Source organism: Dermacentor andersoni, unplaced genomic scaffold (assembly GCF_023375885.2).
Source record: "Dermacentor andersoni unplaced genomic scaffold, qqDerAnde1_hic_scaffold ctg00000039.1, whole genome shotgun sequence".
Taxonomy (NCBI): domain Eukaryota; kingdom Metazoa; phylum Arthropoda; class Arachnida; order Ixodida; family Ixodidae; genus Dermacentor; species Dermacentor andersoni.
In genome coordinates this window covers 30,496,831-30,641,009 of record NW_027314752.1, presented here as the reverse complement: position 1 = coordinate 30,641,009, position 144,179 = coordinate 30,496,831, and the positions used below count along the sequence as shown (strand labels likewise).

At 46.3% G+C, this 144,179-nt stretch overlaps 2 protein-coding genes across 2 annotated transcripts; one reads left to right on the top strand and one right to left on the bottom strand.

The window, feature by feature from the left end:
* Window positions 1-23,195: 23,195 nt before the first annotated feature.
* On the bottom strand, window positions 23,196-35,284 carry LOC126527832 (uncharacterized). Its single transcript, XM_050175685.3, has 7 exons — window positions 35,101-35,284; window positions 34,888-34,976; window positions 32,036-32,146; window positions 30,523-30,751; window positions 25,935-26,012; window positions 24,046-24,147; window positions 23,196-23,251 (listed from the first exon to the last, which is right to left on the bottom strand). Exons 1-7 carry the CDS (start codon window positions 35,282-35,284, stop codon window positions 23,196-23,198), a joined length of 849 nt encoding a protein of 282 aa, XP_050031642.3.
* A 3,383-nt stretch (window positions 35,285-38,667) lies between these two features.
* On the top strand, window positions 38,668-126,027 carry LOC126527842 (uncharacterized). Its single transcript, XM_072285702.1, has 8 exons — window positions 38,668-38,794; window positions 39,113-39,628; window positions 41,282-41,416; window positions 43,139-43,258; window positions 45,673-45,960; window positions 50,309-50,589; window positions 72,642-72,750; window positions 125,660-126,027. The coding sequence occupies exons 1-8, from the start codon at window positions 38,668-38,670 to the stop codon at window positions 126,025-126,027; spliced, it is 1,944 nt and encodes a 647-aa protein (XP_072141803.1).
* The last annotated feature ends 18,152 nt before the right edge of the window (window positions 126,028-144,179 follow it).

Genomic DNA, 144,179 nt, shown 5'->3' with positions numbered 1-144,179 from the left:
TTCTAACTAGCTTATATAAGCTTTATACAAACATGAGAACATACACAAAGCTAGCAGTGCACCCGCATAGAAGTGCGGCCATCTGAACACGATTATTTGCAAGTGTAAGCTCAACAGAACAGTTCGTTATAGTGACGCAGATTTTGTAACTGCCTTATACAAGCTTAGTGCAAGCACAAGAATGCAGAAAAATATAAATTAAAAACTTTCTCTATGCATACACAAACAGATCAACACAAATGGTAAACACCGCTTTGAAGACAAATGTGACTGTGGCAAAGCGCAGTGCTGTGCCGGTTGAAATTGCCACCCACAAAAGTATTGAGCAATGCTTAAACCACAAGCAATAAAGTGCTGAAAGACTGCGTCTCTAACGTAACTATTTTAATTCAAATTTCTTGAATATAGGGCTCGCTTGCAGATAAGGCATCTGATCCAACTGACCTGATTTTACACCTGCTACATGCATACAATGCACTCAGATATAACTGGTAATAATAATTATAAAAGGCATTTAAAAACTTGACAGTATGATGAAGATGCATGACTAGAAAATTTCTGTCCCCCTCGTACTTCTTAAAAAGGTGTAAGTACGACACATGTTCTTTTTTTCCTCAATTTTTGTATTAATGGGCATCCGGGAACCTCGAACCGACACAAAAAAAAAGATACTGCTATGTTAATAGTGTTATGAATAATTTTTTGTGAAAGCTTTTTTACAGACAAGTTGCAGTCTCGTTTCTGGAGGTTGAGCTGTATCTTGCAAAATAACTTGAAAAGTGGTCACATGGGAGCATGACACTATATCATAATGTTAGTTTCAGTTGACTCTCTTGCCCTACAAGTCGCTGCTCACTGTGGCCAGTGATGCAACAGCAGTGTCTGTGTGATTTTCATCACACTTCTGTCCTATGCCATTCTTACCAGAGTTGGCGGCACATAGATACCCACATTTCGATAGTGTTGCTTTCTCAGGTGGTTGCTTTTGATTTGCTCAATATCAGTTGGCACTTCAGCTGCATCAAACTTCTTTTTTACCTCTTCAACAACAACATCAACAACAATCTTATGGCACCTGTGTTGTCCTCCTAGTTGCCTACAAAGACCAGTCAATCTAGCAACAACACTGACAGTCTCTACTATCTTGTAATGGGGGAGAGGTGTGTCCCACCATGTGTTCCACATTGTTGTCACTATGTGGGCTGGCTGGGGAGGCAACAACTGTAATATGTTTGCACTTGCATATATTAAAGTGATGCTTGTACTGTGTTCTAACACCTAACTTAGTCTTGCACTTGCTGCACAATAACACTGGCTCACAGTCGTGGTGAAAAGCTTTTGTATGTTGAGCAAATGAGTTGTATCCACTACAAAAAAAGTCAGTGATAGCACACATGTTGCTCTACCAGGCCTGGTGTGGTTCCTTCTGACACTGCTGCTGATGCTGACGCGCTGCTGCTTGCCTCGTACACTGTTGCAGCTGCAGTAGACATGGCAGTCTCTGTAACTATTGCTGCCGTGTCATCTGTCATGGTAACTGCCAAGTGGTATCGGGCTCACTTCTGCAACAGAGATGTTGTTTGCCCCTTGAGGGCTCTCATGATCAGGGCCAATAATTTCGTAGGCATTGTCTCCTGCATCGAAGAACCAATAAGAACAGCATGAATTAATAAACGTAGCTCTAAAAAGTACGGACATCAAGACTTAACCACAAGCTTTGCACATAAGTGACCGGGCTTAATGAATAATACTTGCAGGAGGAGTTACACAATTGTTTGTGTATATTACAGTAAAGCCTCATCAGAAGATATTCAAGAGGCACGAGAAACACGTCTCTCGAAACCAAAAATTTTGAGACACTGAGGAGCCAGACTAGATCACTTTATTATGCATCATCACTAAAGTATGTTTTGATATATCTGAAGGAATAAATGCTCAGGGTGGCTTAAAGGGCCCCTAAACCACTTCTCGACATTTTTTGAACTTTTAAAGTAAACACGCGTATCGAAATCAGAATGCCGTCACGATTGACGAAGGCAAATGCCAGAGTGCGTAGCACTGCTGGAGCACCACAATATGAATAAAATGACCACGTGCGCCTCTCTGGACCTATCCTGCACCCCCCAGTTTGTCTGACGTCACCAGGCTGTCTCTGATGATGTCACCAGTTTCCGGTGCTGTCGATTGGTCGAACGAAAGTGTACGACTGCCGGCAAGGCCTGCAAGCAAATACACACACTCCTTCTTCCTCGTCGCGTTGCGCGCGATGCCATTGTGGGCAGCCAATGGGGGCAAAGAACAGAAACGCCAACAGAAGGGTCTCCCTATGAGGCTCTTCAAGACGAGTCACCATACAGTTCCGTTGTATTAGCGCCACCCCTCGCAGGACAACGGGCCAGCGCGGCAGCAACAGAGCTCGTTGGTGTTGGCCTGTCCCGTAACATTTGGACGTGTACTAGGCAAGGAAAAGACGATACTGTCCATATGGCGTGTACCAGATGAAAGAGTAAAATGAGTGGGGACTACTTTTCGATAATCAAACACACGTAGCTTCATTATTACTGCACCGTTTCGAAAAATTCTCGTGGCTACCTGTTCATTGCCTTATTGTGTAGAACTGCAACACCGCAACTAAATTTCAACCTCGGTGGTTTAGGGGCCCTTTAAAGAAGACATTCACAGCTTTTTAGTGACTGTAGATTGTGTTAGCATCCTTCCCAACTTCTGGAATTTAAACACTTCACTTTGCAAGCCTTGTTGCTCGCAGTACCTTTGAGGTGGTCTTAGACGCTCGTCAGCTTCAACTGCCGACACTTTCTGCCCTGCACTGTCCTCGTTGCCCTCCTTTTCTGGTTCATGCTAAAAGAGACATGCGCGATTGACTTGTGTAAGGATTGCGTGATCTTTACGCCCTTCGGAGCACACAAGGTGCACAAAGTGAATGTGTCTGGGTTGTGTCCCTTCGAAGTAGTGAATACTTAAAAAGTCATCCTTAGTAACAAAGGTGTCTCTTGTATACAGTATTGTTAACGTGGCAAACATCGGAAAACCAACCAAACCATTTTCAGATGTCTCTTACAACCAAGTTCATCTTGTAATGAGATTCTACTGTACTGAACATTTTTCAACTATGGATCATCTGCATGTACATATAGTCACAAAGACATGTTGTGTGGAATGCAAATCGGGAAACAGTTCGTACTCTTACTTTTTGTCCCTAACATAAGCAGCTGATAACAATATGATAAAAAAGCAGGCAATGAGGCTAGCATGGAACATAATCCTTCAGCTCTAAACAGTTTTTTGGGCCCACATCATTCCCTCATATGACATAAGGAAACAACTTGATTGCAGTAATGGCTGCATGTGATCTGAGTTGATTGAAACAAACTATACGTAAGGTTGTCCTGTATGTAATTTTATCAGAGTGCTTTTTAGATGTCCTGCTGGTGATCGTGGCTGCGCGATGCTTCTCATGCTTTTTGGCACGATTCCTTTTTTTCCACTCCACTTTTTTTCAGATTTTCTCCCCTTTCCCTTCCCCCTTGTGTAAAATAGCACACTTGAAGTATCAAATCTGTTGAACTAACGTGTGTATCAAACCTGTTAACATGTGTGCAGCTCTGTGGTCTGTGTTGTATTTTTGCGCTGCACAAGCCAATTCAAGATGAAAGATGGAACGTCCCTGCCTTTAGTTTAATTGTGTGTGTGTGTGTGTGTCTCTCTCATGTTTTGAAATATATGTACATTCAGGAGTGCCTGCATGCTGTTCTCTCCTGCTCCAGTGACGAAAAGGAGAGCCTGTTTACGTACCATAGTAAAAAATTCAAAGGTTTTCGCTGTGCCCATTACATCCCTTATCATATGGATCTGTCACAATACAGAGTAGCAGTGGTCCATAATACTAGCCCATCCCAACATAATTATAAATTAACACATACCAACATGCTGCGAAACAGCTGTTGCAAAGCCGCTGGTGCTGGCAATTTCCGCAGCACTGCAGTGGTACAGCCGAGTTCCACCTGTATAGTGACAAATCCATATGCGTGTTAGTAACTCAGTAGTTGCTGATGGTTTCATAAGCTTTACACTACACAATAAAGTAATCTAGACAACTTTGTTGGAACAAATGCACATAATTAGGACACCACTTAAACACTAACATGATTAATTGCCCCCAATTTCTCACTCACTAAGGGATAAAACTACTGAAACATCGGTGGAGAGCTCAGATTAACACAGCCCATAAAGGACAAGCGTTCTTTGAGAAAACAGCTATAACAGCGGTTAGTTTTCTTGATCATTTTATGTGGTAGCTTTGATTTAATGTCATGCAGTACTATAAAATACGAAGTGCCGCATTTCTAGCAGTAGAAGGCGTCGTCAGGCTCATGGTACAACAGATTTTTGCACTGTTTGTCAGTGAGCCGACACATACAAAGAAAACCGAATTCACACATACATATACAGTGTCAAGCGCACTTTTCCTTCTGAAAACGCAGCCACCAGTTCCAATGTTGCTGAAAGGAAAGGTTATATAAAGTGCGAGACTGCATGGAACTGCCACTTATGACTGTAAGTGTATGGTCTGCTGATTGGAGAGGTAGTCACATGCTATTTCTAGTCTCTTTTAGAAGCATTACTAAAGAATAAATTAAAATCTATTCATAAGTCACGAATTTCATGCATCCACAGTTTGGCTAAATAACCTGTGAGAAAAAGACATGTTTATCTGGAATAGCAACCTTTTTTCCTGCTGCAAAACTTTCCTTCGAATTAATGAAATAACTTTACAGCGTCATAATGCGTTTCTCGCAACTACTTGCCGGCAGTGGCGAGTAAGTGTTTATATCCGACTCATTGGGCGACAATACTGCCAAACACAAATGCTTCACGAACACCAGAACACGTCCCTCGCAGAGAATAGCAACCATATATGCCTCTGTGAGACATGATCGCACCTTTGTGGTCAATATGTACATTAGAACGACATCACCATCTCACTAAAAAAAAAGCCTCCGTACAAGGCAGCCGCCAACTGCATAATGTGAAATTGCAACTGATGTCCACTTATTGGTGGCCTGTGTTTGAGTCACTTTTGGCAGTTGACTGGGTGCTGAGAAATGCACGTCCTGGGTTGTCCCTGCAAAACATACAGGGTTATGTCAAATGTTGAAAATATATATATGCTGGCATTTCATCAGTCGCAAAACAAACGAGTAAACTAATAAACAACTGTAATGTAAACAGTACACATCATAAGATAGGATGTCAACTGTTAATGCATTACGCAAAAAACCTAATGCATAGGAAAGACTATATGTATACACACGAAGCTGACACACAATTTAATTCGCTCTAGGTTTTTCCGTGCAGTATATTCAAATTATTATGTCTCGTGGTTAGAGCAAAATTAGTGTAAATTACGAACTAAATTATCTACCCTGGAAACTTTTCTTCAATATGCACCTGTGCGCGCTTCGAACGAGTAGCGTTGTAAAATTTACGTACCTGGCATTTAACATAGTTGCTGAACACGGATTTCCTTTGCCCTGTGTCGTGTACAGTGAGCTACATATATCTGCCCCCCCCCCTTTTTGTACTAGCCATACTGCGTGCCACTGCACCTATACGCACGTCAATAAACCTCACGACACAGAAATAAAAAAAGCGCCAATCACCCATGCCTGCATGTTGTAGTGGGCCTAACCTAACCAAGCATGGGCTGTTGCTTTTTATAGTAAACACAGGCACCGTGCTCATTGCAAGTATGTATCATGTCGCTAATCAAATATGCAATTTCATTGTACCACTATTTTTTTATCACATGGATATATCTGTTGAGAGGCAAGACAAAAAGCAGTCACTTCTCAGAACTAATCAGCTTTCTTAAAACACATTTTTAACTTTTCAATGACACTTGCTGCTATGCGTTTGTCTCCAGAGAGCATACTTGATTTGACTTTCCAATCAGAGACATTACATAAATATACCATGTTAAGATGACTGCCTGGAGCACGTGAGTATTTTCATCTTGGTGTAACATACTGTATCTTGATTTTGTTGACCTTTGGTCAAATGGTACACCCAATATACCCACATACTAGTTTTCTTGTCCAAATTGCATGCCAATGTATTTTGATTTTTTGGCATTAGCTCCTCTGCACTACGTGAAGTCGCGCTGCACTGGCTCTTTCACATCCTCGTGTCCTTGCAGCTGCCTTCTTGCGTTATATAAAGCGGGTGCCTGAAAAATATTGTATGCAAAAGTCAACACAAGGGCATGGTGCAAAACATCAAGACAGTCAAGGCCATGGCAATAAAAAAGTCTGAGCTCTTAGTCTTCCTAGTGAAATCCCATGCAAAACATCCAAATGACTGCAACAGTCAACTGCTAAACTTACTTCAATTTTTAGATTTAAGCAAAAAAACACATAACCCACAGTTCATCCTTGTTTTTCATGAATGTTAGAATACTCCTGCTAATGAATAGAATATTGGTCATATTCAGATGTCATAGGTCTGTCATGAGTCTGGTGTATCGCAAACACCACTTGTGACACGTCCTAAGCACGTGCCCAGTGGGCCCCCCTCCCCCCCCCCCCCCGCACCATCCCTGGTTGTGCCACTGCTGAAGCCATAATTTGAGGATTATAGCTGCAAACATGATGCTCAGTAGGGATGAAAATATTGTCCTTCAGCTCAATGGATATATGGATGTGCCTATAAAAAAGGGCAACAAGGCTTGTTATGGCAAGCTTACCCACATTTCAATACTAACAAGTTCACTGCGGCCTGCATCTAAGCTTACAAAAAAGCCTTAAATTATTTTAATGCATGAGGTGCGCAGTGGAGTTCATTTTTGACAGACCCGACTACTGCTGCAGTTTGAAATCTAGCATTTTAGATTCTTGGAGGCATGTAAAAGTTACAGTTAAACCGCAGTTATTAGTTTATTACACCAACCTATTGTTCTGTGTACGACAGACTGGTAACACGGAATTAAAGCAACATTTTATTTTGATATATTATTTCTCTACTAAAAATATACAAGCGATAAACACATCTTGATCTGCCATGCTATAGCAAAATGCACACATTACGCTTGTAACCCCCAGAGGAAGGCTGATTTAGCTGCTCATATGACATAACTCTGACACCTCAACTCATATTAGCAAATGCACAGGCATGTCCAAAACAATAAGCGTATGCAAAGCGCCCCTGCAATTGTAATTCCACACAGCAGCCGTTATATTCGATGCCGATGCGTAACTAGCTGCTCGACAATTCACCGAGTTCGTAGACATAAGCATCCTTTCAGTTTCGCACCGTGCACGAAAAGCGCAACAGGAGACAGAACCAGGGGCGCTATAACGTAAAACAATTCCAAACTTTTCTATTCCAATTCTGCTATCAGCCCTCCACGATTGGTCAAAAACTTTTTTCGACCGCCCCCACTTCACCTGTCTGTCACGCGACGTCACGAAAACCGCGATACCTCCCCATCTGATATCATGTGTACACACTGATTATGCATGATTTGAGGGAAAAAAGAAAAACAGTTATTTCTGATTCGACCCCTTTTCGCCACTAGCCGTCAGCTATTGGTAAAAAGTTTTCGGGCTGCACCCACTTACCTGCCTGTCACGCGACGTCACAAAACCACAAGAACTTACCGCGTCAAAGTGACGTGTACGCGATAAAGATGCATTAATATGCCGAACAAAACTGAATTTTCTTTGGAATAGCCACAGGCTGCCCCGTTCCGAAAGGAATAGAAGATGGCTGCCGCCGATCGCTCAGACGCTGGCTACTCGAACCAGCCGGAGAGCAAGGGTGTATTTGCATATAATAAAACTTCTTGTGTGGCCGTGTAATGTTTTCGAGCACTTTCGGCACATTTGCCCCCTCATTCTGCCAACTCCTCTTTGCTGAGGGTTCGTTTTAGCGTGATTCTTGAGCTTCCGTTGAATGCCGCCGCGATTTTCGACCAGCCACCGCAAGTTAAGTAAGGGAAGGCCGACCAATCGTGCACGCCGGCACCACCCCCTTCATCCGGCTATCGACTTTCATTGCAGTGGCTCGGCCCCATGGAATCCCTCTCCACTTGAGCGTTCTCCTCGCCTCTTGTCAGCCAATTAGATACGACAAGCCGCTCAGTGTAGGCAATGTTATTCGTTTTTCAAACAAACAAAAGTGACCTCCTATGAACGAGGAGAGCGTTTGATTGGTCTGTTCAGACAACCCGGCGGGTGACCGCCCGGTGCTTGCGTTGGTGGTTACGCAAATTTGACGTCAGGAGATTGGAATAGAAACATATTGGAATAGTTTTACGTTATAGGGCCCCAGACTGACCTATAATCACACCATTTTAATACATGAGCAAAAACAGTTCAGTCTTAGGGATAAACACTGTGAGAGCGATTTAGTGCGCGACAGCGACGAGCGACGGCTTCGAGCGACAAAACGGGCCGTCGCTTGAACAGATGGCTCGGTTCTGGAAATCTAGAAATCGTCGCTCGTCGCCCAGAAGTGCTATGAGCGACTAGCCAATAGCGCGAAGCCGGAACTGGGTGTACATACATCGCTCAAATACTACCGATTGTCGCGCGGAATGAGCAAATGATTGAATTTTTATACGTGCAAGGATAAGAACGTACTGCAAGACCTCCGGAAATATTTTATGCTACCTTTTATAGTAAAATACATCAACGTAAATTACTAAAGCACGCGTCACGCGTGACTGCAGCCCTCATGCCGGCAACACCGGGGAGGCGTCGCTCAACATCGTCGCTCGCACGGAGTACCACTTGTAGGCGACGAGCGAACGCGACAGCCATCTCCGTCGCGTCGCTTGTAGCTGCCGCGCGCAAGATCGCTTATACGGGGTTTATACTTTTTTCAGCATAAAACATGGATTCCTCATGCGTTTTCAGTAAGTTCAAGATAACGCGCCCAACTGACCTCTTGCAGCATGCAGCTGAATGCCTGCGGCAGAGTTTCTAACTAGCACTGGTACTGCACGTAACTTCAGTGGTCGCAGATTTCCCCTGCGCGAGACACCGTCAAGCGCGCGGTTTATTTATTAAAAAGAAAGCATGCTGCCAGCAAAATGACGCCTTCTGTTATGTGATTCCTCAGTTCAACAGCGTTCCGTACACAGTAGACTGCCAAACTGAATAAATTCAAACACACAAAACGCACGCTAATCACTCTCCGCATAGGCTCGGAATCACGGGCTGGTGAACTAACCATTTTAAGCGTCCTCTCGCCTGGCGTCTTATTGAACACACCATAGTTCTGGCAGCGTTTGCGATTTTTAAAGCTCGTACGGACAACGGCAAAGTGATAAAATCACATGCAGTTATCGCGACGACTGGCTTTTTTGATTGACATCGAGAGACAGCGCGTACGCCTAGTCCTTTGTCAATCGCGTCGGCTAAGCGCAGCGACGACTTCCTGGCGATAGCATGACATATACGGAGAATGTGCTCCTAAGTTAGAATTCACTTACCGTGGAGGATTTGTTGTTATATCCAAGGCATGACGAACGACTGTCGTGTTTTCGTGGCGACGCGAGATGGCTTAAACACGATCTCCCTTGGCTGGCCTTTGCAGCTGCTCGCTGGCCGGATCATCTTTCTCCGGTGCTGTGTTTTTCCGCGATCTTGAGCGCGCGCGCGCGCGGTGGAGCCACTCCGAGTGAAAAAGTAGAGCACTCGCTACGCGTTCCTTTGAACTGCGGCGGCCTGTTCTCTTAGAAACAAAACGATGTGTTCTTTGCTCAGCGTGCATGAATGATACATTGCCATGTTCGGGGCCAGCCACCTACAGTTGGAGCAGAAGATTACGCTACGTTTTGTTTTCTATTGCCGCAAGAGTCTCTCTTTTCTATTGTCGCAAGAGTCTTTTCACTCTCTCTCTCTGAAGGCGAGAGTGAAAAGCACATTTCGCTCTCTCCTTGGTGACAGAGTGAACAATGCATTTCACTCTCCTCGACATTTTGCGAGAGTAAAACGACGCTTTGAAGAGTGAACCGGCAGTTTCACTCTTGCGATACCCTTCCTAGTTTTTAGAGTGTAGAAACAACGACGCGTCACCGCCAGGAAGACCTGCATCTCTTAATACTAATAATACAATATAAAACAGGGCAGAACGAGCAGCGACGTAGGTTTGAAAGTGTTGGACAACTCCGTGTGCAACCTTTTATTCGCGTTAACTGCCTAGAAGCCTCCCTTCTGCTCATTCTTCATAAATATACGTCCTCGAGGCATTAGACACCATTGCACACGCGCTTTCGCTAGCCTACTACGTGCAAAAACTAACACTAGGCCAGCGTATAGCAACAACGACGCGTCACCGCCAGGAGCACCTGCATCTCCTAATACTAATAATACAATATATAAAAGGGCAGAACGAGCAGCGAATAGCCTTGAGAGTGTTGGACGAGTCTGTGTGGAACCTTTTATTCGCGTTAACTGCCTAGAAGCTCCCTCCTGACCATTCTTCTGAAATATATGTCCTCGAGGCATTAACCACCATAGCTCACGAGCTTTTGCTAGACTACTGCGGGCGGAAACTAACACTAAGCCAGCGTATAGCAATAACAACGAAGCGTCAGTGCCAGGAGCCCCTGCATTTCTTAATACTAATAATACATTATAAAAGGGCAGAACGAGCAGTGACGTAGGCTTGAAAGTGTAGGACGAGTCTGTGTGCAACCTTTTATTCGCGTTAATGGCCTAGAAGCCTCCCTTCTGACCATTCTTCTTAAATATATGTCCTCGAGGCATTAGACACAATAGCTCACGAGCCCCTGCTAGCCTACTGCGTGCAAAAACTCACACTAAGCCAGCGTATAGTAACAACGACGCGTCACCGCCAGGAGCCCCTGCTTCTCTTAATAGTATTAATAGAATATATAATATGGAAGAAGGAGCAGCGAATAGGCTTGAGAGTGTTGGACGAGTCTGTGTGCTACCTTTTATTCGCGTTAACTGCCTGGAAGCCTCCCTTCAGACCATTCTTCATAAATATATGTCCACGAGGCATTAACCACCATAGCTCACGAGCCCCTGCTAGCCTACTGCGTGCAAAAACTCACACAAAGCCAGCTTATAGCGACAACGACGCGTCACCGCCAGGAGCACCTCCTTTTCCTAATACTATTAATACAATCTGTTAAAGGGCAGAACGAGTAGCGAATAGGCTTGAGTGTGTTGGACGGGTCTGTGTGGAACCTTTTATTCGCGTTAACTGCCTAGAAGCCTCCCTTCTGATCATTCTTCAAAAAAATATACGTCCTCGAGGCATTAGACACCATAGCCCACCCGCTTTTGCTAGACTACTGCGTGCGAAAACTAACACTAAGCCAGCGTATACAAACAAGGACGCGTCACCTCCAGGAGACACTGCTTCTCCTAATACTAATAATACAATATATAAAAGGGCAGAATGAGCAGCGAATAGGCATGAGAGCGTTGAACGAGTCTGTGTGCAACCTTTTATTCGCGTTAACTGCCTAGAAGCCTCCCTTCTGATCGTTCTTCATAAATATACGTCCTCGAGGCATTAGACACCATAGCCCACCCGCTTTTGCTAGACTACTGCGTGCGAAAACTAACACTAAGCCAGCGTATAGAAACAACGACGCGTCACCGCCAGGAGCACCTGCATCTCCTAATACTAATAATACAATATATAAAAGGGCAGAACGAGCAGCGAATAGCCTTGAGAGCGTTGGACGACTCTGTGTGCAAATTTTTATTCGCGTTAACTGCCTAGAAGCCTCCCTTCTGACCATTTTTCATAAACATATGACCTAGAGGCTTTAGACACCATAGCTCACGAGCCCCTGCTAGCCTACTGCTTGCAAAAACTCACACTAAGCCAGCTTATAGCAACCTTGACGCGTCGCCACCAGGAGCTCCTGCATCTCTTTTTACTAATAATACAATATATAAAATTGCAGAAGGAGCAGCGAATTGGCTTGAGAGTGTTGGACGAGTCTGTGTGCAACCTTTTATTCGCGTTAACTGCCTAGAAGCCTCCCTTCTGACCATTCTTCTGAAATATATGTCCTCGAGGCATTAAACACCATAGCTCACGCGCTTTTTCTAGCCTACTGCGTGCAAAAATTAACACTACGGCAGCGTATAGTAAGAACGACGCGTCACCGCCAGGAGACCCTGCTTCTCTTAATACTATTATTACAATATCTATAATCGCAGAACGAGCAGCGACGTTGGTTTGAAAGTGTTGGACAAGTCAGTGTGCAACCTTTTAGTCGCGTTAACTGCCTAGAACCCTCCCTTCTGACCATTCTTCATAAATATACGCCCTCGAGGCATTAGACACAATAGCCCACGTGCTTTTGCTAGATTACTGCGTGCAAAAACTAGCACTAGGCCAGCGTATAGCAACAACGACGCGTCACCGCCAGGATGCACCTGCATCTCCTAATACTAATAATACAATATATAAAAAGGCAGAACGAGCAGCGAATACGCTTGAGAGTGTTGGACGACACTGTGTGCAAACTTTTATTCGCGTTAACTGCCTAGAAGCCTCCCTTCAGACCAATCTTCATAAATATATGACCTAGAGGCATTAGGCACCATTGCTCACGCAGTTTTGCTAGACTACTGCGTGCAAAAACTAAGACTAGGCCAGCGTATAGCAACAACGACGCGTCACCGCCAGGAGCACCTGTATCTTCTAATACTAATAATACAATATATAAAAGGGCATAACGAGCAGCGAATAGGCTTGAGAGTGTTGTCGACTCTGTGTGCAAAGTTTTATTCGCGGTAACTGCCTAGAAGCCTCCCTTCTGACCATTCTTCATAAATATATGACCTCGAGCCATTAGACACCATTGCTCACGCGCTTTTCCTAGACTACTGCGTGCGAAAACTAACACTAAGCCAGCGTATAGAAACAATTGCGCGTCACCGTCAGGAGCAGCTGAATCTCTTAATACTGATAATACAATATATAAAAGGGATGAACGAGCAGCGACGTAGGTTTGAAAGTGTTGGACGAGTCCGTGTTCAACCTTTTTCTCGCGTTAACTGCCTAGAACCCTCCCTTCTGACCATTCTTCATAAGTATACGTCCTCGAGGCATTAGACACCATAGCCCACGTCCTTTTGCTAGATTACTGCGTGCAAAACTAACACTAGGCCAGCGTATAGCAACAACGACGCGTCACCGCCAGGAGCACCTGCATATCCTAATACTAATAATACAATATATAAAAGGGCAGAACGAGGAGCGAATAGGCTTGAGAGTATTAGACGACTCTGTGTGCAAACTTTTATTCGCGTAAACTGCCTAGAAGCCTCCCTTCTGACCATTCTTCATAAATATATGACCTAGAGGCATTAGACACCATTGCTCACGCGCTTTTACTAGACTACTGCGTGCGAAAACTAACACTAAGCCAGCGTATAGAAACAACGACGCGTCACCGCCAGGAGCACCTGCATCTCTTAAGACTAATAATACAATATATAAAAGGGCAGAACGAGCAGCGACGTAGGTTTGAAATTGTTGGACGAGTCTGTGTGCAACCTTTTATTCGCGTTAAATGCCTAGAAGCCTCGCTTCTGACGATTCTTCTTAAATATACGTCCTCGAGGCATTAGGCACCATAGCCCACGTGCTTTTGCTAGACTACTGCGTGCGAAAAGTAACACTAAGCCAGCGTATAGAAACAACGTGGTGTCACCTCCAGGAGACCCTGCTTCTCCTAATACTATTAATACAATATATCAAATGGCAGAACGAGCAGCGACGTAGATTTTAAAGTGTTGGACGAGTCCGTGTGCAACCTTTTATTCGCGTTAACTGCCTAGAACCCTCCCTTCTGATCAATCTTCATAAATATACGTCCTCGAGGCATTAGACACCATAGCCCACCCGCTTTTGCTAGACTACTGCTTGCGAAAACTAACACAAAGCCAGCGTATAGAAACAATTAGGCGTCACCGCCAGGAGCACCTGCATCTCGTAGTACTAATAATACAATATATAAAAGGGCAGAACGAGCAGCGATGTAGGTTTGAAAGTGTTGGACGAGTCCGTGTGCAACCTTTTATTCGCGTTAACTGCCTAGAACCCTCCCTTCTGACCATTCTTCATAAATATACGTCCTCGAGGCATTAGACACCATAGCCCACGTGCTTTTCCTAGAATACTGCGTGCGAAAACTAACACTAAGCCAGCGTATAGAAACAACCATGCGTCACCGCCAGGATGCACCTGCATCTCCTAATACTAATAATACAATATATAAAAAGGCAGAACGAGCAGCGAATACGCTTCAGAGTGTTGGACGACACTGTGTGCAAACTTTTATTCGCGTTAACTGCCTAGAAGCCTCCCTTCAGACCAATCTTCATAAATATATGACCTAGAGGCATTAGGCACCATTGCTCACGCACTTTTGCTAGACTACTGCGTGCAAAAACTAACACTAAGCCAGCGTATAGCAACAACGACGCGTCACCGCCAGGAGGCCCTGCTCCTCTTAATGCTATTAATACAATATATAAATGGCAGAACTAGCAGCGAATAGGCTTGTGTGTGTTAGACGGGTCTGTGTGCAACCTTTTATTCGCGTTAACTGCCTAGAAGCCTCCCTTCTGACAATTCTTCATAATTATATGTCCTCGACGCATTAGACACCATAGCTTACGTGCTTTTGCTAGACTAATGCGTGCGAAAACTAACACTAAGCCAGCGTATAGAAACAACGACGCACCACCTCCAGGAGACCCTGCTTCTCTTAATACTATTAATACAATATATATAATGGCAGAACGAGCAGCGACGTAGGTTTGAAAGTGTTGGACAAGTCAGTGTGCAACCTTTTATTCGCGTTAACTGCCTAGAAACCTCCCTTCTGACCATTCTTCATAAATATACGTCCTCGAGGCATTAGACACAATAGCCCATGTGCTTTTGCTAGATTACTGCGTGCAAAAACTAGCACTAGGCCAGCGTATAGCAACGACGACGCGTCACCGCCAGGAGCACCTGCATCTCCTAATAATAATAATACAATATATAAAAAGGCAGAACGAGCAACGAATACGCTTGAGAGTGTTGGACGACTCTGTGTGCAAACTTTTATTCGCGTTAACTGCCTAGAAGCCTCCCTTCAGACCATTCTTCATAAATATATGACCTAGAGGCATTAGGCACCATTGCTCACGCAGTTTTGCTAGACTACTGCGTGCAAAAACTAAGACTAGGCAAGCGTATAGCAACAACGACGCGTCACCGCCAGGAGCACCTGTATCTTCTAATACTAATAATACAATATATAAAAGGGCATAACGAGCAGCGAATAGGCTTGAGAGTGTTGTCGACTCTGTGTGCAAAGTTTTATTCGCGGTAACTGCCTAGAAGCCTCCCTTCTGACCATTCTTCATAAATATATGACCTCGAGCCATTAGACACCATTGCTCACGCGCTTTTCCTAGACTACTGCGTGCGAAAACTAACACTAAGCCAGCGTATAGAAACAATTGCGCGTCACCGTCAGGAGCAGCTGAATCTCGTAGTACTAATAATACAATATATAAAAGGGCAGAACGAGCAGCGACGTAGGTTTGAAAGTGTTGGACGAGTCCGTTTGCAACCTTTTATTCGCGTTAACTGCCTAGAACCCTCCCTTCTGACCATTCTTCATAAATATACGTCCTCGAGGCATTAGACACCATAGCCCACGTGCTTTTCCTAGAATACTGCGTGCGAAAACTAACACTAAGCCAGCGTATAGAAACAACCATGCGTTACCTCCAGGAGACCCTGCTTCTCCTAATACTATTATTACAATATATCAAATGGCAGAACGAGCAGCGAATAGGCATGAGAGTGTTGGACGAGTCTGTGGGCAACCTTTTATTCGCGTTAACTGCCTAGAAGCTTCCCTTCTGATCATTCGTCATAAATATATGTCCTCGAGGCATTGGACACATTAGCTCGCGAGCTTTTTCTAGGCTACTGCGTGCAAAAAGCTCATACTAAACCTGCGTATAGCAACAACGACGCCTCACCGCCAGGAGCCAATGGTTCTCTTAATACTAATATTACAATATTTAAAAGGGCAGAACGGAGCAGCGAATTGCCTTGAAAGTGTTGGACGAGTCTGTGTGCAAGCTATCATTCGCGTTAACTGCCTGGAACCCTCAGTTCTCTTCATTCTTCATAAATATATTTCATCAAGACATTAGACACCAAAGCTCATGCGCTTTTGCAAGCCTACTGCGTGCAAAAACTGACACTAGGCAAGCGTCTAGAAACAATTACGCGTCACCGCCAGGAGCACCTGCATCTCGTAATACTAATATTACAATATATAAAAGGGCACAACGAGCAGCGACGTAGGCTTGAAAGTGTTGGACGACTCCTTGTGCAACTTTTATTCGCGTTAACTGCCTAGAAGCCTCCCGTCTGACCATTCTTCATAAATATATGTCGTCGAGGCATTAGATAGAATAACTCACGTGCATTTGCTAGCCTACTGCGTGCAAAAACTAACTTTATGCCAGCGTATAGCAACAACGACGCGTCACCGCCAGGAGTCCATGCATCTCTTAATACTAATAATACAATATATAAAAGGGCAGAACGAGCAGCGACGTAGGCTTGAAAGTGTTGGACGAGCCGTGTGCAAATTTTTATTCGCGTTAACTGCCTAGAAGCGTCCCTTCTGACCATTCTTCATAAATATATGTCCTCGAGGCATTAGACACCATAGCTTACGAGCCCTTGCTAGCATACTGCGTGCCAAAACTCACACTAAGCCAGCGTATAGCAACAAACACGTGTCACCGCCAGGAGTACTGCATCTCTTAATACTAATAATACAATATATTAAAGGGCAGAATGAGCAGCAAATAGGCCTGTATGTGTTGGACGAGTCCGTGTGCGACCTTTTATTCGCGTTAACTGCCTAGAAGCCTCCCTTCTGACCATTCTTCATAGATATACGTCCTCGAGGCATTAGACACTATTGCTCACGCGCTTTTGCTAGCCTACTGCGCGCAAAAACTAACACTAGGCCAGCGTACAGCAATAACGACGCGTCACCGTCAGGAACCCCTGCTTCTCTTAATACTATTATTACAATATATAAAGGGCAGAATGGAGCAGCGAATAGGCTTGAAAGTGTTAAGACGAGTCTGTGTGCAACCTTTTATTCGCGTTAACTACGTAGAAACCTCCCTTCTGACCATTCTTCATAAATACATATCCTCGACGCATTAGACACGATAGCTCACGCGCTTTTGCTAGCCTACTGCGTGCAATAACTCCCACTAAGCCAGCATATAGCAACAGTGACGCGTCACCACCAGCAACCCCTGCTTCTCTTAATAATATTAATACAATATATTAAAGGGCAGAACGGAGCAGCGAATAGGCTTGAAAGTGTTGGACGAGTCTGTGTGGAACCTTTTATTCGCGTTAACTCCCAAGAAACCTCCCTTCTGACCATTCTTCATAAATATACGTCGTCGAGGCATTAAATACAATACCTCACGTGCATTTGCTAGCCTACTGCGTGCAAAAACTCACAATAAACTAGCGTATAGCAACAACTACGCGTCACCGCCAGGAGCCCCTGGATCTCCTAATAGTAATAATACAATATAAAAAAGGCCAGAACGAGCCGTGACGCAGGCTTGAAAGTGTTGGACGAGTCGGTGTGCAACCTTCTTTTGTTTATTTATTTATAATTTGTTTATTTCATAATACCCCTAAAGGCTCCCGAATGGGTTTTACATACGGGGTACAGATACATGAAAAAAATGTGAGCTTTGCGCGTTACGGAAAAAAAACAACTGAAGTACACAAAAGTTATACAAATTTTTTACAAAAGAAAACACAAAAGTTATACAAAAGTACGATATTTAGCAAAATACAAAAGTAAAATACAATACGAAATACATTAGGCAAGTGAAACTCAGAAAATACAAAACTGTCTGAGAAAATAATTAAGGGAATTAAATAGGTACAATGTAAAAGAAGTAAAACGGGGTGTTGCTCGAAACTGCGTCAGTAGTCACGTTAACAAATATAATGAGACATTAATTGACTTGTACAATGTGAACGCAGATGGTAAGACAGCTGATCAAAACAATATATACACTGAACAACGTGTGAAGAAACGGTACATGATGGATATTTACACGTAACTTTTGCGTAAAAGTTCCTGAAAGGCTGCGAAATCGGTTTGAGTAGCAATGTGTGATAGTAGGTTATTCCATGCAACAATTGTTCGGGGAAGAAAGGAGTTAGCATAGTTAGCTGAGCGACAACTGATGCGTTTTATCTTGAAGAAATGGTCTGTGCGTGGAAAGAAGGCTGTCGCTGGTTCGAAGATACGGTGAAGGTGCGGATGATGATAAAGTTTGTGCAGCAGTGAGAGGCGGGCAATTCTGCGGCGATGCGATAAGTCGTCAAATTGAGCGCGAGCTTTTAGTGCTGAAATGCTAGTATAGGTTGAATAATCACAAAAAATGAAACGGACCGCGCGGTTTTGCAGTGATTCGATTTCTTGGGTGAAATATTTTAAGGCAGTTTTCCTAGTCTCTAAAGCCGCTCGCGTTCACGCTGCTCCTCTGGCGGCCATTTTTCCAAGAAATTATGTCTTCCAATCACTCAGAATCAGCAAAAATCGACTGTCGCGGACAACATCAGTCCCTTTCCGCATAAGTATGAGGCTCGGAACAGGAGCTATGGCACTTGAAAGTAACCGGTGGCTTGACGATCCAACCGACTGAGCTGCCTTTCCGGGCAACATTGAAGTTATAATTATATTCGAGTGCTGATTGCCGTGTTATAGTTTATTAACGAAGATTCCCCTCAAGTCTAAATATTTTAAGGCAGTTTGTCGTGTGCGTATCATGGACACGCATGCTTATATCGCCTTCCGTTTCCCTACCACGGTTGCGCTTTAAAACCACGGCGCTGCAATATTGCTTTCCTCTCCTTCCTCCTTCTCCGCCCTTAAACTGGCTCTCTTAACTACTACACGCAGAAACAAAGCAACAGCGCGCGCATGCGATCCCATAGATGAGATGAATGCATATATATAGATATGTATCAGTCATCCCTATTGCAAAACCCAGTGCACTGGGACCCAGTGCGCCTGATTATGGGCCCAGTAAATGCTGGCACACTGGGACGCCCGCACACTGGGACGCCGGCACACTGGGACGTTGGTGTGCTCAGCCATGGCATTTTAGCAAAGGCACATGGCTTGCACCCGCATCATGACAATGTATGAGAAATGACATCAATTTCTGAGGAAGTTACTTATTTGAAAAAAAAGATTAAAATAGGCCGCTTGAAGCCACAGTTTTTGCGCGCTGGCCTAGCCGAGCGCTCTCTGCAAACAGATATCGGATGGCTTTCCGAGCTTGCGCCCGCCTCTTGCCTCCGGGGATGTCGCTGGGAGTTTCTACGATCAGCTTTTCCACTACATCTCAAAAATGTATGCACCAGATTACATTTAAAACACACATGACAATCAAGTAACTATACTGAAGTCTACATGCAAACAGCCTTTGTAAAAGGAATTATGCAATAGACCGTGTAACAAATTAAATGTCCCTATATAAGGCTACTTTCACCAAACCTTCACAATATGGATGCAAAGATGTTCGAACCCGTATTGTCGCTTATGCAATACCAGCAGTGAGCTCAACCATTAGGCATAATTCACAAAATTTAGAGTCACGTAGCAGTTTGCAAATTCTGCAAGCTTCTGCAAAAAACACACTTTTGTAATACACTGTGCAAGCACACTCTTTGGCTGCGAAAGCATGGTTGCATTTGCTAATAAAACCATCATATAACCAGTATGCAAACCGTATATAACTGTTCCAGCTATTGTAAAGCACACGTTCATAGATACTGCAGACACTAAAAGGGGGCATGAATTTGTGCAGTGTTACTTACTCATTATGGCAGTCACCTTATTAGGCGTCGCCTGCTGCTTTCCGGTGTCAGAATTTTTCCAGCTAGAATGGCCGGTCAACGAGCGAATCTTCAGCTCGCTGACCATCCAAAAAAAACGTGCCATTTCCCTGGCCACTTTCATCTCGTGGCCAGCCTTCATAATGAATGACAGCTTGTTTTCAGGCATAGTTAAGCCTGGCCCAAAGTGTACCTACAAGCATGAAAAAGTATGAAAACAAAGCACATTGTAAAATTTTTCAGCCAGGCAATAACAAGGGAAAACACAGCAGGGTGATAATCTCTCATTGACAGACTTAATTATTTTTCCTTAATAGCAAAAATTTAAGTTGTGGGCTTTTATTGTTCCAAAGCAACACTATGAGTGATGAGGGATGCTGCAGTGAGGGCCAAATGAATTCTTATCACCGGCGGTTCTCTTATATTAGCAAACGCTCATCTATTTGCATTTAGATATCTTCCTCAGAATGCAGCTGCCACTACTCAGGTACGGAACCTGCAGCCTCATGATGAAGAGCAGAACACCCCCATTAGCCATGAGCCACCGTGAAGGGTCCTAATAAAAAATGTTTTCTAAACACGTTTTCAGGTTGTCGCACTACTAATCATGATTTATTTATGGTAGTTTTGATAAAAATATGGCAAGTTTGCTCTGCATAGTTTCTATATTAATTTCAAGTGCTAGAAAAAAATAAATATCAGCTGTGAGTAACTTTGTATCATGGACCATAAGAACTATGGCCAGTTAGCGCAAATCGACATAAAAATAAGGGGAGGAAGAGGCAAGGTAAGCGCTAACTCTCAAGTGTTTATTGGGGACACAGGTACATTAAATGTATACCAAAAACCTACGAACATGCATTTACAAGCACGCATTACAGCACCCACATAATATTTTTTCTATAAACTGACTCTCCAAGAGAAAGAAAGTAACTGATGTGTTGCTGATACATGAAGCCCCAAGTTTCCTGATGTGAAAAGCTTCTGTTAATTCACCTACAGCTGCATCCTTACTTCTACCTATAATCCTGATCTGGTCTCGCCATGGCTCACACTGATGTGCTTGGCAGCGGGCAGGCAAATGCGTCCTGTCTAAATTTACTCTTCAAAGACAGCTCGTGTTCCCATGCAGGCTCGTTTACGCAGCGCCAGTCTGGCAAACGTTGCTCTTACCGCAGGTAGCGGTATTCTGTACATCAGGAGCTTCATGTCGGTGAGCTGGTGTAACATTTGAAGAAAAACAGCTCTAGAGAGATGAGGCCGAAAAGAACATGTATTCAGTTGGAAGTTTAGTGCCTGTCCATTGTACATGTTCTTCTTTTCGTCCTCATCTCTCCAGAGCTGTTTTTCTTCAAATGTTACACCAGCTCACCCACATCAAGCTCCTGCTGTACAGAATACCGCTACCTTGCGGTAAGAGCAACGTCTGCCAGCCTTCAACACATACGAGCTATTCCGCATTATCTACGCATAATATTATCTACGCATACTCAAGCTGCACGCAGCTTGAGTATGCGAAGGCACGCAGACTCAAGCTTGCGTGCATTGTGTGGTTGGCAACTTCAGACATAAGTATAAGAAATTAGTCTTGCTTGGGTGCTGGTTATTGCACAGCACACATATCTAACCAATCAGCACACAAATTAGCCAATCAAAGCTGAAATTTAGGCAAGTTTGTGAGAATACATATTTGACTTCAAGCGCAAAAAAACAGGGCAGGGGGGAAGAAAGGAAGAACAGACGGGATGAGCACTTGTCCTATGTGGTTTTCCTTTCTTCTGTCCCTATTTATTTGCACTTGAAGTATGCACATACTTGAGACACACTTATAACAAACTGCAGGATGCACACAAATGTGGTCATTATATCGAATATTTAAATATTCTGAAAGATGTATGTCTTTGCTTATTGCAAATTGTCAACTATGCCAGTGGACTGTAAAGCAAAATGAGAAGAAATGTGCTCACAGCAATGCATGCAGTGCAGCATTATATTTACTGTTAATACCACATTTCTATTGCAGTACAGTAAAATGTCCAATCTTATTAAATTTGAAAGGCAGTGCAACTTCCCAATGCAACTTAGGAGTACTTCAGCAGATCAGTTTACAGAAACATAATAAAAAGAACATTGCCTAATCAACATACCCACAAAATAAATTATATATGTAAAAATTACCTTAATATGGCAACAGACTTGAACTTGTAGTACATTTTGATATTCCTGTGTTCAATACACTAAGTAAATGAATGCGGTAAATCAGTTATGGGGAAGCCTGCAAGTTTATAGAGCATGACTCTGCAGAAAGAATTTCCACTATCATGCAAATTCTTTTTGAGGGAACTGCAAGCGTCAACTCATTGTTAGGCTAGAGAAGGTTCTTGTCCAGCTGAATAACTCATTGACACGTGCTAGAAACTGTCAAATGGAACAAACATGGGCAAGTTATGGTTGCAGCATTTTATGTGCTTTAAATATATTTCAATGACGATTTGAGCAATGCACAGGGTCATCCATTCTTAGCACGCACACAGCGCAGCATGGCCGTTTGCCACCGAGCGCCAGCACGAACGGCTTGGCCGCCCACCGAAGCAAAGCGGCGCAGGTGCACATGGGCTTGGAGGTAGGGCTTCATGTCCTGTGTAGTATGCTAAAGCATGGTAAGCTCCCTTGCTTCAGCAGACGACGCAATGCCCCACCTCCAAGCCCCTGTGCGCCTGCTCCACTTAGTTTTGATGCGCGGCCAAGTGGTGCACGCTGAAGCTTTGCGCAGCACGGCCACGCTGCGCCGTGTTCATACCAAAAGTGGACGACCCTGTACATTTTGCAATGATTATAATTAGGGTTCTGTACGTTTGGTGTAAGATGAAATGAAGAGAGAAGTATGGCATACTTTCTGGAGAACAAGAACTGAAAGCAAGGAATACTGATTATGGACAGTGTTGTGCTGGTTCAAGATAGTGTGAAATTTGTCAGCAGTCTCCAAAAAATAGTGTTTTGATTTAAAATGGCCTTCTTTCCTAGTCAGAGGTGCAAAAGGGCTAGTTGTATAACCCCAGTTCACAGCTGACAAACAAAAATATTGTGCAGCCCATTTAACATTTCATAAACAAAATGTATACACATATCCCATGGAATGAAACTTCACAAATACCATAAAAAGTGTGTAAAGACACACTCGTAATGAGTATTACAAGGGTTCACTTGCCTTCCACTGAACCCTCCGCCAACACTTCGTATGACTGCGGTGGACCACCTAAAACAAAAATATAGCAGTATGAGAAACATTCTACTGTACCTCGTGCATGATTTTTATCTGGACGAAAAAGAACAAAACAAAGCAAATCCTGCAAAAAAAGTCTTAAAGATTTCTACTAGGGGTGCTTGAAGTATTACAAAGGATGCTGCCAGAGGAACTATCATCTGTAATTGACTTAATTAAGTAAATATTCACAAATCACTCTAACACCCTTGGAAGTCATCATTACATTAGTTATTTGCAGCAATGCACATATTTGTGTACAATCAGCCAAACAATTGACAACAAGCGAGTGCTGCCCGATGACAACTGCTTTGTTCCAAACTCACGTGGAGCTTTCGCATAGGCATGGAAAGGTTAAAAATTTTGTGCAATTATATGAAATGCTGCAAATTCACTGACTGGCATGCAGCTCTCACCAAGCATTTGTGGCAGTAGGCTAAAACTTTGCTAGTTGGTCCAGTGCTTTGTAATGGACAATGTAGAAAAAGCAAGGAGACGAATGACTATAGCCACAGGGGTATCATCCACTTCAGAGAACCGCCCAGCGGACAAATGTTGTGATGGCACCAATTAAGTGTGCGTGCACCTACACTAGATTTTTCTTTGCACTGCAGCCAAAAGCATGGATCATTAAAAGGGCAAGCATTCACCCGTTGTTGTTATCTGACTGATTGTACTTATTAAGTCCAGTAAAAAGATTCTGGCTCTCCCGTAACCCAGAGTAGATGTAAGCTTGAACCAGCTACCGGCAAATCAGATGGGTTGGAGTAATTACGATGATTACTCACAGCCATCTGAGGCGTGCCGGTCCCTGTCAGCCTGGTCACTCAGCACGTTGCCAGCTCTTGCAGGAGGCGGCACAAAACCCGTGCCACGGAAATCATAGAACACTAGCCATGAAAAGAGCACAAGCAACCCTGTTTCAGCGCAAAAGATGACAATCAAGTGTATGGTGCACTGTATCTGCCTTCTTGAACATCGCTATTCGAAATGATAAATTAAACTTCAGCGTACAAGAAGTTACAGCTTGATAGAGTGGTATTGTGAACAAACATTAGGAAGAAATCAGAAGCAATATTTTTAAGGGGCAGTAATTAGCATATGTAATGTGGTCCTGTACAAAGGGTTGGGGACCAGAGACCGTAAGTTTAGACTGGGGCGAAACTGAGTTTCGACTGAAGCGAATTCTGGCATTGTTTCGTTTCTCGAAACAGTGCGTTGGTTGTGCAGTTAACTCGACCCCATCATTGAATGCCAGTGAGCCATTGCAATGTTGTTGGCTCTTGAAAAGCGCGCCACTGTTCCAGCAGTTTATTTTCCTTTTGTTTTTTCCTCGCTGTGCGTGACATCACCTAGGGACAACGCAGAGAAACTAATAGTTACAAATTGTAGTATCCTGCAAGCAGATGACAAACGAGTGAAGTAGACTTCCGGGGAGTTCACCACTTGCAGACTGGCTGCTCTCTCCGCCCCGTTCTCGCAAATTCTGCATACTGCCACTTTGTGACTATGCAGCGGCCAAACAGAATGCGTATTGAACAAAGATCTTCGATCGCGCACCTTATGTTCTCGTTTCATTCTTGCCCCATTCTCGTCTCATTCTCATCTTGAGTGCCCGGATAACAGCTCGATTTTGGCTCAAGGTCTCTTGAAGGTCGCGGACAACGGGAGCTAACAACATTTTATGCTTTAAAAAAATGTCTACAAGGAAGCTGTTCCAAAGCGGTCAAGACAAACCACTCGCACCTTTTCCAAGGCAATGTAATAACTAGGTGCACCTGTACATATCAACAATGAAGACAATATAGCAATTAATTCTAGGACCTGTGTGTTGCATGAATAAGATAAATACACTGCCAACAACATGCAACATTTTGTTACATCTTGTGCGTATGTTAGACTAACATCTTCCCATGCGTCGAAGTTAAATAGTATGTCTCGCTTAATATCTGTCACATGAAGCCACACAGATGTAAATCACTTGCAATCAACTAAGAGGTCAAAAAGTTCCTGAAGTTATCATGCAAAAAAAGTAAATTTTATGAAGTTATTTTACGTTAAATAAAAAGCAAATTTTTTAACATATTCTTAACAAATGCAGCTTAAAGGGCCCCTCACCAAGTCCAATCGATAATTTTCTTTGTGCACTGCAAGTAGCGGGGCATCACCTAGGGAACAGCTCATTGCCAACGTAAGCACTCTCTCCTTCTGCTATGTCTGATGCCCACAGGTGACTTTTGTTACCTGCCAGCTCCCTCACTGGAGCCAAGGGACCTTGTCCCATTCACGTCAGAAGCACTGCCTCCATTTTTTCCCCTTCCACTTTTCGCTGTGTGGCATACTACCAGTAGCAGCATTGTGCTAGGCAAAATACCAGGGTCATAAGCCATAATTGGTGACGTTGCAGGCAGTGCATCTTACATAGAGGCATTTGTGCATGTAACCTTGACTCTGTGGCTGGAAGCAGAGCTTACGTGAAAAAAAGGGCATGCAAGCTTTTCTGCGACGTTTATGCTGTTACACCGTGTAGCTTTCAATATTTTGCAGACACAGTTTCCACAGTGTGATCTATGCGTCACACCTGTCTGTTCAAAATGCCTAAACCTGGTGAGGGGCCCTTTAAAGAATGCCACGTCTGGAACAGGAAAACCAAGTGAGAGAGAACTGATGAGCAAACCTGGGGATACATCTGGCACCAAGATTTCATGAACAACCTCTTTTGCGATTGTGGCAGTCTTGGCAGTGGGAGCAATTTCTGCATGAAAAGGAATTACTGTTATAAAACACCAGCTAAGAAAATAGCTATAAAAAACAAGGAAAAGCCAGACATTCTTTTGCAAATGGCTGCAAATAATGCACAACCTGGTGCAGCAAAATCCTTATATGTGCTCGTGCCTGTGGACATAGCTGTGGCTAAGATGCATACGTGGCTCCTGTGCCACTCATGGTGCTTACAATAATGAAGAACAGAAGCTCCCACCTTCCAAAGCTGTATGCTCCGAACACAGATAATGAGCCCCGCAGTCATGCATTCAGTGTACATAGTATATTTTTGATAAGCCTTACATAACCTGCAATGCTGATTTAGCTGCTACATGCACATATACCACAATATTGCAAGAAGTGAGGTAATATTTGGCCAGAAACTAACAGCATGTCAGGTATAAATGATCTGCCATGAACTCAGTTTGGAAAATCAGGTGCACACTATGAGCCTACCACAACTTAAAAGAGTACTGGTACAATACTTTTGCATCCTGTTTTCCATGCTTCATTAGATAACTGCAGAACTGAGAAACATAGTTAGGTAAAAGAATTCCCTAAATGCACAAAGAATTTCTAATTATATCCTCTTCCAATGCTACGATCAGTTGGCCTAAGGTTTTTTTTACAAGGGTTTCTCTACATGCAAGAAAACTTAAGGATATCCGAGGCATCCAGCACGCGATATACGCCGACGACGTCACAATCTGGGTCACCCAAGGATCCCTCGGAGAGAAGCAAGAAAAACTGCAGGAAGCGGCGACCTGCGTGGAAAACTACACCAGGGAAAGGGGACTGCGATGCTCCATGGAGAAGTCTGAGCTCTTCAGGGTCGGCAAGCACCCAACGCAAGCGACACTGGAGGTGACCCTCGAGGGACACAACATCCCGGAGAAGGACATGATTAGCATCCTGGGCATGAGGCTACAAGGCAGCCGGAAGTGCAGCCATACCATTAGCCTGCTGAGCAAGGCGGCGGAACAGGTGGGCTGCATGATCAATAGGGTATCCCGAAAGAGATACGGAATGAAAGAAGAAGACACTCTGAAGCTAGTCAACAGCCTAATTGTCAGCCGAGTCACGTACTCCCTGCCGTACCACGTCACGACCAAGGCAGAAATAGAGCAAGCAGACACCATCCTCAGGAAGGCGTACAAGACGGCTCTGTGTCTACCGAGAAACACGTCGAACGAGAAGTTGCTCCAGCTGGGCATCAACAACACCTTCAGTGAGCTCGCCGAGGCTCTGCTGGGTACGCAAACCGCGAGACTCAGAGGCAACCCTACGGGACGAGCGCTCCTGAGGAGGTTGGGTCGGGATACGAGTGGACTGACAGACAGATACGCGGACGTACCGGACCACCTCAGCAAAACCATTCATGTGGGACCACTGCCAAAAAATATGGATCCCAAGTTACACGAAAACAGGCGAAAAGCTAGGGCCGAATATGTTGAGAGAACGCTAGCCCAGCTAGACAATACAGTATACACGGACGCCGCCGTATATCCACACGGAAGAGAACGCGTGGCCGCGACGGTAGTGGTTAATAGGGAAGGAAACCCGATCACGTATGCCACAGCAAAGGTCGCTGGCACAGCGGAGGCCGAGGAGATTGCCGTAGCGCTGGCGGCAGCGGAAGGTTATAGAACAGGCCGATCTCTCAACACACTGACGGACTCAAAAGAGGTGTGCAGGAACTACACGAGAGGCAGAATCAGCAAAACTGCCCTCAGAATACTCAGCGGAGCCACCTCCGCCGAGAAGGAAAAGCCCCGGCACAAGCTAATCTGGATCCCGGGTCACGTAGGCATAGTAGGGAACGAAAGGGCAGACAGCCTAGCTCGAGGTGAAGCGTTCCGAGCTGGGTGGTCCAATGTCCCGGAGACCCACCTACAGGCTTGCGAGGGGGGATACGCAGAGACCCTGAACTTACATAGAGGAACTAGAATTAGATATCCGCCACCACACAAAGACCTTTCAAAGGAGGAAGCGACCAGCTGGCGCAGACTACAGACAAACTCATTCCCCAACTTACGCGTGCTCAATAAGATGTTTCCGATACAATACAGGGCCACCTGCCCTTGGTGCGGTGCCAAACCTACACTTTACCATATCACCTGGGAGTGCGAACGCAACAAAGCATTCCACAAACACGAACACCCGAGTGCGGAGCAATGGGAGAGTCGGCTCACCAGCAGCGAGCTCACGGCCCAAAGGGCCCTAGTGCAGCACGCGAGCGATGCAGCGCGACTCAGTGGACCCTTGGAATAGGGGCCCACCCTTGCTGAAGACAAGTCTCAAGTCGCCAGCGCCAAGAAGATGAAGACGGCGGAGACCTCGTAACCGCGAAACTCTCGAAAGACTCAAAAGTTTTCCCTCCCTCCCCTCCCTCTACATGTCACGCATATCAGAGGCAATGCTCACATGGTATCACAAGCTGCTGACATACAAATGAGCCTGATGATACAGTGTTCACAAGCCACAAAATAACCGTGTTGCCGCAAGCTGGAAGCGCACCATGTGGCCTATTCTTTCCACTTGTTCACATTCAACATGTAATAATGAAAGCTTGGCCCTCTACTGTCTCTTAGAATGTGCAGTGCCCTTTGCCCTCCTCCCCTTCGGTAACTTATTCCTCGTCATCTAAAGCTTCCTCGCCTTGAAAAGCTTTCACAACTCTATAACATTGTGCTTTTACCATTGCACCAAACCACTCATCAGTGATAACACATGCACATAACCACAATTTGCACATGTAGTGAAGCTAGGAGGAATGAAAGAATTGGAAGAGAGCACCATAGGATAAAATTGCAGCCAAAAAAAGTTGACTCAACAAGTGATCTTGTCAAGACAGTTTTTACTGTCTTTCACTGCCGCACTAACTGCACTCTTCTGAAAATAAAATGAGTGTGACAGTAACTGCACTGTTGCACAATGGCTATTAAATGTACAAGCCAGCATAAGCTACCCAAGTTGCATAAGCATGTTGCAAAGAAGTAATCACAAGGCAGTTACCAAAGCCCCCAAACACATGTACAGGCACCGACAAAAGTGGTAAACTCCACACAACGGGAGCCGCAGCAACGGCAAACTGCATCGGAACGCCATCTACAGGCAGCACCTGGGATCGAGACAGCCAATCGGTGCCCTTTATAATCTGCAGGCATGTCGCTTGACTCGTTTCAATGTTTCGTGCTTCAGCTCGCCAAGATACCGAGCGACGCCGCTGCAGTATACCACTTTTATAGGCGCCTGTATGTTGATTAGAACCTACCACGAGCCAAGCTTACAATGCCAAGTCTGCTGAGCGCAGGGTCATGCGGTAGGCCAAGCGAAAGAAAGTGAAGGGTATGGATCCAAGAATTATTGGTTTACAAAGGCCAGCTATGCAATGTGACATTTCCTCCTAGTTTATTTCCTTTCTCTGTGTAGAGGAGCGCATGCAAACGAATGGTATGCAAGTAAGCTGTACTCTATATGGTACCAATCTAAATTAATTGCATTAAAAGGTGGTATAATTCATGATTCATTGCATGTTTGAGAAACTGAGGCCTTATTATAGAGTTGGCAGCTTTAAGAATAGATTTTTAATAATTGTGTCAGTGCACCTTTAAGACAAAACATAGAAGCTTCTGTATTATACTTGGCTCATAGATATGCACCCATTTATTGATTACATGACACTCTACAGTGCATGCCTATGTAGCTGCACGTATGTTTCTTACTTGGTTTGTGTCTATTCACTCTCCTTTTGATCCCCAGGTTTTACTGCTTTCATTGACTACTGAAACATGTTATCGCTGTTGGGTGCCACTAGTTAGGCATTCTCAGCTTCTGTGTTAAAAAAATAATGAATTTAAGGAGCTCACTTCAAAAAGTCCTGCCACACGAACATGAGTTAGAATTGTATAAGCGCACTGAAATTGAGGACTAGCAATTGCACAGACAAGCACTAACTTCAACATTTAAGGCTTTATTGGCTGGCTGCAGCAGGCATAATAAAATGCACTTTGTAAACTAGAGATCGTGTTGTGCATCATACTGCACTTTCATGCGGAAAGTTCTAGGTAGGCCATATGGAACCCTGCCTAAAAGACAAACAGAGAAACCACAGCAACAACATAAGAAAGCATGCGGTGGTTGGTTGGCTCTGTTGCAAGACATGTGGCAGTGAGCCGTTGTTTAACAAAGGCTTTGATGTGCCGTGACACAGAGATGGACTCACTAGGCTGGTCATTGAAGTAGCCCGAACAGCAAGCCTAATTATAAATGCGTGAGCATGCCTTCGCTTGCTTTCTCAAGAACTGTTTTTTCTCAACGCGATTTTGTGTGGGCATTGCATTTTTGTTTGCAAGTGAGCATGCTTTGCATGCCTGTATGTGCATCTGTTTCCAATAAAGTGACTCTTGAAGTCTGTGTTTGTGTGTCCACTAATTTGTTCTCGGTCATTTCACATACCAGCAAACGTCAACACTCATCACAAACACGAGCTTGCAACTTACCAATCTTGTTGAGGAGGGCATCCGTCAGCCTTCTTGACCTCTCTCGCTCCTCTTCCAACAGCCGAGCAAGCTCCTCTTTCTCAGCTTCTATATTTTGTAGTTCTTTTTCAAGGTCCTCAATTCTTGCTTCCATATTCTTCCACTCAATTTCATGGGAAGCTCCTTTATCTTTCTTGCTTTTAGTGTGATTTTCAACAGATTCTTTGCTCTCATCTTCAAAGTCTTGAAACTGCAATAATACATGACACCATGAACCTTGGGAGAATGACGAGACTTCTCAAGAGCAAACTATGAATGATACTTGAACTGCTCTATGAACAATACAATAACGATACGAACTATAAAGAAGTCACTTAGTTGCATGCGTATGCAAGCCAATAATTTACTACCAGAAATCAGAACCAGACATCACCAAGTTATCTCTGATTAGCAGTGTTAACCAGAATCAAAGGAAATATGTGCTCCAATAAAAATCTATAAATGTGTATCAGCCAATCGACAGTGCACTTCTGGCAAATCAGGCAACACCTGTGCTGGTATTAAATGAGACAGGCCAACATGAGCCAGCCATAAAGGTGCGTAAAATCTCACCCATCCACATGTTGTGGCATTACTTTTCAAAAAATGAAGCGTCAACGGTAACGGCACACTAATAAGAAACAAAAAGACAGGAAGCGCCTTGTCCTGTCTTTCCGTTCCTTCTTAGTGTGCCGTTACCGTTGGTGCTTCATTTTTTTATAGCTATGCACCAACTAGCCTCACAACTTGTTTTACTGCAATTACTTTTCAATGCAGTGTGTCACTTCTGAGGTCACAAAGGAAGTCGCACACTAAAAATACCAGTATATACCAGTCAGGTAAAATAATGGTAATAATGACATCTTGCAATGGCAGGTTGTCTTGATTATGATAATGCAAGTTTTCCATGCATGACCACCTATAAAGCACCAAGTAGGATTTTGTACTAGCCAAGGAAATCAAGGCAACAGTTTATCTTATGAAGCACCATTTGTGCATTGCAAGTGATCCATACTTTTATTCTTATTTTCCCACAAAGGTTTTGCCATTACCTCTGCACACCACATACAATTCTTTATTTGCACATGCTAATGCAAGTAGCATTTAGTGAATATTTCTAGTTTTAACAATCCCTTGTATGGTTTAGTGATGAAGATGTGAAAGTAACATTAAATATTGCATACTACTCTTCTTTTTATGTCTGCAGTCTCGTGTATGCTAGTCGTGTCCAGTTGGAAATAGTGTTATGTTGTGCTGCCAGAAGGCCAAATTTCACAGACCTGTATATTGAATGAAAATGTGCAGAAAGAAAATACTACTAATAACAAAGTAAAAGGCACAATCACAGCCCCCTCATCACATCACAGACATGATAATGAAGCAGCAAGGTAAACTGCTACTTTAAGCTTTAACCAAAATATTGTTTCAGCATTGCCATCAGGTTTGAATGTTGACAGCAATAATGGGTAGCTGGGCTCAAATAAATATTGCTTACCAGTTCCGAGTTCTCCGACTGCTTGAATGCCTTAAGTATGTTGCCAAGTTCCTTCCTGGCAGCTTCTCGCTTCCTTTTCCTCTCTTCTCTCTTGGAGAGCCCTTCATCAGCCTTAACCATAAAAAAGGCATGCAAGATAAAACTCAACACATCTCCTCAAGAACATTTATGCAGGCATCGGAATCTATTTCTTATCTTCATATCTGCAGGGACTCTCCCAGCAGCCAACACTGACCACTGCAACAAAAGTGTGTGTGGTTGAATGAGAGGAAACAGGGGAACTGACTTTTTTTTTAGCAGCCCCATAGAGATGGTAAAGCTGAAGAAATCACGAGGGAAATTAACTGCGCTTTTAGGTGGATAAATAAATAAGAAAATGGCACATGTAGTGCAATAAGGTTTTCAGTGTGGCACTAATCATAGCTGGCCAGCTTTTATTTCCTCTTCCCCTTTTGTTATGTTTGGGTTTGACTTAAACATTGCCCTGACCAGGCTAGATGTCACTTACCTTTTGATTTCATCCAGGCCTCTTTCTATGCAGTGCAAAAGCACTTGCCATCATTGAGGTAGCAGCTGCACATTTTGAAACAGTTCTACTGCTACACTCTACAAGGTCAATAAAGCACCACATCATGGCCTCCAAAGCCATGTTTTTGTAATTACGTATCATACAATTATGCAGTAAAGCAGTGATTTGGGCTTCTTGGTAAGACATCGTGAGGCATATAGCGCATTAAAAAGCACCTGTGTGTGTCACGTCTAACTTTTGTCCTTGTCTTTTTAACGCGCTATATGCCTCACAATTATGCAGCATTTTTACAAATGTATAAGATCTGGGGCCTTATAATCAGGGCGTTATCACCAACAGCATTGCAACACTTATGAAAAATAAATAAGAACAAATTAATAGCACAAGTAGACAACTGCACAAGCCACTGAATGCACAAAAGGAAGCTAGAACCCCCTATGAACATACTATCATCAAATGAAACGCAAACAGTGAAGCGCGTGACCAAAGCATTATTGAAGGTATAATGTGTACCATCCAGTCAGCACCAGTGACACGCACACACATCCAGTTTGACCGCACTGCACAATGATGCTCCACCTATGATGCAATATTTATGTTTCTGTTCTGGTTCTCTTTCATTTGAAAGCAAGAAAAGATGACGTTGCTGTTCACATTTCAATTGACACCGATAGGACATACAGTTTCGTCGCACTGTGATAATGCTCGCCCTATACTGCAATATTTCAGCTTCCATTGCTTTTTATTTTTGTTTTCTTGCATTCAAGTAAAAGAGAACCAGAACACAAACGAAAATATTGCAGCACAGGGAGAGCATCCTTGTGCAGTGCTGTCAACAGGATCTGCACTCCTGTCAATGGTGATGACTGGATGGTGCGCACTACACCTTCCATTATGGTTTGGCCATGCGCTCCAATCTTCACGTCTTATTTGACGCCAAGAGTACATCACAATAAATACTCAAGTTTCACCAAGAAGGCTAAAGCGATGGCTTGATGCAAATGGTATGCTTAAAGTAAGCAGTAATGGTCTGCCAAGCTGCACTTCTGCTCTCAATTTTGCAGCTAATTGTGGGTGCTAATAGTAATAATTATTATTATAACAGCAATAATAATAATAATAATAATAATAATAATAATAATAATCATCACGAACAATAATATGCGCAGGTGAACACCTAACTAGCAAATTATTTGTGGTCCAAAGCAGTGCTTTTGAACGTTTTCAGTGTATAATTATACTAGCAGGCCACAGCACGATACACCAATCTTTCATCCCTTGAAAAGTTCTCCTGAACAACACAAAGTACCACAAGATGGTGCTGCAGTGCAGTATTCATTTTACTGCTGAACTGAACTTTGATAACTCAGCAATAAACTACAGCAGCTGCACCTGTTTTGCTATGTAAGCATTAACTGAGGAGCAAAGTAACGCTCGTAAGAAACCCAGTAGGTTGATGATATAGAAAACTAAGGGCCTATTTCATTCCCATATGGTCCCCAAAGTATGTGTGAAAAAAAAAAACAAGACTACAACTGTGCCAATCATGCAAAGAGAGTGGGTGCACAGCATATCTTCAGTGAAACACTGAAGCTCAGGTGGTCACTTGGTCACTGTCAACCTCACAAGAGCAGATACGGTGACCCATCAACCCCATTATGCAACATGTGCGACCTGACAGACCAAGAGCAGGCAGCCAGCCAACCAGGAAGAAAGACTAGTGGGATGTAGTTACCAGGAATTTCGCACAAATGACATAGAAGCCGTTAAGGTATACGCAGCTCGAATAAGATAGGAGGAGTACAATGTGTGCACATTCTTCGGTGCCTCAACCTGATAACTGCAATATTCATGTGTAACCAAACTTTGAAGAGAAAGAAACAAAGACCTTTCTGCCACACAATACATGTGCATGTGTGGTAGAGAGGTCTCATGCACATTCCCAAGGAGCCAGGTAGCAGCCAAAATCATAGCCTTGTTACTAAACTGTTTGTGCAAAGACAAAGACAGGCCAGCAAGCATGACCTCAGCAATCACTATCTGCAACTATGCACTGTGACTGTACCACACTGCAGTGCAGGGGCATTTGTTTTACCACAGCATTCACATCTGCGACGAGGCAAACCATGCAATAGTGAGGATGGTACAATGAACCACACATGAATCAAATATAGCTAAAAACCGAAAAACCTTAATGTGCAAGATGCACTCAAGATATATATATATATTCCATTAGGTGTTGTTTTACCACTGGCATAACGAACCAAAACTAATGTACGCGTTCACACAGCAGGTTGTAAAATATAATTGAAAAAAATCTTACCAAGTTGCCTTTGTGCAGCTTTCCCAATATCACTCTGGGAAATGAGTGTCGCGCGTTCTTCAATTTGCACAGAAGGTCCTCAAGGGTGTCTGACAATGATTAAAATAGAACTCAAATGAAAGAAGGCAAACTATAAGAACAGCACGGTGGGCCACGTGTTTAGACCCCTTACTCTAGGTGCAAATGGCCTGCGGCGGCGACGCGTCGGCTTACCCGCGAGTGCAGTGACGTTGGCCGGGTAAAAGTTCTCGCCTCTTCCATCTTCGTCCGCCCAATACGCCATGACAACGTCGTCCTTTTTGAAGTCAGTTGTGCTTTGTCGCTCGAAATCTCTGATAAGAGCCACAGGCAGCGCTGCCCGCTCCTTATGTTCTGTGTACTGTACACATGCAAACATTGTCTCGTACCAATTGGCACCGATCGTCGTGCAGGCGGAGTTTCGAGACATACGAGGAACGCTCGTTCACGACCGACAAACTATCAGCACCAACAATGGTTCCCGCGGATATAATTATAGTTTACTATAAATATATTATAGATATGATAAAACAGCTACTTGTAAATGCACAGATCACCTATGCAAAATGTCTCCCTACAGCGTCTATTACAAAGCCCTACCATACATACAGACCTAGTCTAAAGGACACGGCCGCCCATGGGGGTAGATAAGTTTAGATGGCGCCAGTAACGAGTTTTTTTTTCCTCGATGGTAATGATTTTGTTCTTTACGATGGTAAGGTGGGTGTTGCAGATGTTTATTTCTCGTATAAAGTGACAAGCGTAGCCACCGAAATTTCAGTTTTTTTTTTGTTCATTGGTTTTATTCTCGTGCTTCGTCCACGACCGATGAGTACACCACACGGGGACGAAAGTGCGTCTGTATGCTGCGCTAAAAATAAACGGCTTGTTTATATCATTATATATACTCGTTTACAAAAGGCTTAAGCAGGTGTCATTAATTTACATCTAAGAAAATGTTTTTCAGTGCCCGGCCTAATCGTTAAAGCGACTGACAACTAATTTTCATGGTAACCACTTTTTTAGTGCAATATGGAAAGCTTACCGGCTCTAATCATGAAGTAGTAGCATAGAATAAAGGTAGTAATGATGTGGAAAACGCCGTGGAAAAATTTGTTATCATAATTTTTCGATTTGCAGTGACGATGAAGTTGTTCACCGGAAGCATGCTGAAGACTGCGATAGGCGAGCGCGATAGCGCGTATAGGGCGGCACTAGTTGGAGGCAGACAAGTGCAGCCGTAGATGTGAGAACGTATTCATCTCTCAAAGATCTGAGCGAGCTGGAACAGAGGATCTTAGCTCGCATGCGTGCTCACAATTTACATCCTTACGAAGTAGCACCCAAACGTCATATTTCGATGCACGAAAGCTGCAACGGAAACGAGGAATCCGACTTGCACGAAAGACCACTGTCCCCGCCGTTTCCGTAACGCAGTTTTCACTCTAATTCAACCCAGGTCAGATCACAGCTCATAATATTCTTACACCATGATCAGATCTAAGAGGGTTGTCACCTCTTGTACATTATGTTGCCCTTTGCCTTCAACCGTTTTTGAATTTCAATCAGACCCGATTGCGTAAAATATTTACCGCGTGTATCAATTATGTGCCAGCGGAAATGTATGAACGTTGGGTATTCGTAGTCTTGTCATCAGCGTTCGACAAAATAAACATTAATTTCATCTATACCGACGTGTCGCTATATATGTATACATATGACAAAAGCAAGAGAACCGGATGCTGCGTCAATTCAACATATATACCAGGGATAGAGTGTCTCCGTACCACACGCGTTTATGTCAGCATAGGTAAAGCGGTATACCGGTCTGCTTCACATTATGCTGACATAATCAGCATCGGCATTTGTTGTAGAATGTATATTGCACAACAACAAACACGGCTTTGTCCACGCAGTACAATTGTACTACGTGGACAAAGCCGTGTTGCAGAGAGCATGCAGCTTGTCCTTAAGGACAAGCTGCATGCTCTCGGCAATAAATCGTATATGTATATACATAACCTTCAAGACAACCTGTTTGGTGTACTTTAATAGTGATATTTTCACATTTATTAGAAACACGTACGATCGAATATACAGGCCTAGCTGTAGTCGAACGCCTTTTTAATGAAGTGCATGCGGTCACCTCGTGGCACCATGCAGCTCACAATAGAACCGCCGAACAGAATTATTCCTTCGTTATATAACTGTCGATATATAATTATATTGGCAATCTGGAAGCGCAGAATCGTTTACAGACGCTATCTCTTTACCGAATACGTACGTACAGTAAACGCCATTGCACGAGGTCGCGGCGATGGAGTCTCCCGAACCGGCTTCTTGCGTGAAAGGTAGGCAGTCACAGAGCGCAAGCTATGTGAAATATGTTCATATAGCGGACTGTCGTATAAACAAATGGCGCATAACAGAATGAAGTCTCAATGCAGCGATCGCACTGTATATGTGTATTGGTATTCTCATGCAGCGGGCAATTTCCCGCTGCTTCTCTTTCGTAATCCAGTGCGTTAATTCATAAAACAAACATGACCATATACGCCTTTTTTAAATATGCTTCTGAGCTATCCTATTCCATTCAAAAAAAATTAAATGGTGTGTTTTACGTGCCAAAACCACTTTTACGAGGCACGCCGTAGTGGAGGCGCGACTCCGGAAATTTCGACCACATGGGGATCTTGGGATCGTTAACGTGCACCTAAATCTAAGTATATATATATATACATATATATATACACACACGCCGGGCAGCAATTGCGGGCCAGGGTCTCAGTGCGCGTTTTCTTCTACTCACCGAATATCGCAGACCCGGCGCCGTAGCAGAAATCTTCGTTGTGTCTGTGCTTGCTGCATACCCGAGTTGTAGCCGATGGCTGTCTGCCCGTTCTAAGTTTCGCGGGCCAAGCTTCACGCAGCTTCTTGTCCTGCGGCTCCGTGTAAATAAGGCTGGCACCGGGCTCCGTTGCGTACGTCCGGCAATGCGGCTACGAGCAGTAGCCTACCATACTGCACGCTTCCAAAGGTATAGCCACTACCGATTATAGTAATTTCAGATGTTGTGAAGCAGACACCCAAGGCGGGAAAGCCTCCCCACTTAATCAGAACTGCAGCGCAAGGGGGACTTAAACTTTCGTTTTCAGGTCGCTTTGGCGCTTCCGAAGCAGCCGACGCGGCCGCCGTGTCCACGTGATCCCTCATGTCACGTCATGCCGACGGTGGCGCCAGCTTTTCCAGTGGTGGAGCTCGCCCCCAATATACAGGATTAAGCCGATGGGGTTCATCCGAAGGCCTTGTACTGTGGTTGGTGCATTCAGTGATAGCTGCGGCCACGACCAGCGACTGATCTTGACCTCCTGTTTTGCGACTCTAATTAGGCGCTGCCGAATTGAGGGTCGATGGAGTCTTCGATTAGTGGTTAGTAGCTTGTTCACTGTTCGATTAATTATTAGTTAATTATTCTATGTAGCAGCAGTTTTGCACACATTACGTGTGTTTTATCGCTCAGATTGAGCCGATGGCCGACGTTCCGTCGAAAAGGGCGCGCAAGAGCTACTTGCAGCATAGCATGGAACTCGGCGTGCCGAAAACGACTTTTTACAGACGTTGGAAAGAAGGCGAGCAGAACGCGGATTGTTCCAGCGCACCGAGCAGCACAGAGCCGTCTACGTGCGGGGATGACGCTTCGCCTTCCTGCACCGGCGACGATCTGTCCCGCGAACCCTCACCCACGGGTCTGAAGGAAGCTGCATGTCTCGCGAGGAAGCAGAAGACTGCGACGACTCAGTTGAGAGTGGATCGCCGCCGCCTCTTATCGAAGAGGAAATATTGGCCACTACATTTGCTGCACTCAGCTCGCAAACGCTGCCAAACCTTGGTACGTCCAAGGCAGGAGCTGCTGCTATGGCCATGTCATATGCAGTTACGCATGGCTTGACGTGGACAGAGTTGGGCGATCTGGCTGCGCTGGTGAACAGCATCGCAGGAGCTGACGTGTTGCCACGCAACAAGTACGCATTTAGAAAGCTGTGGTCAACAAAGAAAAGCGGCTTAGTTACCTATTGGTACCTTTGTGATGTTTGTCAGGCTGTGTTGACAGTGGAAAACGGCAACGCACTATGCACTGTCTGTGGCAACAAAGAAAATGTCACCAATGTGCATGCAAAAGGGTCATTTTTTGTGACTTTGGACACAGCAAGTCAGCTTTGCCTTCTCATTGACAGGACAAAGGAAAGCCTGGAAGAAGGGCTCTTGAAGAGAATCCAGCGATGTGATGCTGTCACTGACATAACAAGTGCTGCTTGGTTTCATGAGCTTAGCAAAGCTGAGAACTTGACTTATCATGACTTGACTCTGACCATCAACAGAGATGGAAGTCCAGTTTTCAATTCCTCCAAGACATCAGTGTGGCCTCTGCAAATTGTGGTGAATGAGCTACCACCTGCCAAACGACTTCAAAATCCTGTTCTGACAGCACTATGGTTTGGGAGAACCCACCCAAATATGCAGACATTTCTTGCAAAGTTTGTTGAGCAGGTAAAAAGTATGAAGCCCATATCATGGAAGACTGCATCATCTGTACACCAATCTAGAGTATATGTGCTGTGCTGTGCTGTGGATGCACCTGCACGTGCTGCCGTTCTGAACATGATTCAGTTCAACGGTCTGCATGGCTGCCCTCGGTGCCTCACGATGGCAATGCATAGAGAAGGTAAGAAATGTGCTGATATCTCCAAACAGTTTTTATAATTGCAGTATTATATAGTGTAATTATTGTAATTGAGTGGTGTCTCTTGTATGCACGGAACAGTCTTCTTATTTTAATATTTTCAGTCTAGAATACTGGTGTAGACGATGTAGCTGCACACAAGAATGCCAACTATCAAGACAGATATTGCTCCTCATATCACCCAAAGACTTGGGAAGCAAGGGCAACTTTCAACACACAGCATGCTCTATGTGGGATCTTGAGAATATTTGTGCAAGTAATTAAGTTCGAAAATATTCCCTGGGAAGTCTGTTATGTGCAAAAACCTGGCTTAGCTTGACTGTGGATGAAGTGATAGACATGCTACGTTTCTTAAAACGTGTGGCAAAACATGCCACATGAGTGTGCATGCAGTAACACATGCAAGGCACTTGCCATTAAGGCAAAAGTACAGCAGTAGATATACTGTGACTTTCCAGTTTTCTGTGCCATGTGTTAATTTGACTGACCAGTTTTTTTATCTATGCAGGTAACAAGATCATACCAATCTAATTTTTAACAGGAAAAGAAAAAAGACAACATTACTGCTTTCTTTTTTCTTTTCACATTACGTACATACTGTTATGAGCTTGTTAGAGGCGGTGGTTTCTTGTTATGGTAGAAGCAAGGACTCTGTAGCCAACCGTCCTGAATTCAGCGAGACAGCCTCTATTTCTGAGTAAATGTCCGAAGTTGTGACTTGATCCAGTTTCGATAACCAAATGTCCCAACTTTGATTTTTTCTGCTTAATAATAGAATGGCGCTCCCCTTCCATTCAAACTTTGTCCACTCATCGACAGTTGGCAACCCTATATGAACAAGTTTGCAACAAATAAATATGGACAGCTGCCAAGAGTCTTTGTGATAATGTTTGTGTTCACACACCTGCATTACATAAGCAGCTTACATAAGCCTTACGATGCTGCGGCTTCATGTAGCCGCTAAAGGCAAATTGCATTATGTTGTTGCTGAAAACAATTGCACTCTGGTGCATCTTGATGTACTGTGACTGTATTGGTGGCAAGCACACCAGCATGCTTTGCAAAGACTCGCAATCAGGTGTCACTTGGTTGAGGCTGCCGCCATAGCTGGCACAGTCGCCAATGTTACGATTGTAGAAAACAAGAAAACACGGGGTGGTGAAGAAAACCCACAGCAGCAGGTTCATAAAAATCAAGAAGTAGAAAAACAACGAAGTGATTCTTTTTAACATTTTACTAAAAACAAATACTATTGTATGGTTTAAAATTAACAAATGTCATCATTCCCTACTGTTAAGTCACAGTCACTTAAATTAGTAGTAATGCCCGGCCCTCTCTAACTTCTGAACTCTACAGCATAACAGTTTCTGTGATAAACTGTGTGCATGTACGTACAAGTTCCTTTAAATTTGTAGTTTGCACCACATAACGTAGCAATGTCAGGTACATTTTCATAATTCGAAAGTGTTGTGTCTCTCTGCAACTACATTTTGGATTGTGGATGCATAGCCTGCAGGCACAGTGTGGTTTTGTGGGCAAAACTTATTAATATTTTGGTTGTCACCATATATAGTTTATTTAGTGCAGTGCCTTTGTAAAAGTGTACAAGCAAGCTTTCCATTTCATTATTTTCAGGTGGCATGCGCTACATTGACCAGCCGGCTGAGGAAAGGACACATAGTCAAGTAATCAGAGACATGCATATTGCATACATCACAGAAAACACAGTGAATGGTTTCAAGGGCCCATCGGCTTTAATGAGCCTTAAAGGTAAGCATGCAGCGGCATTCTTTTATGCTTTTATGTGGTGGTGTGTTAAACAACCAGCTGTAACAGTCTTAAGAAGGAAGAGAAACCAGCTTATGAAGCCTTAAAGAGCCCATAAACGTCTAACATTTTTTTTTACACTTTTCAAACAAACATGCTCGTCGCTTGGAGAATGTTGTGACCATAATCACCAGCGAATGCTGCAGCCCTATGTGCTGCAGGAAACGCCACTAATTCAAAAAACAATCCTGTACTGCTCTCCTGCCCTATCCGCTGCTGCCTTTGTGCATCACCACCACGCATCAACAGGGTGCTCCAGGTGGTGTCAGCAGGGCTAAAATCTCTTGATTGGTCAGTAGTCGAGGAAAGACAGTGCCAACTTGGCAAGAGCTGACTGTGTATTCTGAGAATGGAGGGATGCTTGCCCACTGTGCTCAACCGAACCTTTTATGAAGCTTCTATTCAGTAAGTTTCACGCTGATGATGATTAGAGGTGGACAATGGAGTACCCTTTTTTCCTGGCCTGCATGCGAGTTGTAGCTTTCACTAGACTGCGTAGTGTTGGTGAGTATGTGACAAGGAGCAGATAGTGCAAATGGGGAGAGTAGCAAAAGAGAGCGAGAAACAGTAGCAGTGGCGTTTTCATTGTTGAAACGCCTGTATCTTTGCTATTACTGCACCACTTTAAAAATATTCTTGCCGCCACGTGTTCATATACCAGCAATAGTGGAGATCAATTGCAACAAATGATTGAGGACCTTAGCTGAGCAAGTGCAAGAGTGTGGTTAAAGTTTTGTATGCAGAAGAAAAATGCAATGTTTAATAGCCTGGCAAGAAAACAAGAATTCATGATCACTCGTCAGCCTCTAGAGTTTGTACGGGAGTACGTTTACCTAGGTCAATTACTCACAGGAGACTCTTACCATGAGAACGAAGCTTACAGAAGAATAAAAATGGGTCAGAGTGCTTACGACAGGCATTACCAAATCCTGACTAGGAGCTTAACACTGTTCTTGAAAAGAAAAAGGCACAATCATAGCATTCTACCGGTGCTAACATATGGGGCAGAAACTTGTAGGTCGACCAAGAAGCTCGAGAACAAGTTACCGTCTGCACAAAGAGCAATGGAACAATAAATGTTGGGCGAAATGTTAAGAGACAGGGAGAGAGCGGTGTGGATCAGAGATCAAAGGGGGTTTCCGATGTCATAGCTAACATTAAGAGAAAAATATGGAGTTGGGCAGACCAAGTAATGCGTAGTGTAGATCACCAGTGAACACTAGAGTTACAGAATGGGTGCTAAGGGAAGGGAAGCGCTGTCAAGGATGGCAGAAAATGAGGTGATATGATGAAATAAAAAAAATTTGCAGGTGCAAGTTTGAATCAGCTAGCGCGAGACAGGGGTAATTGGAGATCCTTCGTCTTGCAGTGGACAAAAAAAAATAGGCTGATGATGTTCATAATGGACTAGTGCTCATCAGCCACTATGTAACTCAATTTTCGAGCTCATGGTTGTTTAGGAGCTCTTCAGGCAGGTAGCTCTTCCCTGCTCCATATTTATCATAGTGCAGGCGGCAGGGAGGTAGTACTCTGTATACAGCCTAACACCTGATATCAGGCTGAGGCCTATGGTGCAGGGCACTTGCCTGGTTTCTTTCTGGTAGGAGTATTATCGTCGGGTGACTTCAATCAGTAAGTATGTGTGTTATGAATGTAATTTTTCAGGTTTCAACCTTGTCAAGGGAGTCAGCATCGAATACATGCACTGTGTTCTGCTAGGAGTCACAAGGCAGATAAGCGAGGCCTTGTTCAGTACAACTAACTGTTCTGAACGGTATTACGTCGGTATGTATATTTCAAACTTTGTTTCATGCTTCTTATACTTGCAATATTCAAGCAAGGCTTCAGCTCTAGCAAACACTTACAGAAGATGCTTCTGTGAGGCAAGGAGTTTGATAGAGGACATGTTGAATGATTAAACAAACCAAAGCAGTATGCAGCAGGTTTAATCAACCAACTATATAAATGAGATGTATGAATGGTGAACAGAGAAGCAACGTTATCAAGACAGGCAGAAAACAATTGAGTACGATGGTAGAAAAGTGAATAAAAGATTGTATTTTGCGAAAAGAGTGCCATTTGTAAACAAATGTGTTCTGTGGCATTCTTAAGTGATAATGTAGCATAGAATGATTAATGACGATAAGCAGTTACTTCTGCAGTAATATAGCTTTTGCTTTTACATATTACGGTTTTTAATACTGAATTACGTAACTGCAGCATACAAATTGTTCTTATCCCGTAGGGAAGTTTCTAGGGACTTGTAATGGGGGTGGGGGGGAGGTCATGTTCAAGTGTACACATATTATGAAGATTGTAGACGTGCTGATTTCAGTGACTTTGCTCTGTATACTTTTCATCTATCTCTATTCATCTTGCTTGAATGGCTTGATGATGCCACTTAAGTGTGTATATTAATTGCTTCTCGCATAGCAGCATCTGCAACAACTGCAATGTAGCAGTGCAGATATGCAACAATAGCATATTGTAATGCTTAGTTATCATTTTTGCAAGCAAAAAAAAACAAAGAAAAAACAAAACATAGAAGGCTATAACACAGACATTTGCTCAAATCATCAGCATGCACATGGCTAAGAACTAGGACCAAGCATCAGCTGGTATTTGCACATTTCTGGAGGTGTGCGCTTTGGAGGGAAGGTCAAGACCTGTTGAAGGATTTGGACAGAGGGGAGGGAGTGATAAATAAAGCAACAGAGGCTGAAAGTAGTTACTGGTGGCTGATGGACTATCCTGTGTTAGTTGTAAGGAACAATTACGAGACTAGGTTTTGTAGAAACTAATTTGGTACAGCAGCGTCTTGTGCAACAAGAAAGGTATAACCGTTACATGTTCCTGCTGCACTGTGGCTTGCCTGTGCCTCAAACGCAAAGGTGGATCAGTTGCGAACTATTTGTGCAGGAGGTACAGGCTGGGAGCTATCCCCCATAAAGGCACACAAGCGCCATAGCTGATCTTTACGAGAGACTTCCGACATGTCAGCAATTACAAAAAGTGTTAATTGTGTGCCATAAGCAAGAGATAATTCAACACACATGTTAAAATGGACTAGAAGTAGAGAACGCTTGCAAAGCTATGTTATACAGTGCCTAGTAGGTTACAAGACAGAAATGCCCTACTAACACAGTGGCTATGACACTCAGCTGCTCAACAGGCAGTCATAGGTTCAATAGTAGCCATTGTAACCATGGTTCAATGGTGCTGTGCTTTGGAAAAGCCAAAGTACATGCTACAGAACCTCAGGTAGTCTAAATTCTGAGCTCTCCACAACACTAACCCTCGCAGCACGTGTGCAGCTTTATGATGTTAACGACACAATCTTAGGCTGAATGTAAACACAAGTGTGAAATAGGTTTTGAGGATGAAGGCTGTAGCTTTCGTGGAGAGTAATCTTTAAAGTGGAAAGGGGGCACACACTGTACCATATTCCAGTCTTTTCCCTCGCCATGTGTTTGCACTACAGCGTACATGTTGAATCTATAATTACTTGTACCTCTCTTGGTGCTGTGTGTTGTTACAAAATTTGTGAGGTTGCTTTAAAAGGTGTGACCACCGTATAAATTACTTGGTTATGACAAAAATAATTTCAGCGACCCTTTTAACTATTGCTGTATTATGGCACATAGAAGAATAGTATTAGGTGAGTAGCATGTGTGAAATGACTGGAAAAGCCCAGGGAGAGTAGCACGAGGTCGTTTATTAATTTTTGGCATCATCACAGTACACTGTATGCAATCTGCATGCTTATTTAAAATATGTAAAAAAAATGTGATGAGGTGGCTGTATAACATATGAGGAGGAAGCATTGCTCTTAGTGCTTCATGCCACGTTAAGTGCGTACAGATTATTTTAAATGTATTGATAAGAAAGTGCTGCCTGATACGCTGCAATGTTTCGTATAGTTGACGCACCAAATACAACAATGAAGAGCTCTGCTCACCAGTGCACACACCTTCACAAATCAGACCAAAACCAATGTAATTGAGTCTAGATATGGCTGGAAGTAATTCTTTTTTGCCATTTTCAGTAACTTGCATGCTTTAAGCATATGTTACTCTGACTGACGTGCCATGGATAAGGTGATTTCATTCTTCGGGTTTAATTTTACTGTATTGGAGAGACATCTTGGTCACTTAAAATGCTCTGCATAATTATTCATTGTGCCGTTTTTATGTCTGCAGGCAGCCCATCATCTGTGAGAGAAGTTAATAACCGCTTGTTAAGCATTCAACCTCCTCACTGCATCACACGTCTACCCCGTCGCATCGATGACAGGGCTCATTGGAAGGCTTCAGAATGGAAGCACTGGCTTCTTTTCTACGCCCTGCCATGCCTTGATGGCCTGATCCCCCATGAGTACTGGCGTCACCTCGTAAAGCTGTCGGAGGCAGTACATATTCTGCTTAGAGAAGAGATATCTACTCAGCAGATAGACCATGCAGGTAAAGTACTGCACAAATTTAGGTTAAGTATCCACGTCATAGCTCGCTATAATTGCTTGTAATCTTTGTTCAGAAATTATGTGTTGGGAGTGGCACAGTAAGTATTGGTTGTTTGTTGATTTATCAGTCATATTCAATAACTAATAACTAGAAATTGCGGAAGTACTCAGGTTAAACAGAAAACAAGGCTCACCTCCGTAAACATCTGTTCTTTTCACTCGTACTGCAAATCCTGTTGAAATGTACTTAAAATGTGGGATTTTGGCAACAAGTACATATACGTGTGAATCTGTTACCCAAGATAACATTATAGACAAAAATCTGAAGTTCACTCTTGAAAGCAACTGGCTTCGCTCACCTTTGTTTTGGGTATTATTTATTGCACTCTAAAATGTATGTTCTTCACCTCCACACTGCAATTTGTAAAATCATGTAAGGCCCCTCTCCTAAATTTTATTACTGGGGAAAGCTAGTCTACTTCAACAGTTACTGATAAAGGATTAGTGACACAGTATGATAAACATGGATTGAAAGGGGTGTGTATAGATGCAACTATGTGCACTTCAACACCAAGCTTTGTCCATGCACAGATTAGAGCTTATGTAATCATATGTGTCTGTATGTCTTTACTTTACAATTACTTATGCATCTTTAGTAAATTGCATTATTTGGCCCACCAAATGTGAAAGTTTCTTGGTGTAAAACGGCTTATGTGCATTCAACTTGGGTGCATTAAGATTGAGTTTTGTCTTGGCAAAATTTTCAATAAGCAGGTTGTAATAATGAGTGATGAAACAAAAAATGTTAGGCATAACATTAAGAGACAGGAAGGCAGTGTGTAGATTAAAGAGCAAGCAGCGGTAGCCAATATTTTAGTTTACATTAAGAGGAAAAAATGGAGCGGGACAAACCATTCATGTAGGGCAGATAACTGGTGGTCTAGTAGAGTCACAGAATGGATGCCAAGGAAATGGAAGCGCAATTGAGGACGGCGGAGTATTGCGTGTGGTATGATGACATCACAAAATTCACATGCACAACTTGGTAATTGGAGATTACTTGGGGGAGGCCTCCATCCTGCAGTAAACATAAAAGCAGGCCGCTGCTGCTGCTGATAAGCAGGATTTAAAATGGTTCGGAAATGAAAATAGTGCACCAAAAAGTAAAAATAAATGTTCATGCTCTACGACCGTATTTATTGTGATGCCGTGCAATGCAGTAGGGGTGTATTGAGAGGTCCACAAGATTGAATACCTGCCATGCTCTACCTGCTTTCTTTTTCTATTCTACCCACTTTGCGGTTTGTGTGTTTCTATCTGGCTGTGTACATGGCCTTGACATATGCCTAAGAGTGAATAATATATAAAATTACACATCTGATGGATAGTTTAAACCTAGTTCCCCCAACACAGAAGCCTGATGCTCTAACCTTTTAGCCTCGGATGCATACCTGAAAAGACATAACAAAACACCCTTAAGAATTTCCCTTGTGTAAACCAGATAGAACTTATGGGACACATTCTTTACCAAACTTAGCTGCACTTATCACATAGTGGTGCATTTCTACAAGGTGAAGCATGTTTCATCTGGCAATTTAACATGTTTTAATGCCGTATAAAACTTCTGCTTGCTCTGCAAGGTCGGCCATGGTGGCTGAGGGATGCATTCATCACTGAAATCTGCAGTGTGTCTCATCATCATAATATGGCATTTTCCCTTGCTGGCTCTTGAAAGCTTCGGTTCCGAATTTTCTTTGTGTGTGGAGTGTGCATATATGTTTTTTCTTGCATGTGTTTCTTCTAGCTGAGCTGGAAGGAAAATGTGCCTTCCCCCTGGAGGTCACAAAAAGAAAGTGTTGCCTGGATAACTGTAAAGGGGTAATAGCATGAGGGAAAGATCAAAAACATTCTCAAGGGGGCACAACTTGTAATCACAGTTTTATATGGACATGCTCCTAGAGGACAGAGGCTTCTATTCTAGAAGCCACAAGACCTCCCGACATTTATTTTGTCAGCTATAGAAAATTCTTGTTGCATGCAAAAATTTTCACCATTTTGTGAGCCAAGCACATATATTAGAAAGATTGCAACACTCTTATGTGCACTCACATTTAATTTAACTGGTGTCAGTGCACTTAAAGGTCTGTGGTGTCAGTTTTTGCTCTACATTTCATTGAAACGCAGCTCTAGGGGACTATTAGGTTGGGCATCTCAAACATTCTTTTATTCTTGCCATGCTCTTGTGCTTTTTTTTTGCTCTAAACGATGAGGCTAATTTTTCCTGTTTGTGCCACATGTTTTTCCATGTTTTGTTGTGGGCCATGCTCATACCTAAAACTAACAAGCACTCGTACTTTTTCTGCAATTATGCATCATTATGCAGTTTCTCTGGAGCACCTCTCCACACAACTTCTAGAAAATGTAAAAGGCATAATTTAGCATTTTGGTAGTAGTGATAAACAGACACTAAAGATAAAATATATAAATTATGGGATTTAACGTGCCAAAATCATGATCTGATTACAAGGCATGCCGTAATGAGGGACTCGAATAAATTCGACAACTTTAATGTGCACCTAAATGTAAGTGCATGGGTGTTCTTGTATTGAAATGCGGCAGCCGTGGCTGGGATTCGATCCCTTGATTTGATTCTTAGCAACCCGACACCATAGCCACTATGCAACCACGGGGTTAGCGGACACTAAAGAGGAAAGTAAGTTAAACTGTGTTAGCAAATAACCCTTATTTGTATAACACGAAAAGCCATTCTTACCATAGGAGGAAACTTGGTAATCTAGCAGGATGCAAAAGGAAAGACATGGCAACGCCACCTTAAGTTCTCACTTCAGCTTGCCGTGATGTCAATGATTTTCAGTGTCTGTTCAGGCCTAGTTTATTGGGCTACATTGTATTGCAACAGAGGCAAAGACTGAAATTTGCAAGTTTCGAGAACTTTTAGTGTGATACAATGGACAGTAGAAAACACTTTGAGATCTGTTACATCACAATGATGTTCTGGTGCTTGGGGTTCAATGTGAAGTTTAAAAAAAAGGTTTGGCCTTATTTTTCTTGTTTAATCAACTTTTAGTGTGCAATTAACGAAAATAGTTTGAAAGCGTGCTTTGTTGGTCTACACGGATTTAGTGTTCATCTTTAGTGTCCATTTAACATCATCAGATTTTGTATATCAACCATGTAGCCGCATCTGATGCAATGTTAAAATGTTAAAGCAATGTGCTAGAAGAGAGTAAGGAAAGTCAAAGTTGTGACAGAGAAAGAGCATTATGATTACACACTACTAAACCATTTGTGATAAGTAGCGTATATTAATGAATGCTTCATTTTGGCAGGCCATGTGGTCCTTAGGATGCCTCAAAGTAGGTCTCTGCACAACAGTGACTGTGTCAGCACAAATATAGAAACACAAGTGCATGTGTTGTAACACATAGTAATTTTTGCATTTACACATTTCTTCACTTGAAAAAAAAAGAAAGGCTGATGACACTGCCCAATACTCTTGTGCTGAGGTCTCTGCTGAGGCATTAGTGGTACACTTTCCTTGCAGTGGCACAGGACCTTGTTGCTTATGGGGAAGTGGAGAGGAGGTGCAACAAAAATCCAAGGACACCTAAGCGCTGGTTACAAGTTGCGAATGCAAAATAATTAATGTCACAACTTGTACCAACTGCAGTCATTCGAGCTTCGTGCTGCGAGAAATTTTTTTATTTTTTTCTGCGAGGTATTTATTATTGAGTTTTCAATTAAGTTGGTGCGGGTTACTTTCTTTTTTTCTACAGTTTCTACGTTAGCATGTTGGCTGTAGACCGGAATCATTTGGACTATATTGCTGAGTAATGAAGTGCATTTATTTATTTATTATTTGCTATGTACGTGGTGGAAGCGACAAGAAACTGAGGCAGTAGCAAAGGCCACCAAAGCTGGCAGATACGCACAGCAGCAATCCCAGTGGGGTTGAGAGAGAGAGAGAGAGATACAAACTGTGTGCCGGCTTACAAAGCCATAATCCTCGCACAACACCTGGCACGCTAACACAGCAGCAGGTAACCATTTCAGCTGCTCGTGATGTCGCGTTGCAGCCAGTGGCAACTTAAGTGATGTTTCGCTGCTACAGGCGCTGCTTTTTTCGATCATTGGGCCATTTGATGCTTTCACATCAAAAATGACACCATAGTAAATGACTTCCCTGGCCCCTTAACTAAGTTATATTTTAAATGCTCGCTAAGGCGCTGCCTTTTGGAGATGCTTGTAATTCCACTCAAAATATAAGCTCAACTACACCAAATGTGATTATACCCTCAAGCTTTTATACATTACAAAAATTCACTTTTCTGATTGCTTCATTTTATTCTTTTCAGATCGCCTTCTGTCATTGTTTGCAGCACGCTGTGAGGCACTATATGGTGTGACAGCAGCGGCGTTTAATGTGCACCAGCTCTACCACCTTGCAGAGAGTGTTCGACATTTGGGGCCATTGTGGGCCCATTCTGCCTTTTCATTTGAGAGTGGGAATGGGCATCTTGTAAAGTCGGTGACCGCTGCTCATGGCCTGCACCATCAGATTGTTGAGCGCGTGGTTATGGGGCAATATCTAGAGCACTTCATCGCCACTGCAAATATCTCGGAAGAGGACAGGGCAGTTTGTGATAGTTTCCTTGGACACCCACATATCCAGAATGCAGTTGAAGAAGGTGGTGCAACGTTTCTTGGCCTGAACAAGCATGCTACACTCAGTGCTTCCAAAATGCAAGCACTGAATGATACTGGCTATGGTGGCAGTAGTATTGAGTGATACGAGAGGCTTGTATTTAAGAAACAGATGTACCACAGCACACTGTACAAAAGGCCAACTAAAAGCGACAGCACATTTGTGCAAACATCAGAAGGCTTCTTCCGCATAGAGAAAATGGTTCGTGTGTTGTTGAGGGCAGGTCACACTTGCATGCCGCTGTGCCGAGAAGTCCTTTTGCTGGATGACCAACGCTTTCCGCAGCACATCCGGCCATGTTTCCTGTCAGCAAAGGCTCCACCAAAAGTTCTCAGGCCATCAGACATTTTAAAAAGCTGTGTGTACCTAGAATTCAGCAACACACGCAAACAATTTTTGTGCCCTATGCCTAACATGATTGAGAGAGACTGAAGAATAGAGTGATGCGCCAGACATATTACTGTTTTCTGGATTATTGAACTGCATTCTGGAGACGTGTGTGCCACTTTTTTTATTAATGGAATATAATGGGACATGAAAAAGAAAAAATGATTTCACTTTCATTAGTAAATTACCCTTATACGATACCAAAAATGCCATCCTTACTGCAAGAGGCTTGGCAAGTGGTAAAAGGCACAAAAAGGAAAAGTGAGTAGCACTGCCGCCTTAAAGTTCTCACACCAGCTCAGTGTGATGTCATAGATTTGGATGGCGTCTGCTAGGGCCTAGTTAATTATTTATGGGTAAAAATTAACTACAATGTGTTCTAAAGGAGCCAGAATGAATATGGCAAGTTTTAGGAACTTTCACTGAGCCTACTTGGCCTAAATGTTAAAGAATGCCATGAACTTGAAAACAATGGAACTCTGAGCTTCATTTTGTGTTCTAGTCACCACAAAATTTAGGAAGAAAGAGGGCTAAAAACATATTGTATTATTCGAAATTGTTCATGTTTATGTTTAGTGTCCCTTTAACACTCCAAGGTTATCGAATGCTCAGGTTGGCTATTTCTTCTCTGTTCTTTATCACCAAATGACTGAGCTCTCATGACGACTTCGGCTTTTGGTAGAGCTTGTCATGGTCAAAGCTTATGGACACCTGTATCGCTCCTGTAGTGGTGAAATAAGTCACAGCAAACAATGCAAGTGCTGTTACCTGTAGTGTACAGCTGAGAATGTCTTCGACCGCCACGAGCCGGTAATTTGTGTGCCTGTCATTGCTGCTCTTCACATCACAGTAATGATCAGCTTGAGCAGTGGCCAGACTCCCAATGCCAAAGCAAAGTTCAGCTCATGCGTAGTCAGCAAGTCGGAGCCCCTGCTTTTTCATGAGGCTGGCTGTAGAGTCATGTGGTAGCAGTAGGAAGTCCTTGCAGAGCACACAAATTTAGAGTGCTTTGAAATGCACTCTGGCATCGTACATGTTATGCAGCCACAATTTTACTTACTGACACTCTCTTGGCGATTAGCTTGTAGCTGCCTAAATAGTAAATAGTGAAACCTTGCTTTGCCTTTTAGTAAAGTTGGCAGAACAGTTCAGCATGAAGGTCCTTCTGCTGCAGTTGCCGAACAGAACAAAAGGGCCATTTACTTTGCCCTTCTGCCCAAGCTTATGCTGTTTGAAGCAACATGTGGATTGCTCCCCCAAGTTTCTGCCACTTGCGACAGTTATTGCATGGTTGACTTGGGAGGTGCAACATCATTATCTGAAGGAAGTCGCACCAGTTGCTTGTTCTAGTCACAGATGCCTGTGATACGTTAGGTTGAGTACTTGGAGCCCTCGAGCCACTTTTCCTGCAGTCCCACTGCTTTATTCTTGAGCACTTGTGGCAGTGCTCGTTACTCTGTAGTACTTTCTCTTTCTTATTCAACGGTAACAGGAGTCTCATAGTTAAGAGCAAGAGCCCTCGCTGCCGTGCGACAGGTGCATGGGGTTTCATGGTTCACTACTCTTTAACACTGATGCAGTACTTTAGCACTTGCATATAATTCTCCGAAATCGCGATGCTTCTGTTGGACATCTGTGCTTGGTGTTTAGTGGTGTGCTAGTTGGACTTTCCCTGGTTTCTAGCATTGCCTGCTAAATTTCAAGAACTCGAGAAGGTAATCTGCATATCCAGATGTGGTTATCTTTCTGAAGTACTGAAGGCAGAGCTTGCTTGATATCTTCGTGTGAAGCAGTAGTAGCGTGTCGTAAGTGCTTGGCAACACTCCCAATGGTTCTAGACTTCAGGCTCCCGCTTTACTTATTGTAAAGCGTCCTTTCTCTCTTGATGCTACAGAAGCTGTGCATTGGGTGCATGCCAAGCAAGCACAATGCGTGCCTTTCAATTATTACATCTTTACTGAATTTCTCAGTGACAGTCTGCACCACGATGCTTTAGCTTGTTGCTAAAAAACAGCCCTTTGATGGCAGCGCAGCTCTATTTGTGAAGCAGCTCATCAGGTGTTAGAATTCGGATGCTCAAAATAGGACACTAGTGTGAACATTCAGTTCAAGCCAGTTCCATAACATTGCCACGAGTGGTCTCCACCGAATTCAGCATTTTGTAGCTTTTGGTAGTTTGATAGCTACAGGTGGTCGTTGAACTGTTATGATCAATGGAGAAGTAAGAAGCTGTCTGTCATGGTCGGTAATATTTCCGGTCACTGATGATGTTCCTGTTTTTTTTTAAATGCTAGATGGTTAATGTTGAAGTTCATGTAATTCTTGATTTTGTGTTGCAGATCCTTTCATTATAAGTCACGCAAGAAGCTTGCACAGCTTTGAGCTCGTGAATGTATATGTTATTTTTGACTGTGATTAACTGTCTCGGGCTTTTCTGATTTCTTGAAGCATGTAAATGTTCAAGCTGAAAAGGACTGGCAGTTTTTTGAAGCAGCTTAGCGACTTAGGTGATGATCCTGCTGATAGCTCGGCGCTGGTCAGCCTGTTTCTTGTAGAGTACTTTCGTGGCGTTTGAGTGTCAGCGGCTGAAGTGTCTTGAGTTTCGGCACAAAGGATTGTATGAACACTAGCGCATAGTTAAGAACTAATGAGCAAGCGTGTCACATGGAAGACCATTTCTCTCTGTGTGAAAACTTAATGAGGCAGTGAGATCCGCATGCACATGGGTTACAGAAAAAATTATGCACACTCAGTGTCATGTTGCCAATGGTGAAATAATTTGCAAGGCTCACTTTGAACAGAGGTACGACAGTTGCATTTGTTTTGTGCCATGTTCAGTCCTAGTCCGCCAGTCCGGGTGACCCGCTTCGCACATACTTTGCTTTCAGTCGCCAGCACGGGTTGGTGGCGCTCTACTTGAAAAGAATGCTCAGCTATACTCCATCTCAGTAATTCCTTGCAGCACTGGGGAAGCTGCAGGGCTCCTCAGCCAATAAGAAGGCTGAACGCCCTTCATGCCCTTAGCCAGTTTTCGTAAGATCAAATGCCCTGATAAATGTTCGCACATGTACCATCTGCTCGGCATCTAGTTGGCGTTTACTAGCCACCGTCAACACGTACGTACCATACTAGAGCGGAGTAGTAAATTATTGATGCAGTTAACAATTAGGCCTTCGTAGCATTCTGCATCGTCAACGCATCACCAACTCTAATCCTGTGGCAGCACCTGCTAAATTGAAATCGAACCACGTTTACTGCTTTGCACTGCCTCTGTAGTCCTAGCAGCATCAAAACAAACAGCTGATCTCAATAGTAATGACCAAATATACCTAATGTTTTGTCCTCAGCGTGAAATGAGACCAAGTGATGGTAGATTTTATCATTTATTTGTTGCAGTCAGGGTGGGGAGCCAGTAACGAGCTCGAATTAGGATCAAAGTGGGCAGTCTGGTTTGCATGGGGTGCTGCCATGTTGCTGTGTAATCGAGGTTAGGGTGGCTATTAATGTTACCAGAATTAGCTGGCACAGTAATTCGACGTGCATGTGCAAAGAGTCTAATATCTTGTATATTGCTGCAATGTATCGTGTCAAGCACAAATAAATCTAATCACGCCGGTTATCAGACAGTTAAGCCTGCGCAAAGATATTGCCTGTATACACTTATCTGCTACAGTGCTGCAAACCACTTACGAGATGTAGTGTCATGCACACAAGCACTCAGTGGACTCTGCTTTAAACTTTATTTGTTACGTAAAGTGAACACGCTGCTAGCAGTGAATGCACTGCCTACTACCACCACTACTAATGTAAACGAGGGGGACAACACAGTGATGCAAAGTTGGCTTCTTCTAGATGCACTTTCTCCAACCTTTCAGTTGGCACGTCATACAATGGGTCACTGAAAGCCTCTGATGGCTCACAGGCTACACAAGATGGTACACTTATGTGCACTGTCAACCAGGATGTCATAACTATTTGTTGTCTGGGGCAAAGCTGTGCATGACTGATGAGACTCGTAGAGCTCAGACAATTTTTTTTCAGTCATGTGCAGAGTAGTTTGCAGCATTGTTCTTGAATTTAATGAAAAAATTTTACATTAAATTTGTGTGTGAGCATGGACTAGTAGTGCTTCGTTGCTGGTCTGAAGCCAATATACGTTACAGTGAAAAAATCGTGGTAAACGGGAAAAGGTTGTTTTTATAAACATGTTATAAGTTAATTTCTATGTAGCCTGTACATTGTCTGGATGTACAGGTTTTGCTCGTAGTACAGGCCCTAGTTTCCTATATACTTTCATGCCAGCCCATCCATGCCAAGAATACAGGGTGCCTGCCCAGAATAGAAGAGACGACATTATAGAGTGGCATGTGCTGTAGCTGGCCCTTTTATCTGCACAGATTCTATTGCTTTATAAATCTAAGTGCCAGTAACATTTTCACTGGCACAAACAGTCTGCCAAAAATTGTGTCAGCAGTAAATAATATGCATACAAAAAATAAACAAGCATAAGAAACTTTTCGTTTATTCTAAGGTGCTTCCGTGCACTTTCGTTCTATATTGAAGAGGTATTGCATGCTAGCCTTGTGACAAAGTAATATGGAACTTGAAAAGTGCAGCACAGATACATTTATTGCCATCATTAGCAGCTAAATATTGTGGACCATCCGTAGCAGTGGCTTTACTGCAAAAATGTTGGCATCAATTGTCAGCCTTGGTCATAACCTTCAAGGCAAATTTAGTGAACAGAGAGCGAAAAAACTTCGCAATGCTTCTAACAACTTCTCATGATAATCAACCATTGAATACTTCACACTGTCGCAGCACTTCAGCACCATCTACGCCAAAGTAATGCTCCTAAAGTCGCTATCTCGCATTTATAATCAAAATGATGCTGATCGAGCTTCCAAGAATTACATGCTCTGTGAGCTTTCAGGATGCAGTATACAGTGGACAATGCATACATTACATAGCAGTTGAAATACAGCCACATCATAATCTATTGGCTGTCAGTGACGATGCACAAAACAAGCTAACCGAATTAATAGCACGTGGTGCATGAAGCTCTGGACCAGTGCAGTTGTCTGTGAAAAGCAAGCTACTGGATTTCTAAAACGTTCTTAAAGGTTTAGTACTAAGCACAACAACAAATATGTGAGGACAGGCTCATCTGTACTTTTCCCGGGAAGCGTATGTCCATAGTCAGTGTCACAGATGAAAGTGTCTTTCGGCTCTGCATGCAGCAGCTGGTGTTTTATACTTGGCCACTGCTTCGTCCAAGCAAGCACATTTTGTCATGCTTTAGAATACTTGCAGACACGCACAAATAACTTTTCATCTTTTCGGCAAGCCGGCCACTGCTTTTGTGTGGCTTAGGTATTCTGGGCTGGCAATGCCCCTATGGGCTCCATGGGTGAAATATGAGGAAGCCAATCCAGGAGGTAGAATGGCACGGTGCTTCCGAAGGGATCACGATGGCATAGAAAGTATGTAAGGGGCTAAGCACAGGCTCACTTGTGGTTGTACTTGTTTTGTATTATAATGATGGTTCACCATTAGCAATTTATAAGGCTGTTATATTGTACCACTGTGCAAGAAATATTCTGAAAGGTTCGTTTACATGTATATATCTAGTCACTGTATAATGTATTACAGTAGCTTTTATTTTTACCCGAGGAAGATGATGTGTCACTCCACTTGCCTCTGACATATTTCGGTTAGTTTTTTCCACTCAATTATTTATTTCTCATGAATACAAATGTTACCAACGGACAATGTATCATATATGGCAAATCACTGCAGCATATATGCATATTAAACTGTGTTCTACCCTTTCTGTAGTATATTCTATGCACTGTGTCTGTTACAAAACTCCAGCCTACCCTGGCTGACAGGTTTCCATCGCATTGATCACTTCATGCTAGTGGTCCTAAATACCAAGCTGCTGCAACAAGTCTTGCATTACTCGTAACGTAACAGGAAACTTCCAAAATAGACATGAATACAGAGAAAAATGTAGCAAACTGTCTGCACTATAGCTGATTAACAATCTTCCGCAGATGAATGGCTAGAACTTTTACATTACAGGTCCAGATCAACCACAAGCATAACCGTAGTAGTCTACAGCTGATATTTTGTCAGTAGCAAATTAGAACAACTGATTCTTTGACAGTAATCGAAAGTTCATGTATACTGGAAGCCCGCTGTCTCTATATCTCTTGAAAGCTTGTGCACTATACATGGTGCTGTGTCTACCCGCTGTGCTGACTTGGGACTCGATGCATTAGGTTTATATAAAAGCATGAGGTCACAGCTTTGATTATTGGGTGTTGTGCACTTTCGCAAACTGCAAAAATACTCCGACCCTGATTTAGATGAACACCAAAGAGCTCCAGGCCGAGATTCCAACTGTGACATCCTTCCTAGCCCACTGTGTACTTTTGGGGTACTCAGGCCGACATTTATGATTGTGGTTGGTGAAACTGAAGCAATGATTTGGAGTTTGAGTGAAGGTGACAGTGGCTTTTGTTATATCGCCTATAGTGCTGCGCTTCCCTAATCAATCTGAAGTATGCATACCATTTTGTACATGCATATTATTTACATATACTGGCGTCTCAGAAATGAGACATAGTAGGAGTGGGTACATATAAGAAGTGAAATGAAAAACCACTCAGTTACAAGAAAACACTTACTAGAAGAAAAATTTAGGTAATCAACAAATGGCTGAGCAAATAAAAATCAATGAAGTTCACAATTTTTTGAGCAAAGACCACCTCGGGTGAGTTTCCAAGCAATTAAAATAAACCATCTAAATTATTATATATTTCAGTACTATGGTGAAAAAGAAGAGTACCTTTAAACAACCAAATGAGCTTTCAGTGATGCAGTGTTTAATATGTGACTGCAACACATCGTGTAGAAAAATCAACGAAAGAAACTGGTGTATCTATGAAATATGATAAATTAACTATCTTGTGGAGCCAAACAATATGTCACACAATCATTTGTCTAAAGCCTGCAGAGACAGCCTGTGCAATAAGTGAGGAAAACGACAATTTTAGACTCAAATATGAATTACTCTATATTGAAAGTCTAATGAAATAACTATCAGTGGACTCAAATATGGACGGCGTGAGGCACTGATATCCACAAGGCATTCATTACATCCACCACCTAGCCCATCTACCACATCTTAGATACATGCCACTGCTGCAGAACATGGACGAGCTGTTAGTCCTGTTCACATCAGCTGTGTTGACTTACCTCAAGGCCTATATTGACTGGAAGATTAGCTCATGCAGCAACGCTGCAGATGCAATACAGGATTTGCGAGGTCCGGCAATCCTCTGCTCAATCTTCCTAAGTGGCCCAGCCTCATTTTCTTGACATACATGAACTTCATGAACCCTATTGACTTGTAATTGGTAATATCAGCGCATATGCTGCTGTAGAAGGTGACTAACTTATTTCAACAAGTTATGCGTTCTTTCACAGTTTAAATTTACATTAACCAATTGTTACACTGCCTTAATCACAGCATGCAATTTAGCAAGCTGAAAATAATGTAATTTGAATGCAGATATGCTCAATGTTTATTTTTTCTATGCAGCAAGTTTTGCTTTATGGACATTTCTGCAATATTTACTGGCGTGTTTATGTACCCGACTTCTTTCCGTTGATTTCATAGGCATTGTTGTGATGACGTAAAAAGTAATAGGATGCATCAAGCACACTGTACACAATCCAAAGAATTAAAGAATATGTGCGGACTCCTGTGTTTTCATGAGATTCGATTTAGTATTAACAAGTTATGAACCACATTGACAGGACCCTTAATATAAAACCACTTTATTTCAAGGTAATGACAGCACAGCCTGTAATACCAGCTAGCTCCTTTAAAAAGTGTGGCGTATGGAGTGCAGGTATGCAAATATGTTGCTGTACATATGTTATGGAATAATAATGCAGTGGAAATCGTTAGCCCAAAAATAAAAAAGAAAAACTGATACAGTTTTCTGTAAAGTCAGCAACACACAGGGCTTATTCACAACCTCTGTCGGCACAGCATTGCAAAACTGCTTTCAGCAGCTCGTTTATGGGAACGATCAAATGACTTCACGAGCAATTAATTATATTGATTCATTAGCTGGAGTACGTGATGTAGCTGTTTTCCCCGATATAGGACGGATGACCTAGTATCCTAAAAATTTCTGAATGCGACCGTGCTGCGCCGAGAAAGAAATCTGTCACAGATTAAGTTAACCATGAAGCTAGCTCGATCGATCAGCATGCAGTTTCACTTTGGTCTGCCGTAAATGTGAAGTTTTAACGTTCGCGTGGTTTGCACCCGCCGGCCGGCAGATCTCGGAATTACCAGCCCATAGTTAAATATGCGCTCGGGACTCTTGTATAAGTGGAAAGGAAACATACCGCACCTGGTGATTATCGGATATCAATTCTTTACGGTAGCGCGATTCGGCCGATGGTCGAGCGTAAGCTTTGTAATATATACACTTCTTCTGCGAACAGAACACTATGTCAGTGGCAGGCACAAGATCCGCGAAGATTCACAATATCTGCTTTCTTGCACAGGCTACGCTATAGCCTCGAAAATGTCATTTCTGCGCATCGTACGAGCGTGTTTAGGGTGAGCGCGTACGCGCATCAAGTCGAGTTGGCGTGGTGATTACGGCAGCTCGATCAAAACGGATCGATCAACCGTGCTTTGACAATGCAGCTGCTTTTATACGGAACGCGGTACGATATATACATTAATGGTTCTGCGATAATGTAGAAACAAACTAGATTCGCCCGTAGAGCTAGAGCTCCGATTTCCGATAGCAACTGCTGTATACGCGCTTACCTGCATATATCTCCCCGATCGTCGAAGGAACTTTCAACGTGAGGTTATCCATCTTTTTCTCACCGTACATTTATTCGCGCACAGGTATACACGCTTACAAAGTCGTCCTCCGTGCACAACACATCACAATCGCGAAGCGTTCCATGTCGCCAGGCCTCGCAGCCGTTGCAGCTCCCAGCGCTGAAGTGCGGCCCAGTGCGCCACCTTCCCAGCGTCCAACAACCAGTGCATGCCTCTCCAGCGGACTGGCCCCAGCGCCCCAGCGCACAGCGTGGCAGTGTACCAGTGACTGCAGACCTTTTTCGGTGCCCCCAGCGCATTTCGCAATGGCTCCAGCGCCCAGCGTCCCAGCGTGCCGCCTACAACTTGTGTACCCAGTGCGCTGCGCACTGGCACCAGTGAAATACAGCGATGCCAGCGTTGGCCCAGCACAGACCCAGTGCAAATCAGCACTCGAAGCGTCACAGCGTGTGCCACCCAGTGAAATATTGTCGCTTCCAGCGCATTTGCAGCGTTCCCAGTGCAGAAAACGCACTGGAAAGGCACAGGGAGGCGCTGGTTTTTGCAATAGGGATAGCTCTCGTAGTATAGCCTTCTGAGCCGTTTCCTTTTCTTTCTGTTTTTTTTTCTTTGAAAGAAGTCCTATTAGGGTTATTATAATTACACGAAGGTATCTTGCCCTCGCCAGCAGCAGTACTTGAGATAGCTATTCTAGCGGCTAGCTTCCGACGCTATGCGTGCCGCCCTCGCACCTGTTTAAGCTTTTCCTAGACGCTAGAGCTATACTATTCCCGCGCAACCTTGAGCGATCGGAAAGCGCGTTTTCCATTCTTGGCCGGCGGAGAGGGGAGGCTTCGTTCCGGCCGCGAAGCTCTCCACATCACTGTAAGGTGCCTGGTGGTGGTCTCGTGCTGACGATGCCCTCTCGGTGAGCGCATACTTCCCCCCTCATCTTTTAAGAGGTTCAATACATACAAGCATTTGTCTCGCAAACCAGATTTATTTCAAGGGAATTTTCCACGTTTCAATACTTTCTCTCATCGCATTCGAGTGCTGATTGCCGTGTTATAGTTTGTTAACGAAGCTTTCCCTCAAGTCAAAATAATTTAATGCAGTTTGTCGAATGCGTATCATGGACAGGCATGCTTATATCGCCTTCCGTTTCCCTACCACGGTTGCGCTTTAAAACCACGGCGCTGCAATATTGCTTTCCTCTCCTTCCTCCTTCTCCGCCCTTAAACTGGCTCTCTTAACTACTACACGCAGAGACAAAGCAACAGCGCGCGCATGCGATCCCATAGATGAGATGAATACATATATATATATATGTATCAGTCATAGCTCTCGTAGTATAGCCTTCTGAGCCATTTCCTTTTTTTTCTGTTTTTTTTTTTCTTTGAAAGAAGTCCTATTAGGGTAATTATAATTACACGAAGGTATTTTGCCCTCGCCAGCAACAGTACTTGAGATAGCTACTCTGGCGGCTAGCTTCCCACGCTATGCGTGCCGCCCTCACACCTGTTTAAGCTTTTCCTAGACGCTAGAGCTATACTATTCCCGCGCAACCTTGAGCGATCGGAAAGCGCGTTTTACATTCTTGGCCGGCGGAGAGGGGAGGCTTCGTTCCGGCTGCGAAGTTCTCCACATCTCTGTAAGGTGCCTGGTGGTGGTCTCGTGCTGTCGATGCCCTCTCGGTGAGCGCATACTTCCCCCCTCATCTTTTAAGAGGTTCAATACATACAAGCATTTGTCTCGCAAACCAGATTTATTTCAAGGGAATTTTCCACGTCTCAATAATTTCTCTCGTCGTATTCTAGTGCTGATTGCCGTGTTATAGTTTGTTAACGAAGCTTTCCCTCAAGTCTAAATATTTTAAGGCAGTTTGTCGTGTGCGTATCATGGCCACGCACGCTTATATCACCTTCCGTTTCTCTACCACGGTTGCGCTTTAAAACCACGGCGCTGCAAGTTTGCTTCAGAGACTTTCCTTCCCACTTCTCCGCCCTTAAACTGGCTCTCTTAACTACTGCACGCAGAGACAAAGCAACAGCGCGCGCATTAGATTAGACGAATATTTACAAAGATTATAAGGGTTATAATTATATTCGAGTGCTGATTGCCGTGTTATAGTTTGTTAACGAAGCTTCCCCCCAAGGTAAATATTTTAAGGCAGTTTTCCTAGCCTCTGAAGCCGCTCGCGTTCACGCTACTCCTCAGGTCGCCATTTTTCCAAGAAATTATGCCTTGCAACCAATTAGAATCAGCAAAAATCGACTGTCGCGGACAACATCAGTCCCTTTCCACAGTAAGTATGAGGCTCGGAGCAGGAGCTATGGCGCTTGAAAGTAACCGGTGGCTTGACGAACCAACAGACTGAGCTACCTTTCCGGGCAACATTGAAGTTATAATTATATTCGAGTGCTGATTGCCGTGTTATAGTTTATTAACCAAGCTTCCCCTCAAGTCTAAATATGTTAAGGCAGTTTGTCGTGTGCGTATCATGGACACGCATGCTTATATCGCCTTCCGTTTCCGTACCACGGTTGCGCTTTAAAACCACGGCGCTGCAATATTGCTTTCCTCTCCTTCCTCCTTCTCCGCCCTTAAACTGGCTCTCTTAACTACTACACGCAGAGACAAAGCAACAGCGCGCGCATGCGATCCCATAGATGAGATGAATACACATATATAGATATGTATCAGTCATAGCTCTCGTAGTATAGCCTTCTGAGCCGTTTCCTTTTCTTCTGTTTTTTTTTCTTTGAAAGAAGCCCTTTTGGGGTATAATAATTACACGAAATATTTTGCTCTCGCCAGCAGCAGTACTTGAGATAGCTATTCTGGCGGCTAGCTTCCCACGCTATGCGTGCCGCCCTCGCACCTGTTTAAGCTTTTCCTAGACGCTAGAGCTATACTATTCCTGCGCAACCTTGAGCGATCGGAAAGCGCGTTTTCCATTCTTGGCCGACGGAGAGGGCAGGCTTCGTTCCGGCCGCGAAGCTCTCCACGTCTCTGTAAGGTGCCTGGTGGTGGTCTCGTGCTGACGATGCCCTCTCCGTGAGCGCATACTTCCCCCCTCATCGTTTAAGAGGTTCAATACATACAAGCATTTGTCTCGCAAAGCAGATTTATTTCAAGGGAATTTTCCACGTCTCAATAATTTCTCTCGTCGTATTCTAGTGCTGATTGCCGTGTTATAGTTTGTTAACGAAGCTTTCCCTCAAGTCTAAATATTTTAAGGCAGTTTGTCGTGTGCGTATCATGGCCACGCACGCTTATATCACCTTCCGTTTCTCTACCACGGTTGCGCTTTAAAACCACGGCGCTGCAAGTTTGCTTCAGAGACTTTCCTTCCCACTTCTCCGCCCTTAAACTGGCTCTCTTAACTACTGCACGCAGAGACAAAGCAACAGCGCGCGCATTAGATTAGACGAATATTTACAAATATTATAAGGGTTATAATTATATTCGAGTGCTGATTGCCGTGTTATAGTTTGTTAACGAAGCTTCCCCCCAAGGTAAATATTTTAAGGCAGTTTTCCTAGCCTCTAAAGCCGCTCGCGTTCACGCTACTCCTCAGGTGGCCATTTTTCCAAGGAAATTATGCCTTGCAACCAATTAGAATCAGCAAAAATCGACTGTCGCGGACAACATCAGTCCCTTTTCACATAAGTATGAGGATCGGAGCAGGAGCTATGGCGCTTGAAAGTAACCGGTGGCTTGACGAACCAACCGACTGAGCTACCTTTCCGGGCAACATTGAAGTTATAATTATATTCGAGTGCTGATTGCCGTGTTATAGATTATTAACGAAGCTTCCCCTCAAGTCTAAATATTTTCAGGCAGTTTGTCGTGTGCGTATCATGGACACGCATGCTTAGATCGCCTTCCGTTTCCCTACCACGGTTGCGCTTTAAAACCACGGCGCTGCAATGTTGCTTTCCTCTCCTTCCTCCTTATCCGCCCTTAAACTGGCTCTCTTAACTACTACACGCAGAGACAAAGCAACAGCGCGCGCATGCGATCCCATAGATGAGATGAATACATATATATAGATATGTATCAGTCATAGCTCTCGTAGTATATCCTTCTGAGCCGTTTCCTTTTTTTCTGTTTTTTTTCTTTGAAAGAAGTCCTATCAGGGTTATTATATTTACACGAAGGTATTTTGCCCCCGCCAGCAGCAGTAGTTGAGATAGCTATTCTGGCGGCTAGCTTTCCACGCTATGCGTGCTGCCCTCGCACCTATTTAAGCTTTTCCTAGAAGCTAGAGCTATACTGTTCCCGCGCAACCTTGAGCGATCGGAAAGCGCGTTTTCCATTCTTGGCCGGTGGAGAGGGGAGGCTTCGTTCCGGCCGCGAAGCTCTCCACATCTCTGTAAGGTGCCTGGTGGTGGTGTCGTGCTGACGATGCCCTCTCGGTGAGCGCATACTTCCCCCCTCATCTTTTAAGAGGTTCAATACATACAAGCATTTGTCTCGCAAACCAGATTTATTTCAAGGGAATTTTCCACGTCTCAATAATTTCTCTCGTCGTATTCGAGTGCTGTTTGCCGTGTTATAGTTTGTTAACGAAGCTTTCCCTCAAGTCTAAATATTTTAAGGCAGTTTGTCCTGTGCGTATCATGTCCACGCACGCTTATATCGCCTTCCGTTTCTCTACCACGGTTGCGCTTTAAAACCACGGCGCTGCAAGTTTGCTTCAGAGACTTTTCTTTCCTTCCCACTTCTCCGCCCTTAAACTGGCTCTCTCAACTACTACACGCAGAGACAAAGAAACAGTGCGCGCATTAGATGTCATGAATGTTTACAATTATTATTAGGGTTATGATTATATTCGAGTGCTGATTGCCATGTTATAGTTTGTTAACGAAGCTTCCCCTCAAGTCTAAATATTTTAAGGCAGTTTTCCTAGTCTCTAAAGCCGCTCGCGTTCACGCTGCTCCTCTGGCGGCCATTTTTCCAAGAAATTATGCCTTCCAACCACTCATAATCAGCAAAAATCGACTGTCGCGGACAACATCAGTCCCTTTCCACAGTAAGTACGAGGCTCGGAGCAGGAGCTATGGCGCTTGAAAGTAACCGGTGGCTTGACGAACCAAAAGACTGAGCTACCTTTCCGGGCAACATTGAAGTTATAATTATATTCGAGTGCTGATTGCCGTGTTATAGTTTATTAACCAAGCTTCCCCTCAAGTCTAAATATGTTAAGGCAGTTTGTCGTGTGCGTATCATGGACACGCATGCTTATATCGCCTTCCGTTTCCGTACCACGGTTGCGCTTTAAAACCACGGCGCTGCAATATTGCTTTCCTCTCCTTCCTCCTTCTCCGCCCTTAAACTGGCTCTCTTAACTACTACACGCAGAGACAAAGCAACAGCGCGCGCATGCGATTCCATAGATCAGATGAATTCATACATATAGATATGTATCAGTCATAGCTCTCGTAGTATAGCCTTCTGAGAAGTTTCCTTTTTTTTGTTTTTTTTCTTTGAAAGAAGTCCTATTAGGGTTATTATAATTACACGAAGGTATTTTGCCCTCGCCAGCAGCAGTACTTGAGACAGCTATTCTAGCGGCTAGCTTCCGACGCTATGCGTGCCGCCCTCGCACCTATTTAAGCTTATCCTAGACGCTAGAGCTATACTGTTGCCGCGCAACCTTGAGCGATCGGAAAGCGCATTTTCCATTCTTGGCCTGCAGACAGGGGAGGCTTCGTTCTGGCCGCGAAGCTCTCCACATCTCTGTAAGGTGCCTGGTGGTGGTCTCGTGCTGACGATGCCCTCTCCGTGAGCGCATACTTCCCCCCTCATCTTTTAAGAGGTTCAATACATTCAAGCATTTGTCTCGCAAACCAGATTTATTTCAAGGGAATTTTCCACGTCTCAATAATTTCTCTCGTCGTATTCGAGTGCTGTTTGCCGTGTTATAGTTTGTTAACGAAGCTTTCCCTCAAGTCTAAATATTTTAAGGCAGTTTGTCCTGTGCGTATCATGTCCACGCACGCTTATATCGCCTTCCGTTTCTCTACCACGGTTGCGCTTTAAAACCACGGCGCTGCAAGTTTGCTTCAGAGACTTTTCTTTCCTTCCCACTTCTCCGCCCTTAAACTGGCTCTCTCAACTACTACACGCAGAGACAAAGAAACAGTGCGCGCATTAGATGTCATGAATGTTTACAATTATTATTAGGGTTATGATTATATTCGAGTGCTGATTGCCATGTTATAGTTTGTTAACGAAGCTTCCCCTCAAGTCTAAATATTTTAAGGCAGTTTTCCTAGTCTCAAAAGCCGCTCGCGTTCACGCTGCTCCTCTGGCGGCCATTTTTCCAAGAAATTATGCCTTCCAACCACTCATAATCAGCAAAAATCGACTGTCGCGGACAACATCAGTCCCTTTCCACATAAGTATGAGGCTCGGAGCAGGAGCTATGGCGCTTGAAAGTAACCGGTGGCTTGACGAACCAACAGACTGAGCTACCTTTCCGGGCAACATTAAAGTTATAATTATATTCGAGTGCTGATTGCCGTGTTATAGTTTATTAACCAAGCTTCCCCTCAAGTCTAAATATGTTAAGGCAGTTTGTCGTGTGCGTATCATGGACACGCATGCTTATTTCGCCTTCCGTTTCCGTACCACGGTTGCGCTTTAAAACCACGGCGCTGCAATATTGCTTTCCTCTCCTTCCTCCTTCTCCGCCCTTAAACTGGCTCTCTTAACTACTACACGCAGAGACAAAGCAACAGCGCGCGCATGCGATCCCATAGATGAGATGAATACACATATATAGATATGTATCAGTCATAGCTCTCGTAGTATAGCCTTCTGAGCCGTTTCCTTTTCTTCTGTTTTTTTTTCTTTTAAAGAAGCCCTTTTGGGGTATAATAATTACACGAAATATTTTGCTCTCGCCAGCAGCAGTACTTGAGATAGCTATTCTGGCGGCTAGCTTCCCACGCTATGCGTGCCGCCCTCGCACCTGTTTAAGCTTTTCCTAGACGCTAGAGCTATACTATTCCTGCGCAACCTTGAGCGATCGGAAAGCGCGTTTTCCATTCTTGGCCGACGGAGAGGGCAGGCTTCGTTCCGGCCGCGAAGCTCTCCATATCTATGTAAGGTGCCTGGTGGTGGTCTCGTGCTGACTATGCCCTCTCCGTGAGCGCATACTTCCGCCCTCATCTTTTAAGAGGTTCAATACATACAAGCATTTGTCTCGCAAACCAGATTTATTTCAAGGGAATTTTAAAAGCCTCAATAATTTCTCTCGTCGTATTCGTGTGCAGATTGCCGTGTTATTGTTTGTTAACGAAGCTTTCCCTCAAGTCTAAATATTTTAAGGTTGTTTGTCGTGTGCGTATCATGGCCACGCACGCTTATATCGCCTTCCGTTTCACTACCACGGTTGCACTTTAAAACCACGGCGCTGCAAGTTTGCTTCAGAGACTTTCCTTTCCTTCCCACTTCTCCGCCCTTAAACTGGCTCTCTTAACTACTACACGCAGAGACAAAGCAACAGCGCGCGCATTAGATGAGATGAATATTTACAATTATTATTAGGGTTATAATTATATTCGAGTGCTGATTGCCGTGTTATAGTTTGTTAACGAAGCTTCCCCTCAAGTCTAAACATTTTAAGGCAGTTTTCCTAGCCTCTAAAGCTGCTCACGTTCACGCTGCTCCTTTGGCGGTCATTTTTCCAAGAATATATGCCTTCCAACCACTCAGAATCAGCTAAAATCGACTGTCGCGGACGACATCAGTCCCTTTCCACATAAGTATAAGGCTCGGAGCAGCAGCTATGGCGCTTGAAAGTAACCGGTGGCTTGACGAACCAACCTACTGAGCTACCATTCCGGGCAACATTGAAGTAATAATTATATTCGAGTGCTGATTGCCATGTTATAGTTTATTAACGAAGCTTCCCCTCAAGTCTAAATATTTTAAGGCAGTTTGTCGTGTGCGTATCATGGACACGCATGCTTATATCGCCTTCCGTTTCCCTACCACGGTTACGCTGTAAAACCACGGCGCTGCAATATTGCATTCCTCTCCTTCCTCATTCTCCGCCCTTAAACTGGCTCTCTTAACTACTACACGCAGAGACAAAGCAACAGCGCGCGCATGCGATCCCATAGATGAGATGAATACATATATATAGATATGTATCAGTCATAGCTCTCGTAGTATAGCCTTCTGAGCCGTTTCCTTTTTTTCTGATTTTTTTCTTTGAAAGAAATCCTAATAGGGTTATTATAATTGCACGAAGGTGTTTTGCCCTCGTCAGCAGCAGTACTTGAGATAGCTATTCTGGCGGCTAGCTTCCCACGCTATGCGTGCCGCCCTCGCACCTGTTTAAGCTTTTCCTACAAGCTAGAGCTATACTATTCCCGCGCAACCTTGAGCGATCGGAAAGCGCGTTTTCCATTCTTGGCCGGCGGAGAGGGGAGGCTTCGTTCCGGCCGCGAAGCTCTCCACATCTCTGTAAGGTGCGTGGTGCTGGCCTCAGCTGTCGATGCCCTCTCGGTGAGCGCATACTTCCCCCTCATCTTTTAAGAGGCTCAATACATACAAGCATTTGTCTCTCAAACCAGATTTATTTCAAGGGAATTTTCCACGTCTCAATAATTTCTCTCGTCGTATTCGAGTGCTGATTGCCGTGTTATAGTTTGTTAACGAAGCTTTCCCTCAACTCTAAATATTTTAAGGCAGTTTGTCGTGTGCGTATCATGGCCACGCACGCTTATATCGCTTTCCGTTTCTCTACCACGGTTGCGCTTTAAAACCACGGCGCTGCAAGTTTGCTTCAGAGACTTTCCTTTCCTTCCCACTTCTCCGCCCCAAACTGGCTCTCTTAACTACTACACGCAGAGACAAAGCAACAGCGCGCGCATTAGATGACATGAATGTTTACAATTATTATTAGGGTTATAATCATATTCGAGTGCTGATTGCCGTGTTATAGTTTATTAACGAAGCTTCCCCTCAAGTCAAAATATTTTGAGGCAGTTTGTCGTGTCCGTATCATGGACACGCATGCTTATATCGCCTTCCGTTTCCCTACCACGGTTGCACTTAAAAACCACGGCACTGCAATATTGCTTTCCTCTCCTTTCTCCTTCTCCGCCCTAAAACTGGCTCTCTTAACTACTACACGCAGATACAAAGCAACAGCGCGCGCATGCGATCCCATAGATGAGATGAATACATATATATATAGATATGTATCAGTCATAGCTCTCGTAGTATAGCCTTCTGAGCCGTTTCCTTTTTTTCTGTTTTTTTTTCTCTGAAAGAAGTCCTATTAGGGTTATTATAATTACACGAAGGTATTTTGCCCTCGCCAGCAGCAGTACTTGAGATAGCTATTCTGGCGGCTAGCTTGCCACGCTATGCGTGGCGCCCTCGCACCTGTTTAAGCTTTTCCTAGACTCTAGAGCTATAGTATTCCCGCGCAACCTTGAGCGATCGGAAAGCGCGTTTTCCATTCTTGGCCGGCGGAGAGGGGGGGCTTCGTTCCGGCCGCGAAGCTCTCCACGTCTCTGTAAGGTGCCTGGTGGTGGTCTCGTGCTGACGATGCCCTCTCGGGGAGCGCATACTTCCCCCTCATCTTTTAAGAGGTTCAATACATACAAGCATTTGTCTCGCAAACCAGATTTATTTCAAGGGAATTTTCCACGTCTCAATAATTTCTCTCGTCGTATTCGAGTGCTGATTGCCGTGTTATAATTTGTTAACGAAGCTTTCCCTCAAGTCTAAATATTTTAAGGTTGTTTGTCGTGTGCGTATCATGGCCACGCACGCTTATATCGCCTTCCGTTTCTCTACCAAGGTTGCACTTTAAAACCACGGCGCTGCAAGTTTGCTTCAGAGACTTTCCTTTCCTTCCCACTTCTCCGCCCTTAAACTGGCTCTCTTAACTACTACACGCAGAGACAAAGCAACAGCGCGCGCATTAGATGAGATGAATATTTACAATTATTATTAGGGTTATAATTATATTCGAGTGCTGATTGCCGTGTTATAGTTTGTTAACGAAGCTTCCCCTCAAGTCTAAACATTTTAAGGCAGTTTTCCTAGCCTCTAAAGCTGCTCACGTTCACGCTGCTCCTTTGGCGGTCATTTTTCCAAGAATATATGCCTTCCAACCACTCAGAATCAGCTAAAATCGACTGTCGCGGACGACATCAGTCCCTTTCCACATAAGTATAAGGCTCGGAGCAGCAGCTATGGCGCTTGAAAGTAACCGGTGGCTTGACGAACCAACCTACTGAGCTACCTTTCCGGGCAACATTGAAGTAATAATTATATTCGAGTGCTGATTGCCATGTTATAGTTTATTAACGAAGCTTCCCCTCAAGTCTAAATATTTTAAGGCAGTTTGTCGTGTGCGTATCATGGACACGCATGCTTATATCGCCTTCCGTTTCCCTACCACGGTTACGCTGTAAAACCACGGCGCTGCAATATTGCATTCCTCTCCTTCCTCATTCTCCGCCCTTAAACTGGCTCTCTTAACTACTACACGCAGAGACAAAGCAACAGCGCGCGCATGCGATCCCATAGATGAGATGAATACATATATATAGATATGTATCAGTCATAGCTCTCGTAGTATAGCCTTCTGAGCCGTTTCCTTTTTTTCTGATTTTTTTCTTTGAAAGAAATCCTAATAGGGTTATTATAATTGCACGAAGGTGTTTTGCCCTCGTCAGCAGCAGTACTTGAGATAGCTATTCTGGCGGCTAGCTTCCCACGCTATGCGTGCCGCCCTCGCACCTGTTTAAGCTTTTCCTACAAGCTAGAGCTATACTATTCCCGCGCAACCTTGAGCGATCGGAAAGCGCGTTTTCCATTCTTGGCCGGCGGAGAGGGGAGGCTTCGTTCCGGCCGCGAAGCTCTCCACATCTCTGTAAGGTGCGTGGTGCTGGCCTCAGCTGTCGATGCCCTCTCGGTGAGCGCATACTTCCCCCTCATCTTTTAAGAGGCTCAATACATACAAGCATTTGTCTCTCAAACCAGATTTATTTCAAGGGAATTTTCCACGTCTCAATAATTTCTCTCGTCGTATTCGAGTGCTGATTGCCGTGTTATAGTTTGTTAACGAAGCTTTCCCTCAACTCTAAATATTTTAAGGCAGTTTGTCGTGTGCGTATCATGGCCACGCACGCTTATATCGCTTTCCGTTTCTCTACCACGGTTGCGCTTTAAAACCACGGCGCTGCAAGTTTGCTTCAGAGACTTTCCTTTCCTTCCCACTTCTCCGCCCTTAAACTGGCTCTCTTAACTACTACACGCAGAGACAAAGCAACAGCGCGCGCATTAGATGACATGAATGTTTACAATTATTATTAGGGTTATAATCATATTCGAGTGCTGATTGCCGTGTTATAGTTTATTAACGAAGCTTCCCCTCAAGTCAAAATATTTTGAGGCAGTTTGTCGTGTCCGTATCATGGACACGCATGCTTATATCGCCTTCCGTTTCCCTACCACGGTTGCACTTAAAAACCACGGCACTGCAATATTGCTTTCCTCTCCTTTCTCCTTCTCCGCCCTAAAACTGGCTCTCTTAACTACTACACGCAGATACAAAGCAACAGCGCGCGCATGCGATCCCATAGATGAGATGAATACATATATATATAGATATGTATCAGTCATAGCTCTCGTAGTATAGCCTTCTGAGCCGTTTCCTTTTTTTCTGTTTTTTTTTTCTCTGAAAGAAGTCCTATTAGGGTTATTATAATTACACGAAGGTATTTTGCCCTCGCCAGCAGCAGTACTTGAGATAGCTATTCTGGCGGCTAGCTTGCCACGCTATGCGTGGCGCCCTCGCACCTGTTTAAGCTTTTCCTAGACTCTAGCGCTATAGTATTCCCGCGCAACCTTGAGCGATCGGAAAGCGCGTTTTCCATTCTTGGCCGGCGGAGAGGGGGGGCTTCGTTCCGGCCGCGAAGCTCTCCACGTCTCTGTAAGGTGCCTGGTGGTGGTCTCGTGCTGACGATGCCCTCTCGGGGAGCGCATACTTCCCCCTCATCTTTTAAGAGGTTCAATACATACAAGCATTTGTCTCGCAAACCAGATTTATTTCAAGGGAATTTTCCACGTCTCAATAATTTCTCTCGTCGTATTCGAGTGCTGATTGCCGTGTTATAATTTGTTAACGAAGCTTTCCCTCAAGTCTAAATATTTTAAGGTTGTTTGTCGTGTGCGTATCATGGCCACGCACGCTTATATCGCCTTCCGTTTCTCTACCACGGTTGCACTTTAAAACCACGGCGCTGCAAGTTTGCTTCAGAGACTTTCCTTTCCTTCCCACTTCTCCGCCCTTAAACTGGCTCTCTTAACTACTACACGCAGAGACAAAGCAACAGCGCGCGCATTAGATGAGATGAATATTTACAATAATTATTAGGGTTATAATTGTATTCGAGTGCTGATTGCCGTGTTATAGTTTGTTAACGAAGCTTCCCCTCAAGTCTAAACATTTTAAGGCAGTTTTCCTAGCCTCTAAAGCTGCTCACGTTCACGCTGCTCCTTTGGCGGCCATTTTTCCAAGAATACATGCCTTCCAACCACTCAGAATCAGCTAAAATCGTCTGTCGCGGACAACATCAGTCCCTTTCCACATAAGTATGAGGCTCGCAGCAGGCGCTACCTTACTTCCCAGCAGCGCTCCCAGCTTCTTCACCTGCTTGCCCAGTTCCGCTGTTCTTTTGATGTCGCTCAGCCTACTCTGGTCCGCTCGTCAGCCGTCAGCCACCACATCGACACTGGCTCCAACGCGCCATTGCAGGAGCACCCGTACCGCGTATCCGCCAGGGAGCGTCAAGTGATCAGTGAGTACGTGAACGACACGCTTCAGCGCGGCGACATTCGATTTCCCATAACCCGTGGGCACCACCGGTGGTTCTCGTCAGAAAAAAATGATGGTTCCATTCGGTTTCGCGTCGATTATCGCCATCTTAATAAGATAACGCGAAAAAACACCTACTCTCTACCGCGCATCAACGACGCTCTGGACAGCTTGCAAGGCGCTAAATTCTTCTCTTCGTTGGATCTACGCTCGGGCTACTGGCAGGCCCGATGTCAGCAGTTGATCGCCCTAAAACTGCATTCATTACGCCTGATGGTTTATACGAATTTACTGTGATGCCATTTGGCCTGTGCAATGCGTCTGCAAAGTTTGAACGAATGATGGACAATATCTTGCGCGGCCTAAAATTGAGCACGTGTTTGTACTACCTCGATGACATCGTTGGGTTCGCCCCTGATTTCAGTACGCATCTTCTTCGCCTTAGGCAAGTGTTAACGTCCTTGACCAACGCAGGCCTGCAACTGAACCTGAAAAAGTGCCAGTTTGCCACGCGCAAGCTCATGATTATAGGTCATGTCATATCACAAGACGGCATTTGCCCCGACCCATCAAAACTTCGCGCTGTGGCATAATTTCCGAAGCCTAAGACACTCAAAGAACTCCGCGCCTTCATCGGTATCTGTTCTTACTTCAGATGCTTTGTTCGCAATTTTGCTTCGATAATATCACCTCTGACACAAAGCTGAAGTGGAGCCAACGACCTATCCACCTGGTCTCCCGCATGCGACACCGCGTTCGTGACCTTACGCCATCTCCTGACGTCTCCGCCTATACTGCGACACCACGGCCCCATCGCCCTAACTAAAGTGCATACCGCTGCCAGTGGTATCGGCCTTGGCACGGTCCTTGCGCAGCGCAAGTCTGGTTACTCCGAGTACGTCGTTGCATACGCCAGTCGTGCGCTGACGAAGGCGGAACGCAATTACAGCGTCACATAAAAGAAGGCCTGGCCATCGTTAGGGCACTCGGGAAGTTTTGACCTTATTTATACGGCAGGCCTTTCAATGTGGTTACTGACCATCACGCCCTTTGTTGGTTATCCTTTTAAAGGCCCGTCTGGACACCTTGCCCGCTGGGCTCTGCGCATTGAAGAATACGACATACACGTCATATACCGCTCAGGTCGCAAGCACACTGACGCTGATGCTCTGTCCAGCTCTCCGCTGCCAGCTGAAACGGCCTCACTCTCCGCCATTAGGGTGGTATCCTCAGTCGACATCGACACCTTCGCCTCAGAACAGTGCCAGTATCCTTGGGTGGCCTCTATTTTGGATCTCTTTTCTGGCTCTCCTGCATCTCCCATCTCCCGCTCCCTGCGTCGCCAGGCTGTCCATTTTGCTGCCCGGGATAACCTCTTGTATCGACGCAACTACCAGCCCGATGGTGGCAAGTGGATCATGGTTATCCCCAGGACTTTGCGGTCCGACATGTGCGCGTCTTGCCACACTCACCCACAATGTGCACACGCAGGCGTTTTGAAGACGTATGAGCGCCTGCGGCAACGTTACTACTGGCGAGGAATGTTTACTTTTGTCCAAAAGTTTGTCCACTCGTGCCCGCAGTACCAACGCCGCAAATCTCCACCTCATCCGGCCCACGGTTTATTACAGCCGCTTCCGTGCCCTGCTCGTGCTTCCACCGTGTGGGAATTGACCTGTACGGGCCGCTACCGCTAACACCCGCTGGAAAACGATGGATTATTGTTGCAGTTGATCGCCTTACACGCTATGCTGAAACCGCTGCTCTACCTGCAGCGACCGCCAGTGACGCTGCATCCTTTCTGCTCCATCGTTTCATTCTTCGTCATCGCCCATCTCGGAAGCTGCGTAGTGATAGAGGTCATGTGTTTCTGTCGCAGGTGGCTGAAACTCTGCTTGGTCAATGCCGCATAGTTCACCGGACCACCATGGCGTACCATCCTGAAACTAACGGGCTTACAGAGCATTTCAATCGCACCCTTGGTGATATGCTCGTCATGTACGTTTCATCGGAGCATACAAACTGGGACATCATCCTCCAATTTGTCACGTACGCATATAGTACGACTACACAAAGCACTACAGGATTTTCTCCATACATTCTTCTCTACCGTGGCGATCCTTCCCATAACATCGATACGGTTTTGCATTATACACCAGACGCATTAGAATGTGTTCCCGTTTCAGCCGTCACCCGATACACCGAGGAATGCCGTCAATTAGCTCGAAAGTTCACCTCCGCCGACTAACAAGGACAAAAAGCCAATCGCAATGGCGACGCTACGAATCCGAACTTCGCACCCGGCACACTTGTCTTCTTGTCCGTGCCTGCTACCAGGCCTCGACTTTCGACAACCCTTCTCTCGCAGTATGATGGACCATACCGCATCGCCGAACGCACCTCTCCGGTCAACTATTTCATAGAGCCGCTTACATCGACATCCGACAAGCGCCGCCGTGGACGGTAAGTTGTTCACGTTCGCCACCTGAAACAATTCTATGACCCGCTCGTCTCCGCGTCGTAAGTCGCCAGGATGGCTGCGCTTTCGCACAGGGGGTAAGTGTAATAAAGAAGAAGAGCCCTAGAACAAGGCCAGCCAGATCGTCTCTTCCATTCCTCCTGTGCAACCACTGGGCCAGCCGGATCGCCAGTGCTTAGCATGAGTGTGAGCCATTCGGGCAACCAGCTGTTCCTGCTCTGCGTCGCCAACCTTTTCGGTTACGAACAGACGTTACCCTCGGAACTCTTCAGTACACCCATTCAGTACACCCAAGCCGCCAGGCTTGCCAGGTCATTATTTACTTTGTGTCTCGGAGATTGAAGACATCTATCAGTGTTAACAATTCCTGTGTCATCCTCATAAAATAAGCTTATGAAGTAGCAAGATAAGTGGGTAAGTCATTATTGAAAATATGAAACAAATTGGGCCGAGATTCGAATCTTGGGGTAGTCCCATATTTGGTATGTTAGGTCAAGATTTATAGCTTAAAAGACTAACAAACTGCCTTCTGTTAAGTAAGGTTTTTGTTAATGAGAGTGTGGGACCAGTTATGCCTATTGCGTCAAGCTTCATAAAATGAATGTGTGGTTGATAGTGTCGAATGCTTTGGTGAAACCTACAAATACAGAAAATGCGTAGCACCCACCATCAATTGCTCTCATTAGCGTTTTGGTTTCAGATAACAAAGCGAAGTCAGCGGAATGTGTTTCCCGAAAACCAAATTGGGAAAGTCATAGAATCTGAAATTTACTGAGGTATCTCGTAAAGCAAATTTCAAGTAATTTTTCAAATATTTTATTGAAAAAAATAGAGCGCAAATGGGTCGATGGTTGGAGTCACCTTTTTAAAAAACGGGAACGAGTTTACCTCATTTGATTTCCAAAGGATAGATGCCAGATTTGAATGCTAGGTTGATTATGGTTGCCAGAAAATCAGAAACAGCACGCGCACTCATTTTTATGCGGCTGGGTTGAATACCACCAAGACCAGCACTTGTTGTTTTCAGGTTGCGATTGAAGTCATGAACTTCATGACATGTTGAACATAAGACGGATTGTGGCAAATGAGAAAAAAGATGATAGGCCGCATTAGAAATGACATCAGTGTGAAAACAGTAGCTAGCATAAGCCTCAGCAATCTCTAACGTGCTGTCATATGTATCGTTTTTGTACTGAAAAGTAGTTATGCTAGACTGCCTTTGTTCCTGTTCAAGAATGTGTTAGCCATTTCCTATTTTTATTATAATTTGAGCCAGCATCTTTAATATTTCGCTCATCGTAGATTCTTTTTCTATTTTTCAGTCGTTACGTAAGAGGGTTCCACAATTTTCTGTAACGCGCAAGTAGCTTTAAGTTGAAAAGGCTTCCGTTTTGTTTTCTATAAAGGCACTCTCTGGCTCTCAACTCTTTGAATAATTTTTCAATTTTCAAGGGCAAAGAGCAGTAGCGTATACTTTTTGATATTTACAAAGCTGCGTATGACTTTGAAGGAGGGACAGAAGAAGGGATGGAAGCACCGAATAGCCAATTCGGGGAACATCTAAGGGTGCTGCTGACGGCCAGTTAGTGCACATAACGGCATCAATGAAAGATTCCTTGTCTAAAACATGCCTGGTGAAGTATTTACTGGTTGGAGTAGCGTTAAAGTTGAAGCGCAAAACATCGCGTAATGATCAGTGATGTTGACATTAAGAATGCCTGTATCCGGTGCTGTTGACACTTTAAAAAGCACATGAAAATTTGGGGTGGTTCCACCATTATTGCAGCGAGTGAAAAGGGAGACAAAACATTCGTATCCGAAACTCTCAAAAACACTGAAATATTTAAATGAACTAGGGGAAGTGAGGTCATGTAAATATAATGTTGAAATCACCCGTAAACACTACATTTGTGTGTTTAAGAGCTAATGTATGTAATACTTTCTGGAGATCTTCGCTGAAAGTAAGGACCGGCTAGGATGGACAACAATAAGTGCATCGAAATATTAGGCTCTCGTTGTCTAATTTAAGAAAATCATGTTTCAATGGTACACAGACATTTCCCCGGTCAGTTACATTTGTGTTACAGTTACAGTATGTGTTAAAATTGACCTAAATAGCTACACCTCCATGATTGCTGCTTGCTCTATGGGAGCATTCAGGCTTATATGAAGGTAGACAAAACAGATTTTTGTCGTCGTCGCAAAGCCAGACTTGAGAAATACTGATGAAATAGGATTGTCAGGAGCCGAGAGAAGATCCTGTATGTCATTGAAATTTTTTGCGGATGCTACTTGCAATAAAATGAATAGCAGAGTGGGAGAGAGGCGAAAAGAAGCTGATAAGTTTGTCTATTGAGAAGTAGGTAGCCATAAGTGGATGGGCTTAATAACAACAGAAGGCGAATTTTAAATTGAATGTGGTCTGCTAACAGGTTTGGATAGGTCAGCTTCCCAAGTAATGCAGAATACTTTGCTCTCTGGAGTTCTCCTGGCTTTCATTTGACAGTTGTCAGTCCATAGGAACTTCCAGTTGTTCGTCTTCTTTAGGGAGAGAGCGTGAGAAAAATGTGCCTTGTTTTCGGAGTTGAGGTGGTCGGTAATGTAGACAGGGCAATTCGCGTATCCAGACAATCCAATGTTTTGTAGGCACAGTTTAGCCTTTGGAGCCTTGCTCACGAACTCGGCTTCTTTCTTCCGGGAGCAGAAACGAGCTAGCAGATTTTTTGTACCCACATTTAGGATCGCAGCACGGTTAACAATGTCAAGATTATAGAGCGCCAGTTTGCAATCAATCCTGATGATATGTAGTGTTTATTGGCGCAAGGGCCAAGTGTGGCCAAAGAGCGCCAAGGCAGTGTTGATAAGTTCGCAATGTAGTTATGAGTTCTATGGGGTTAATGTAAAGTGGCTGTATAGGGGCCTTAAAAGTAGTCGCTCTAGAGTGCGTAAAATCTATATGTAATAAGATAATGTCGATGACAAATGACGTGTTCTATGTGTAATAAAATCTATCGTGAAAGAGTGATGCAATACAGAAAATATATTCGATGGTGAAATTACCTGGAGCACCACTGCCTCGCCAGAGCCCTTGAAACACAAGGGCCTAGAGGCATGTGCTATATGAAACAGATATCACAGCGGCATCCTCTAAACAGAGGAGACGCTACGAGTGTGTGGGCTAATAACATGTAATACAACATCTTTCAGGAAGCCCAGGACCGCGCTGGAGTCAAACAGCGGTTCTGGGCCTAGTAACATTACTGGATGAAGGGGGATGTGCTGGCGGTATGCTAAGGGAAAATGTTTCTTTCTTTCAGATTCGGCTTTCCGACACTCCAGAAGGACGTGGAGGACGGTCAGCCTCTCCCCGCATCTACCACAGGTTGGAGGCTCGTTTCCGGTGAGTAAAAAGTTATGTGTGCCAAATGTGTGTCCTATTCTTAGACGACAGAATAGGACATCTGTCCGGCGTGATTTTGTTACGGAGGGCCAAGAACCTAACTGTGGCTTTATTACGTGTAGTTTATTATTTACTTCTGTGTCCCACATACGTTGCCAGTGGTTTCGCAGTTTTCTTCTTAAGGAAGGCTTCAGGTCTGTGACAGGGACCGAAGCAGTAGGACTAACTGCATGCAATGAAACGGATGTGGCCATTTGGTCAGCCAGTACGTTTCCCTCAACGCCCCTATGTCCAGGCACCCAGCATATGATCACATGTTGGTTAGATATATATGCTTTGCACAGTGCGGAGTAGAGTTCATTAAATACTGGATTTTTGTGATAACAGAAAGACATCAAGGCCTTCACAACACTGAGGGAGTCCGTATATATAATTGATTTCTGGAGTTGTGATTTATTTATATGCTTTACGGCCGACAGCAGTGCGTAGGCCTCAGCCGTAAAGATACTAGTTTCCGGATGCAGCACGTCGGATTCCGTGAAGGATGGACCGACGGCTGCATAGGAAACCCCGTCGTGTGACTTTGATGCGTCTGTGTAGAACTCCGTGCAGGAGTATTTGTGTTGGAGTTCCCGGAAATGCATTCAGATTTCTATCTCTGGAGCATGTTTTGTAACTTGCGTGAAAGATATATCGCATTGTATCAGCTGCCACTCCCAAGGAGGTAGCAGCTGGGCTGGACGCATTAGGCGAAGCTCGAGGAGTGGAACATGCATTTCATGACTAAGCTGCCTCACACGTAGCGAGAAAGGCTGTCTTATGGAGGGACGATTGCGAAAAAGTGTAGCATATGTCATGTCATTAATGGTATTGAAACTCGCATGTTGTGGATTTGAGTGGACTTTCAGAAAATATGTTTGGCTGATGTATGTTCTCTGGATATGAAGTGACCACTCATTCGATTCTGCATATAAACTTTGTATGGGACTCGTTCTGAAAGCTCCTGTTGCTAAACGGATACCTAGATGGTGAACAGGGTCCAGGATCTTTAGCGCACTCGGGGCGGCAGAATGATAGATCACGGCACCATAATCTAATCGTGAACGGATGAGGCTCTTATAGAGATTAATTAAGCACTTCCTGTCACTACCCCACGAAGTACGGGATAGAAGTTTCATTAGGTTCGTTGCTTTCAGACATTTTTCTTTAAGATGTTTAATGTGGGGGACGAAAGTGAGTCTGTGGTCTAGTATAACACCTAGAAATTTGTGCTCTTTGTTTACGGGTATTTGTTGTCCACATAGTTCTAAAGAAGGATCTGGGATCATTCCTCTCTTTCTTGTAAAAAGAACGCAAGAGCTTTTGTTAGGATTGATCTTAAATCCATTCTTGTCTGCCCATATTGAGACTTTGTTCAGGCCATGCTGTACCTGTCTCTCGCAGACTGCGAGGTTACAAGATTTGAAAGCTATTTGTATGTCGTCCACGTAGACAGATTAAAAGATGGCCGGTGGTAATGAAGCGCGAAGCGTGTTCATCTCCACGATGAAGAGCGTGCAGCTGAGCACGCCTCCTTGGGGAACACCCGTTTCTTGCGTAAATGGACGTGAAAGTTCATTGCCGACTTTTACTCGGAAGGTACGATCGGACAGATAGCTTATGATTAGGTTTATCATATTCCCATGGATGCCCATTTCTGACAAGTCTCTTAATATTCCGTGACGCCACGTTGTGTCATACGCCTTCTCCATATCGAGGAATATGGATAACAAAAACTGTTTGTGTACGAATGCGTCCCGAATGTTTGCTTCTATACGTACAAGATGGTCATTTGTGGAGCGCCCTTCTCGGAAGCCGCACTGATAAGGATCGAGCATTTTGCTCTGTTCAAGGAAGTGAATGAGTCGCCGATTTATCATTTTTTCGAACACCTTACAAGTGCAACTTGTGAGGGCTATTGGGCGGTAACTTGCCACCGAGGAAGGGTCTTTGCCTTGTTTCAAAACAGGGACTACAATGGCTTCCTTCCACGCGGTTGGAATGTACCCTGCATCCCAGATGGTGTTGAAAAGTGTGAGTAGTGCAACCTGCGTATTATTGTGTGAGTTTTTAAGCATTTCATACATGACACGATCAAATCCCGGTGCGGAGCTCCCGCATGCGCTCAAGGCAGCTCTCAGTTCGGCAATACCAAAAGGACGGTTGTAAGGTTGATTCTGTCGACATTTTCTGATGAGTGGCTTGCATTCTTCTATTTGTTTATATTTCAGGAAAGATTGCGAATAATTTGTTGAACTTGACACGTTCTCAAAATACTCCCCAAGTGAGTCTGCCTGGTCTTGCAGTGTATCGCCCTGTGTGTTTACCAGGGGAAGTGAATGTGTTTGCCGCCCTCTAATCCTATTTACTCTGTTCCAGGCTTTGGCCTCATCCCTAAACGAGTTAATACTCGATAAAAACTTGTGCCAGCTTTCTCTTCTGGCCTGTCGGCGGGTTCGCCTGCCTTGTTACTTTATTTTTTTGAAGTTGACAAGGTTCTCCGCAGTGGGAGAGGCGCGTAGCAACCCCCACGCTTTGTTTTGTTTCTTACGGGCGGTCCTACATTCGTCGTTCCACCACGGGACGCGCCGTTTGCATGCGAAGCCACTTACTTCAGATATGCATTTAGATGCGGCATCTATAATGAAGGCTGTAAAATACTGAACGGCAGCATCAATTTCAAAAGAGGACATGTCATCCCATGAGATCCTGGTGAGAGTTCGGAATTTCTCCCAGTCGGCTGTATCGATTTTCCACCTGGGAGCCTGTGGTAGACAATCGTGTTCTTTATATGTTCTTAGTAGTATAGGGAAGTGGTCGCTCCCGTAAGGATTGTCGTTTACTTCCCATTCAAGTTCAGACAGTAGTGACGGGGGGACTAGGCTAAGATCTATTGAAGAAAATGTTCTGTTTGCAAGAGAATAGTATGTCACTTCCTTCTTATTCAGAAGACAAGCACCAGAAGAGAAAAGGAACTCTTCAACGAGACGACCTTGCGCGTCTGTACGAGAGTCGCCCCACAGGGAGCTGTGCGCATTGAAATCGCCGAGAACAACATAAGGTTCTGGCAATTGATCTATATAGGATTGAAATTCTTGTTTCGTTAATTTGTAATGTGGGGGTATGTAAAGACAGGTAATGGTGATGAGTTTGTTTAGGAGAACAGCTCGAACCGCCACTGCTTCGAGAGGCGTTTGTAGCTGTAAAAATTGACACGCAATGCTCTTATGGATAACAATGGGGACACCGCCCGATGATGCGGCAGCATCATCGCGATCCTTGCGATAAGTTATGTACTGTCGGAGAAAGTTTGTGTGTTTGGATTTTAAGTGTGTTTCCTGTAAACACAGCACTTTTGGATTGTGTTGGTGAATCAGTTCTTGTACATCATCAAGGTTTCTAAGGAGACCTCTGACGTTCCATTGTATGAATTGTGTATCCATATTTAATGTAAATTAGTGCTGTGTGTACGGAAACGGAAAGATGCCTTGCATTACAGAGCCCTTTCGAGGCCCTGTAATAGGTGTTTTGTTCTTTCTGAAGCGTTCGAGGGATTCTCGACGCTCCTTAGGCGTTTGGTGCGCCTTGGGGACAGGTGTAGTGTCCATTGCCTCATGTGAGACGCCGGACAAGCGCTCTTGCGAGCGAGAAGATCTCAGAGGGAGTCCCGCCTTGGAGGGCAAGACCCCTGCGCCCACCAGCCCGGAGGTCGATGGGGCTCCCTGAGGAATTTGGCTGCGCTGGCAGTTGCCAGCGCTGGAAGGGGCCTCGGAGGTTGGGGCAGCCTCGGCTGCACCCACCTTGGGGGTGGATGGTTCCTTCTCTTCGGTTGGCGGTGCAGCGCTAGCCGCAACCAGCGTGGGGGCAGATGGCTTGACTGCCGGCTCACTGGGTGTGGGTCGGACAGCCGCCGGAGACCGTTGTGGCGCTGCCCCCTGACGCGCCACATCGGCAAAGGTTTTCTTGGGCAGGTACGATACCCGCCTGCGTGCCTCCTTGAAGCTTATATTTTTCTTTACTTTAACTGTTACAATTTCCTTTTCTTTTTTCCAAGAGGGGCATGACCGCGAGTACGCGGCGTGATCCCCGTCACAGTTTACACAGTGGAGAGCGTTCTCACAAGCTTCAGAGGTGTGTTCTTGATTACTACATTTGGCACAAGTTTGGCGGCCTCGGCAGCTCTGCGAGCTGTGGCCGAAGCGCTGGCATTTGAAACATCGGAGTGGGTTTGGCACGTACGGCCTAACACGGAGCTTGATGTACCCGGCCTCGATTGATTCGGGCAAGATACTTGATCCAAAAGTAATTATTAGGTGCTTCGTCTGAATCTCTTTACCATCCCGCCTCATCTTAATTCTTCTGACATTGATCACATTTTGTTCGCTGAAGCCCTCCAGGAGTTCCGCTTCAGTCAGCTCAAGGAAATCATCATCTGACACAACACAACGGGTGGTGTTCATTGTACGATGCGGGGTTACTGTTATGGGGGTCTCCCCAAATGACACTAGTTGCGGTAGTTTCTCAAATTGTTTTACATCGCGGAGCTCCAAGAGGAGGTCGCCGCTAGCCATCCTCGACACCTTGTAACCTGGACTAAAAACATCAGTCAGGGATTTTGAAACAAGGAATGGTGAAATGTTTCGGACTACTTTGTTTGGCTTTTCAGAGTGAATAACATGGAACCGGGGAAAATTGTGGATTTGGTGTCCAAAGAACTGAAATACATCTTCGGTGCGCCCTCGTTTCTGAGGGCGATCAGGAAGTTTTGGGAAAGAAGTTTCCATGAGAATATTGAAAAATTCGGTAACAGCGCCGACCGCCCACCACGGAGCCCAACCAGGGGACGCGGCAGAGCTTGGATGCAAGTCTGCACGACGCCAGTCGTACGCCGCCACTATAACCAAATATGGTGTACCCAAGGTTGGATAGCCACACAGGGTTAACCCTTGCCGCCAAGAAGAAGGAAGTAAATAGAAGAGAGAAGGAGACAGGAAAGGTGGAAAGTAAGGGAAAGACTAAGGCTGTAGGGAGAGAGAGACAGGAAAAGGCGACTGCCGATTTCCTCCAGGTGGGTCAGCCTGGAGGTGCCGTCTATGTGAAGCCGAGCCCGAAGAGGTGTGTTGCCTCCGCCGGGGGGCCTTAAAGGTCCAAACACCCAGCATCGGCTCAACCCCCAGGATCACCTTTTCCCCAGACACGGCTAAGCCGCGCACGGCTACACGCGGGAGGGTCCAATCCTCGTGTGCTCGGGTACGTGGTGTCGCAACACACCAAACGCCTGCTGACGCAGACGCCCCTGCGGGGTGCAATCAATCCTATTACCTGTGCTCTGCATGATTGCTGTGCAGTCCGTCCCCATCCGTTACCGGGATTCCCGTGATCTCAACGTTGTTAATCCATGAATATTTCTTCATTTGCGCAACTTTATGACATAGTGCCGCATTTTGTGCTTTTAGTGTCTTGTTCTCCGCAATCAGAGAGGCGTTATCTGTCGCAATATTTCCACGAGGTCATTCATGTGCCCAGTGTCAGTTAACAGCTCATTCATTGTTTTTTGATGTCAGAGAACTTCACACCAGATAGGTGTACTTTGACAATGAACTTGTTAAGGATAGAGGGGGGAAAATCAGTCATCCACCGAACGATAGCATCAACCAAATTACCATTATAGTCGTCGAGTTTGGCTTCAAGCTCAAGGACGTTTTTGTTCAGCTCAGCAACAGTGGGCATTGCGCAGAATTCAGCTAAGTGGTACAGATATGCGCAACACCATCAATCGCAACAAACGACAACCAAACATTATGGCAGCGACGACAGTGCAAAGAAAGCGCAAGGGGAGTCAGTCAGTTGTACCAACACTCACAGTAAAGAGTCGGGTGTAAGGCCAGGAACCATGCGCTGTTGCACTGCCATCACTGCCAAATCGGGTGAGATGTGTTCGTGTTTGTATTTTCGAACGACACTAATCTTTTCATTTAACAAGTAAGCGAGAGAGAGAGAGCGAGAGACAGAACCTTATTCAACAGAGTGGGGACTAATTCACGGGCTCGTCAGGAAGGCCAGGTGAGACTAATCTTTTTATTTAACAAGTAAGCGAGAGAGAGAGAGCGAGAGAGAGAACCTTATTCATCAGAGTGGGGACTAATTCACGGGCTCGTCAGGAAGGCCAGGTGAGCACGAGGCGATGCGTGACGGTGACCTTATCCGCTCGCTCAACGGCTCAGAGTTGCACGTCCGGGTTGGAGTTAAGCAACACTTCCTCCCACCTTGATCGTGAGGGCGAGGCCAGGAAATCGGAGTCCTCCTCACAGTCCCAGGGAATGTGACTTAGCGAAGCTAGTTTCCCGCACAGGTGACCGTACGAACTTACTCTGTCTGGGTAAATGTGCGAATATACGTAGGGTTTCGGGTATGAGTGGGAGTGTAACCTGCGCCAGATGATCTCCTGACGCTTGTTTAGTTTACTGTGTGGTGCGGGCCTAGCGTGTCGTGTAAGGTGGTAATATTGCGTTATGTCGTGATATGAGTGCGGGACTTCATTTGAGGTGTTCGGTTCCGGCAGGCCCACCGCTAGGCTGATGAATCCTTGACCGTGTTGGTAGGCCGCTTCATTCCCTGGATTCCCCACGTGAACCGGGGCCCGTATAAATTCTATTGAGCGTGGTTCTTCTCTGTTGTGCAGTGACTGTAGGAGCTTTAGTGTGGTCTGTGCCACCAGTCCTCGCGCAAAGCTTATTATGGTGGTTTTGGTGTCGCTCATAACTATACATGCGTCTGTTGAGGCCATGGCCAACGCAATAGCGGCTTCTGCTTCGGTGGGAATGGCATCGCGTAGAGTACTCGAAGGTTATCTGTCCCTTGAGTCCTGAGCATGGAGTGGCGCAAATGGCGAAGGTGTGGGGTCGATCAGGGTACGGGGCTGTGTCGACGTACGCCACGGCTGAGTTGGTCCCACACGTCTTGAGTTCGGCCTGGGCCCTCGCTCTTCTGTCGTCGTGGTGCCCAGCGAGTGTATCTTGGGCACCGGTTTCATCACTAACACGCCCCTTATGTGTGGTGGGATGGTGGTGGGTTCACTACCCGTTCGAGACGCTCTGAGGTCCGTTCGAGCGAGAATCCAGCAACTGGTCTTGCTACCTTGAAGACGGTGAACATGTGATGTGCAGTGTGCTTCAATAAGTTCATCGATGGTGTTCTGAACTTCCAATTGAATAAGTTTCTCGGTGGATGTGTGCGTTGGTAAGCCGAAGGCTACCTCGTATGAGTGTCGTGTAATGCAGTCGAGACGAGCTCATTCCATCTTCTCTAACTGTAGGTATTGTAGTGCATAGGTGAGATGACATAGGTGAATAAGCGAATGTTTACTGTAATTTACACTGCCGATAACGCGTACAGCTGCGTAATTTACATTTAGTTGCGTGCTAGTTTGCCACCGCAATCAATACTTTGCCCTTTTATAGAAACTGCGTTAATATTACAGCTATCAGTTTGTATGACAAAGCCATGCTTATGTGGATACATTTGCATAACTCCTTTTACTTATGAACACATCTGAATTTATTATTTTCTGGTGAGTGTCAGCTCAGCTAGATTTTATAAAGCCACAAGAAAGCAAACTGGCTGTCAGAACTAGCCAATTGCGGTTAAATGTGCTGCTTGTTTACATGCACTTGGTTGATGCTAATGCATGTACATATTTCTAACACATCTTTCTTCAATACATTAGAGCCGTGCAGGGTACATTCAATCAGCCTGATGTCACTTTGGGTCGACGTCAATTTTCGTTGCTGCTCAGTACTGAAGCAAGCCTAGCAAAATCTGCTAACTTTCTTAGCTACCTTTCTCAAAACGCTTGATCTGGATAGTGCAAATACGTGTCTGCAACCACAGCATTACTGCAGCATGATAAGAAAATTGTGTAGCGGCCAACACACACGTGATGTCTTCTGTTCTGCATTCGCAACCATGGTTGAAAGGCTGTACCCAGCAAGTGGTAGCTTCCATGGGGGCCGATGTACCTGTGAACTCTGCGATAAGTTGTCTCTGTAACTGTAAGCACGCCCCCCTAAATCCACCACTGAATTTTATTGGAACCTGAAAACAGCAGTGTACTTTGTTTCTTTGACCGATGAAGCCAGCCTGCAGCAGGCTTGAGCAAATTGTTGAGGAAATTGTGTAGTCATCAAGATACCTGCGATCTTTTCAGAAATATTTGTGTCTGCATGCATCCGCGGTAGAACAGCCACAATGAGCGTTTGATCACTTTCTTTGGGGCCGTCGGATAACCGGGAATTTTTCGGATGAATTCTCGTTTCTGTTACCGCTGAATTAAATACGAACACACAAATCATGTTAACGTTTGGTACGCGTGAACTTTTACAATGTAATTTTTTTTCCGTGACCACTGACGCAAGCATGCTGCAAGCTTTTAGTCAATCGTCTAGTGACCAACGTACCTGGGACCTCTTCAGCAGTATTTTGCTTTGACCACAGAAGAAAGGCTGCATTCAACTTCTGTTAAGTTGCTTAGCGACCTTCGAGCCTGCGAACTCTTGAGGTGAATTTCCGCAGGTGGAGCAGAGCAAGGATATTGTAACTTCTACTACGTGCGAACTCAGTTAGGTTTAGTGCTCAAGCAAGCGTCTTGTAATGACCCTGTACCTGTGAACTCTCTAGTTGTGTTCGCGTCTCTAACTGCTAAAGGGAGTCTATAATAATGTTATTATTGACCAATATTAGTCTCAAATCTTTAGTATATTTAGTCTGTGCCACCGCTGAAGCAAGCCTGTAGAAACCTGAAGTAGCTTCCTGGATGGCTCAGACAACTGAAAACTTTTCACCAACTTTTGCTTTTACGTGTCTGCATCTACTGAAGTCAGCCAGCCTGCAGTAGGCCTCCTACTAGCTTCCTTTGTGCCACACCCTTACAAAGAAATTTGAAAATTCTTTTACTTGCCGAGGTGCATCTGCTAAATATTATCTCAACTGAAATGGTCGCATTACTACATGAAAATATTTGCTCTGGTAACATTTACCAAAATTTGTCTTGGATGAACAGTGCATGTGGACCATCAATGGGTGACAATACGCAGTTGTTTGTGTCTATTACCACTGTAGTATCAAGTAACTTCGTTAACGCCTAATGTACTTCAGACACTTTGAGCATTACTTGTGCTAGTGTGTAACTACTGAAAATGCCTTGCAGAAAGCTCTTGTAACTTTGTTATAGTGACTGACATATCAACTTTCCCGCCAATATTGTACTGATCAGCCTGCGACCATGAAAGTGAGCCGACAGCAAGCCAGTGGCCGCAATGACCCCTTTGCCATTTTGCTAAATTTTCTTTCTACCCAAAGTCCATTTGTAAACAGTTTTATTCCTGAACATATTTACTGGTCACGATGCGTGCTAACGTCTAATGGCTGAGCTTGTATGATGAAATTATTGAGTCTTATTTGTTGGCATTGATGTTTTACTGAAAGCTGCTAAGTGCATTTGAGAGTTGGACGTGTGATCTTCCTGAAACTGTGTTATTGATATAAATGCAGTACTTTAATGAGATTGTCAAATGATTCAGCAGCCTGCAGAACTTACTTCTGTAGCTTCGTTCCTGCTAGCATAAAAATGTATAGCTTCCATGCTCTGGCTGATTGTAGATTATGCTATATGTCTTGATTTTATGCATATTTATCGTCTATTTAATATGGTAGGTTACCCTAGCAGAGAACTAAGTGCAGTGTTTAGCTGCACTGCAGTCTTCTTTATCATGATTTGAGATGTGATGGACTGTATTCCTACCCTGCCTCCTTGCACTTGAGTTTTTGCATGACAAAAATATTTGGTCGTCTCATTGGACCTTCAAGAGCCACGCAGTTCCTTTTCGTGGTTGCCCCACAACCCAACTCCAAACCAGCCAAAGCTTGCTTTCTTATTGGCATGTGAAATGCAGCAGGCCTGCTACGCAACTAGGGCACTTTCTCAGGAACGTTCCTACTATTCCAATTTATAGTCAATGTAGGCGCCCATTGTGTATCCTTCATCCACAACCAAATGACCCACAAACGTCCTTTGGAAGACTGGTAACACAAATTTGCCCGTAAGCGTCATACATCCTGGCAGAAATATCACTAGGGCTTACTCGGGATTATGTAAAACGAATATTGCATATTTAAACATATCTTGGACGTGCAAACATCCCATTATATTGTTCGTGAGCTGATCCTATGAACATGAATTCTCATGCATAGGATGGTCCATTGGACATCCAGAAATAATACACAGGATTTTTACGCATGTCCTAGGGGCATTTTAATGTCCGTGACTATGGTGTTGGGATGCTCAGCACGAGGTCGCGGGACCGAATTCCGGCCACGGCCGCCGCACTTCGATGGAGGCGAAATGCGAAAACACCCATGTACTTAGATTTAGGTGCACGTCAAAGAACCCCAGGTGGTCCAAATTTCCGGAGTCCTCCACTACGGCGTGCCTCATAATCAGAAAGTGGTTTGGGCACGTAAAACCCCATTCTTTTTTTATTTTACCTTCTGGCTCAGGACATCAGTTCAACCTCTGTAGGGCTTTGTTTGTCCACTGTGATACAGTGAGGCAAACAGGCTTCACAAAACAATCACAAATGCGCATTCCACTGCTCAAGCTACGCGAAATCAATTGTTTTTGTGACAATGCCGGCCAGCCACAGATTATGAACTCTGCGTTTAAAAGTGACTGCGTTCCCTATTGTAAAACCCAGCATGCAGTGCCACGCCGTATTATGGACCCAGTGTGGCGCGCTGGATGCCGGGGCGCTGGGCAGGCGCGGTTTACTGGGAGGCACTGGGTACTTGTTTGAAAAATAGCTCTCGCGGGGTAAATAGGCGGTGCCTGGACAACGATATTTCTTTGAATACAGAAAGCAACAGAGAGCGTTTTATGACCCCACGATTTAGCGTTATCTAGGACAAGAGACTAGTATCAAGCGATAGAATTGTATAGAGCATTTAGTATTCAGCAGTGCTCGTGCTTGCGTACTGGAACCGGCGTGGCGGAAACAGAACCAGCGCAACTTCCCGTGCGAACCAGCGAACCGTCGCGCAAACCAGCGCATGTACAGGGCAAACCAGTGCGCATCGGCGTCATAGCTGTGGAACCAGCGTCTCGTCCAGTGTGACCCAGCTCTTATCCAGCGTTCTCACTGGTGTCCCAGGAAGTCCCAGCCAGCACCCACATCCCCAGTGTGACCCAGAATATGAAAAAGCTCTGGTTTCACACAGGAATGCACTTGAAGCCGCTGGTTGTTCCAATCGGCTTGCGAGTGACTTGTGGAAAATTACACCTTGGAAGTAGTACATGTGCTCTTCCGGAAAAGATGGCTGCAAGAAGAAGCAGGTGGCTAAATGGTAAACGAGCGCAACGGCTCATATTCTATGCTACACTTGCCAATTATGCGTACCCAGCACAAATAATGTCATTCTAACAATGTTTTTTTTACGGCGAGAAAAAAAAACTATTTCTGCAGTCTAAAGGAAACCCATTACCGCAATAGCAAGGCGACGCTTTTCATTTTAGTCTTTTCTGTCTTAAATTGTTCCTGTTATTTGTTGTTTATTATTTTCTAACATTGATCAGTATTATTTGCTTGTTTAAATATTTCCTTGCTGCCTCGATTACTGATGATATACCGGGTATAAAGTGCACCAATATCATGTTTTGTATACTTGATTGCATGTCGCCTAAGTTTTCTTCTTTTCATTTTGCTACATTGTTGTACTGTATTTTCGAATGTTCCACCCACTGAGCCATGTATGGGCAAGGAGGTCTTTCTCAGGCAGTTCCATCGGTCTTTAGGGCCTAAATTGTAGAAAATGTATTGCCTAAATAAAGTATTCAAACATTCAAATAAAGCAGGGTGGGGTGGACGCCGCAACGGCTAATGAACGAGGCAGCATTACCTTTTGTATGCAAATGGGACGCGTGGACGCGATTCGGTTGCTGTATGCTAAGCTGTCTACTTTTGAGGTGAAGTTGAAGTGGACATGGTTACGCCGGTCTTCACACCCTTACTTACTCGGCCGCGAAACAGCTCGACTACCCACTATGTAGGTATGTTTCGCTATGCTCAGATATCTTAGCCATCCAGGACGACACTGAGGAGTGTGCTTCTGTCTTATTTCTGGGTCGACTCAGCACCTATCTGTTCAAATCTGGTTTATTACAGCCTCCGAGATAAACGCCCATCTTAATTTACCTGCTGTGACAAAGAAACATATTGTATCTGAAATAACTAGTGGCTGCTCCTAGCTGCTTTAATCACAGGCTCGGTAGAACGGTTCTAAAAGTGCTTTTCCTGGAAATACGCAGCATGGTTCTCGTTCACGTTAAAGAACGTCTCATGTAGGCATTATGAACAGTAAAATGCATATTTCCCTCGGGTCAAAGATTATTCTGTGTGTAGTGCGGTGCAGTGTACCCGTTACATTGACACCCGCACTAGTCGTTGTGTTTCCTGTTGCTGGAACAACTGCCGCATCTGCTTTCGCACCATGGATGGGAATTTTAACAGCAAACACAAACACACGCACACAGACATTCGATGCGCCTAGACACGACACTCTGTAAACATTCGCTTATCGCAAATACAGCAATGCCGCGATTACGCTTCTGTACAGATTCATATAAGTGATTGGTTCAAATCCTTTCGTATTGCTGAATTCCACAATTACTAAGATGTCGAACTAAAAGCAGCAATACAACAATGAAGAGTATCATCAACGAAGCAGATAGGCGCAGATTTTCTCCTTGCAGTTAGCTCAGCTGACCACTCCGCAAGTCGCATTTAGTTTTCGTTCATGAACAGGTGCGAGTCGTACCTTTTTGTTCGCGACCCAAATCATTTCTTATCTCTTATTCGCGAAATCGCGTGAAACATTACGCTACGCAGACGACCAATGAAAACTTAGAGATTGGTACTACGAATTACCACGCGGTAAAGCCTCGTGCTTCTTCATACGTTGGAAAACCATTTCCGGCTGTCTCACTAAAATGTACACATTTCGTTTGAAGCTGTTGTTTTTAATTTGAAAGCTTGCGCTTAGGCATAATACAAACGATCGTGAAAGTACACAACCAGATTCGATGAGTGCAATAATCTATGAGTGAACGATGATGTGGTTCATGAATCCGACTTTCAACGTCAGGTGGGCGGCCAGGCCGACAGCCTGTTGCCCGCAGGTGGTAGAGACGGCTTAGATGAAGTCCTGGGCACGCCCATAGTAGGTGTGTCACTGACACACTTTGGATTCCTGTGTTACTAAATGGTCCCGAAGAGCCGCAAGGACGGATCATGGTACTGTTGAAGCCTGAGAGCGGTCACGGACGGGGTGAGCGTGACCCCGACACATAGCCCCCTTAACCTAACGTCCTCTCGGCGGGTTAACCCGCCAGGGAGGTCTGACCCACACGGAGGTTTGAGAGCTCGTGTGGCACGTACGAGGTTTTCCGTTTCCCGGATCAGTAGTCCACAGGCGTATTCAGGAAAATGCGGAAGTGGGTATGTTGTAATCTGCGGGTGAGTTGCCATATCTGTTTGAAGGAGACCAGGCAGGGCTGCTCGAGGCACCCGCCGGACGCGTATGAGGATATTCGCAGTGGCAGCAAGACGGTGAATGAGGACGACGACGACGAAGTTTCCCTGCTAAGGTGGCTGCTCACCGCTCCTGTGCAACATCTCGCCTTCCGCGTAAATACGTTCCATACGTGAAGAGATTGGACTCCAAGACATCTGAGGGCGCTCCGGACGCTCATGCGCAGTCTGGTTTTTTGACATTCAGCGAATGTCACTCCATCGGCCCTGCAGCTGAATTGTACACCGGGACTAGGCCTAGTGCCTCCGGTGACGCACTCGCGGTGATAAATTCGCCGGCGCAGCTCGTCACGACGGTGTTACCGGCCGCACAATTGACACCTGAGCCTGGATTCCAGCTCCTGGTTCCTGCTCCAAGTCCTTCAGCTACAGCCCACCCATCGGCTTCCCAAAATGCACATCAGACCGTGAGTGATCTGCCCTCAGGGCGGAGCTCGGTGATGGCTTCCCAGACACCGATCTGGAATGCGGCTCCAGTTGTGCATGACGAAACGAGTACCCCTATGGACTTGTCTTCTGCGCTACCATCTGTGCCGTCGGCCTCGCGTGGTTCTCAGAAGCGTCCTTCGGAGCAATCTGCACCTTGATTCGTGTTCGGCCAACAGCGGCTCCCAAGGCAAGCGTTCCTGTCTCACGACTGACCACCCAGTTGTGTCGACACCGGGCTGGGTTTGCTATAAAGCGACCTTAAAGCTCTGGCCCCCACACGCCTCACGGAGATTCCGAGCAGGATTATTCAGGTGAACCTAGATGCTTGTCCTGGCACCATAGGCTTCCACGGCTTCACGGCCAGAAAGAAGTCAAATACCATCGCTGTGTGGCTCCCGACATTGGCTGCTGTCGAGCGTTTGCAAACGCTTCAACGGCTCTCGATAACAAGCGAAGTCACCGTGCCGGTCCAGGTGTACCTGGTAGACGGCTCGGATTTACAGCGCTGTGTCGTTTACAACGTTGACATTCGCGAGGACCAGACTGCTCTCCAGCGTGAGCTCTACTGTCCTACTCACCGAGTCATTCAAGGACGTTACATGGGAAAGGGGTGCTCTTGCATCGTCACCTTGCAGGGCCCACCAACTCCCCCAGCCCGACTGTACTACTATGGCTGCACATTCTACGACATCAGCCGTATAAACCCAGTGTCGTGTATTGTTAGAACTGTTTCCGACCGGACCACAAGCGCCGATCCTGTCCATATACAGGGCCAGATGAAGCTGCCCTAGCTGACGCAGTGTCTTGCCGATGCGGACTCTGCAAGACCGACGACCATGATATCACTTCTCCAACTTCTCCCACAAAGCAAAAGGCCACTACGAAGGTTCGTCACGGGATTCATAAGCAATGGCCTCAACATGCTGCTACACAACCAGTGCCGACATCTCACAGGTTTGCTGCGCTCCAGTGGCATGACGACGACTGGCCACAGCTTTCCGAGCCCGACCCGCCGGCACCCCATTCCCAACAGACTTCCAGTGACAAAGTTCGCAAAGACCGCCGTCGCCCGCTGGCTACACAGAACCAGAGCGATCCAGAACGTCCGCGTGATGAAATGGCAGCAGTTGAAAATCAAATTGCCCGCCTTTTAGCGGAGGTACCCAAGCTCCGGAAGCACCGTGAATTACTTGCGCGTCGGCGACGTGCAGTGGAATCTCACACCACTATAACTATCGACTCCGCTGCATCATCGTCTCTGTCACGCCCTCCTGTATCGGTTGCAGAGTCTACCAGGCTTCAGCTAACCCTACAACATCCATTTTGCGGTTCATGGTCAGCCAGTTATCCAACCTGACATCTGTGATTTTACAACCCCGGACTCGCAATTAAAATGGCGGGCACACGTGTTTGTGGCGTGCTTCAGTGGAACTGTAAAGGGCTCTCCACGAACGTGGGGGAACATAAATCCCGTCTACGTATGAACAAGCTGCAGGTGTGGGCCCTGTTACTACAGGAGACCAACGCCTTGTCTTCGATTCCGGGCTTCAGTGGATACTTGTGTCCTTCGATGAGTGACCGTCGCGTGCACACAGCTGCCCCTCCAGGAAAGGCGGCAGTGTATGTTGATACGCGCTATCCTCAGGTCTGCTTTTCTCTTGAAAACTGGTGTAACTAATATAAGGATGTAGTGGCAGTAGCTGTGAAGTTACCCAAGGCAACTGTTGTGGTAGTGTCATACTACATAAGACCAGCCGGTGGCTCTTCACGAATTAATCTGGGCTGGTTAGGGAAAGTCCGTCGCCAATAGCCAGCGTGTCCTATTTTAGTTGACGGTGATTTCAACGCCCCTCACCCAGATTGGCGGTACCCTACATCTATCCCTCGAGGTAGGCGTGTGCAGGACGCCTTCGCGGCTGCATTGTTTATACTACTGAACCATCCCGATTCAGCAACGCGGGTTGTGCCTCAAGCTCGATGTACAACATACGCACCAGATCTTACGTGGTGGTCGGGTCCCGGCACTCCCACTTGGCACCTGGAGCCCGACTGCTGGGGTAGTGACCACCACCCTATCATCATCGGCCTTCATCCGCCACAGGCCCACCGATTGCGCCGCAAGTGTTTTGTGGTCAACTGGGGCACCTTTCGCTCCGTTCTCCAAGATACCTGTGTGGACTGGTCACCACTACTTGTTGACCACATACAAAGCGCGCTCAATGAAGCTACAACCATCAGCTGGGTAGACGTCGATCGACCGGCACCGGATATCGGCCTGCTCAACTTGTGGGCTGCTCGCAGACAAGCTGAGCTGGCACCAAGGCCCCACTTCCGCACAAGCACATACAAGACTGAATTTCCTTACTGCTAAGGCCCGCAGATATGAGCGCGACCTCTCGTGGAGGCACTGGCATACATGGTGTGAGCGGTTTTCATTTAAGACATCGAATGCTTCTCTCTGGCGAACGTTCCGTGCCATGGAACACGGTTGCCGCCATCCAGACGTGGCAGCCAGTCTACTTCGCTGCTGGCTTGTCGCCGGATGATTTCGCCAGAGAAGCAGCCCGGAAGTTTTTCCCGCAGTACGACGTGTTGCCTCAAACAGCCAATGGTGCTTCCTTGGCAGGCATTCCAACACATATCGACAGGTTACCATTTACAGCAGACTCCGAGGGGATCGCAAGCTTTTTCACCATGCCTGAGTTGCTTGCAGCGATAGATGGTACCAGTCGCAAGACAGCACCCGGTCCCGATTCTATTACTTATGAGGCCTACAAGAACCTGAGTTCCGCTGTGCTACCTCAACTCCTCGACACCATTCACAAGGTATGGCTAGACGGCCTTGTCCCTCCAGGCTGGATATCAGCTATTGTGATCCCGATTCCGAAACCAACCAAGCCGCCGACTGACCTTGGCAACTTCCAACCCATTTCCCTAACGTCAACGTTCTGCAAGCTTGCTGAGAAAGTGCTAGCCACATGACTGTTGTGGCGGCTAGAACACCGCGGTTTCTACCACCCTGCTCAAATTGGTTTCCGTCCATCCATAGGTACTGAAGATGGGCTGGCTGTTTTAGCATCCTCGGTTTTATCGTCAACTCGTAGCCACATTGTCCGTACTGTCCTCGCTATGGACGTCGAAAAGACGTATGATAACTTCAGTCATGCTGCCATCTTGGCTTCAATTGACATGCTGAATTTTCCCCCTAGAGTGCGGAATTTTGTCAAATCTTCCCTTGAAGACCGACATTTTGCGATTCGCCTCAATGGTGACGCCTTGGGCTCATTTGTCCCTCTTCCTGGCGTACCCCAGGGATCTGTATTGTCACCCACATTATTGTCACCCCACGATGTACTCGACATAAAGTTCTTGTTGTACACTGATCACATCACGGTATGGAGCAGTCATCACGACCTGCAGACTCAAGCCGCTGTCCTTCAATCAGCTTCAGATATAATAATAATAATAATAATAATAATAATAATAATAATAATAATAATAATAATAATAATAATAATAATAATAATAATAAATATAATAATAATAATAAGCTTTATTTCCATCAAAACGATGGAGGGGCCGCGGGTAAAAGCTGCTGAACAGCGTGACTAGAGCCCACGGTCCCCTCTACAAGGCAGTACAGGAGCATACATAAAACATACTGGAATCTAACAAAAGACAAACGCAAAATTGATTCGATTTAAATTATCACAAGGAAATCAAATATTAGATTTGTTCAAAAACATGACCTATCACGTGGCGCAGTTCGCGAACTGTAGTGCGACCTAAATCAATTCCACATTTACTCAGATCATTAAGAAGTTTAGGCAGAATATACGATAGTGTACCCATAGAATACTTAGCACTGGGAGTGACCACCTTCCAGTATTGAGACTGACGTATATTATAGGATGTAGGCTTTATTTCTAGCTTGGCTAGGTTGACTCACGGCGACTTATGCTTCTTCGGTCGGCCTTAGGCTTTCCGTCAGCAAATATGCTTGCATGCCAGTCGCCAATCGCTGTGGCTGGCGTAAACTCTCTGCAACACCCATTCGTCTTCATCTATCCGGAACCCCTCTTCAACAATGTTCAACTATAAAAATTCTGGGTCTGACGGTACAGGAGTCGGGAACCGGAACTGCTTGGCTCTCCAGCGCTAAAAAGCAGGCAATTCAGACGTTGGGTCTGATTAGGCGCATTGCTCCTAAAACGGCCGTCGCCAGCTCATATGTTGCGCGACAATTGGTGAAGGTGGTAGTACAACCATGCCTTGTTTATCAAGCCCAATTTCAGCATTTGACGAGGGCACAATGGGATCGCCTTGAGGCTGTTAATCGCGAGGCAATGAGGGTCATCACTTGCCTTCCCGCATCACTCTGATCGTGGCTCTCCAAGAAAATGCACAGCTCAACACACTAGATGAGCTGGTGAAGCAGCGACGTGATGCTCGCAGGCTTAAGGCCAGCCTTTCACTTGCAACGTGTGCTCTCAGGGCCTACGCTTTCTCGAACTCGCTTCTACCAGCACCATCGCGCGTTCTTCCTCCCTGGAGTTTTGTACAGCTGAGTGATAACAAGCCAACTGATATACATCGCCCGACATCAAGTCACGCGGTGGCGTCGCTTCGCGACCGAATTATTGCTCAAGATGCCCACCTGCCACTTGGCTCCATCGTCCTTTACGTTGATGCAAGCTTTCAGCACTGTGAAACAACCACTGCAATTTCTTGCCCATGCGCACCTGCCCTTAATAAGACGACCCGGTTTCAAATCCAAGAAACTCGTTCCCCCTTTTGTGCTGAGCTCCGTGCTGTCCGAGAAGCGTTGTGCTCTGTGGCCGCCTTTCCCATGGTCCCCACGGCCCGAATCGTCATCCGCACTGATGCCCTCCAGGCGACGTGGCTTCTGCGACGCGTCAGTCGCAGCCCTGACATATGCCAACAGATCCATCTTCTGGCGGTATGCATCTTGCAGCCAATATCTGTCGAGTGGATCCCACGCGACCTTCTAAGCCTTCAAAGCCGTGCGGATTCTGCGACCCGTCTAGCGACCTCTCCATCGTCACTGCCTCAACTCTTTAACCTAGACGATGCCACCCTCCTTTTAACAAGAAACGAGCACCTCCGGCGCCGTACACGTGCTCTCATACCTCCATGTGCGGTAAATCTCCCCCGCGGTCTTACCCGTGCAGAGGAGGTTGCGCTTCGGAGGATGTGGGTCGGGGTTGCCCTCACTCCTTCCGGGACTAGGAAGTGGCCGCACTTTCGCCCGTTATATCCTCGTCCTGAGTGTCGACTCTGTAAGTCGCGAAATGCTGAAGCCGACATCCACCACTTGCTGTGGGTTTGACCTGCACTGAAACCGACGAGGCTCCGGCACCTCGCAGCAGCGGGACTCTCACCGCATAATCCGAGTGAATACGCTGCTTGGACGCAGGGACCGCATTATCGATCCCTCTTGGACTTCATTAGGTCAGCAAATCTGTTTTCGTTCATGTAATCATCCTTATTCACCCCCATCCCATACCCCTGTAGCCCTGAGGCATTTGCCCTCGCATAAAAAAAAGACGGTGAGTGCTATGTGAGAATAGAGTGGACCGAGATATCCTACGCATGTCATGGGTGGCTTGGGTAGAGTCGGTGCGAATGATTCGAGAGTATCGAGCAGCTTGAACAGTAGGTAGCAACGCGGCCAAACCGTCTCGTATGGCAGCAAGCTCAGCAAGATAGGCTGGTGATGCAGGATCGGCAACATACAAGCACGTCTGGCCAGCCTCTGGTATCAATGGACACACGATAGCTGTGTGAATCATGGTGTCATTAACACTGGCATCAGTGTATACTACAAGAGTCGTATCGACTTGAATATCATCAGCGCGACAAAGGCGGGAAACTTGGGCATTCGTCTGGCGAAGAACCGAGCTATACAGACGACCAAGAGGCTTAATGTCACTTAATTGTACCCTCTTCTACGGAGCCACATCGGGTCTCGTAAATGCTGGAATGTCTATTTCATGTCCAATGTACCGCCCCAGTGAAGCAGCCGAGCAGAAATTTGATGGCTTTAGAGCGCACACGTATCGACATTGGTGCACGAGTTCGTCGATAGTGTTGAGTTGGTACTCGGCCTCTATGGTTTGCAACAGAGTGACACGTGGTAGTCCCGCTATTGTCCGCATGGCTTCGTTAATAACAGTCTCAAGGGGAGCCCATTATGCTTTCCTAAGATAATGAAAGTGGGCTCTGCAGACGAGTCGTGGTTGCAGTACAGAACGGAAAAGAAGGCGAGCCATGTTGGTGCTCGCTCCGGTAGATTTCTTCGCCATGCGACGTATCAACTGCATCGTTTCTGCGGCCTGTTGTTTTGCATTCTTGACCCATGGTCCCTCAGATCCTGAGGAATCCATTTTAAGGCCGAGTACACGGATAGTTGAAGCCTCGTGCAGTGGTTGCTGATTCATAGCTAATTGAAGATTCCGGATGGCCTGTAGACGGCACCATACTTGTTCGCTACTGACATGTACATCGTCTTGTCCTTAGAAATTTCAAGCCCTATCTGAGCACACCAGTTGTGAGTTACGTTTAGGGCCTCTTGAAGTGCTCGTTCTTGTTGGCAGATTTCAGGATCAACTCACCAGAGAGTGATGTCATCTGCGTACATTATGTACTGTGCGTTATGTACCGCCGCTAGCTTCCAAGCTAGTGAACTGAGAGCAATATTGAAAAGGACTGGTGCGAGCACAGATACTTATGGGATACCCCGATGTGTGACGAACTGACCTGCTGCTTGGCCAGCCAGGCAAACGGAGAAGGCGCGAACGCGCAGGAGGGCTTCGATGAATGTGCAGACACGGCTAGGGGCCTGAAGCAAATGAAGAATTCCGACAATTTCTTCGTGGCTCCCATGGTCGTACGCTCTACGAATATCCATTGCCAGAATGGTCTGAATTGTTCGGGAGCGCCCTCCGCTGAGAACCATAGAAGATAGGTACGCAAGGCCATCCTATGCGCCTAGATGAGCACGTAAGCCGATTTGGCCCGGATGATACCATTAGTATCACTGGAGCCACAAAGTAATACGTGTTGCGAGCATACGCTCCATCAGCTTGCCTAACGCTGAAGTTAGTGCTATTGGGCGCCTATGAGCGCCAAATATCTTGGGGTTTTTCGGGTTTGGGAATAGGGATCATTTCTGCATGCCGCCAAGAATTGGGGATGACTTATGCAGCTCAAGCTTCGTTTATGGCCCCAAACAGCATTAGAGAACCTTGCATTCCGTGGTTTTATATAGTTAATATGGTATGCCATCCGGTCCTGGGGCCTTGCATCGCTTCGACAGGTCTATTGCGGCTAAATGCTCCGCCATAGTAAAGACAGCTTGTAAACCCAATCTGTCGGAGAGAGTAGGCGTTGTGCCTGCGTCCACGCGAAGGCAGTTTTGAACAACTAAAGGAGGCGGTGCTGTGCCCAAAGCCAGAAAAAACGTGTGCGCGACAGTTTCTGCGAATACTGCTGGTGTCTTGCCCGATGCTAGCAGGGCGCAGGCTGCGGGTTGTGGAGGGGCCGGCCATGTTCTATTACTCGGAAGGTGCAGCAAATAGAGGCATTGGGAAGCGAAGGTCCAAGGGAAGAGCACCAGTCCATCCAGCGGCCAAGTTCTAAGCGGTATTCATAAAGCCGAGATACTGCAGTAAGGCGTTGGGCATCTAACTAAAGAGTATTTGATGCAGAGTCAAGTTCTGATAGAAGTTATGCTTGGCGGCGCGACGTGCAGAGACACAGAAATTGCAAATAAAGAGCGTTTCGCGTTTCACCAAACCACGATGTACGCGTTGCCCCATGAGCTGACCAGCCGAGACACAACCGAGCCGCAAGACCGCTGTAGGGGCGGGAATAATACGAAACGATGGAGACCAACCAATGCGGCCACGACTTCTTGCCATAAAGTACACCGCCGTGAAAGATCAGCACGGGTCTTATGAAGAGTGCGTGTTACATAAGCTGCAGCCTTTGCTGCAGTGACATCGGGCGTAGCACTCCTACGATGAAACGTTGAAGGCGATGAGTATGCCACAAATCCTGAAATTGGTGGCAGGCCGTTGGTTTCTTCAAGCGGTAGAGCCCAAACACGCAGCTTTCCATACCTGAGACGCTGACGCAGCTCTCTGACCTTCCGCGCGATACCGCGACAGTTCCGCTGTGACATGCCTTCTGGCACACTTGAAGACATAGCAGCCGTGAAAGGTTAAGATTGGCCAGTAGAACGGTGCTGTGGTGCTGGAGCTCTTGCGTAACGAAGCGGAAGAGTTCTTGGGGTGAAGTAGGTTTCGACACAGATGCCGGGTTAGCCATATGAGCAGGACCAGACGTTGACGACGAATGTTACGACCAAGCTCCGTCATAACGACGAAGAAGCATTGTACGACGTTTCTTGAGACGTTGGATTTCCTTTTCAAGGGTGTCCAGGTGAGTGGCGATATCGAACTCTTCGTTTGCCAAAGGAAGCAGCACGTCTTCTATCGATGGTGATGCCCGTTGTGGTCATGAAGTGGACGACCTAACAGCTGCGCTATATGTAGGAATGGCAGCATGACTTGTCGCAGTACTTGCTATATTCACCTGGCTAGCGTCCTCTTCCAGCGAGGCCAGAACGGTGTAACAGTTGCAGACAGGGACTTGTTTCGTCGATGCAACTCGAGGAGTCCTTTCTGGCTGTGAAGCATGGCGTTGTCGAGCCCTCTTAGTGGCCTTCAACTTCGTAGGACACGTCGTGGAAGCGTTGTCATGATCTCTTTGTTTGGCATAGGCCGCATCTAAAAGATGCTGACTAATCAGGCTCCATGGTGGCGTCCGTGGGTGGGTATGGTCAGGATGATTTCATGTGTCTCTGTCTAAAGCAAGAGTAGCAGTACACAATGGAAGGCTTGAATGGACATGGGCGCAGTACGCAGCTGTAATACAGGATAGCTTCAGGTGATAGTTAGGACCTTGATGCGTGGTTAGGCACGTACGACCGCTGCCCAGGTAGCGAGCAGCCACGACCTTATGTGTGGAACACGATAGTTACTGCAGGAGCCTCTCGGGCTCTTAGTCAAGGTCAACGCCATTAACCACGTAGCGTCCTAAATCACTACCACTGGCAAGGTACGCCTGGACTGGAAGGACACATGCTTCCGAGACTTGTTATAGTTGCAGTTAGTCGGGTTTATAAACTAGTGCCATAGCTGGGACACCCATACTTAGACTGTATTGGTAGGTTTGTGTAGAGCGAAACCTTGAAATCGGGAAGCCTCGAGTCAGGCGTCCAGGGTCGCTTAATGATATGGTTGTGCAAAGTGGACATGTCATATCTAGCACGAGGCTTGGTAACCACTTGGTACCACGATGTCGTTGGTGACTCCGGAGACGTACCTGTTGGTCGTGCGGGTAGGCCTTGTGATGATCAAGTTTTTTTCGTGGCTGCTTGAGCAACAATTCCATCCGATGGAAGGCCAGTAGCTTCCTTCGTTCTCTTGGCCGACGTGTGCGCCGCGACAGCAGCAGCGCTGTTCTGCTCCATGTTGGTGGTAACTATCCTCAGGGTACCGCCTTCGCACGCTGCACTTGTTCCCGCGAAGGAGACGCTCCTGACTTGGGTGGCAGTTGCATCGGTAATGTTCCCCTCGCTCGACGCAGCGGATAGCAGTTTGGCTGCTCCGCGCAGACGCGGCGAGTGCCGCGGGGGCACTCGCACTCGCGAAGCCGTGCAAGAACTCGAGCTGCTCGACGCAGCAAGAGGGTGCAGATGCCGATGGGCGGGGAAGAATCAGCAAATGGGGCGAAAATCCGGAGCTACAAAAAGTACGTCGGAGCAGAACGAGCGCTGGAAGCGCCTCTTGATGCTGTTTTCTCGATTTATGGTAGTCAAATATGTAGAGATGGGGTTCTCGGAAACGTGACCGAGAATCTTCAATAACTATCTGCGTTCAATGTGCTACACATAAAATGTTAGAGCATAGTCTAGGTAAAACGCAATAGAAATGGAAGAAAGCAGCAGCGAAACCAACAAATAGATGCGGCGGACATCTGCACAGCTGGTGCAGCTATCCGTGATTATATTAGCAAATGACCTGTCACTTGCCAGACGTGGCGAAAACAGCTGGCTCGTCACCATCCCTCAGCGAACCCCGCGAAAGCGCTCGTGCTACTGCTCGCGCGTTCGATGTCATCTTCTTCCACAGCTGGTTCCGATGCCATTCATCATGCCAACGTCCCCGCATTTGTCGTCGTCTTCTACCACAGCAGGCTGGTCCCCAACCCTGGCCTGAACGCGCGAACGCGCTCGTGCTACTGCTTACTCGTGTGTCGTCGTCTTCCTCCACAGCTGCCTCTGGTGCCGTTCATCGTGTCAGGGTTCCGTCACTGCTTCCCCCTTCCCCCCACCTTCTGCAAAGGAGCTGACGGCAGTTACCCGCTGCCAGTAGGTGGAGTGATTGCTCTCGAAAATTCTTTGCCGCAACACATCGCGAAATCAAAGCACGTATGCAGCTGAGCTGAGATTTCGCCCAATGGGGTATCATAACCGTGGGACATTTCTGCCACTTACATCTAGCAAGGCCAGATGACAAAAACAGTTCGTTATCACATCTTAGGTCTGTCAGATGTATCGGACTGTGACATCATTCGTTTAAGTAAATATCATGCACCATTTTTACATGGGCGGCAGAGAACAGGTAAAAAGACAAGAATACAGGTACCTATATTTAAGACCCCACGGTGCCCCAGATCTTATGTCGAGTAACCGTGAAGACACACTGTCTGCGGTCATTTGACATTATCAGATCGACGTGGCAAAAATGATTTCGCTACATCAAATACACGCCAAGAAAACAAGAAATATACTATAAAAAAGTTTCCCAGTGGGAATGGAAATCAGGATCGTAGCGTAGCACGCAGAGATGCTTCTTCGCCCCCTTTTTTTTCCTACGTGGTAATAATTGCGTAATATGTGCTATAGTAAAAGAACGCGCAAGCAATACACCATCTTTTTTCCTTCATTGCCTGTGTTTGCAGTGATTGTTTGCAATCACTACAGTTACAGCTACTATGTTAGGGCAAATTTGAACATGCTAGCGATTCTCTTGCCGAATAAGCAGTTAATAAATTTTATGTATTCAAGTGGCTATATTAGGATTTACTAATTTAGTAGAAGGCTCTGCGGTCTATATCCCGCTGAATCTCTTCAGAGCGAAGCTGCATTCCTCTAGGTATTAGGATTTTTCGCGTCGTCCTCTCTGAATAGGAATACATTCAGCGATTCAAGCCAAAATCGCACAGAATATTAAAGTAGAAAGGCGGGCAAGTTGGTAAGCATTCATAATGGCAACAGCGCAAAAAAGATGGCAGGAGGGTTGAAGTAACACAGGGCGAGCGCTGACTCAGTAATAAGCCTTAGTTGAGAGTCAGCGCTTATCGGGTATGCCTTCACCCCATCCATCGTCTTTCTCGTGCTGTTAGCATTGTGAGTGCAAACAATTTTTGTTATCACACATACAATACACACCGCGGCATTTGTTTCAATAAATGAGAAGCACAACACAAGCATCCACACCGCACAATCGATGATAAGGAGCTCCTGTTGGCGATGCGAAACACGTAGCCCTCCCCGAATAAGTTTCAGCGTAAAGATTACTATTGCGCAAGGTGCCACGGCAATGGCAGCTTACGAGGTGAGGAATGACGTTACTAGGGTTTATAAGTAAAAGAACGTCACTAGCCTTTATAAATAATAGAACCAGCCTTGCAACTTATTTCATTGTGGTGGCAGAACCGCTATGGGTAGGCAAAGCTCAGTTAGATGTCTGAAGCCTGGTTGGACGAACTCATCGAAATCACGGTTTTCACGGGGATTGCACTTGCAGCGCAGTGGCTTCACGAAAGAGGCAGTGCTGTAACTATTTATATAGAGATAGATTTGGCAATGAAACCCTACGAGGTCCAGTCCCAACTGTTTGAGCCAGGCACCAATGTCATCGAGTGGGCAAATATATGTGGAGTAATATAGCAGTTATACAATGCGAATCTTCACGGTTTGCATCAAATTTTGAACATCAAAAATGGAAATTGGGAACATCATGCGAAAAGACTTTGCATTGGTGAGAGAAGAACGAGACACGCCAGTGGTGATTTTCGGCGACATTATTATTGACATTGAAACTCCCTCCCCCCCCCCAAAAAAAAAATATATATATAGGTTCCTATCATTTCTCAGGGACACCTATGGACTCGCACGCTAGGAGGACCCCAATAAAAAATCACGTTTTACAGATCGTGTTTGGATTAGGCCTTGGCGTAAACGTAGAGAAAATGGTCGTCGAACACATCACAGTGCACCACAGCGACCAGGAAGTGACTGTCACTGACATTACTGTAAAACAATAAAGCGTTGTATTCCAACCTCAGTAGCTGTAGTGGTGGGTTTCAACAGCCTCGCTTAGCATTCACTTTCGCAGAACCGTGATATCGAATCACTTTTCTTTCTGGCATAGACACAAAACTTTCATAAAGACACAGAGCACCATAACAGACTTTTTAAACGCCACCGCCAAAACTTTTTCACATGACTGTTGCAAAATAAATGAATGGCCCAAATGAGTTTGGCCGATGCCAAGTCTTATATGTCGTTGATCAGAAGTTTTGAAGGCCGATTCTTGCACAGTTTAGTAGTATTCTTCTGTAAGTTTACCTCATACTAGCTGCTTAACGCCTACAGTCCCCTGAAACTGCCTCGCTTATTCAAGTAGTGAGCCCTCCACCGCAATAACACTTTCTGCGCCGAAGTGCGCTACGTCACGTACGGCTTCTTGTTTGTTCATGTTTTGACACATGTGATGAATGCAACGTTATCACGTAAAGCTAAGTGATAAGTATCTCTGTAATTATTTTAGGCATTGAGTCACGAGAATGGTGCAATACTTGACGAAATGCTGTTTCGGAAGAGAATTCTGGTTTAGGCCCGTAATAGCGTTGACGTTTTAATGTAATTGTACGCATTGTTAGCGTGTAGGTCCAACGCAACTTTGGAAACTTCATTTCAATAAGGATTATCAGATGCAATAGCCGCAACGTCCGCCCGCCTTTATGTTTTTTAGAGTAGTTCGATTATAGAGTCGGCGATCTTACGGTTTCTGCCAAAAAAGCTCCTAAATTGTACGCCTGAAACGATAAAAAAGTACACAAAATTTATCATATAGACTTAGCTGCAAAAACGTAGACTCATTTGGTTAAAAATGGGTATCTAGTGCTCGGCGCGAATTTTTGATTTATCACATTCTACTACCTGAAGATGCACGGTATTCAGGTTGCAATGTCAATTTTCTGACATTGAAAACTCCTGAAACAGACAGAAGTTTTTATCACCCATAAAATTTAGCATATTTTTACTACAAACTCCTTCATTTATTTCAGAGCCAATAATATTTGATCCTATACTCTATGCAAAAAGTCAATTTTCTTTTCCAAGATGGTTTCAAAGATACTCAAAAGGGGCATTTTTCGGGGTCGCAAGTGATCGTCATTCTGTTATCACGTTGGCATTCAAAAATTGTTTTTATTATTATGGTTTCCTGGTGGTTAATCAATTTAAAAACTGTAATCAACTATCTATACAAGCTTATATTGTTACCCCGTCTCCAAACATCGTTCTGTTGACCTTCGTCAAAAATATAAGGGATGAAAATGTCTTCCACAGATTATTACCGCAACACGCTGCATTTTTACATCGAGTTATGACTATAATCATGCCCTGCTTTATTTTAGCTCAGGTCTTCCATACGTGCAAGCGCGGATCCTCCTACGTGCCAGCAGAATGATCGAGGTTTTCTGCGATCAGGTTGTGCATCTTTAGAAGTGTAATCGCGAAGTAGATGCTGCTGGGTTAATCCATTCATAATGCTCAGTGGGCCATAATTATTATCACTTAGCGCAAACAAATGAGGACGGAAGGGAAGAAGGGCAGCGGTCCCCTTGTTTCCTTGCGTCGTTCCTTGTTTGCGCTAAGCCATCATAATTATAGTCCACTGAGCAGGGCGTGCAAGCGCAGCAGGATAAAAACGAGCTATTCAAATCGTACGTCTCACTTATGTTTTACGATTTTACCATCTACACTCCAGAATTAAAGGCGCCATTTGTCCTACTTCTCTTGAAACTCATGCATACCAAAATGCCATTTTCAATACGAGGAGACCCTTCTAAATGGCTCAACCTCTGCCTTATTTTACAACTTTTCTGCCTTCAGCCTTAATGAGTGCCTGTTCATGCCTCAAAAAAATGTCTGCAATTGTGAGTGCGAGGTTAGTCTGTTTAAATGAATACACACAAAGGTATCAGATCCAAACTAGCCTCAGCATGCGCATTCGGTATTCACGGGCGCCTCAGTTATGCATCAGTGTTTCAAAGACAGCTCGCTTGTTGAGACATGAAATAACAAAAAACTACACAACCGCGAGTTATGAACTTCGACAGTTGGATTATTTTCTCAGTGAGTAGCATATATATTTTTGCTTGCACACAGCGTATGCGTTGGTGCAAGCTGGGGGTAGTTTGAACAGGAAGGATCAAAGGAATAAGAATTCACAGGCAAAACGAATAACGACACAGCTCATGAAAACAAAAAAAAGCCAGAAATGCCAACAAAGCGCACCAAGTGCGAAACAATTCAACGCATACACCGATTCACTAAGAAGATAAGCAAGAACTTTTGTCTTTCTGTTAAACGTTGCGAAAGAAAATAGAGACAGAGAACCCTACCAGTGCGAATCTGTATCGCTTTTAAGATTCTGCATCAGGTTTTATTCAAATTCTACCAAAAGATCTTATTCTGTGGTTCCACAGGTGTCTCAAGTCACTGAAATTAGAAGGAAACTAAACTTATAAAACGAGTAGGCCTGAACTAGAACTGCATTCTCGTCTGGTGTTCGTTGATGTGCAATAGTAGTGCGACAATTGAAGAGCTGGGAGGCTGTGGTAAATACGAAGAAGAAATAACGTCATGGAATCGCTGGTAATTTAGGTACCTTACTAAAAAGGTTGCATCCACGAAACAGTTCAACAATGGCTATCTCGCAGAGTTGTATAATCTACAGAAGCGGTGCTTTTTTTGTGTGGGATTGCAATTTGCTGCTGAACTCTGCAATCTGAAAGAACTCTGCTAACTGACTGTTAAACTCGCTGCATGATTGAAAATCTTTTTCTAAATATGGGTAGGTTGTGCGTTATACTGTCAGTGGGTTGAAGGTATTGCGAGGTATTCTAAGCATTGTCTAATGGCTGCATACGTTTCACAAGTCTGTGGTAACAATATTTTTGCATGTCATTAAGGCTACTGCTATCGTCATCTCTTGAGCTTTGTTTTTTCTGCGGTAGAAACAGATATCAATGTAACCTCCTAGCAGCCTGTCGACTACGCTGTAGACGTGCACTCTTGCGCCGTGATACCTTGCAGTGTCCATGTAGCACATTGCTTCGTGCGCTCTTCTACGCGTTGTCGCATACGTCTTGCGCATGCCTTCTGTTCTGGCTCCCCTTAATCCTCTGTTAGATAATGGATACGAATTTTAGGGGGATACTCGCCCCGCATTTTTTTTATGCGGATAGGGGTATTTGACGCTTGCGCTTGGCTTCATCGTCTACCGTCTTTCCTGTGTCCCAGTCGTCGGAGTCATCGGAACGTTGCTGGGCGAGTGTGTGCGAGTCTTAGCCGTTTTGCCTCGCTAGTGTTGTGGATTCCCGCTACCTCCTCGCATGTAGTACAGGCAACCGAGTTTAAAAAGCTTCTCCATCCACGTTGCAGGCTGAAGTCTGATGGCTAGATTTCACGCCTGATAAGAATTGTTGAGGTTGTTGTGGTCGCTGGTCTTTATTCGTACATAGAATGTTCCATAGCTAACACTGCTAATGACGAGTTTATTCACGAGCCATAAAACTATTTTCATTTGATTCCATGTTAGCAGTTGGCGATCCTATTTCCATGGTGTGTGACCTGTGCGGCGATGTCTCGGAGCTTCTGGATGGTGGCCAGTCTGGAGACGTCCTTCTGCACAGTGAGACATACTCTGCCACATGGTATGAAAGTGTGGGCGCAACCCGAAACTAAACTACATGGCTACACCGATCCAAAAGCAGTAATAGGATTGGCGGACACGTGCGGACCTTGGGAATCATATACGCCTGGAGAACAAAGCCAAGCTAGCAGTGTTAGTCTGTTTTATCCTACACTCATGAGGCCACCCACCTTAGTGTAAAAGCAGCTGGCTCAGCATATTGAACCAAATTATTCTCTTTTGCGCTAGGTATTGAATACGTTTCTGTTGGTTGAAGTATTGACATACGTAAAAACAACGCAAAAGAAATTATAATATCCGTTTAGGCCTCGGTAGCAATGCCACATCGATAGATGTAGATAGTAAACAGAATAAATAAAAGGGCACCTGTCCGCCTGTGAACGCGGTCTTCGATAAAAAAAGGAAACTGACCCTGTATTAAATGCTCTGCGCTAAAGTTCCAAAATGTAGAATGATGGGATTAGCAATTACTATGGGTCAGCGTATTACATCGCACTTTCATTACTGTCGACGGTTCGTTGAGACTCGGCAGCGTACTCATGGAGGATGAAAATGAAAAATTCGTGAGAGCAGGGGTGTTAACAGACACCCAATCTGGAAGTAAAGCGAATAGAAAGCATCATATACTATCAGATTGAACCACAGCAGTAACAGTTGATGCATTAGAAGTCGATACAATATTGAGCAGATTAAATGTTATGCCGAACATTGAAGTACTTACTAAGTCGCCAGAAAGGAAACTGGACGACGTTCAATTTTCATCAAATGACGTCCCGAATGAAAAATCAAAGTTTCGCCCCAAAAGCGAAGCACCACTTTCCGTTGCAAATTAGTAGATTATTATTTTTTTTTGGCAGCATAAACTTGTAAACATTTATTACTAAATTAAGACGGCAAGCTGGGCGAGTTGGTGATTGAACATGTTCCTCTACAGGATAAAGAAGCTGATTTTTTGAATGGCAAGATAGGCTAACACCCTTGTAAACGTCATTTTACACGTGTTTACATTTTCTGTATATTATAGTCCGTTGCTTGAAATAATAAACCAGTTGTTAGTCTGCGCTCGTGTTGTGTTCTTCCTTTCGTCCTTCGTCCGGGTTGCGCTGCCCACCCACAGGAACATTGATTACTAACTAAATTAGCATGCACGGTGTCGTGAGCGCGCACGTAAAAATGAACATCTCACTCCTATACCACGGAAACTGCCTCTCAAAACGCCGGAGTGAGGAATCGCAGCACCAGCAGTGAGCGAACTGACCTCCGTGCATCTGTCGCTTCAACGCTATTAAACTCGGCAACCCAGCGTACGCGAAGCGACCGGCACTACGCGCACTCTGAAAACGTCACAGATCGTTTTGAAGATAAGGCCCACGCTGGCGCGCCCTTACGCTGTGTCACATATCGCTTTCAATATACGGCGCACGCACGGCCGCGCCGTAAGTTGCAGCCGCTGGAGAAGAACGCCTCCACCCCGCCCACCTCCACCCTCGCCGTTGTCCCGTGCCTCGCGCGGGGTAGGAGAGAGCACGCTTCCGCTCCAGACTTCCTCAATGGCGCACGCGAGATAAAGCCCCGTTCGGCGGCTCAACGTCGCACGCTTTCACTTTCCGATAACGCTTAGGACGCTCTGCGATAAGGTTATTTCCATTAGACTTTCTGCGTAAGCTCACAAGCTCACGGCGAAGGCGATGGCCATTGTAGAAATAGGCTTGGAGTTCCCACATAATTGCCCATGGATGGATGAATGGATGTATAGATGGAGGGTTTTTATGAGCACCCCTTGGAACGCGGTGGTAGGTTGCGCCACCAAGCCCTTGCTATTATACTGCCTAATGTCCTATCACGGTTAAAAAAGAAAAAAAAGAAAAAGAAAAGAAACACTATGAACTCTAAAACAACCTTTTTCTTACCCCCTATTGCGAACTTCGCTTTTGTCGTTTCCATTTTTTTTTGTCGTTTCCCTAATTTTCTTTCACCAATCTTTCAATTGCATCTCACTTACTAATCCCTATTGCGGACATGTTTTACTCTGCTCTCGCTTCACCCAATGGCTTCAAGGAGGCCAGGCGTGTCTAAATCTGCCACTGTTTTATGAGAATGTCTTCACATTCTCATAAAACATGCTCCATCGTTTCCCTAGCTTTACAACAGCGACCACATGCTTCTTCTTCCTTCTTATATCTTCCGTTATAGGTGCGTGTTCTAAGATATCCTGATCTCGCCTCAAAAACTAATGAGTTTACCTTTGAGTTACCATAAATTGCCTCTTTCCCGATTTTGTTTTTTCCTCTTCTGTAGTAACTCAAGGCACGTTTCCTTTCCGTTGCCGTAACCCATGATATTACTTCTGCATCCTTGACTTTCCGCTTGACGTTCTTTGTTGTTCTGTCGTTCACCCTACAGGCCACATAGCTGCTGGTAAGCTTCCTAGTTCTTTCTCTCCACTGTGAATCAATGTTTTTCTCCTCTACAGATACCTCAACACTCTCCTAGCCCATTTACTTTCTTACATATTTCTTAGTCGTTCTTCATAGTCAATTTTACTGCGAGCTTCCCTCACTTCAAAATTATTCCAGCCCATATCACCCTGCGCAGCTTCATTTGTAGCCTTCCCGTGAGCGCCCAATCTGAGGCGTCCCACTGACATTTGGTTCCCATCGAGGCCTGATAGTACCCCTTATTTAAAGCAAGCAACCAAATTCTGAAAAGTAAGTCCTGGAACCATAACACATTTCCACATGAATACCTCGGAGCACCTCGTACCAGTTGTATACCCATAGCGTTCAGTGCTTCATAATGGCTGCATTTATCTTGATCCTTACTGTTACTGTTTCTTCCTGTGTTTCCATGTATCTACTACCTTCGTTTATCCATATACCAATGTATATATATTTTTACGATATCATCGAGAGATGCTCAAAAGACGAGCCGCCGCGAAAATGACGATGAAGTTGGTTTGTCACCTTGGCGTGAGCATGGGTCGGTGTGGCTGTCTGGCTCCAGTGTAAATAGCCTGTAAATAGCCTCTTTCGTCTGTGTCTTTCCACACGGAACAGTCTGGTTCGGGTTAGTGATCCCCGTCTTCGCCACAGAACTCCGGAGTTGTCAGTACATTGAGCTTGTCACCAAGCCTCCCAGTGAAAAGACCACCTGTGTAACGACTTCGGCTTGTTCAACTGCTCCAATTATCACGGTTGCCCAACATCGCGACCCTGGTGTGTTCGCTGACCGGGAGGGACAGGACATAGATTAATGGGTCAAGCTCTATGAACAGGCCAGTGCTAGTAACAGGTAGGAGCCAATGATTATGCTCGCCAATGTCATTTTTTATCTGGACGGCAGTCCATGCGTGTGGCACCAAACTCATGACGGCGAGATAATAAGTTGGGACAGTTTCAAAGAAAAGCTACGGAAACAGTTCGGCGACCCCATTGGCCACAAGGTTGCCATGACAAAGGCTCTTGCGTCTCGTGGTCAGACATCAACAGAGCCGTACGTTCCATACATTCTCGCCATCTTGGTTCTATGCCGCAAAGCTGACGATACTCTGTCTGAAGCAGATAAACCTGAACAAGCTAAGAGCCGCCTAATCACGCACCACATCATGCGGCAACCCAACAGTGCTGCTATGCCGACATGTGAGGGTCGACTGCGTCAGCCCACCACTTGTGACGACGTAACCCGTATTGTTCGCCGCTACCTTGACGCCGCCTGTTCGCCAGCTTTCTCGGCAATATCTCCTGATCCGCCAGCAGCCACGATTGCAATGATTCAGGCCATCGTCAGACAGGAATTTTCGAACATGGGTCTGAATTACGTGTGTTCAACGTTTCAACCCAGCGGTCCCCAGTTCTCTAGCTGCCCTCCTAATCCCCGGCAGTCATTTTCTGCCACATCTCGCCGCAACCCGTCCGAATGGTGTACCCCTTATGACAGGCTGATCTGCTTCCACTGTTGTCGTATCTGCAACGTCGCTCGTCACTGCCGCAACCGATGGTTACCACCTCCTCGCACATACGCCGCAGCTTATTTCCGCACCTTTGGACCTTCTGTTGCCTATGTCACCCACCATGAACCCGATGCCGCTGATGCCCCTGCTGCGAATTTTCGCTACAGCCGCTCGCCCTCACCTCGAAGCCATCATTATAGTTCGTCCCAACCACGTCACTTCGCTTCGCCACCTATCGCCTCCAGGGACCAGCCGGAAAACAAGGCAATGCAATTTCTGGAGGTGAAGCTATGTTGCCAATGCTGTCCTCAAATCTGCTCACGTTACCTAGGTACCAAAACCTTCTTGACGTTGACATTGAAGGTTATCCTATCATTGCACTCATTGATGCAGGAGCTCACCCCAGCGTCGGCACGCGTCGCCCGCGTTGTGGATCGCGGTACCGTGCCTATCGTCAACATGTGTATGGCACATGTCAGCATCGCCGGCCGCCGCACTCCTGTCCTCTTCACCGTGATTGATCATTGCCCCCACGACCTAATCTCTTCCTCGAGTTTCTCTCCACGCATTATCCTCTTATTCACTGCTCTGCCAGTAGCCTTCGCCTTGATTTGCGGATTCTGACTGAACCTTCTGACGCACCCACAGCCGCTAGCGCCCCGCCAGCTTTCTTCGTCTGCCACCAAAGTCAATAGCCTATTAGAACGGTTGTCTTGCCCACCAGTAGGTGATGATGAGTACCTCGCCACTCCTCTGCCCGAAATCACACTACAGTGTAACGTTACCGTGCCTCACCGTATACTTACTCTTACTGCGAGCGCACTCGCATGGCTATCTTTATCTTTGGATTGGCAAAGCAAATTCTGCCGCCAACGCTTCGCCAACGCTGACTGTCTCAGCGACCATCACGTGGCAGCGTTATCAACCGATTGTTCTTGCCAGCTTATCAGGCCCCTCGTACCAGCCTCGGGCGCCGATCCTAACAGAAAGAAAATGGTTGCGACAAACCAGTCTTCTGCGCAGTCAAGTATTATCGTCCTACCAAGATATTTTCGACTTCGACGATCGCCCTTCAGGCCAGACGCTCGTGGTCAAGCATCGGATTCTTACTGGCGATGCTACACCTGTTCACCGATGACCATATCGAGTTTCTGCGCCGCAACGCCGACTAATTGAAAGAGAAGTGAACAAAATGCTAGATAGAACCGTCATTGAGCCGTCGAGTCCCTGGGCGTCACCTGAGGTGTTGGTTAAGGAGAAGGACGGAACGTGACTCTTAGGTATATACTACCATCATCTGAACAGCATTGCTAACAAGCACGTCTACCCGCTCCCACGTATGCCCGACGCCTTTGACTGCCTCCACGGTTCCAACTATTTCTCTTCTAATGATCTTCGTTCTGAATAATGACAGATTGCTGTTGACGATATAGAGAGAAAAAAACAACTTTCACCACAGCTGATCGCCTATACAAATTTAAACTAATGCCGTTTGGATTATGCAACGTCCCTACCACCTTTGAGCGAATGATGGACTCCTTGCTCCAAGGTTTCAAATGATCCACATGCCTCTGTTACCTCGACGACGTCATCGTCTTCTCGCCAACGTTCGACACCCACCTTGAGCGTCAAACAACTATACTCGATGTATTTCGAAAGGCGAAGTTGCAACATAACTCGTGCAAATGTCGTTTTGGCCACCGACAAATGACTCTTCTGGGCCATCTCGCTGACGCTTCCGGAGGACAGCCTGATCCCGATAGAACTCGCGCTGTCCGAGCGTTTCCGGTTCCGAAGACAGCCGCAGACGTTGAAAGTTTTGTAGGGCTATGCTCGTACTTTCGTCGTTTTGTTCCAGATTTTGCGACAATTGCTAGACTTCTCACTAATATTTTGGAGAAAGGCGTACAACTCTCGTGAGGTAATGCAGAAGCCGCTGCCTTGTCTCGTCTCGTTACTCTTCTCTTCTCACCACCCATTCTCGCCCACTTCGACCTCGATGCCCCTACAGAATTGCATACAGATGCCAGCGGTCATGGCTAGGTGCCATCTTAGCCCAACGTCAGCGTGGCTAGGATTGCGTTATTGCTTATGCGAGCCACCTCCTTACACCATCGGAGCGCAACTATTCCATTATGGAACGAGAATGCCTTGCTGTAGTCTGGGCGGTAGCGAAGTTCCGTCCTTACCTTTACGGTCGCCCTTTTTTCGTAGCCACTGACCATCATGCTCTCTGTTGCCTATAATCGCTAAAAGATAATACAGACCAGCTTGGTCGATGGGCTTTGAGGCTACAAGCATTTTCATGTTCCGTGGGATACAAGTCTGGCTGCCTGCAGCAAGACGCTGAGAACTTCTCGCGTTACCCTTTTCACGGTTCTGACTCCTCTAATATTGCCAGTGCTGCTTGCCTATTCTCAGTATCATAGCTGCTTCGTTTCGGTGGCCAACAACGTCGGGACGCCTATATAAGAGCACTCATCGACCGTTTTGAACACTCTCCAGCCGGCGCTACTCTACGCCTCTTCGCCCCCCACGATGGTACTCTTCACCGGCGTAACCTTCATCCGGACGGCTCTGAGTTCCTACTTGTCATACCTAAACACCTCTGCTCAACTGTTCTAGAAAAGCTTCCCGACGCACCAATGGCAGGGCACATTGGTGTATCTCGAACCTATGACCATCTACGTCGCATTTTTTTCTGGCCGTATTTATATTTTGCCAACGACGCAAGAAGCCTTCCCAGCTCCCCGCTGGTTTCTTGCAGCCGATCGAAATCCCTGCCGATCTCTTCCATCGTGTCGGCTGAGACATTATCCGCCAATTTCCAGAATCTACATCAGGCTGCAAGTGGGCTGCAGTCGCGGTGGACTACATGACCAGCTACTCCATAACCCGCGCTCTTCCGACCAGATGGGCAACTGATGTTGCGGACTTCCTCCTACATATCATTTTGATGCATGGTGCTCCGCATCAATTATTAAAGACCGTGGCTGTACGTTTTCATCCAAAGTCATTGACGACATCATGCATGCCTACTCAATGGATCATAAATGTACCACCCTCAAACTAACGGCCTCACTGAGCGTTTGAGCCGCACCCTTACGGACATGCGATTGAAATACGTTTCAGACGACCACCGTTACTGGGACCTGGCTCTACCTTGGATTACCTATGCGCAAACTCTTCCCGTCTCGAAACTGCTCGCTCTTACCCGTTTTACCCTTTGTATAGCCGAGAACCGACGCTACCACTAGACACTGCTTCCATCCACCACAGCTTCAACTAGAGATTATGCCCATGATGCGATCGCTCGTGCTGACCATACTCGCCAACTTGCGCGCGCGCCTCTGCAAGTGTCTCAAGACAGAAGCAACGCTACGCCCTCAATCACCGTGATGACCATTTTGTGCTTGGCATCCTCGTGTTGCGTTGGTGACCATCGCGTAAAATTGGCCTTTGTGAAAAACTGCTTTCCTGTTGCACAGGCCCATATCACATGCTCCGCCAATGACCGATGTCATCTATGAAATTGTTCTAGCCACGCCCTCTACGTCCTCCGCTGTGACAACGAGTGACATTGTCCATGACGGCCCACTCAAGCCCTACAACTGTCCACGTGCCTTGAATGTTGTCACGATTCACAAGCAGCAGGAATAATAAAAAGAGCAGGACACTTTATTTGCAGGCCAACTGAAAACGATCGCACAGGGACCTCGTCTTCTCTTCCGAAAAGTTCGAGATCTTCATCATCCTCTACGTGCCGCGTTCTAGATGTGGCATTTGCCTCCCCCTCCAAAGAGAGCATCGCCCTGATGCTCACCTGGCGGCAGGAAGATGTGTAGACGAGACGTGGGCAATTCATTGCGCACAGTGTGCACAAGTTCTGGTAGACGCTGTCTCGCCCTTGAGGAAGCAGGACTGTCAAGGATAACCTAATTTTTCAGGTCGCTGAAGCACCGTAAAATCTTGTACGGACCAAAGTATTGTCTGAGTATTTTTCCTGAAGGCCCTCGCCAACGGGCTGGACTCCAAACCCACACTTTGTCGCCTAGCTGATATGTGATGGAGCGGCGCCGTAGATTGTAGCGTCCAGCGTCGTAGTGCTGTTGTCGGGCGATTCTGACGCGGGCGAGTTGTCTCGCTTCTTCAGCATGCTGGGCGAAAACTCAGCGTCCATGCCTATATCACCGCAGTCATGTGGCAACATCGCAACGAGCATCATCGTCACTTCACGACCATGCAGCAGGCTAAATGATGTCTTTCGCGTTGTTTCTTGTTTAGCAGAGTTTTAAGCGAATGCGATGTACGGAAGATTCTCATCCCAATTTTTGTGCTCTACGTCTACGTACATACTCAACATGTCGGCGATAATCTTGCTCAAGCATTCGCTTAGGCCGTTCGTTGGCGGGCGATAGGCTGTGGTGTTTCGGTGAGCCGTGCCGCTGAGGCCAAGCGCTGTCTTTAGAGTGTAGCCGTTAAGGCAGTCTCTCTGTCCGTTATTATCACCGCTGTTGCACAGAGCCTCAGAAGCACTTTTTGAATAAAGAATCGTGCTGCTTCGACTCCGACGCCACTTGGAAGCGCCTTGGTTTCTGCATAGCGTGTCAGGTAATCATTGGCAACTATTACCCACTTATTGCCAGTATTGCAAGTCAAGAATGGGCCGAGAAGCTCCATCACGATTTAGGCAAATGGAATTGAGGGCAATTAAACGGGTTGTAATAGCCCAGCTGGTTTCGTATAGGGTGCTTTGCGTCGCTGACAATCGAGGCACGCGCGCACGCAGTGTTTCACAAAGGTGGCAATCCTTGGCCTGTAATATTACTCTTTGATTCGGGCCAGTGTTCGCCTGCAGCCGAGGTGGCCAGATGTCAGGTCATCGCGGCAGCCTTGCAAGACCTCATGACGGATTCACGTTGGGACGAAAAGTAGGCGGCTGCTTCCGCTTGCAGAGAAGTTATTGTAAAGAACATTATTACGGAAGCAGAATGATGTCAAGCTCCTTGCAAATGTTTGGGGTGCGCTTGTGATCCGGCCTTCTAAAAATTCAATTGGCGGAATCAGTTCGCTGTCTTCCCGCTGGGGGCGAGCAATTGTGGCCGTCTCTAGGACACCTATAAAAGACATGTCTTCATCATCTTCTGCGACTTCTTGCTCAAATGGTGACCTTAAAAGGCAGTTGGCGCCGGAGTGTTTTCGTCCGGACTTGTACACCACTGTCATATCGAATTATTGAAGCCTTAGGCTCCAAAACACTAGTCGATCAGACGGGTTCTTAAAGTATGTCAGCAAGAAAATTGAGTGATCTTCGCTTACGACACTGAAGGAACGGCCATAGAGATACCGGCGACACTTCATAACCGCCCATACACCCGCAAGGCATTCTTTTTCTGTGATTGAGTAATTAGACTCAGCACGTGAGGGCGTCTTGCTTGCGTATACAATGAATGTCTCGGCTGAGTCTTGCCACTGCACGAGCGCAGCGCCTAGACCTACGTTGCCAGCGTCCGTATGAATCATGGTAGGGGCGTCCTCATAAACGTGAGCCAGCACAGGAGGTGTTTGCAGGCGCTTTTCGAGATCATCAAACGCTGCCTGTTCTTCTTCGCCCCATACGAAGGCAACGTCTTCTCTTGTAAGGCGCGTTAACGGTGAAGCTATATGTGAAAAGTTGGCTCTAAATCTTCGGTAATAGGAGCAGATACTTAGAAAACGCCTCACTGCCTTCTTATTTGTTGGCGTTCAAAACTTTGTGACGGCCGTGATCTTGTCGGTGTGAGGGCGGACGCCTTGATGACTCAAAACATGACCTATGAACTGGAGTTCCTCGAAACCAAACTGACAATTCTCTAGTTTCAGTGCTAAGAAAATGGACCGGATCGTTTGTAGAACGACCACCAGCCATCCCAGGTGTTTTGCGAACGTTTCCGAAAAAGACTCTAACGTTGTCGTGGTATGCTAGGCATGTCTCCCACTTCAGGCCTGAAAGAAAATTATCCACGAGTCGCTGAAAAGTTGCTGGAGCTGAGAGAGAGAGAGAGAGAATCAACTTTTATTGAGCCCTTAGTAAAGATTGGTGGGCGCTGGTACCAGATCGGGTGTTACTTTCTCCTAAGGTTCCATATGCGTCCAGCAGTTCCTTGCCCCTAGCCACCAGCACGAGCTGGGTCGGTAGGTTGGGGCTGGACCACAAGCTCTCCCATCGCTCGGGGGGGTGGGTGTAGGGATGGTGGGGGTTCTTGAGCTTAGTGCACTCTGCAAGGATGCGTGCTTGAATGCCTTCTTATCGTCTGCAAAACGGGCATGAAGTGGCATGCTCTGTTGGGAACACATTGTGCAAGAGCACGGGATGCGCTAGTGACCCGTTTGCTGCCTTCGGCTGAGTTCTGGATGCTGGCGGGGAAACCTACATCTACCGCTTCTGTACATTTGGGTGACTTACTTGTAATTTGTCATGGGGAGCTGTACCTCTGGCTCGTCCTCGGCCGGGATTCACAGCTGAGCCTAAACCGAAAGGCAGGACCTTTAAATCGTGAAGCCCATCAGACGTTACGAAAGGAGTCTTCTCTCTGTCTCTCTCGTCAACCTACATTTGCCAATAGCCACTCTTGAGGTCCATCGACGAGAAGTAGCGGGCATGCCTCAACCTGTCGAGAGAATCGTCGTTACGTGGTAATGATTACACGTCTTTCCTTGTAACCCGGTTCAGCTTACGGTAGTCAACACAAAAACGTAGACTGCCGTCTTTGTTTTTGACAATCACTACTGGCGATGACCACGGGCTTTCTGATGTTTCGATAACGTCGTCGTCGAGCATTTTCTTCACTTGTTCTCAGATCGCTTCGCGTTCTTTTGGTGCTACACGGTACGCGTTTTGTCAGTTTAGTCTGGCTAGCTCTTCCGTGATAATCCGATGCTTCATTAGGGGCGTCTGACCAACTCTGGACGTCCACGAGAAGCAATCGCGAAACTGGTGAAGCCGGTCCACAAGGCGCTGCCCTTCTGCTAGTGATAACCTCCCTCTCACATCAAGAACAGGTAACGGTGCCGAAGCGTCTTGCTCTCCTTGTAATGCAAAGCACTCGCCGAATTCCGCAATGTTGTCCTGGTAAGCACCTGTTGCGCCTTTTGCAATGTGCCATTGTTGCTTGCTGAAGTTTCTCAGCAGTAGTTCTGCTTCCCATGCATTAATTTGACGAGACTTCTGGGCGTGGCAATACCTTGAGTAGGCAAAAGCTTAATTATCTGCTCGGCAATACCTTCCCCTTCACCCTGTGTCGCACCTCACAGAATCAAGACGGCAAGATAACGGTGGCATGGTCACGTCGCCTATGATGTGCAAAGAATTGTGTTGTAGTTCTGCACTTTCGTCCCCAGAAAAGGTTAGTACACCTTGTGGTGGTTTCATTACGGCGCCGTACTCCCGTAAGAAGTCCATGGCTAAGAATACGTTTTTGCGGCAGTTGGGAAGAATAAAAAAAATGCGACTAATGACGAATCCCTTCTGTTGACCATTGCAGTACACTAGCCAGTCGGTGTCAGTAGCTGACCTCTAATGTGCGGCCGTGATATTTCCATTTTCACTTGGCGAAATCTGTCCACCAGTTTTTCACTTACGATTGAAAAGTGCGCGCCAGTGTCTACTAGCGCCGTCGCGTCGTGGCCGTCAATTGATACAGTAACATCGGCGCTAACAATGTCGTCTGTCACCAAGTCATCCGGCTGTCTCGTCTTCTCGTACGACGGAAATGGGCATTTTTCGCACTTCGACATGTGGCAACCTTCCCCCCTGATACCGCGGCCGTCAGTTTCCCCGGCGTGGGCTGGGAGATCGCCCTCGGGCCACGTCGGTGTAACTGCGCCTTTCAGCTGGAAAGCGATGTCCCGGAGAAGGGGAGCGCTACCGGTAACCAGGAGAATCAGCTTGCCAGCTCGTCGAATTCGTGTCGATGTTCGCTCGGCTGTCCTAAAAAGCACGAAGAGAAGCAGCGGATGAGAAAGCTTGGTACCCATCGACGCAACAGCGGCAAATGACGGCAGATATGGGCCGCTTCCGCATTGTGGAAACACAAGGGCCTGTAGTCAGCTGTGCGCCAAATTCCGGTTGGGCGAAGCGGTGGTCACGTCGGTTGTTCCCTATAGTACCGAGGCGTCGGCATCGGAGGTGGGAGTCGACGGATAACGTCTGCGTAGCTGTGCTGCCACGTTTGGGTATGTGATTGCGGTGTCGGCATTGGAGGTGGCGGTCGACAGACAACATCTGCTTAGCTGGGCTGCCACGTCTGGGAATTTGGATTGGGAGCTGCAAACGCTTGCTATATTTTTTGGCGCACAACTTTAGCCACCGATGGAGCTGTGCATTCATTTGGCCTGGCAGTGAGCTTAATTTCTTCCCGAAGAATTTCGCGTATCAGCCGGCGCAAGGAACCCTCGTCTGTGACTGTCACTGCTGCGGCGCTTGCCGGTCCAGTGGTCAAGTGATCCTACTGGCCGCTGCGTAGGTGTCGCGCGCTCTATGGCTGTCGATTCATAAAGAATCCAGCAACGTTATTCGGCGGGTTCTGCACAAGACCGGCAAACAGTTGGTCCTTTACGCCGCGCACGAGGTGGCCGAGTTTTTTTGCCTCGGGTATATCGTGCTCTTCACGACGACAAAGACGAGCCATGTTTTCACTGAACATGGCAACAGTTTCGTTCAGCTTTTGAATTTGTGATTGGACAAGACTCTGCGCGTGGTCTTGCCCTTCAGTGCTCCCAAACGTATGGAGGAACTGGCGGCAGAACTCATTCCAGCTTGGTCAGATTGCCTTGGGATTTACGAACCATGCATGGGCTCTGCCTTCAAGTGAGAAATACACATGGGATAGCTCCTGTCCAGCGTGCCACTAATTATACTTGGCTATGCGCTCGTATTCTTTGAGCCATTCTTCTGCATCCTGGTAGACATTGCCGTGGAAGCTCACGGGAGATCGAGGAGTCAAAAGAGTCACCTGTGCAGAGCCTGCTTGGCCACTCGTGGTAAGAGGCAGGCTTCCTCGTAGGGGACCAAATTGTGGGCTTAGGCCAAGGAGGCGACGACTGGCGCTGTGAACGGGTGTTTCGACACACGGAAAACGTCCTGTGCTTCATGTGGGGCTGATGACACGAGTCCCAAACATTTACCCTGCGCTTCCACTAGTGTCACAATTCACAAGCAGCAGGAACTGACAAAGAAAGGGCAGGACACATTAATTGCAGACCAACTGAAAAACTATCGCACAGGGACCTCTACTTCTCTTCCGCAAAGCGCGAGATCCGCGTCTTCCTCTACGTGCCGCATGCTGGATGTGACAATATTTACCAGCACCATTGTGGCATGATCGTTGCTGTGTTATCGTGTTTAGTTCTTGTGTTGCCACGGCCCTTGATGCGATGCCCTACGCATACGTGACACGCACACACATGTATACATACAACGGAGCAATAAAGGTGCGGGGTTCATTCCCGTTCGTGTTCAAGTCGCCTTCGCAAATTGGGTGGAACCGCGGGCGACGTGAGAAGATACAGGTATGGCTGACCTTTATCGTTGGCGTCCTCGGCTCGGACACGATAACGGAACAAGAGCTTCGAGCCATGGCACGTGAGGAAAGTGGTATTTCGTGCCAGCTTTTTGCGGTACAGCCACCAACGAGCTTCAACTTTGACAAGGCGTCAGAGTGGCCGGCGTGAGTGCAAGAATTCAATGATTATCGATTTGCTTCCGGCCTTAATGAGCGACCTCAAGAGGCTCAGGTACGCACGCTGCTGTATACCATGGGGTGGCAGGCCCGCAACGTATTCAAGACTTTTGAGCTGTCGTAAGAACAGTGAAAGGACTATGAAGTCGTGAAAAAAAGGTTCGACGCCTACTTCATTGCCACGCGCAGTTTGATCTATGAAAGTGCGCGCTTTCATCGTCACCACCAAGATTCAGTCGAATCGATGGACCAGTATGTTAAGGCCCTACTTACTTTGGCAGATAAATTTGACTATAACGTGATGAAAAAAACGGATGATCCTCGACCGTTTTGTGGTTGGACTTCGTGACGCAAGGTTGTCCGATGCCCTACAAATGGATGCTGCACTGACTGTGAAAACGGCACTGACAAAGGCAAGGTTGAAGGAAATGGTACAGCAACAACAACAGGAACAGCAATCCATACCACGAACTAGCCCGCGTAAAGGTCGACGGAATTCATCAACGAGAAAGCCGGGGACGTCCAGAGGACCAATGGGTCAAAGAAGACGCCCGAAAGTGCGCGGCTTGCGTCATGGCCCGTCATTTAACCTCATCGTGCCTTGGAAGGAGGCAATCTGCTACAGGTGCCAACGACGGGGACATTTCGCTGCGGTCTGCCCACAAAAGCAGAGCTTCACGATCGCCGAAGCAAGCGCATCCGAAGTAGATTTGTGCAGTGTTCCCCGGATAGCTACACTGAGTGAGCAAACAGAGTGTGCCATCAATTTTGTTGGGACTTCAGCTGGTACAATTGCAAGAGCTCGTTTTGTTCAGGTCGCTATTAATGGGGTCACAGTGTCTGCTAAGATTGACACAGGAGCAGAGGTAAACGCTGTTCCAGCATAGTTTCCTGGCGTACCCAATACTATAGAGTGTTCCAACGTAATTTTAGAAGGGCCAGGCAATGAAGTGTTAGATCTGAAAGGACAGTTCACTGCAGACATTCTGTGGAAACGATGTTTGGTGAGGCAGGACGTTTTCGTCATTCACTCGGGAAGTAATGTCATTTTAGGCTTGCCAGGAATAGAAGGTTTGGGAATAGTGAAATTTGTAGACTAAGTTTTGATCCACCAACCTGTGCAGACGTGCTTCCCCTCTTTGTACTGTGGTTTGGGTACCACGAAAGGAGAATACTGTATTAATCTCAAAGCAGACGCGGTGCCCTATGCCCTTTACACCGCTCGTCGTATACCCAGCCCGCTGAGGGACGGTGTGGAACGCGAGCTAGAAGAAATGGAAAAGAACGGTGTCATTCGTAAAGTCGAAGGGCCAACCAAGTGGTGGGCTGGCGTAGTGCCCGTCTTGAAGCCGTCCGGGCAAGTGCGAATATGTGTTGACCTAACCCAACTCAATAAGTGGGTGAACCGTGAGCGATTTGGGCTCCCCGCTGTTGATGAGAAACTCGGGTTACTAAGCGGAGCAGCTGTGTTTTCTAAATTTGACGCGAACTCGAGATTCCATCAAGTAAAGCTAAGCAAGGATTGTCAGCTATTGACCATGTTTTTTACCCCCTTTGGACGTTATGGCTTTGTACGCCTGCCGTTTGCATGACCTCTGCTCCTGTATACTTTCAAAGGCAAGTGTGTGAAATTCTTGATGGAATGCCGAGGGTCGTAAACTAAATGGACGATGTGTTAGTCTTTGGTTCTTCACAGAAAGAGCAAGATGAGCGATTGTTTGAGACCTTAGAACGCTTGACGGAAGCCGGCATAACTTTGAATCGTGAAAAATGTCAGTTCAGAGTAAAAGAGCTATGTTTTTTGGGATGCCGAGTGAGCAAAGAAGGCATACTGCCAGATCCTGCACTGAAATGAAACCGCCTGAAAATGTTGCCGATATGCGGAGATTCCTTGGTCTTGCAAATTATTGCTCGTGGTTTATTCCAGACTCAGCTGAGAAGTCTGCGCCATTACGCCAGTTGCTTCATCACGCACAGTGAGTGGATTTGGGCTATGCCTCAGCAGATGGCGTTTGACAGCACAAAAAGCATTATCTGTTCTGATAAGTGTATGGCAAAGTTTCATCCACGGAATCAAACCATTCTTTCTGCAGACGCGTCGTCGTACGGTTTAGGTGCAGCTTTACTTCAGGTACAACCAAAGAGAGACGGCCAGTTATATTTGTTTCAAGATCACTGACTCCAACAGAAAAGCGCTAGGCGCAAATTGAAAAAGAGACCCTAGCTCTAACATGGGCGACAGAGCGTCTCGAAAGTAATGTGCGTGGACTACACATAACGCTGGAGACGGATCACAAACCCCTAGCGACTTTGCTAGGAAAGACTCCCCTAGATTTGGTACCGCCGCGCATTCAGAAATTCCGAATGCGTCTGATGCGATTCAGCTTTGATGTCGTATATGTTCCTCGGAAAAATTTTGAAATTGCTGATGCACTTTGTTTAGCGCCAGTGCGAGGGCAAGAAACCAAGAACTTGCTTTCTGCGACACAAAAAGCCGACCGAAAATATTCATGAACGCAGTAGCCGACCTTTTCACGTCCGCACTAGCCGGCGCCTTTATTGTAACCTACCGCTGATATACACAACATTCGACATGGTTTTTTCTGAGGACTTCCTTCGGTGAGTGGCCATCGCGCGGAAATTGTAGAACTTTCTCTGTCGACCTTGCCGCGGCGACGCTAGGCGCGGGTAGGCTTAGGCCTAACCCGACGAAGAGGGGCAATATGCCCGCAGTAGAAATGGTGGTAGGAGAGGAAATCTCCTCCCAAGAAGCCAACAGCCCAGGCTGGACGAGAGCGTTGGGCAAGAACAAGAAAGCTCGCAAAGAAACATCAATTTCAACGAGTAAGAAAACCCAGGTGGGCTCGAAGGGTGGCTGCCACACGGCTGCCCCGCAAGGCGTGTCGCAGCCTCGTCGAGGCTCCCCAGACTACTTAGGGAGCACATACAAATTAATGCCCGCCCAAGGGGTGGGCTAGACGTCCAGAAGATAAGCCAAATCAAGCTGGCTCAAGCTTTGGCCATGGCGGTTGCACTAGCCCCCCCAGAAACTAAGGGCGACGTAATCTGCCCTAATTTCACTCAGAACGTTCTCGTCGTCTCCAGCCCGAAGAAGTAGAACGCCACCGATTATACAGGGATCCAGCAAATCCGCATAAGCGAAGGACTATGCAAAGTGGCCGCATACATCAAGGCCCCAGACAGCACCTGCAAAGGGGTCATACGAGGTGTCGACGCCGACATCAGCGAGGCCCGACTCCAGCGCATGATCGTCAACCATCGTAATCCGAAGGCTCTGGAAGTCAAACGAATTAGGGACACCACCACAGTGCTCGTCCTCTTCGACGGCATGAAAGTGCCTAACTATGTCATGTGTGGCGTCAGCCTTCTGCGCTGCACGCTCTACAAACGCCAAACTGAGGTGTGCCACGCATTTAGCGGCTTGGGACATCGTGCGGGTGACTGCCTCAACCCCACCAATGAGATTGCCGGGGCTGCGGACTAACCTCCCCGCCCGATGACCACTAGTGTTCGCCGAAGTGCACCCTTTGCAGAGGCCCGCATCTTACGGCAGACAAAACGTGTAGGCAGCGATTTCAAGTTCCATACGTCGTACGCAGACGCCGACGGCGCCGTAAGCGTGCCAAGAACAAGCACCAGCTGCAACAGGTGGTCAAGGAGAACCGACCACGTTGCTCCAGCGCGGCGAGAGCACCCAGAAGGGAGCGCTCCATCACGCCCTCTGGACGACAATGCAGCCTCTCCAGAGGGCGCTCTCGGTTCCGAGGCCACTCTACCTCCCGGGTTCGGATCCAGGGAATGCCAACCTGGGCCGATCGAGTCAAGTCGAAGCAGACGACGCCGGGCTCAAGGTAACGCAGGTAGCATTGCCGGAGCATAAAGTTGATCCAAGAGTCGCTCATCTCATGCAAGAGAACGGTTGAATCAAAGCAGAAATGAAGCAGATGAGGGCAGACTTTGAGTCGGTCCGTAAGTCGTACCCCTCGCAAGTCGAGAAGCAACAGGTGCCCCCCTCAGGGGAGCCACAGGCGCGCTCGGGTTAACGTAGGGCCGTGCCGCCGGAGGAGGACACTGACTCTATGGAGACCGTGTCCAATAACAAAGACTAAGAAAGCCTGCAGCGGGCAATTCAGCAGCCCGCTGAAAGCGTGACTGTCCTCCTCAAAAGAATGGCGTCCCTGGAAAGTGCACAGGCGGCGTTAGCTCCAGCTAGACAGCCTTCGAGGGAGCCCCGTCAGGCACCTTCACCCGCAAGTGCCGTCCCCGTCAACAAGACGGTGGAATGGCCAATCCAAGGCAATCAACAAGGCGGTCAATCCCAACAAGTTGGTTGTGTGGCATTCGAACTGTGCCAGTTTCCAATGGCGCAAAGCTCCGCTGCAGCAATTCATTTCGGCACAGGCGAATCCGAAAAATCCGTAATCCGAAATTCGAAATCTGGGAGGTGCTCTAAACGATCAACGGTCGCTCTGCACCGGGCCCGGATGGCATCTCCGATAAGCTCCTCCACATCTTGGACGAACAATCAGTTGCGCAGCTCACCGGGGAGGTCAATAAAATTAGGGAAACGGGCCACTTCCCCGAGTCCTAGAAGACAGCCGCAGTAGTGCTCATCCCGAAACAAGGGAAACCTCTTGCGCCGGAGAACATGCGACCCATCTCGCTTACCTCCTGCGTGGGTAAGGTGGCCGAACATGCCATTCACAACCATATATCTAGGCACACAAAAACTAATGAGTTATTCCCTCACAACATGGTAGGCTTTCAGCCGGGACTCTCCACACAGGACGTCATGCTACTTATAAAGAAGCAAATATTTGATGATGACACTAGAGACACTCAGGGCATCCTTGCTCTAGACTTGTCCTGGGCTTTTGATAACATCTCGCTCCGGTTCGTGCTAGACGCCATCTCGCACCTGGGCCTGGGGCCGCAATTCCATGCGTACGTCAGCTCCTTCCTAAGGTATCGAAAGGCCACTGTCAAAATAGGGCAAATCAAATCCAAGGAATTTACATTGGGAGCGAGAGGCACCCGTAAGGGGTGGTCATCTCTCCCACATTGTTTAACATCGCCATGAAGGGCCTCTCGGACAGACTGGCCATAGTAAGAGAAATGGGTCACGCCCTCTACGCGGATGATATTACCGTCTGGTGCATGGGAGGGTCTGACGCTGCAGTTGAGAGTGCGCTCCAACAGGCGCTCGACATCACAGAACCCTTCCTACTAGACACAGGCCTGAGGCTGCCACCAACCAAGTCCGAACTTCTATTGTATAGGCCCACCCGACGGGGGGTTAGGTGCTGCACACCCTTAGATAAGTTCCCAAAGCCCTTTACACCAGGGACGGACAACAAATCTACAGAGTGGATACCATCAGAGTCCTCCGACTCTTCCTGCAATCTCGTGGGGGCAACTCACATACTATAGCCCGCATTACCACCAAGACGGAGAATATGCTTCGGCTTATCCTCAGGATCTCGAACCGCAGAGGGGGTATAAGCGAGAGCACTCTCCTCAGACTCTACCACGCGTTTCTGATGAGCCACGTTAACTATGCAGCCTCCGCCTTGCGCTGGTCTAAACGGGATGAGGCCAAAATCGACGTCCTCATGCGCAAAAGCATGAAGCGCGTGCTGGGTTTACCACTCTCTACCAGCACCGTGCGTCTCATGCATCTAGGCATGTACAACACCCTATCAGAGGTGATCGAGGCTCAACGAGTGGCCCAAATAATACGACTCTCATCATCGTGAGCGGGGAGGCGCATCCTCGAATCCGTTGGATGCGGTCACCAGGAAATCACGGAGCGCAACGTCACCCTATCACCCGTAGTCCGAGATTAGTGCAAGGTAGATCCCATGCCACGTAACGTCCACCCTTAATACAATGTAGGGCGCCGGTTAGCATGGCTTGTTCCCTGTTAAAAGCGGCAGCAACCACTCTGAATCTGGCATGTTTTGTTGACGCCGCCCAGTACGAGTGCTCTGATCACTACGCCGTAGTTTCGGTTGACTCCAACGGCACTCTCTTCAACTCAGCATCCGTGCGGAAGGTTTCTGCAACAGTAGCCGAGCAGGTAGCTACAGCTATAGCACTGAAGGACCCTCTACGTCCCAATATCTTTACAGACTCCAGGTCTGCAGCCCGAGCTTTCTCCTCCGGCTCGATCTCAAAGGAGGCGGCGGCCATCCTCGGCAGCGAGGGGGCTGCTGGTATTCATAGCATCAAATGGTTCCCGGCCCATATGGGAATCAATGAGCACTCTGAGGTTGTTAACGCCAATGAGTTGGCCCATGACTGTGAGCGAGGTCTTACACACCGGGGCGGTTCAGGTGGACTCAGGGGCGGCGGCTCAGGACTGTACAGGGATTCACTTCTCACCTTCCATGAAATCTTTCCACACTATCAACTCGCTCGACGGGCCTTTCCGCTACCACACCCTAAACATAATAGACCACAATCGTCGGTATTTCGCATGCTACAAACAGGGTCGTTCCCCTCCAGGGGCCGATTCAATGACTTTTCACCTAACGTAGAACCCCACTGTCCAGACTGTGGGTAGGTGTACTGCTCATTATCCCATATGCTCTGGCACTGCCCTGCGTTATGCAGCTCATCGCTAACTACTCTAACCGACTGGGAGGCAGCCCTTAAAATCGGCGACCTCTCAGAGCAGCTATGGGCTGTCCAGAGGGCCTGCGACAGAGCGGAGGACCACGATCTTCCCATCCCGACGTGGGTGCGGCCCGTGGTGGCTACGGGGACTCCCTGAAAAGGGAGGTACCCTAACGCTGTTCCTCAGGACCATTAGTAAAGGTCTTTGTCTGTCTGTCTGTCTGTTCCTTTCTGTGGATGAAGTGAACTCGTTTTTTACTGGCGCGTTATCCGAGTTGGATGAATCGGATTACTTTAGACTGGTCGCCGAAGAGCAGGCGAAAGACGAGACCTGCCGTACGTTGTGCCGTTACCTTCGTGAAGGCTGGCCGGGCCCAACTTCGCTGTCAAGCGTTATGAGGCCATATTGGCAGCATCGCGCAACATTGAGCGTGTGTAAAGGGGTTCTCATGCATGGCACTCACCTCGTTGTGCCCCACTCGCTCCAGAATAGAATGTTAAGTCTGATTCTCGAAGGTCATCAAGGTATTGTGAGATGCAGGGTGAGAGCACGGGAGTCTGGTGACCGGGCTTGAGCTCTCGACTTGCTTTTTGGTTGTCAATTGCCGCGTGTATTTGCAGTTGCGAGAACAGCCGAGTGAACGTGTGATCCCAATCCAGACACCTATTCTACCTTGGCAAATGGTCGCATCACATATATTCCATCTCAATGGCCGAAACTACTTGCTCTTAGTGGATTTTCTATCTCGATTTCAGGAATTGTGTTTACTGGAATCGCTCGCCAGCACTTGTGTTGTTGGTCATGCCAAAGACGTCTACGCTAGGCACGGCATACCCGAAGTGCTTGTCACGGATAACGGTGCTCAATTTGTCAGTGAAGAATTTAAGCAGTTCGCGAAGGCCTGTGGATTCAAATGTGTGACGTGTAGCCCTAGGTACCCGCAGACAAACGTATAGGTAGAACGAATGGTGAAAACGGTAAAAGGGCTACAGCTAAAGTCTTGTGATCCCTACTTGGCTCTGTTAGTCTACAGGGGCACCCCAGGACCAATGGGCAAGACGCCAGCAGAGCTGCTCATGGCGTGGCGGCTTCGTACAACCCTGCCTCTCCATCCGAATAGGCTGGTACCAAATATATCCAACCTGAAAGAGGTACGGAAGAAGGATGCAGTTGTCAGGGAAAAGCAACAGCAAAATTATTACCGCCGTTATGCGGCCCGACATCTTGTCCCATTGGCACCCGGTGATTCTGTCTGGGTCATGGACTGTAGGCGGGAAGGCGTCGTTTGTCAGAGGGCAAAACCGCCGCGGTCGTATGTCGTCGCGTCGGAGAGCGGCATCCCGATCCAACGCAACAGGAAATTTCTCGTCAAGCAAGCGTCAAGAAGAATTCCAGACTCGTACAACGAGACATAAGAGTTTCCCCCTAGCATGGAAAATGAAGAAGTTAGTGATCAGCCGAACTTCCAAGGATCAGGACCATAAACAGCCGGTACTCAATCAATACCTACGCCAACATACCTGCCACCCGGATGCTATCCTACTTCAAGAAACCAACAGCGCCCCGACCACGCTCCCCGGTTATCAAACCTTCCATACAACCCACCCTCTTCGCCGGGTCTCCACCCTAGTACGGCGTCGTATTCCTGTTAATGAACATAATCTCAGTAGTCCTCACATCGAACATCTATTCCTCGAATTAATTCCCAATCGTAAACGCAAAGAATGCATCTTCCTTCTGAACATTTACAATAGCCCCAAGGATAAAGCAAGGTGTCGCTTCCTCACCCTCTATAAGAAGGCTCTTCACGTAGCTGGAACGCACCCCCTACTCATTGGCGGTGATTTCAACCTTGCCCATACAGGCTGGGGCTACGTTCGCACGGAAGCTGCAGCTCGCAACCTCTGGCAAGATTATCATGACTTCGGCCTTATGCTCATCACGGATCCCTCCTTTCCTACACGCCTCGGTACTTCCAGTACCCGGAACTCTACCCCCGACCTCACCTTTATGAAAGATATCAACAATGCACACTGGACCAATACCTAGCAAGACCTGCGCAGCGACCATTACATCCTTGCTCTCTCTTTACCCCAAGTCGCTGCCGCCCCTGCCCCCACTAGAGAATTCGCCATTACCGACTGGGATGTTTTTCGTAAAACACGCATAGGTTCTACCTCAGCAGAAGGCATTACCGACATTAACACCTGGATGCAAGCGCTACGCACCGATGTTCAAACGGCCACTTGGGTGGTAACTACAGATGCCTTAGTTTAACGCATGGATAGCCGCCTCGCCCATCGTCTGGAGGCTAAAGCCTCCATCCTAGCTCGATGGAAGGGGCAGCGCCTAAACCGTCGCCTCAGAAGTAAGATCTCCAAACTGAACACAGCCATCGAGCAGCATTGTCAAACCTCAGCCGGCAACAATGGACTGAGCCGTGTAACACGGTGGATGGACAACTTCATCGCCCTTCCTCGTGGAAACTCCTCAAACATCTGCTTGATAATACCACCACCCGCACCACCCAACAGGATCAGCTGCAGAAGCTCCTTTATACGGAGACCCTTAAGCAAGGTCCACAACAGGTGCTTGACTACCCCTGCACCAGATATATCTCCAGGGGACAAGTCAGTCCACACAGCAATTACATCGGTAGCCCCAACCCTACGCTAGACGCCGATTTCAGCGTATCTGAAATACATGCCGCTCTACGCAAGCTTAACGGTCGTTCTGCTCCAGGGCCAGACGGGGTCACTAACAAAAGCCTTCGTGATCTCGATGATGAGTGCGTGTCGCATCTGACTGACTACTTCAACCATTGCTGGCGCATTGATGCCCTTCCAACTGCCTGGAAGTCTGCCAACGTTATCCTAATCCCAAAGCCTGGCAAACCATCTAGCCTCAATAACTTAAGGCCCATTTCCCTCACTTTATGCGTAGGCAAGGTCATGGAACACGCCTTCTTAGCACGCATCAACAGTCACCTCGAGGACGACTCTCTCTATCCCCACACCATCATTGGATATCGCCCTCACCTTTCTACTCAAGACGCTATGTTGCAGCTCAAACATCAAGTGCTAAACGATCGTTCCCGTAACATGAAAGCCATCCTCGGACTCCTTTGATAACATTTCCCATGCAGCTATCCTTGACCAGGTCTCCAACCTCCATGTAGGAGAGCGAGCCTACAATTACATCCGTGACTTTCTCTCCAATCGCACGGCTACCCTCTCGGCCGGGGATTTACGATCACACCAGCTTCCCCTTGGCAGCAAAGGCACCCCGCAAGGTTCAGTTAACTCTCCCATGCTCTTTAACTTAGTCATGATTGGCCTTGCCAAGCAACTACAGCAAGTCGACAATATCAACCATACCATCTACGCCGACGACATCGCCATCTGCTCGTACCGAGGCAGTGATGGTCAAGTGGAATCAGCCCTCAAAGCGGCGATTGAGACGGTTGAAGCCTATCTCCAAGGGACCGGACTGCGCTGTTCGCCGGCTAAATCGGAGCTTCTGCTGTACAAGCCCATTCAGCGGGGTCGCCCTCCCAAACACCAATCTGATCACCGACCCTGTGACGCCATCAACCTACGCCTTCAAGATGGCAGTCCTATCCCACACGTCCCTAGTATCCGGGTTCTCGGTCTCACCATCTCTACAAACGGCTCCAACTCCTTGGCTCTCAACAAGATCTGTGCCCAATCTGAAAACACCCTACGACTTCTTAAGCGTATATCTAACCGACGAGCAAGACTCAAAGAAGAAAGCCTTCTCCGACTCGTCCAATCCTTTGTCATATGCCATGTTACATACGTTGCTGCGTACCTCAACTGGTACCGGGCTGAGCACAACAAGCTCGACACCCTCATACGAGGGGTCTACAAGCAAGCACTTGGGCTCCCGCATTGCACCAGCACTGAACTCTTCAACCAACTGGAAGTTCACAACAGCCTTTCGGAACTCATTGAAGCCCAACAACGCTCTCAGCGTCGAAATGAGGCGCTTTATTCTGTCCACGCTTGGCTTCACCTACCATCAGCAACAGGGCCCTAAACGACCGATCCCGACCGACATCCGTAGCTGTATCTACATAGATCCTATCCCTAGAAATATGCACCCTGAATAAAACAGGGCCCGGCGCCAAGCTCCGGCCGGAGCTATCATAAAAGCCCTTGACCACGTACCTGGCGTCACATTTGTTGATGCAGCCCAATACTCCCATGGCACACGATTTGTGGCCGTCGCCACACGCGATTGTGTCCTACACCACGCCTGCAGCGTCACTACCCCCACTGCCGAGACGGCTGAAGAAGTGGCCATCGCCCTGGCCACATTAGATCCCACCTGTCACACCATAGTGTGTGACTCTCGCTCAGCTATTACTAACTTCAGCAAAGGCCATATTTCTCCCCAAGCTGTTTGCATCCTCTGTTAGGCACCACACTCTAAAGACAGCATAATCTCCCTAACATGGATCCCGGCCCATGCGGGCCCTGTCCACCCACACCTCCCCAATCTCAACGAGGTCACCCACTCCATTGCGCGAGGCCTAGTCAACCGCGCCGGAGTCACTGGAGATGAGTTGGACACCAGGGACAGTCTGACAACTTATAACAATGTCGTTAAGGCATTTTACCTCAGTCGCCGAATCTTCCCCCCGCCTCACCTAAAGTTCAGCCGGGCGCAGGCTACCACCCTGCGTCTACTACAAACAAACACGTACCCTTCACCCAACCGCCTCCACCTTATATTTCCGGACGTCTACACTACCCCAACTGCCGGTGCTGTGGAATTCACCCGGCTACGCTTCCGCATATACTATGGCAGCGCCCAGCACAGTACACCCAGACTGACACCACGACTCTCTCGTCGAGGTTGCATGAGGCTCTGCGGAGCTCCGCCCTCGACGACCAAACCTGGGCGACCCAGCACGCCCGCGAGGCGGTGGCGAGGCAAGCCTTCGACGTACCTTCGTGGGAGGCTTAGGCCCGGCCATCATAAAGTGCTGGTTCTACAATAAAAGTTTATTCCTCCTCCTCCTCCTATAATATATCAATGAGGCAATAGAGGAGGATTGAAAAGAATAATACGGTCATCAATGAAATCGATTTGATTCAATAATAATTTTTTCTAAGGCGAAGCACACATTCCTGTCTGAGTGCCCAAGTACAGACTCTCCGAAATACAGTAGTACCGGAGTGTTCATTGGCAGGCCAAGCTGTCGCACTGTAATTTCTAATGTCAGCTTCCTCATGGAGGAAAAACGCCGGCATTCCAGTAAGTAGCGCTCAATCGTCTCTAATGCATTGTAAAAATGGCGCAATGGGGATATTGCCAGACCAGATCCATGCATGTAAAAATTTAGAGATGGGACTCGACAGCGTAGTCTCGTTAATGTAACTTCCGTTTGTCTTCTTTTCCAAAACATCCTGCTCCAAGGGAATTGTAAGTGGCGTAGTTCCAAAGATGATTTAAGGTTTGATTGTGATGTTAAAAGGAGGTATCTTCTGAACCTGGCGGACGTGATAAAACCCATCGTTGCAAGAAGGGGAAGCACTGGGCCACTGATGGAAGCCTTGGCCAAGCTGTCTGCCACCTCATTCATAATTATGCATTTGTACGCAGGTACCCAGATTAATCGTAAACTTCTCAAATGACTTGGAGCCAGTGAGTACGAAGTTTTCAATATGTTTGACTCGGCGGGAGCAGATGGTAAGTTGCTCAAGAGTCGATCCACAGCGAAAACGACGAAGTTCGTCTGTGCCCTTGGCGCGAGTGAAGGTTGGTCTGGCTGTCTAGCTCCAGTGTAAATATCCTGTAAATAGCCTAGTTCGTCTCTGTCTTTCCACAAGATGTATGACCTGGCCCTGTATTGCCACTGTCTTTTCACTGTTTTCAATGAATAACACAACACCTGATTTTCTAACACTAGATTTCAAACCTAAATTTTTCCTATTGGCAGATATTAGCCAGACGTTGGAAATGAGCTTGCTTGTCAGATAGCAACACAATGTAATCTGTACAAAATAAACCTAGAAGCTGCTGCTATGCTACTATACGCACCTGCTTGTATGAGAGTTTAAAACACGATATTACTTCTTTCTAGCGCCCTCTCCATCCTCACCATGTACATTCTAAACAGTAGTGTGAATAAAGGGCACCCCTGCCTCAATCTTCTGCTGATATGAACTTTCTCCTCGCTCCTCATCTTTCCCATTCAACGAAAACAGTATTTTCTTAGCAAGTCTCTCTCAAAAGCTGTAGGTAATCGTAACCTATGCTTTCCCCTTAAAGAATATCCCACAAAATGTCCTGGTCTACGTTGTTATTCACTCCGGTAATGTCTAAAAAGGCCACTATAACGGTCTCATTCCTACTCTTTATATTTCAATACACTGAGTAAGAACAAATGAGTTATCATCCAAACACCTACCTATTCTGAAGCCATCTTGAACTTCTCCCAAAATGCCATTAATCGCTATCTTAGCCAAGCTTTCATTTGATTACCTGCATTGATAGCCTCTGTATTACCGATGTAATAGTCAATGGTGTGTGCGAGTAAATTCTATCTCTGTGTCCTTACCTTTATAAATTAAATTCATTGTAATTTGTCACCAGCTTTCTGATATTCGTCGATCTTTTAAAAGTTTTCCCAATGTTTTACCCAGAGCTTCCTTACTTTTTGGTGATAGTTCATTAATGAGCGTAATAGGAACCTCGTCTACCCTCTTGGCTGTGGCTTGCAGAAGTTTGCAGAAGTCAGAGGGTCACCTTACGCGAAAGACAGGAAACTGGTGCCTTGCCACTTGGTTGGAAAACATCCTGGCTCCAGGGTACGACGGCGCAAAGTGGCAACGTTCAGTTTGCAGTTTCTTTCGCGTATTGGGAAAGCGTCAGCGTTTTCTGGTAGTTGCATACGACCTGCCTTAAGGATGATCGAAGAAGACTCCATTCCCTTGCCTCTTTTTGCAAATGGAAACTGACTTCTCAAAGTGCCGGATAACGAGCCACAATGCGTGGGGTTACCTTCATGCCAACACTTCGTTCGTTTGTCCGGCACAGCCTGGACGGGCTTTAAAAGAAGGAGATTAAGAACGTAAGACTGAACGTAAACCCCGCAGACCCTGCACTAGGCCTCATACAGGCTACGTGCACGCCATCCCTGAAGTCGGGCATCTTCGTGGTTCCAGCATGGTTCACGAAAACCCTTAGCGACATTGCCGGAGTGCACTGTAAATGTGTGGCCGGGTGAATATATTATGCCTCTCGGCCATTCCCCGAACTGTTTGTTCTTGCGTAGAAAAGTAGATGTACACATCCTAGCTTGCAAATTAGGTATTCGTCTCGTGCTGTTTCGCGAAATTGCTGTTTTGCATGCTTTTAGTGTACCAAAACATATCCCAAATTTATAGCGCTAAGGCCTGGAAGTATACACCAACCTGTTTTACTTTACGTTATATTAGCTTAAGTATGGGAAGCGCGTGCGTCCGCGGGCAAGTGCGCTCCCGCTCATTCACGAATAGTCGTGTCAAGGCAGATGGAAATTAGCGGACGGAAAGAGTCACGGTGGAAATTAGCGCAACTTAACTGACACGTACAGAAAAAAAAAGACGAGCGCACACTCGAAAATGTGACGAAGTACATTGACTGGTCATATCTGTCTGCGCCATTTTTCAAATTGCACTGAATCCTACTCGCATAGGCTGAGATTGACTCAGTGCCGAGTGCGAATAAAACTGCATTTATTATATTTCCAGCCTCAGCGACACCTTCTTCTCAGAGTCGCTGAACTGGCAGCAGATGACAAGGGAATGGAAGTCTCCCGCGCGGAACACAGATCCTAGAATGCACTGGTGGCTGCCCGGCATGACATCCATGTTCAACCGCTTCACTGCTGCCGTCCACAAACTTCTCCTCTCCACATTAACCTTCGCGGATGGAAAACTGAAGAAATTAAGATTTGCAGTTCCATAATGATAGCTCGTGAAGCCGAAAGCGACGCAGTTGGCCCGCATGTCAGGCTCGTGGGGCACGTAACACTACCGAGGGCTGCCCGAGCTGCGCAGTTAGCTTTCCAACCACGGAAATGGCGCTGACGACGCGCAGACCCCGTCTGCATTGGGAAAAGCACAGATTCCATTTTTTTTCCTAACCCTAGCTACTTGTCCGTCTTCTCTTAGGACAGAGCTCTTGAGCATAGCCCTTTTTAGGGCTCCTAGGGGAGCAAATATGAAGTTGTAGCCGGCTATTCCGTCCCTGGGTTTGACCCTGATATGCATGACACCCAGAACACAGTAACCGGGTGTTGTCTCTGCACGCCGCATCCTCGCTCGCGAGCGCTCGACTTGCTGCTTTTGGAGACACGCCGCATGCTAGGTCCTCGGCAACTTACCCAGCAAGCGATGCCAAAGCACCTGTCACCGACAACCCGTAAGAACGCCGGCCGCAAGAATGCCAACCGCAATGCATGTGACAACCACCACCATCGAAGCGGCATCTCTGGCCGAGACGGAAAGCGACAGCAATCGTTCAGCGCCCATGCCTCTGAGTAGCAGCATGAGCTCCTCTTCGCAGTTCACCAGCTCTGACAGTACGGAGGCGTCGCCACCTCGTCGCTCATCACTCCTCCTCATCTGCATCATCACCTGCCTCGCCCCTGTCCCCCGTTTACAACAAATTGTCGACCGTGGTCGCGACGGAAAAAAAGCCTACTACTAGCTGTTTCAACTTGCCAACATGGAGAACAGCAAACCAAGGACCCCTGCCGGCGCCAAGACAGCCGCCCGGCGTCACCCCCCCCCCCCCTCCTCAGACCAGCACAGGACAGCAGCTGCAAAGCATGCACAGAGCAGCCCAGCTCCCCAAGCAAGCACCGACAAGGAGAACGAAAACAAAATCCTCACTGGCTAAGGCACCCACCCGTCCACGCCCGACTGAACGAGAGGAGAGGGTCAGTATGCTTGCTGTGAGCTGACGCGCTGCGTGTTCTGCGTGTTAGAGTAGCCGCGGGCCACGTGTTGGTGTGTATTGTTGACCTCGCGCGCCGCGTGTTGTACAATTTAGTGTGCTCGCGCGCCATGTGTTGAAGTTTGCGGTGAGCCTCTGCGGCACGTGTGCGTGTCAGTGGGTTCGCGCGCCATGTGTTCGAGTGCGTTGTGCACTGTTCTCGCATTCTTCTCTCTCCAACTTTTCTTCAACATGGGGTTCCGCGTGCCGGGAATCACCCGCCAAACATGAGCCACCGACGCCACGCGAGCACATCGTTCGTGACTTTCGCGCCTGCAATTGTGCAAGAGCTGAAAGCGAGAGAAGAGATTCACCACCCTGCCGAGGACAATGTTGACAAGTGGCTTAAAAAGCAATGCCACTACATTTCCTCCCGTGGTCGTCGCCCAGCCTGCGGCTCCACATGACAGTACCACGATCCCGGTGGCCCCTGCAGTAGCTGTGGATCCGACGTCGGCGAGCTCCCTGTCTCTGACGCAGGACAGATTCCTTATTGAAAGGGTCGCAGTCGCGCTGCCCAGCTCTTCAGACGATGAAGAAGAGATGGACTAATCAAGCTCGCGAAAACGCGCCCGCGAGATCGAGAGCGAGGACTAGGGGGTGACCGGCCCTCTCAAGCAGGCACCGTGCGTTCCTCCCCACTCGGAGAAGCGTGCATCTGCCGAGGCAGCTTCCGAAGATCAAGCGGAAAGGACGGACAATGGCGCCAACATCTCCCGTCTCGCTGGAGAGACAGTCGCTACCTTCTCCCTGCCTGACGCACAAGATCATGCTCCGGCGGCCTGTACAGTGTCGTCTGCTGCGGCTCCCGTCCTGATGGAGATAACGGACACCATCTCTCGGCCTCTCGACATGGTGCCGGCCGCTTCCCTTGCACTCCCTCGAAGCAAGGGCTCACCTGCGGCCACAGCCACAAGGTCGTCTGTCTGTGCTCAACGTCGTCGTCTGTCTGTATGCTGCCTGCTACCATGACTGCTGCAGCACATACTCCCAAACCGATGGTTTCAGCCCCGTTGGAGCTTGCTGAAGAGACCCTTGTGTCAAAGTTCCTGAAGGACACGCCATGCCGCTTACCTGCACAGCAAAACCTGTGGAAGAAGATAAAGAAGCAGCGGAAGAAGGCGAACAGTTCTACCGCTTCAGAAGCTCCTACTTCCCGAGTGGCGGACTCTTTGCAGCGCACTGCTGAGACTGCAGCCACTGCGATGGAAGTGAAGCGTGATGACCTCCCAGCGCGTGAGCCTCCTGCGAATGTTTTCCAGCTGATCCTGTCGAAAGGAGATCGGCACCGTATAAGAGCTTTGGAGAATGGAGCACCCCCAGTCAACCCTACGGTGACCGGAATGGTGCTCTTCCACCAATCTGCACCAGGTGGAGCCTTCCGGAGGGCCCCGCGCCTCGCACTCGCGGCGGTACATTCTGCACGACCACGTGCCGCTGCAGTTTGTGTCAACCACAAGCCCAAAATAGTGGTCCCCGATACGACCACTCGGGCATGCCTTGAGGAGCTGCTGGCTGTCACTGAGTTCCATGGCATTCCAGTGATGGCCTCTTGCCGGCTGAGCGTGGAAAGAGCACCGGCTTTATACACTGGATCGACAGAATGTTTGCAGCGAAAGACCTGCTGGAGTCGATCGAATCTTCCTTACCAGTCCTAACAGCAAAAAAAGATGGCAGCGCGGTGACCATGCGGTTTGCGGGGCCAGTCTCCCCTGAACAAGTTCGCATCTTCAAGCTCTTGTTTAGGGTAAGGCTGGCAAGGCCTCGTCAACTGCAGTGCTGGCAGTGTGGCCGTTTTGGTCACGCAGTGGAGAGCTGCAAATGGCCGACAGGCTGCAGTGCCTGTGGCAATAGTCACCCTGAAATATGCCCCTGCCAGAAAGTCCACTGTGTGAACTGTGGTGGCTGCCACACCGCGGACACTCCCGCGTTTAGCAAGTGGCAGGAGGAACGACGGTTGGCCACCATCATGGCGTCTTCGGTCACTGCCCCGTCCAGGCGTGCTATGCGAGCAGTGGGTCGTGAGGGGAGCGAGCTGGAGCAGGCCACCACACCCTCGCCACGTTCTTATGCAAATGCAGTCAAGGGCATTTTTTATTTGTTTGTTTGTTTATTTGTGATACCCTGAAGGTACATAATTGTACCTTGCAGAGGGGAGGGGCGAGAATACATTCCAAGAGTAAAAAATATACGGGATTAGTTCTAGGAATTCACAGTGCAGGGAACAAAAGCTATATGAAAAAAACTAGTAATGCATTCATAACAACCAAAACAGAGACTTATATCATATGAAAATGCAGAAAGAGTAGGCTTTAGCAAGTAGTCAATGTTCATGAATAAGTATGATTTAGGCCATTTGCCACAATAAGTTATATTGTGTTGATTACTGCATTCTTAAAAAGATTGGAGTCACTGATGCTTCCTAAATATATATCTAGATTATTCCAGTTGACTGAAGTACTAAGAAGGAATGAATGTGAGTGCGCGACGGTGTTATGACGGGGTACGTTAACTTTATGTGCGTGATCACGACGAGCCGAATAATAAGGCGCAGGTTCTATGGAAAGAGGGCGAAGAGATGCGCTGTGGTAGTAAATTTTCTGAAAAAGGAAAATGCGAAGTGATAATAACGGGATTTGAAGGGCACTCTTCATTACGGTAATACTAGCAGTGTGATGGTAGTTCGCTAAGATGAAACGAACAGAGCTTTCTTGCACTAATTTAATTTCGTTAATTAAACTGATCTGATGAGGATCCCAAACGGATGAGGCATATTCTAATTGGGGGCGGACGTATGTTGTGTACACCCGCCGTTTGAATAAAACAGGCGCATGCGAAAACTTCCTCGTCAAGTATCCTAAGGAGCTGTTTGCTTTAGCTATTACATATTGTACATGCTGCTTCCAAGAAAGAATGCTAGGTACATGATTGCCAAGATAACGGTAGTATGTAACCAATAGAAGGGGCCAGTCGTTGAGGGCATAGGTAGGGCAAGTTGTGTTAGAACGACAAATCCGCATAGATTTGAATTTGTTTATGTTAAGTTCCATGCACCAAGTAAAGCACCAATTAGATATGGTATTTAAATCAGATTGAAGCGTAGCTATATCAGAGGCTTCAGTTGTTTTTCGATATATAAAACAGTCGTCAGCGAATAAACAAATTTGTGAGGAAATGTTATCAAGTCAATTGTTAATACATATAAAAATAAAAGCCGGCCAGGAAGAGAACCTTGTCGAACACCGGATTCAACTGGTGCCGCGTTAGACGTGGAGTCATTAGTTACAACGAATTGGGAACGAGACGAAAGGAACGATTGTTTCCAGCTAAGTACTCCCAGATCAAATGCTGAGTGCGCTTAGTTTGTATAGTAGCAATGCACGTTTGACCTTGTCACAAGCTTTCGAAAAATTTAAAAATATGCAACCAGTCAAAAAAGCGCTATAAAGATATGCACGTAAGCCGTTGGTGAAATTACCAGCTGAGTCTCACAACAAAAGAATTTGCAAAATCCATGTTGACTGTTAGAGAAAAAAATTACTTTCTTCAAGAAAGTTTACAAGGTTGGAAAGAAAAATGTACTCCAATATTTGGCACGGTACTGGGGTAATCGCTATGGGCCTATAGTGAAAAGCATCTGAATTTTCACCAGATTTGTGGATCGTAATAATCTTTGGTGCTTTCTAATCATGAGGCAAGGATGAAGATAGGTACGACTGTGAAAAAATGCTTTCTAAGATGATAGAGGAATACTAACTAGTATTTTTAGAAATGTCGTCGTGATTTCGTATATTCCACAAGAAGACGTAAACTTAAGAGTGTCTATTACTTTTTATGCCAGTGAAGCTGAAAATTACGGGATCCATAGGTAAAAAAATTACAGCATGATAGCCTTGGAAGGTCGTTACCATGTGCTGAACGAATGAAAGCTTTTATAAACGCATTAGTTAAAATCGTAGCGCAGTGCTGCCGAGGCATAGGCTTGCCGGAAGACATGCTAAGACATATGATTTTCGATTCACTAGGCCTTGCTACATTCCAGAAGCTTCTTGGGTTACTTATAGGCATTTTCGGAAGGGAATTATTGAAAAAAATATTGTATTCTTTATCGCAGATTAGTAGGCCGACGCAACATCTTTGCAAGCAGACCATTTAGCCTGGCTTTGCGTCTGCTTAGCTGTGCGAAAAAGGCGTTTTTTCTGTTAGATAGGCGTTTCGAAGATTTGGTATACCACGAAGCATTGTTATTCGAAAAAACGCGCCCCTTCGGGATAAACTTGTTGACAAGATCGTAAATTTTTTCTTTGCCTGTATTCCAGTTAGTATCCAGTGAGCGCTCAGCAACATAAGGCAGGAAATTCTAAAAAAAGAGCAAGTTCGCAGTTGATAGCGCTGAAGTCACTGTTTTTATAATCATGAATGGTTTTAATACTGTTTTGGGACGTTAGAATTGCCAGGCTAATGAAAAAATGCAAGACGTCGTGATCGCTCAAGCCGGGTGAGTGTGTAAATTTACATATGATATCTGTTGATGACGTTAAAGCACGATCTAAAAGACATGATGCGGTGTTCATTACACGTGCAGGGGAAGCAACAACCTGAAGCAAGTTGAAATAAGCACATATCTACATAAAATGCTTCGATTCTGCGGAAGTTGTATTTAATAAAGTTCGCGTACCTGACCAGGAAACGTTTGGGAAGGTAAAATCACCCATAAATAATATTGTCCCTCTGGGGAAGTGCACATTTATCTGGCATAAACAATCGTGCGTGCTATTGCAAAAAGTCCGGGCTGATGTTGGTAGTCGGTAAAAAACACCGACCACAACATTTTGAAATTTACAGTTGCGCCGCACGATCTTCATTCAATGTTACACGATATGGCTACAGGGAAGCAGTCTAATCATTCATTAACAGCAATTAAAGCAAAACTGCCTAGAGTGTTAGCGCGATCAGTACGGTAAACAATATATTTTTTATTACAGTGGAATAACTCAGAGTTTGCTACTTTACTCGTCAACCACGTTTCCTTTAATGCAATTATGTGTGCATCACAACCATTTATCAGTGTACAGAGATAATCTTTTTTAGGTAAGAAGCTGCGAATGTTTGTAAAAATAACCGGTAGTCTCGATATTATAGGATCGAGGTCCCTACCGCTCGCGTTATCCTATGGGCGCGCTGTTGGAACAGTGCTGTCTGATCTTGCGGATAGAGCAGATGCCGCGGCATCATATGGGGTACTACTTAACGGCGTCATTTCATAGACCACTTGTTCAGTGGCTTCGTATCCACAGCATTTTCTGCCATTTAGTAGCTTGTTATGTCTTAATTTAAATGGTCTGACTTTATCTGTGTTCGATAAGGGTTTTTCTGGCGTGATGTGTAGCGGGACTGAAATCTTCAGTAACAGAGATACTCATTTCTTTTAGCAAGACATGGCTCGATAACATTTCTTCGTTCGTTTTATAGGCAGCAATATTTACTGTCATTGTACGTGACTTCCCTGTAGTGAATCTACCAATACGATGTGCGCACGATATGCTGTCACTAGCTTTGCTGAGACTTATAGTGTTAGAATGTCCAGTATTTCCTACTCCGATTGAACAGCAGACTTTCTGGCGATGTCCGTTAAACATTAGAGAAGTAGATCGTTCTTACTAGAGTGGTCTTCCGCATCATTCAATTGGAAGCATAGGAATACAGCGTTCTTTGCTATACTCCCAACCGCTTCACGCACGTCACCGAGTTCAACGTGCCATTTTTCAAAATTACCGGTCTGTACTTATACGGTCGCAAGTCTGTCACTAATTTCAGATATCGCATCCGCCACCGTTTCCTGATGTGTTTTTATTTCTGTAAGAGAGTCCAGCTTTGCTTCTTTGTTATCCTCCATTCTCTTTGACCTTTGTTTCAAATCGCGTAAAGTTTTCAGAACTTCGGTTAGTGTATCTCTTTGTTGTTCCCTCGGAGGACTGGGATTACTCTTAACATCACCGCACGAT

Coding starts and splice junctions, on each gene's coding strand:
- LOC126527832 (XM_050175685.3), bottom strand. CDS start 35,284: ATGTTTGCATGTGTACAGTACACAGAACATAAGGAGCGGGCAGCGCTG. Junction 34,977..35,100: donor CAACGTCACTGCACTCGCGG/GTAAGCCGACGC, acceptor AATCATTGTCAG/ACACCCTTGAGGACCTTCTG. Junction 24,148..25,934: donor GGTGCCAGATGTATCCCCAG/GTTTGCTCATCA, acceptor TTTCATGGCTAG/TGTTCTATGATTTCCGTGGC.
- LOC126527842 (XM_072285702.1), top strand. CDS start 38,668: ATGTCTCGCGAGGAAGCAGAAGACTGCGACGACTCAGTTGAGAGTGGA. Junction 39,629..41,281: donor GATGGCAATGCATAGAGAAG/GTAAGAAATGTG, acceptor CATTATTTTCAG/GTGGCATGCGCTACATTGAC. Junction 45,961..50,308: donor ACTGCACAAATTTAGGTTAA/GTATCCACGTCA, acceptor TATTCTTTTCAG/ATCGCCTTCTGTCATTGTTT.